General features: G+C 42.6%; 1 protein-coding gene across 3 annotated transcripts; it reads left to right on the top strand.

The window, feature by feature from the left end:
- The first annotated feature begins 8,769 nt into the window (after positions 1 to 8,769).
- ENPP2 (ectonucleotide pyrophosphatase/phosphodiesterase 2) lies at positions 8,770 to 86,206 on the top strand. 3 transcript variants are annotated; one of them, XM_086609539.1, is made up of 26 exons: positions 8,770 to 8,991; positions 28,181 to 28,283; positions 34,048 to 34,203; positions 36,318 to 36,443; positions 38,476 to 38,536; positions 39,778 to 39,875; positions 40,978 to 41,057; positions 42,240 to 42,359; positions 51,723 to 51,778; positions 53,979 to 54,044; positions 54,760 to 54,832; positions 59,503 to 59,658; positions 63,171 to 63,282; positions 64,812 to 64,937; positions 67,317 to 67,348; positions 69,113 to 69,240; positions 71,351 to 71,438; positions 71,603 to 71,690; positions 72,604 to 72,776; positions 73,062 to 73,113; positions 75,687 to 75,823; positions 76,320 to 76,455; positions 77,640 to 77,717; positions 80,251 to 80,383; positions 81,013 to 81,169; positions 86,036 to 86,206. In XM_086609539.1, the coding sequence occupies exons 1-26, from the start codon at positions 8,770 to 8,772 to the stop codon at positions 86,204 to 86,206; spliced, it is 2,928 nt and encodes a 975-aa protein (XP_086465665.1). The 3 variants fall into 3 exon arrangements, with proteins under 3 accessions (XP_086465665.1, XP_086465666.1, XP_086465667.1); XM_086609540.1 differs by lacking the exon at positions 8,770 to 8,991 and adding an exon at positions 27,681 to 27,731; XM_086609541.1 differs by lacking the exons at positions 8,770 to 8,991; positions 59,503 to 59,658 and adding an exon at positions 27,681 to 27,731.
- The last annotated feature ends 35,690 nt before the right edge of the window (positions 86,207 to 121,896 follow it).

The following is a 121,896-nucleotide window of genomic DNA, read 5'->3' as shown; positions in this document are numbered from 1 at the left end:
GAAGTTTGGGAGTCCGTTTGAAAACGAATTGACAGAAGTAGCATTGATGGTAAGAGATCCTACAAGAGCTAAAGCAAAACCTCAGGACATGCAAATAAACATCCATTTCTTGGTATTCCTATATACTTGCTGCTGCTAGTGAGCAGCATGGTGCAGCTAAGAAATCTGATCTCATTCCTCAGGTCCTGCTTACTCTCCACCCTCCTAGGAAGGGATATGGTGCCGTTGAGTTGCCTCCTTCGTTTAGGCCGCCGTTCTGTAGTATTTCATCTCATCAGACAGCTAATCAAATATGCAAACACTTATTATAAATTATGGCCTATCAGTGGGAAATTTCTGTCGCAGATAAGTCTCCAAATTTGCTGCTGTAAATCTCGAATGGCTCATTGACGCGTGGTTAAAACACAGCCGTAAATCTCGTTCTTTGTGAGACGTGCGGCAAGGAAGGAAACACTGGGGGGGCGCGGGGGCAGGTTTCATGACAGCGGTTACAAGGAAAAGGCTCAGAGCTCCTCGTTGCTGCCAGCCTGACCTCATCGGTGTCCGAAGTAATTAACAGATTCCTGTTTTTGTACCACGGCTGGAAAGTGATAAAAAGAAACAATCAAGTAGCTTTTACCTTGGTTCCTGTCACGGAGAGATACAAACACCCATAAAAGCCCTCAGATGTTTTCACTTGAGTTCAAGTAGAACATTGCGAAGTTTACGGTTCCCACCCCCCACTTTTTGATCTGGAGCGTGATGTAATCAAACCGTTTGCATGTTCAACTTAAAAGTAGGTGCATAGCTAACACATATCAGCTTTGAAATATGTTTTGATGCTGCTAAAAATCTAAAAATTGACGTTATTTTCGGGAAATATACACTAAAATATTTTCTCATATTTTTGTGTTGTAAAACGCAGGCACCAAGGAGAAGATGCATGGACATAGACTATGGGAAGGATATATGGAGCTGCCGCTGTCTCTTTCCTATAGTTAATCCAATACTGCTGAAAGTGGTGGTCCTGTCCTCCTCCTGCTTCGCTTCTGGGGATTCCTGTGCACCACCCTAGAGGCTCATCTTGATGAGGTGAGTCAGCTTGCCAAATAGCCAGAAATCAAACCCAACCAAAATCATGGGAGGCAAAAAGTGTTATGTGCCTTTTGAGGACCTAAATTAAATCCGCTGGGGGCCGAGTGAGGGTCAGAGGTGGTACGAGGAGGGGGCAGCGATGCCAACTGGGGGCTGCCAGCTCCCACAGCTGCCAGGCTGCGGGTGAAACCCTACTCTTGGGAACCTGTGGGGACTGAACGCTGGGGGAGTTTAAGCACTTGGTGTTGTGGAGCACCCAATGGTGCTTAGCAAAAGGCACCTCCATTGTGTAAGGATGTGCGAGCTGGAGGTAGCTGAGATACAGTGGATTTTGCTAGCGGGTTTGGAAGAGAAAGCCAGATTGTTTGGGAACTACAAGTGGGAAGCTGTTCCCTGCGTGTAGTGCAGGGACACCGTTATATGAAAGGAGGCATTAATCAAGAGTGTGGCTGCAGCACCAGTTCAGGAAAGCTGTTCGGTGCTCGCTTACGTCCCTGCCATTTCATCAAAGCTCGAGCACTTCACTGAATAAAGGCATATGGGACCAATAAAGCAGATTTAAGGAGATGGAGTCCAGGTGGCAAAAGGGTATAATGGGAAGTGACTTATGGGAAAACGTTGCATTCAAAACTCTTCTGTTGGTTTAGGTGACCCCGTAAATCCAGGCCCTGCTTTCAGTCAATGGGACTACTCATGAGAGCTAAATTGCTTATGATGCAGGATTGAGCCTACTGAAAGGAAGACTTTTCAAGGAGGTTCAAATAGATGCTGTAACTCGTGCTTATAGTGCTCTTGTTTTTTAGCACTAACCCAGTTGTGAACACAGCCGGCGAGTTTGCCATAATTTGTATATTTTGTTGGCATGTGTTTACAGAGGGGAGATCTGGATTTATTTTAAAGAACGACTTTACCCCTGGTTTCCCTATCCTTACCTTAATTCCTCTCCACAAAAGAAGCTCAAACAAAACCCCATAAACCTCCCTCCCCCCACCTAACCGAACACTTGAAAGCAAACCCTGCACAGTGTACCTTTCATATGCACATAGGTACCTTGCAGTGAAATGAGAAACAGCAGAAGAGCTTCGCAATAACCATGACAGAGTGGGCAAGGAAAAAACAAAAAGCCTTCAGTAAAATACTGCTTTGTTAGATCTTAATAACAGAAAAAGTCCCCCTAGAAATAAATCCTCAACATGATTCTCATATGAAAGAGAATCCTTCCACGTTGAAACCAAATGTTCAAAAGCTCTGTGCTTTGTTTTATTAATGCCCATAATTTATTCCTCTTAGAAAACACCCCTCGCAGGCTGCCAGAGCACTCAGTGTGGTGTACATCGTAATAAAAACAACTTAGAAGGCAAAAACGTTAGAACAAAAACAAAACTCTGAAAGCTTTATAATGAATAAAACCATGCAGGGGGGTCTGGAAAAAGGACACAGATGTTGTGAGGAATCAAAAGCAGAAGATAAATTATAAACAGGAATATAAACTGAGCTTTGCGAACAAACTAGAGTCATTTTAGAAGTCTTAAATAGTTACATGTAAAATTCAAGCCAGAGGTCGTTTGTGTAACCCCAAAACCTTCACTGGCTCCTCTCCGCAGTGTCCAAAACCAAACAGGCTGGTTTGCTCTCTTTTTTTTTCCCCTTAGAATTGAGTGAGTTTTGATGGAGGAACAGCTGCCACCTCGATCGATACCTGCTCAGTCTAACACTCAGAAGGCCCTAATTCACATCGCAGATGGGCTTGTAGCTTCCTTTCACAAAGGATTTCCTGTGATCTTCAGTCAAAATGCTTGGAACGGCAAGGATGAGTTGCTCATGCATTTGAATTAGCTTTTATGTCCCTATCGTAGGCAATGAGAATTAAGAATTATTTTTTTTTTTCTTCAAAAATAATCAGCCCCCAAAAGATTGAAATGTTTACATTCTCTCCAAATTATAACTTTCTTTTCAGGAAGATGAAAATCCAGGGCTTTCTGAAAGTCAGACACTCTGATTACACTAGTAATGGTGGCCAACCTGCTGGTCTTGAATTAAAAATGCTACATGAAAAATCCAAGTCATGCCATGGCTGTTGGACGAACAGCTCCTTGCTGGTGGATGGTCACCATGCTTCAAAGGCTGGTATTGTCGTGTGACCTGCAAATCGAGCTTTGCATCTGAACCCTGTCTGACAGCAGAACCCCTTGGAAGCCATCATCACCTTGTCCTCTGTGAGCCTTTTCTGGAGTTTCCTGACTTCTCGATTCTCTAGGGTGTGTTGGTTGTGTTTGTGGCTGTGTTTGTTGGCTACCTTCACCTATATATTGGTGTTATCTGGTGCATAAGGGTACAGTTTGTGGGGAGTTTGTAGCTATGTTATTGGTTGAGCAGTTTTTAATATTTTATGTACATATCCCTTATTCCTAGTAAAATATCTCTTTTCAAGGCTTTACAGCCAGCTTTCAACACTGCATTTTCTGAAGCAGATAAGAGCAGCCTTGAAATTTGTGGTGTTCCATTTTGAGGTGTATGTATGTCAAATTTCTTGAAGGATTTTATTACCTTGGTCCCTAGTTACAATTTGTGAGTTATTGTTTCGCTTAAGAAATTCGTACATCTTGTTCACAATGTGGAATTTGACATAACTTGTACATATTGTACAAGACCAGGAACTTCAAAACGAGGTGGAGCTGTATCTGTGTTAGATTACAAAGATGTTGTTGAAGATAGAGCATAGGGATTGGCTTAGGGCAAGAAAACCAGTAGAAGAGAAGGATAGGAGGTGTAGAAAGCAATGTCATAGTGATATGGAAGGTAGATAAAGGAGTCATGATGTTAGCCCTTAAGCCAAGGAGCAGGATCTTGTGTGATGCTGGTAATAACTCTGGTCTCCCCTATGAATCTTTTGTGACCTTATCCAGGATCTGGAGCGTTGTGTGATGGCCCAAGTGATAAAGCTCTAAGCTATCTCAGCAAGTTCATGCTCTCTCAGTGGAAACTTTCAGCCCATGCGGAGCCTTTTCATGCTGGTCAGGGAGAACTGAACTTCAGTTAAGATCTTTACAATTCTTCACGTATCCACGCTTTGTCTCCCCACACACGTTTACCCACAACTTCAGTTTATGGGCCGTTTCTCTTCCATCCCAAGCTCCCTACGGCAGATACCCTCAAGGAGGTGGGTCCTACTGGTGCAGGTTTGTAAAGCTGTGCTATCTTATAGCTGCTCATTGTCTGGTATACTCTGGTTAATAGAGCTCAAGAGAGGAGGACTATTAATTTTTTGACAGAAGCTCTTTAGAAGTCCTGGATCTGACTTTTCAAAGTGAAGATGTGTTTTTGCATAAACTGAGGATAAAAGATACAATAACATCCCCACTGTTGGCCAAAGCCTACTGGAAATAAAACATTTCATGGCACGAAAAATATTGTCGAACAAAAGTGGTAGAACTTTGGAGTTTGAGCGAAACTCTTATCCAGCCAAAATATTGTAAACTAAGGGTTAAGAAAAAGGCAAATATGTCAAAGCAAAGCCAGAGATACAAGACCACATCATCCATTCAGATTGCAGAAGGGGTAACTCCAGCCATGCCTAGAAGGTAGCCGGGCAAAGTATGTTTTTTCCATTAGCTCAGCTTGTGCAATTATGCTTGTACAGAATTACATATTTCTGCACCGCTCCAGCCGCAGAAGCCATTTCTTCATGCTCGGACCTGTTTGCAGGAGGTGAAACTGAGCCGGGGCATTGGAGCTGCAGAGAAACTCCTAATGAAGCAAAACCGCATGAGGTTGCACTTTGCAGGGGGTGGGTGGTTGGATTAGGCGGTATATGAAGTAATCCCCCGGGATATTTTTCAACTGTAATTCACGCTCAATCATCAAATATGGAACAGATTAACAGGAGGAGGGGTTGTATACTTCTTGTAAGTCACCATCTTCTTTTATTCGTGACTATTTACGCTGCAATTTTTTTTTGAAACGCTGTATTTTATGGTTGATTTTTAGCGCCATACTACCCATGGCATATTTAACTGCCAGTATAATTTTCAAATGAATTTACTTGCAGCTATACTGCTTAAAAATTAATGCAGAAAATGAAGGGATTAAAAGGAGTTCAAAAGGTCTGTATTTCTAGCAGGCTGGGGCATCTGTAAACACAGCTTTTAAAAACAGAATCTTAATATTAGCTCTGGAAATCCATATGTAGGTGCTCAATGTGTGGCCTGATTTAAGTATATAACTACTCCCTCTGATTGCACGAGACCAAGAATGTTCGGATTTCTGATTCTGATGAGAACAACAGCTGGTTTAAAGCTGAGCCGGTACGATCTTTTCTCCTATGTGGCTGCAAAGGTTCAGTCTCACCCACTATTATCTCCTTAAATACCAAATATTGAAAAAGAAAGAACATTTTTTTATTGTTTCCAGTAACCTTCCAGTACAGCCTGGCCTGGGCTACATATGGAAGTATGAAACTATGCCCCTCAGTAAGTTTTCTCCTTGGTGCGTTTGCTATAAAATCAGGTTCCTGAATCTAGTGTATCTGGAAACTTGGAGTTTTGGTTTTCATTAGACTGGATGTTTGGCATGATCAAAGTAGGAGCTTGTTGGGTTTTTAATTTCTCATCCAAGACTTGCAATCCACCATCTGTCCAGCTGAGCTGCTCCCTCAAATGGGAAGTGGCTGCCTGCCACACCTGGACATTTCCTAAGCGCAGCAGCTATATTCCCGCATGTGTCCAGCCCTGCCCTCATCTGAGCGGCTTGTGCCTCGCTGCTGCCTAAAGCCAAGTCCAGAAAGCAGATCTGACAGCTCTGGTCACAGCTCACTGGAGCCATGCCACAGGGAGAGGATGTTTGATAAAACACAGTAAAAGAGTGGTGGTGGCACCACAGAGACTCTCTCTTAGGGATCTTAACTACCTCTTTACATTTACACATATGAAATGGATGTGTTTATGGGTAGAAATCCATTCCTAAAGCCCTTCCTGTGCCTTTTGGGCCCTTAAGGACAGGCATCGCTTCCGCTTGCAGTGCTGCGTGCTCCTCTGATTCCTCTGACGGTGCCCTGCCCTGGGCCACTGCTCCGGGCCACTGCCCGGGCTTGAACTGTGCTAGCTGGTACGTGTTCATTCCGACCAAGCTTTACCCAAAGCTACAGCCAGCGCTCCCCGTGACGTCTAGAGACAGCAGCGTCTGTTTTGCTGCCTAGCCCGAGTTTGTTTATATAGAACACGAGAGCTGACTGAGATTTATTTTAACTGAGCGTGACCCAACAAAGCCGATAGCCATAGGACTGGGAACGTGGTGGTGTTAGACAGGGGTAAATACCTATGAAATATTTTTAGGTTGCAATGAGTGTATTGGGAAATCCTAAATCATGCGAGTTCCTGCTAGTGCTGAAGGGAGACTAAGTGGGGAAGCTTGTGCTTGTCTCCAAACACTGATAAACAGTGTAAATGTGGAGAAATTGGTTAGTTTGCTATGTAAACGTGTCTTTATTCAACAGAGCACTTGTAACAAGGGGTTTAAGCCCCTCTGCTGTAGAATGGAAGGTTTTTCCTGGGGCAACAAATAATTGGAAGTGAGAAGCTGAAATTAAAGAAGAAATAAAATTATATTAAAGTCATATTGGGGATCGAAGGATAAAAAGTTGTCAATGGCACGGCAGGCTGATAATTAGCTTCTAAGGGAAGTGAAAAGCATCTTCTTTTAAACGGAATTGAAACAAGTGTTAGGGAGCACAATGCTGGGAACAGCCTGCTATGAGGTGAGGAGACCTTCTGTGAGTTTGCTAATTTGTTTCTTCTTCTCCGGTACAGATTTTGCTCCCTTGTGTTAAGGTGCTCAGATGTTTTGCTTCTAGATATTGCAGAATATTTATTTTTTAAAAAAATTGCTTGCATTTAGTACTTATGTAACTCTAACTGGATTTGTATCTAAAATTATTTGAGCTGATGCAAAAATACTGATGATATATTTTAGGATTTCTAAATCAAACACTTGGAATCTGTCCGCTCCTATGGTCTCTGTGCATTATCACATACTCTGTGCTGTCTTTCCAACAGCAGCCCTGTTTCATGTACAATTCAGGAACCACCACTTATTCAGCAGCTCCTCAAAGCTTTGATTTTATCCTCCTTTTCAGTGTTCTTTCTCTCAAAGGACCGATGGAAAAGGAAGGGGCTGTAGGGAGCAGGGAAGATGGACGGGGAGTCCATAAGGAGATTTCCCAGAGGGGTTTAATTTTATCTGGGGGATGGGGCAGGATTTATTTCAGGAAGATGAATCCCCTTTCCCAGCACACACAAGAACACACTTTTTACAGGAGAGATGTGGGCTCTGGGTGCAGCTGTGCTGAGGGCAGATGATGGACGGATGGACACAACCCCACTCCTGGATACCGTTGTGACTGTGAGCACCTTTTAAAACTCCTTTCCCTCGAAATAAACCTCCAGTGTGACCCATGGGCTGTAAGGGGCTCAAAGACACCCAGAGAATATGATCTTTGGAGAGCTCAGCTGTTAAGTGTAAGCAAGTAGCGCACAGTGCTGAGCATACACAAAGTCTCTTAAAAATTTATACATGGCCAAATCTGGCTGGAATTTGGTAGGGATGGATGAACGTATTCAATTAACAAAGGCCATTCTTCCCCGGCCCCCGAAATCCAATCTGTTGCTCTAGGGTATGTAAGCCTGAGATCTGTTTATGGAAAGGACAGAGAATTTTGTTTAACATCAGTATAGCAAAGTATACATTCTTTGTTTTTGTCTCCAAAATGTTTGGCATATTTTACCTTAAATTAAAATATGTTAAAGCCCCCCACTCTTTCCAGTATAAAAATGATCAGTGTAAACATTAGTTTACCAGAGCAATAAACAGCAAAACTCAAGATCTTACAAAGGAAAATGTTGGCTAACCTTAAAGCAGCACACTGTTGTTACCCTTCCCTATAACCTAAAAAAGAATCTCTCTGAGGGCCCTTGCTTTCACCTGCCGCAGCTGCAGCCTTCACTGTGGTATCCCAGTGTAAAGATCACAAACTCCATCTTCAGCCCCCCACCATTAGTGTAGCTGTAGCAATACTTGGATTTCATGTGTGCGATGAGTCAACAGCTTCTATTTGATATCCTGTCAAGTAGGAAGCCTTCAAAATACTTAAAAATCACAGTTACAATAAATGAATTTGTAATAAATAAATAAGACACTCGAATCCATTACAAAGCCAAAGGCTCTGCTGTTCTTATCTGGATGCATAAATTTAAGCCTATATGCACTCTTAGCAAAGGTGATCTGAGCTTGGAAGTGACTTGTAGGCTGGCTCAGGCCAAGGGATTGGAAGTTAGGGTACTCTGGTTTTGTAGTTAAATTGCTAAAAGCAGATAAAAGCACTCCAGTTAGTAGATTCTGGTGATGCCCTTTGAAAAGTGAAGAAAATAATCCTATCTATTACTGAATAGCTCTATCAAATGATCAGAAAGAGCTCAGCATCACCTTGTTATCTGCACATGACCTCTTCTGAGGCATCTGTGGCCAAAAAAAAAGAAAAAAAGAGAAGAAAAAAAGACCAGATTAAGCAAGTGCCTCAGCTGCATTTGAAAGCAGATCTTCAGGACAGGGATGCTTTCCATGGAGTAATTTCTGGCAAAGGTCACATGTGCGCATATAAAATCATTCCTGAAAGCAGTGTCTTTGTCCCCCAGCCATCTCCCAATGGAGCCATTGTCCCGCCGGGGCAGCTGGCACCCTGACTTCAGCCGTGAGGCTTCGGGATCCCAGGCCCAGGGCGGCCAGGCAGCCCCTTGGGAGCCAGCCTGGGGCCAAGGCAGCCCACGACCTCCCCAGGCAAGTGCATCTGCCTGGAGCCACTGCCGGGGCCAGGGCGAAGCGAAGTTTCCACGTCGAACTTCAGTCATGGAGAAAAGAGACCCACTGGTACGGTAGGAGCATCTTCCCTCCCCTTCCGCCCCGTGTGTTTTTCTGGCTTGTTGAAGTAGTCTTAAATAAATATAATTACAAGCAAAGTCAGACTATGAAGTAGAGTGAATGTGTTTTTGCCAAGTGCAGCTTGGATTGGGATATGGCAAGTTGGAATTCCTTTCAGTGTGCATTCAGGGGTCATGCTGGAAGTGCTCTGATTTGTAAGTAGAAAGTATTATTTAACGCACAGAGAAGAAAATGTATTTTAAAAATCACAGTACATCTCTTACAGCTTGTTTTCCCTTCTGATGATGCCTTCTCTCTTAACGTTTTTCATATAAACTGCCTTTCATGTCTGTTACCTTCTAGCAACATTAAAATTGGCACCCAGCGCAGACACAAGAAAAGTATCTTGTTTTTTGTCTGTATTTGCCTCCTACGATATTAATATTATGCAAATATGTAATTATGAGTTTAAAACTCCCACATCACTTGGCTTTTCATTTATATTAGAATTTCCAGTGTCTGGAGCTTCACTGATAAAGTCCTGGGCTTAAAGGCAATCTGTTTAAATAAGGTTCCTATTACAGGCACCTCTACCAAAGCCTTTTTCTCCAAAGGAAATATATGAATTTCTTTAATCAGGGCGGTAACACCTGAAGGATCTGTAATTTTTTTCATAACTCCCTATGCCACAAACACAAAGTGCTGATTAGAGAGGCAAGTTGATAAGGAGTTAATAAAACAGTGTATGCCTTGTAGCTTCTCTCCATATGGTTGAACTCATAATGGTTTCGATTATTCTGATTTTGAAGTATTAATAATTGGGTCCCTCTTTTGAGTCTCTTTTGCTTCTGATTTGCTTAGATTTTCATTGTGATTTGCTTCTCATTGCTACTGATCTGCGCAAGCTTCCTGTCAGCGTGCGTCAGTGCTGGGCGGGCTGCTCCTTATTGCCACCGCATCTGGGACAGAACCGCTGAGCTCTGCAAGTCGAAGCGGGGCACTGACTTGTCGGATGCAAAAATATGGGAAATCAGGCATTTCTGTTGCTAAGGAGGTTTGAAAGACTGCTTACATGAGTACTCAAGCCCTCCCCGCTGGACGTGCAGTCAGGTGGTGGGGAGGTGGGCTGGGGGCTGACAGAGAGCACTGGCTGTGCCTGGGGGTACGGAGAGATAGCAAGGGGCTGCCTGTACCTGAAAGAAAGAAGAGGCTGACTCTGCCCCGAACATTGACTGCCCACAAGTGACCTGCTGACCTGTTCAGGGATGGCTACAGACATTTTTAGACTAAGAAAGCTTCTCATGAAGTCCAAGGCTGTTGAAATGTCTCCTCCTAGCAGGCTGGCCTGTATAGGATGTTAAGAAAATGACACAGCGTTCCATTTGTGTGACAATATTTCTTCCACAAAATCTTGCCTTATTTGAGAGGATGTAATACGATGGTTAAACTGTGAGTTTAAAGTCACTGCAGTGGGGAGGTTTCCAGTTATTCATACAGAACCCCAGCTGAGTTTGAATGCCAGATAGCTAAAGATATGTTAGCATCATTTTTGAAAGCTGTGGCTGTTAATAACAGCGCTCACATTTACCCAAGGATGTCAAATGTAATCCTTTGACATTAGTTGAACTGGAAGTGGAGGTAATGAATATTTCTGAGAGACGAATGAAAGATGGTGGTACGAGACTGCTCCTGGCAGCGCTGGGGCTAGCAACACCTCATCTGAATTCCCATGTGCTGTTAAAAGTGCCCATTTCTGGCGCTTCACCAGATTATGTAGGTGACTTATGGAAATGGAGCAATATCTGTTATTGCTGACACACCAGTAGCACAAGCTGGTTTTCGTGTGCTTGCAAAGCTGGAGGAATCCCTGACCTCTGCTGCACCTTGCTGGATGGAGGCTTTTGAACCTCCCAGCAACACTCTCCTCATGCCACCCATGCTAGCCCAGCTGGGATGCACCCTCCCTTAGGCTCTTCACTGGGTGAAATGATGACTATGTTGGCAGGGTGTTTGACCAAATGATCTCACAGGCTTTCTTTGTCTCAAAATCCATGAAACTGTGTGCACTCCATGCATTTAGAGTAAAGAACAGAGTCACTGTCAATTCTGTACACGAAGAAATGTAAATATAGAAATAAATACATATGGGCTCCATCGACATTGGACAACTATTTTGCTGTTATGTACTGTTTAAATTCCATTGCTTAGAAGTTCCAGTTGCTAGCGCTGTACATGAAAAATCGTGCAAAAAGGGATTAAAAATACAAACTAATAGCGAGTATGCTCAGCTCCTGTCTTCTCTCCCTGAGCCAGACAGAGCTTTCCTCTTATTGCGGATGGATCTTCCTTACATCTGTGACTCAGATGCCTTCTCTTTAAATACAATTCCTGTCCAGCCACTCTCTTTTCATTTCTGTGGGAGGCTTCATGCCTTCCTTACATTTTTTTTATTGTGAAGCACCTCAAAAGTTTAATCTATAAGCTTTCTCCTCCTTTGTTTATCGATTTCATAGTATCTTCAACCTATCTATATTTCAACCTAGAAATCTATGAATCTATGAATCTATGAATCTTGTAGAGATTTTTAAGAGGAATCTGCAGTGGGTTGACCATGGCTGGTTGCCAGATGCCCATCCTGCTGCTCTTTCACTCCTCTTATTCAAAGGGGCAGGAGGAGAAAATAAGATGGAAAAGCTCATACGCTGAGATAAAGACAGGGATCACTTATCAATTACCGTCATGGGGAAAATTAATTTAATTTATTGCCAATTAAAATAGATTTAGATAGTGAGAAGCAAAGACAAAAATTAAACCAGCACCTTTCCCCCACCTCCCCCCATTTTCCCGGGCTCAACTTCACTCCTCCATTCCTGACTCCTCTGCCTCCTCCCCAACTTCTCCTTGGCTTGGGGGGTTGGGATCAGCTCAGAACAGCCCCTCTCTGCTGCTCCTTCCTCCTCACAGCTCTCCCTGCCCCTGTGTCCACCCTTCCCACGGGCTGCACTCCTTCAGGATAAACCGCTCCACTAAAGGTCTCTTCCACAGGTTTCCGGGGAATCTCCGCTCCAGCACCTGGAGCACCTCCTCCTCTCCTTCTTCATGACCGTGGTGTTTGCAGGGCTGTTCCTCACGATTTCCCCTCAATCCTGACTACCTGCACAGCACTTTTTACCCTTTCTTCAGTATGCTTTACCAGAAGCGCCACCGTCAGGGCTGCGGGACTCAGCGGTGCCCTGTGGTGGGCCCACTGGAGCTGGCTGGAACCAGCTGGAGCTGGCTGGAACCGGCTGTGTCCGGCACAGAGCAGTCCTGGCCGCTCCTGACGGGGGGCCCCCTAGCCCCTGCCAGCGCCTGCACAGACACCCAACAGAGAACCTTAAGTCTTGACCTCATATCTACAAAAACAACACACAATTTGACATGTTTCTGGACTCACACCCTCCGATCTTCTGTTGCTGTGTATTTTTTGGCTATTTAAAGATTTTCACCTGAAAGCCTTCTCGTTCTGGAAGTCATCTCTGGCTTTGCTATCACTTGACTCTTCATTGGCTTTTGCTTTTTTTTTCTTTTTGAGGAGATCTTGGGAACTCCTCCTTGAAGACAACCCTATTTTTAACTCCTGTGGCAGCTGATGTACAAACCTGCACGTGGTTTGTGGAACGTGGCCAGAGGTGTTCCTGCTGTTCTTCTTCCCTTCCCATGGCAGCTACCTCCTTCCCATCCCCATTACTGCAATTTCCCATTTTAGTCTCTTCACAGCTCTTTGTTCCTTGCTGCTTGTTGTTAAATAGGACGTTCAGCCGAGTTCCATCCTCTCATCCCTGTGGTGCTCCAGGTACTTGGGATATCTTAACCAGCCTGGGTAACAAGACTTTGTTCCACACATGCTTTTAGATCTAATGCCAAATTTAAGGCTTCTGGCTTTGTATTGACATCTGTAAAAATGCAGGTAGCTGTAGGGACAAGGCAGGGCAGAGGTGTTCCCAGACGGGAAACACTTCTGTTCACACACAAACTACCCCACCAGGTCATTCTTTTGCCAGACATGGATAATTCACAAGGAGGAAATGTGTGGACCTGAAGAAAGGGCGATTTCACTGCTGTGTCCATGCTGTAGCAAAAGTTGTCTGAGTCAGGGCAGGCAGGACATCTCCAAATGCGCTCCACAGGGAACCACTCCAGGTTTTACAGAGAGCCCTGTGCAAACCTGGGACAGGATTTGAACACTTCCCTGGTACTTTGCAAACAGCGTAACAAAGCTGAGGGGAATACAGCCTACAGACACTCCATCCCTCGATTCGTGTTTTCACTGACTTTACTCCAGCAGTTCAGCTCTGCAGAGTTGCTTCAGCCTACTCTATTGAAGTGCAAGTCCTTGAAGCAGGATGAGGTTTTGGTGCAGCAGGAAGCACCAGCACTCTCGACTAATAGCGGTAAAAAGAGCAAAGAGCATAAAATCAATTTCAAGGTAGAAATTACTATCTACAGAATATTTGCTTACTTATTGTTGTATATTTCCTCTTGCAGAAAAACTTTTTCAGTCGTATTAGCTGTATGTGTCTGGTGTCACTGATGAACGTGACAGCTTGAAAAAGTTTTCCGGCCATAGCAGGAGAATGGGCCAAGGGCTGGTAGAGGTTACTGGAACAGGATGGTGGTGAGGAACTGGTGTTGTGGCAGCAGCAGAAGGACCAGGGGATCATCTCTACACCAAATTCAGTGTTTATACTACCAAAGCTGGGACAGAGAAACTCTGATTGCAACTGCAGGGATTGTAACATATTGCCACCTCTCTACTTGCTTCAGTCTATAGTTCGGTATGTCAGCATGGTCTTGGACATGAGTGGAATTAGTGAAGAAAGTTGGGTGCAATGCTTCCATTTCAAAGATTTCACAGGTTGTGTAAAGAGAAAAATATGACTTGTTCCAACCATCTTTGGAGAAAAAAGCATATGAGCTTGTGGCTGGGGCCTGGTACCTGCAGCAGGTGACCATGGTGGGATCTGGAAGATGGGGACAATGGCTGCTGTGTGCAGCCTGAGTGTGTGGCTTAGGCCAGGAGAGTGTCATTCCTCAAAGACCCTCTTTGCACCCCCAAGAGTAATTTTGTCTGAGGCAATCAAAAACATCCCATGGATGAAAACATGGCACTACGAGGAGGTGAGGAGAAATGTCCTGATGAAACAACACTTTGTAAATAATTAAGTTGTTATCACCTGTAAATACTTGCTTTCCTTTTTTTCCATGCTGAGGCTGCACAGCTAAGATGGCAGTGAAGACAACAGGCAAACCCGAAACAAGGTCACCCCTTTGGGGTAGGAAAGAGGGAAGGAATCACTACTCTAAAATGAAGTGAAATTCCCTTGAACCTGATGGCCCTTCATTCAGTATGAATGTAAGAAGCCCTTAAATGCCTCTTGGATAGCCAAAACAATAGGATTCCTTTCCCTGCTCAGAGAAACGGCATTTTTTTGTACATTCTTTGTAAACGACTGGATTGTACTAAAGAATCCCTTGATGCTACAATCTAAGTCCTCTCTTAAAGGAAACAACCTGAAGGATCCCGATCTCAGCTGGCTGTCAAGTCCAAAAGGATTCATTACTGAGGTCATTGCACTTAACCACATAAATTAAATGCATCTAAATAAGCTTTAATTTTTTAATGTTCCTCAACGTATGTTGGACTTGTGCAGTACAACTGAAACCGAGCATTAACTACAGACTAGAGATCACGAGGGTGGTTTCCTCCCTGCAAGCTCCACAACAGAAAGAACAAGAAGGAAAGATTCCCTTTTGGAGTCTCCAAAGCTCTATTCTCCTAATATATTTTGTCTCTTTTTTCATCCCCAACATTAAGATGTCTTCTTCTGTCCTTCCATTGCACTGCCCAGCTGGCCCAGCATTTCCCTGCAGATGGTAGGAGATGGCCCCAACAGGCGTGGGATATTGGGTGCCCTTCATCTACAGTGCTGTCCTGGCAGTTGCTGCTGGCAGCGTCAGACCTGGTTTATTTGCTGAAGTTGCCTCCTCTCCAAAAGCCTCCCACACCTCTGCCCTGTGCCTTCTGTCCTGCAGTCCGACTGCACTTCCACTTGCCCTTATCCAATGGACCTTTGGGTTGGCTTATTTGTTTTATTTATGATCATAGAATCATAGAATCATAGAATCGTTAGGGCTGGAAGGGACCTTCAAAGGTCATCTAGTCCAACCCCCCTGCAAGGAACAGGGATATCTCCAACTAGATCAGGTTGTTCAGGGCCTCATCCAACCGGGCCTTGAACGTCTCCAGGGATGGAGCATTCACCACCTCTCTGGGCAACCTGTTCCAGTGTTCTACAACTCTCATGGTAAAAAATTTTTTCCTAATATCCAACCTGAATCTACCTCCCTCTATTTTAAAACCATTACCCCTTGTCCTATCACAACTGGCCCTCCTGAACAGCCTCTCCCCATCTTTCTTGTAGGCCCCCTTGAGGTACTGGAAGACCGCTATAAGGTCACCCCGGAGCCTCCTCTTCTCCAGGCTGAACAGCCCCAACTCTTTCAGCCTGTCCTCATAGGAAAGGTGCTCCAGCCCTCTTATCATCTTCGTGGCCCTCCTCTGGACCCTCTCCAACTGGTCCATGTCCTTCTTATGTTGGGGACTCCAGAACTGGACGCAATACTCCAAGTGAGGTCTCACGAGGGCAGAGTAGAGGGGGAGAATCACCTCCCTCGACCTGCTGGCCACGCTCCTCTTGATGCAGCCCAGGACGCGGTTGGCCTTCTGGGCCGCAAGAGCACATTGCCGGCTCATATTGAGCTTCTCATCCACCAGTACTCCCAAGTCCTTCTCCTCAGGGCTGCTCACGATCCATTCTCCGCCCAGTCTGTATTTGTGCCTGGGATTGCCATGACCCAGATGTAGGACCTTGCACTTGGCCTGGTTAAACTTCATGAGGTTGGTACGGGCCCACCTCTCCAGCCTGTCAAGGTCCCTCTGGATGGCATCCCTCCCTTCCAGCGTGTCGACGGCACCACACAGCTTGGTGTCATCGGCGAACTTGCTGAGGGTGCACTCCATGCCACTGTCCACGTCACCGACAAAGATGTTGAAGAGGGCCGGGCCCAACACGGACCCCTGAGGGACGCCACTCGTGACCGGTCTCCACATGGACATCGAGCCGTTGACCACTACTCTCTGAGTACGGCCATTGAGCCAATTCCTTATCCACCGAGTGGTCCATCCATCAAACCCATGCCTCTCTAGTTTAGAGAGAAGAATGTCGTGCGGGACAGTGTCAAAAGCTTTGCACAAGTCCAGGTAGATGACATCCGTTGGTCGACCCTTGTCCACCAATGTTGTCACCCCATCATAAAAGGCCACCAAGTTGGTCAGGCACGATCTGCCTTTGGTGAAGCCATGTTGGCTGTCACCCACCACCTCCTTGCTCTCCATGTGCCTTAGCATGGTTCCCAGGAGAATCTGCTCCATGACCTTGCCAGGCACAGAGGTGAGGCTGACCGGCCTGTAGTTGCCCGGGTCCTCCTTGTTCCCCTTTTTAAAAATGGGGGTTATGTTCCCTCTCTTCCAGTCATCGGGGACCTCGCCAGACCGCCACGACTTCTCAAATACAATGGCCAGTGGCTTGGCAACTTCATCCGCCAGTTCCTTCAGGACCCGCGGATGGATCTCATCAGGTCCCATGGACTTGTGCACCTTCAAGTTCCTCAGATGTTCCCGAACCTGCTCTTCAAGTACAGTGGGCGGTGGTTCATCCTCACAGTCCCTGCTAGTTCTTTCCACAGCTTGGGTGGTAAGACAAGAGGCTTTATCAGTGAAGACTGAGGCAAAAAATTCATTGAGTACCTCAGCCTTCTCTATGTCCCGGGTGACCAGAGCACCAGTATCCTTCCGGAGGGGGCCTACATTCTCCTTGGACTTCCTTTTGTCCCCTACATACCTATAGAAGCATTTCTTATTGCTTTTTATATCCCTTGCCAAATTCAATTCCTTCAGGGCTTTAGCCTTCCTCACCTGATCCCTGGTCACTCTTACAGCTTCTCTGTATTCCTCCCAGGCTATCTGTCTCCGCTTCCACCCTCTGTAGGCTAACCTCTTCATTTTCAGTTGGTCCAGGAGCTCCTTGCTCATCCACGCAGGCCTCCTGGTCTTTTTGCCCGACTTGTTCTTCATCGGGATGCACCTCTGCTGAGCTTGGAGGAGGTGCTCCTTGAATGTGGACCAACTTTCCTGGGCCCCTCGTCCCTCCAGGGCCACCTCCCACGGCACTTTGCCCATCAAGTCCTTGAAGAGGCCGAAGTCTGCCTTCTTAAAGTCTAGGGTACAGAGCTTGCTGAGTGGTTTCCTTGCTGCCCCATGGATCTTGAACTCCACCGTGTCGTGGTCACTGCAGCCAAGGCTATCCTTAAGTTTCACCTCACCCACCAGTCCCTCCCTGTTGGTGAGCACAAGGTCGAGCATGGCACCCCTCCTTGTCGGCTCCTCTATCACCTGCAGGAGGAAGTTGTCATCCACGCATTCCAGGAACCTCCTGGACTGCCTGTGCCCTGCCGTATTGTCTCTCCAACAGATGTCAGGGTGGTTGAAGTCCCCCATGAGGACCAGGGCTTGTGACCGCGAGGCTGCTCCTATCTGGCTATAAAGCGCCTCATCTGCTCTGTCCTCCTGGCCAGGTGGCCTGTAACAGACCCCTACCGTAACATCCCCTATCCGTCCCCGTCCTCTAATCTTGACCCATAAGCTCTCTGTCAGCTCCTCCTCCGACCCCAGGCGAAGCTCCATGCGTCAGAGTAGGAAGTAACAAAAGCAGAAGCTTTCCTGGTGTCTTTTAAATCCAATACCTTCCAAAACCAAGCTGAATTATCTGCAGAATCAAGCAGATGTTTCAGCAAGCTTAGGCTGCCTACAAACAGGGATGTGAACATGAGGTTGTAGTCCAATACTCGTTTTCAAAACAGCTGTTGTGGCTTAAGCTGTTCCAGAGGAAGCCTGTATGTGCTCCTGCTCTGTCTCAGAAGTGAAGTTCGCCCCAGGAGTAGGGCTGCTCCTCCTCTGCTGACTTCAGCTGTCACCTGAAGATATTGCTGGTTCTTGCCTGTTTCCATCATTCATCCTGGCTTCTTTAACCAAAGCGTGTTGTGTTAGTTTGTTTGGTTTGGTTTTGTTTTGTTTTGTAAAAAAGGTGATTTAATCCTAGTGTTCCTCAGCACCAGGCTGGAGGAAGATCACTCAAGCAATGAAACTCCCGTGGTCAGTGTGGTGAAGTGCAGAGGAGGAGGAGAGGCAGCTGTGCTGGGCAGCTCCTCATCCGAAAGGAAGAGAAGTTGAATTCACAAACTTGAGTGGCAACACCAAGCACTGGAGGCTTTTCCTTCAACTGGCAAAGCTATTGCCGGAAAAGGTGATGTCTCCACCCTTTTCACCAGAGCAGTAGTTTACTCAAGTCCTTTTCACGTTGCATTGGATCAGATGTTGCCTTCAAAGGTGTTTGGTTGCAGTGTCTTGGAGAAGGGGTGGCAATAGACAGTGAAAGGATGCGAAATTAAATAGCCCCAGCTGTTTTGCAGCCTTTCTGTGGATACCCAGGAACATCTGTCTCTGTCCTGAGAACCTTCAGCAAATATAATTTCAAGCTGACTTTAGTCTTGCCTGCTGTGAAAAAGAGATTTACTGGGGTGGGCAGCCTTCTGTGAAGACTGAGCAAAGCAGAGCTGCTTTTGTTTTACAGCAGTCAGCAATTATTAAACTGAGGAACTGATTATTTCTGCAAATCTTGTACTGCAAAGATGAGTTAGAGAAACATAACTTAACTTAGTAAGATTATTTGCTTTAATAAATTTAAGTGGCCAGAGTTCCCCTACAGTCTACTTATTTAATCCATTAGAAAATGATTCTTTATTCCTTTCCAAAGTTTTATGCTGAAAAGGTAAAAAAAGTATTTATATCCAAAAAAAACCCTGATAATCCTTATGCAAACCCATGCTAGCACAGAGTTGCACATTTTTCATTTCTACCACTTTCCTTCATTTTTTTCACATTGCATTCCTGCAGAGCTTGAAATGTATTAATTTACACATTATGATAAGGTTTAAAAAAAAATAATAATCCAGCAATGGATTACATTGTTTTGTTGAAATGTCACTTATACTTTTCTCACCCGGAGAAAACAGGGAGTGCTGTTCCAACAGGATGTTTTTCCCTTTGTACTTACATTTGTCATCTTTGCACTCGGCTATAATCAGAAAAAAAAAAAAGCTGGCATTCGACTGCAGTGGTGGTGACATGGTTCAACTGAGGAAAATTTGTGATGCCTGGAAAGCAGCCCATCTGTCCGAAATGACCTAAAAAGCAACAGGCATTTGTTTTACGCTTTTGTGCTTTGCCATTAAAACAGGCAGCAGCAGATGCATGTTAAGAAATGGGGAGAGCCGAGCGTATGCTGGGGTGACGCGGCTCCCCTGGGAGCAGCAGCGAGTTGGGGGGCAAGACGAAAGCTCGTGTGTGCTCTGCCCTCTGCTCCCCTGGCCATGGGGTGCCACTCATTTACAGGACCCAGCCTGGGGTTCAGAAGCAGTAGCAGCCTGCAGCTCACTGTATCTCACAGACACGCCGCTTCCAGGGCTGAGGACCAGAACAGGGAACTCCTCCAGCTGCAAAACCTGCGAAAGGAAGGGAATTTTTAAACCTGTTTTGACTGGCAGTGTGGCCCTGGGATGGTTGGTTGGGGTGAAAGGGATGGAAGTGATGGCAAGGACTAGCCAATTTGCCAGGGCTGCTGGGAGGCGCTTGGTACCTGGACTCTACCTGCTGGCTTTATCTCTGTTCTGAAGGAAAAGACAGAGAATCCAGTTATTTCCAAGTTAATTCAATACCCAACCTTTCTCAACAGCTGGAGATAGCTTAAGCTTGTGTAAGTTATAAACCTGTGTCTTCCAACTATGAGATAAATCAGTACCCTCAAAAGGGGTTACAGATGGGGCCAAGTCTGTGACAGTGCTAACCGTGTCATCATTTTATGCGTTTTCCTCCGGGCAGAAGCCTGAGCAGTTCCTATCTACTGGTAAGCGTTCATGGGACCGCTCAGTCAATCAGATCAGGCAGTTTAGTCAGCTTTTAATAATTGTTATTTTTCTGAGGACATCTCTTCTTCTTCAGCTGTCCTAATTACTTCAGGATTTTTATTTTTTGAATAGAGGATTTCCTTCTCTTTATGCTGCACTGATTGCGCTTAGCGGTGCAGTCTTGCACTCCCCCTTGAAACAGGAGAGCTTTGAACTTGAGCAGGGCTTGCGTTCGGATGAAGTCGGTTCAAGCCCAGAAGATCCACAGCTTTTTTTTTGTCTTGACTGCAACACTGCCACATCTCACATCTTGAGATGACTCCTTGTGCATAGAAACAAGAAGAAAACCTGCCAATGTGAGGACATGTCCCTGTTTGCTGTGGGGAAATCTTCTGTTTCCAGACTGATCCCACTTGGCTTTTTCCCCAGGAGAAGTATCAGTGCTGCAGAACATGGATGTCCAAAGCCTCAACTGCAGGCAAGTTGGGAACAACATTCCTAGTGACATATCTCTTTAAACTGCAATCAAATAAGGTTTGGCCATTTAGAAAATATCGGTGATTTTTTTAGATTAATGAGAAGAAAAGTATTAATTAAAATACTTTTTTGATCAAGCGCCAAAAACATTTAAAAAAGAGATTTAAAACAAACAAACAGAAACTCTTGTTTGGCAAAGAAAGCAAATTCAAAGTAAACAAAACAGTATTAATTATATCCACATTTTACTTGTAGGGAAGAGATTAGCACTTGGAAATTTTTTAATCATAACCAAGCCTTGAGCTTGAAAAGTGTGCCAAAATAGAGTTTGGGCTGAGGGCAAATATGATTAAGTAGGAGAGATATGTTACAGGATTGTTGAAGAAGTCCCCACAAGAAGTTTTGCATTGCAGGAAATTCAGAGCTAATATTCTCCCAAGAGAGGTTCGAACATGGTAAAGAGTGTACATGCAAGTTAGACAAAGCAACTAGGAACATGATTTGAAGTCTAGAAAACCTGCTTTAGTGCATCTTTGTTCTGGAGGCTGTGTCGATTTGCTCGAGGGTAGGGAGGCCCTTCAGAGGGATTTGAACAGACTGGATGGTTGGGCTGAGGCCAATGGCATGAGCTTTAATAAGGCCAAGTGCAGAGTCCTTCACTTGGGGTATAAAAACCCCAAGCATCGCTATAGGCTCGGGGAGGAGTGGCTGGAGAGCTGCCTGGCGGAGAAGGACCTGGAGGTGTTGGTTGACTACCGGCTTGATATGAGCCAGCAGTGTGCCCAGGTGGCCAAAAAGGCCCATGGGATACTGGCGTGTATCAAGAATAGTGTAACCAGCAGGAATAGGGAAGTGATCCTGCCCCTGTACTCGGCACTGGTGAGGCCGCACCTGGAATATTGTGTCCAGTTTTGGGCCCCTCACTTTAAGAGAGATATTGAGCTCCTGGAGCGAGTCCAAAGAAGGGCGACTAAACTGGTCAAGGGGCTGGAAAATAAAACTTATGGGGACCGGCTGAGGGAGTTGGGGCTGTTTAGCCTGGAGAAGAGAAGGCTGAGGGGAGACCTGATTACAGCCTACAAATACTTGAGAAGGGATGGTGGGGAGGTGGGGGAAGGGCTCTTTACATTGGTGATGGGTGATAGGACAAGAGGAAATGGGTATAAGCTTAGTCAGGGGAGATTCAGGTTGGATGTTAGGAAGTATTTCTTCTCTGAAAGGGTTGTCAGCCACTGGAATAGGCTGCCCAGGGAGGTGGTTGAGTCCCCATCCCTGGATGTGTTTAAGAAAAGGGTGGATGAACTACTTAGGGATATGGTTTAATGGGAATTAGGGACGGTTGGACTGGATGATCTCTAAGGTCTTTTCCAACCTAGAAATCTATGAAATCTATGGTTTATTCTTTGTTGGGTTTGTTTTTTTTTTTTCTCTCTTCTCTTTTAGCTTTAACTCGTTTGTAAAGGACTATGGTTTTTGCAGGACAGAATAGGTTATGTCACTTGTAAAATTCAAATAAATTAACAGTGATTGTGTGTGGCACATGCAAGGCCCTTGAGACTTCCAGACTACTGTCAGGGGGTAGACTGAAGTCTACAGCTCTTTTAAAAAGATGGATGTGAAGCTGTTGATGGGCATCTGTGATACTCGTCACCATCTCAAAACAGGGGAAAGCAAGGATGAGGACCATTAAAAATACATATGGGCCCCTTGGCTCTGTGTTTTACTCATTCATCCTCTCCATGAAGAAGTGATTTTTCATCACGGAACAGTTTGTATTCTGCAGCGTGCTAGATTTTTTATATACAATTATAAATATAATTCTATATAAACATATATATACATATATAAACATATATATGATTATAAATATAATCGTATATAAAATTGAGATACATAGTTCTGAACCCAGTGCATTTTAGTGAAGTACTTCAGTTGCTTCATAATAATAATGTCCAGAAACTGAATGGGGAAATTGTTGGTTTCTTTGAAGATGATGCAGGTGTACATGTTGGACTGGTGTTAATGCTGTTACTGTCGTACGTGCCGTTCACAGGGAGAGGTGTAACACCCTGCGTTGGAGCGGTCGGTCTATTAGCTGTAGTACTGCTGGGAGGAGAGAGACAGGCATTCAGGCATGCAGAGCTTTCTACAGGTCACTGAAAACTTGTCTCCTTTTTCCAGCTAACCTAGCTGCTCTGACAAAAGAGGACACTTTACTTACAAACCTTGCCTTACTTGTGTGTGACACACATGGTGATCACGTGTGTAGGATGTACTCAAGCTGAGGCCCCTCCGCAGGCATCAGAGGCAGCTTCAGGAGCTGCACTGCTCTCACCAAATCCACAGCCTTCATTTAGCCACCAAAGCTGTAGCATCCGATGTGCTGTGTGAAAGAATTTAATCCTGTACTGCGTTATGTCCTTTTTTTCACCAGGCTACCCACCTGGGTTTCAGTCCTTGTCCCAGTGAGTATGCAAGTGTTTTACATGAGTAAAGCAGAGACTGGGAGTCAGGTCCTCCCTTGGCCAGTGGTTCCTCTTCTCTCTCTGGGTAGGCAGAGCATGTACGCTCAGTTTCGGTCAAGCGTGCACCCGAGACACCTGTGTTTTGTGCAGGACGTGGTTTGGTAGCCGTCCTGGGGGAGCACTTACGGGAGGGTGAGGTGAGGGGAGGTGGATGCGACGTGCTTTGCTGGTCATCCTCAGTGAGGTTTGGGCTGGATCTGGGTCCTCACCTGCCAGCCCTGTGAACCCTGCAGGCATCACATAGGGTGCTCAGAAATGTTGATGGGCCTATAGGTGCCTAAGGCAGTTGGTGCCTCAGGGGTTGGGCTGCAGCAAACTGCAATTTCAAAGACTTGAATTTGTCTGTCATAGACCGTGAGAGTCTGACACCTCTTTATGGTTGTTTCTGGCCAAGCAAGTCATCCTCAGCACACTCCTCCGGTGCATCTGGCACTATGGTTTGCATACCTTTCCCCTGAGGGTGGTGATGAGTAGACATAACTGGTGACTGTTCTTCAAGCCTGAAGTGGCTGTCAGGTGGTGTTTTGAGGCACTGTGGTGAGGAGGGTGTCTTCTCATGAGCACAGCCTGGTTTGTGGGTCGCCCCAGTCTCCTGGGGTAGCAGTGGGCACAGTGGTGCAGCTCCTCAGCAGTCAGTCCTTTGCCCTCTGCCAGGGAAATCGCCTTCTTGGCAAAATGCAACTTTTATGTGTATAAGAGCAAAAGATACTTGCAGAAGCTGCTGCAGCTCTCACAACATGTCCTAAAGCCCAAGGAAGGGACAGTCTGACCCTTGTCTATGCTGATAGCTTCTTTTCCTCTATATCCTGCCTGTCCCTTGAACGCATCCATGCGAACATTTGTGTCCTCTCCGACCCTTTATGATCAGATTGCAATATTTTGTTTCCAAGCCAGCTTGCCAACCATTTGAAATCTATCACCTTGCTGCAGTTTTTGCCTCCACCAGGTAAAGAGGACTTCTCAGTGATGCTATTTTGGGGCCTTCAGTGGTACTTGTACAAGCTGAGCGGATATAGGTCCCTCATCCTTCAGCAACTCTTGTGTATTTTTTCTTGCATGCCCAGGCTGTGCGATCACATTTCTGGGCTCCTGTATGTGGCTGTAGCAGCTCCTGTATGTGGCCGTAGCCGCTCCTGTATGTGGCCGTAGCCTGGATCCTGGGCTGATCTCTGCTGAGGGACTGCTCATCGCAGGTTATCACACTCCTGCACTGACTCTTACTCCTCTTGCCTCTCTTTTTGTCATCAGACCACTGACCCTGGCTGGCTTTGCTGTTCTTTTGCTGTCCTTTTGCTGTCCTTGCCCTCACACACTCACCTTCCCTTCCTTCTCTGTCTTACCAGTTGCTGCGCAAGCTAAGTGCCAAAGATACTTGATTTTGATCCATAAAGTCCTATAAAAATATGTTTTAAAGTCCTTTATACACAGGAATCAACTCTTCTTGTTATGTCATGCCTCTTTGGTTTTGCTAAAAAGCCTCAGGGTGTTTTCAGTGAGGTACCTGCAGCTTCCCATGTTCACTTTGGCTGCTGGAAGCTTATTTGGTTTTGCAGTGCTTGTATCTGAGGAGACTCCATGTGGACACTGCTTGAATTTCTACAGTTTATCATAAGATTTTGTTCTTTGAAATGGCTATTTCACGTACCCAACGAACTGTTTTCTTTGGCCACAACTATGTGTGGAAGCTGTGTTTGGGGGAGGGGGCAGGTGGTGGTGAGAGCTCTGGGACATTTTGGGGAAGTCCTTCACCTTTCTGCCTTTTGTGCTGCTGTCAAGCATACTGGAAGCTTTGATTCTGGCCCCATGGTCACCCAATGTGGCTGCATCCAGCAGCGCAAAGTGGAGATGAGTAGCTAAAAAGGCTAATTTCTTTAGAGCCCTCTCCATCCACAACCTCTCACTCAGCCACTATACTTGATTTCTTTGCGTTTTCTTTTGTCATTAAAAAACTCTTCAAGAAAAATCACTTTTACATAAGACTGAATATTGCCTTTCTTATATTAACTCTATGGAACAGCAGAATGCCTGTAAGTGTGGAAATGGGAGTCTGAACTTCTCATTTAAAGTGTCACCTAGTGGCTGGTTGGACTTTTTGCATCCCGAGATAAATAATAATCAGTATGATCATATAAGCCATAAAAGCCAAAGCCCAATTCTTATGCACAATAACTGATGAAGAGGCATTTCATATGCTGTTGATCTTGTTAAAAACCCTTTTTAATGTGTTTCGTTTAAGCCCTAAAACTTGCTCTAAACCGCCACATTCTTGGGCCAGGAATACATTATTTCAGCTTAGGTCTTTCCTATTCTGATGAGTAAAATGGCAATTAATCGCTAAAAAAATTAATTGCCAGCGATTCCAGCAGTGAAATTTTGCCTGAATGAAATCATTAGACCTTGTTTATGCTAATAAGTTCCTTGTGCATCTGTGGGGTGGCTTCAGGCAGAATCCTTCTGACAAAAAGATGATTGTGCATCTGAGTATGCGGTCAGTTCAGAGCTACTGGAAAATGTCTTACAGAACACATATGAAAAAGATTAGCAGTTTCAGAGTCGTCATCATCTATAGTTCTAAAGGATATTACAAAGGAGGTTAATTAATGTAATACACTTGTAGCATGGACCAGGAAACATAAAACGAGCTCCTCCATTTATGTGAAATTGTGCAGTTTACAAGCTCCAGAGAGGTTATATGAATGGAAAAATTAAATATGTGTTTTCAAATCAGTAGAAGTCATCCATGATGTTGTATTTTTTGGTTTTGTTTCTTGCTTTATTTTTCTGCACGGCCATTTTTAACCTAAGTAGGAATTTTATTTCAAAAGAACTGAGCACCAGTGTGTTAGGAAGATATGCAGGAACAGCAAAGGCTCAGCATCTCTGAAAATGAGGCTGGACAGATTGGCTTGGGCACTCAAAATTGGCCACCACATTTGAAAATCGAGTTGTGCTTTACCAGTGATTCGAGGGTCTCAGGCTGGAGGAGAGCTTGGGGCTGCCGATTCCCATGTTTTGCCTATCAAATAATGAAATTCATTCGCTGAGATACATGAGCAACACCATTGAGCGATTTTGTGACATCTTTGGTTTCCCTTCTGCTGCTGTCACACACTGCTATACTTACCTAGTGCTTGAGAGTGAAGCTGCTTAATCACAGGATATACCAGAGGCAAAGGGTGAGAATTTTACAGGTACAGCTAGTAAAAATTTTGGCGATTACTTTTCTCTAGACGTCTGTGCAGTTCCGTACTAGAAAAATATTGCCTATTGCAATCTATCTCATTTTCAAGCCAGCTGGTGATGAAGAAGATGAGTGTCCCTTTCACAGCCCTGGTCGGTGCAAGGGAGAGGAATACGAGGTCCTGGTGTAGCTCAGGCATAGGTTTTCTCAGGCTAATCACCCTTCCCTGGGGCTCGCAATGCAAAGATGCAGCTGCACAATGGAGCCACTTTCGGTTAAGAAACTGCATAAAAAAGGATCAGCTCCCAGCAAAGGCTGCCAGGCTGGGAAGATGCGGGTAGCGAGGAGGAGGGATTGTTAGCCACTGCCTTGTAAAGCTACAGGGTGGGGAAGGACAGATATTGCAGCAGGTAGAAGGTACCTCTGAATAAAGCTCAAAATTGTGGGTGTTCAACGGTGCAATATGGTTTAAAGAAAACTGCACCGTGATTCTTAATGCCGGTACAGAAGACAGGACAGGTCCCAAAGGAAGCTCGGTCCATCCGAGGGCGTACGAACCGTGACTCTGTCCCTTTAAATGTAATTGTTAGTAAACACTTCAATGAAAGCAGCTTTCAGCAGAGGAAAAAAAAAAAAAAAGTGGCGAACTACACTGGTAAATAATTTGCCTTGGCAAATAAAATTTAAGCCACTGATTTGAACCGTAATTCTGCTCGGCATTATCATGTGTTTTGCCGGTAGAAGTCCTTATCCAAACAGCCGAGCTTTCTGTTGTTGATGGAAATGGGAAAATGTGGGGCAGAGGGAACGTGTCACTTCCCTCCTCGGAGCCGGTGGTTTCCAGCTATTCAGAAAAAACCACTTGCGCTCCCATGACCCGAGCCCGGCACCGCCGCAGCAGCGCGGGACATCAGCGGTGACAAATACCCTCCCCCCGCCCCGATCTGGAGGTGTCCCGAGTTTTGGGGGAGACTCTGCTCCGCGGCCCGGTTAGCGCCTTCAGGAGCACCCTCGGGGAACGAGACGGGCGCACCAGCTCCCAAACCTCCGCGGCTGCGGGTGCCCGGTCGCCCGGTGCGCCCAGCCCAGCGCGCGGCGACGCCGGCACCCTCGGGTGACACCCCAGGGTGGCATCGGGCTCTTTTCATTTCGCAGCCCCGAGTGAGCTTCTCCTCCCGCCTTCCCTCCCCCCGCTCCTTTTCTTCTTCTTGGAGCCAGATGGAGACGCATTTGGTTTCTCTTTTAACCATGTTACTTTTGCGAGGAGAACAAAACGAGCAGGAACAGCCATTGGCCGCAGCCAGAGCAGAAAGCCCGGCTGTGCCAGAGGAAACCACATGAAAGCGGGTCTGTGTGTGTGTGTGTGTGTGTGCGTGTGTCGGGGGGGAGGGCGCAGCGAGGGATGATGCCTGGAGCTTCTTGCACTCGGAGCTGCGATTTGTGAGTGAAACATGATGAAATCACCCCCTGGACAAATCACACGAGCCTGTCAACCTCACCAGGTGGGATTACTTGGAGCTAATAGCCCCAACTCCCAGAGCAAACAGAGCTCTGCGCTCCCCGTAAAGAAAAGGCGCCGGGGCCGCGCAGGCTTTTCAAGAATTCTCTAGGATGGCTGAGAAGGGCTGCAGCCACTCGCACCAGGTAGGGGAGGAGAGGAGCGTGTTTGCTTTTAGAGGAGGAGTAGCCCGTCTCTCCTGAATAAGTTCCTACAAGAAAAAAAAAGAGGAGCGTTTCAGCTTCGGCGAGAGATGTTTTATTCATAAACCCCTTCTGGTTTGGGTTACTCTCCACCGGTGACGCTGTCAGCAGCTGCTCCAGTGATGGGAATTGCGGTGCTGGGGAGCTCGAATGTACAGAGGACCATCTCTGCCCCTTTAATCGTAACGCTCTTAGCTTCAAAGTCCTGCTTTTTGCGCAGTTTGCTCACTCTGTTGTTTTACTTTTGCAGGTTATATCTTTATTTGCTTTTGCCTTTGGAGTAAATGTCTGCATGGGATTTACAACACATCGGTTTAGGAGATCTGAAGAATGGGATGAGGGCCCGGTCTCAGGTACAGTAACGGACGTAATTTATACATCGCAATACCCTTATGTTCTATACTGTGGTTAGAAGCCACTCCTACTCCGAAACAGTAGTTTGCTTGTTCCTTTTCCCTCTAGGATATAGAGAAGAATAAATAACTCGCCGAGCCCGAGTCAGTTGACCTTTGGGACTCACCTATAGGTCTCCTATTTACTTAAACTTTTGCTCCGTGTGCATGTGACTATGGAAAATCTAGCTTATTTTAGGACCGAGCGCTGTCGGTCTCCCAGAGCCCGGTCTCATCAGCTCCCGCGTAGCCTTTGCTTTGTGCTCCGCAGAGTTTCCCTCTAGGGCTAAGAGAAACTCCCCGAGGGCTTCAGGGGCACTGGTTTTATTTTGGTAGCTATTGAAGCGGTTTCTAGAAACTTGACGAATGCTTTCAGGAGGCACTGGGAGGGAAGAAAGGGGAAAAAAAAAAAAGCTTTTGGGATTTCTGTGGCTCCTGAGGTCATGCTGGTGTGTGAACAGTAGACGGCGGGCATCCGACGGCGGAGAGGGCCGGGCGGAGGAGAGCAGGTGTTCGCGTCCCGGGCAGACGCAGATGTGCTGTCACCGCAGATGTGCTGTCACTGCGTCACAGCACATCTGCCGGCACCGAGTCGTCTTAGTTTTCTTTCGCCTCCTACTTTTTTTTTTTTTTCTTTGGAGGAAAGCAAGAACATGCCACAGAAAGGACTGTTGTTTGTGTTCTGGGGTAGTATAGGGTTTTGTGAGCTCAGGCGTAGTCCAAGTGGAAAAATATATAAAATGGAAAACTAGCCTTTTTTTCTTAAAAAAAAAAAAAAAAAGTAGGCTTGACTTGTGTCTCTGTTCCTTCCTTTGGCAGGAGAAAGGAAACCTGTGGTCATGGATTTAGAGCTGGTTAATATAACCGAAGTGAAAGGCTTTCATTTGCAGTAACCGTCTGTAATGACAGCTTGTGAATTTTAATTATAAAATTGTTTACCGTGGCCTGAGTTTGTTGTGTTCCTGGTAATGAATCTGTGTCCCTCTCTCCCCTGTCTTTCACAGGAATTGGTGTCTAATCACAGCCACAATCAGGGCTGCTGATTACTGAGCAGAGGCATTTTAGGTAACCAAAAAGATAGCGGCTGTTGCTTTTGATCTTTCTATAACAGTGAAAAAAAAATGCTTGAAAAACAAATGTATTTCTGTTTTTATCTTCTAATGCATTAACTGTAGAGCAGTTGCCTAGTGTGTGTAATAGTGACGTGAAGGATTTTAACGTCATGTCTTCAACACTTGACTGCCAGTTGCTTTGCTCTCATTGGTGACCTCCAAGGCTTTAGGGCAGGGCTGTTCAGCTGATTTTTGCTGAAGTCCCAAAGGTCTGACATTGGGGACCTCTTGCAGCTTATCAGTGCCAACTCTGCTGAGCCAGCCAGCACTGTTTGACACTGCCAGGATCAGTAGCTGCGTGCTATTCCCAACAGCAGGAGGTTTAGCTCAGCATTCCAGGAAAAAAGGAAGAAATACAGAATCTCTTGCAAGAGGGCAGGAGATGGGGTACTTCCGGTAATCTACTGAGAATTTGCTTAGAGGTGGGATTGGACCAGCACCTGGCATTGAAGTTCATGGTGCAACGAGACGCAAAAGTAACAGAGGGTTTTGTCCCTTCTGTGTTTATGCAGCTTGGTTACTTTTATTGCAGATGTGATAGCAAAGAATAAACTATTGCAGTCACATCTGTCTAAAGGAGAAAGTAAAATGTTGCACTGCAGAGGTGCTTTTCTTATTAAAATTAAAGCACTCTGGTGAAGTAACCTATTTAGGCTCTTGTAGTTGTACAACTTCCAGTTGTACTTCTTCAGAATCCCAGTGCAATGAAATATCCAGAATAAAAGGTTATTATTAATTCTTTTTCAACTCCACTCCGCTTTGGCTTATTCATTTCCAAGTTTCTTGGTGGTTAGAGTTGATTGTTTTGGATTGATAAAGCACTCTCTTTACGAACCGTTACTGTATATGACCAATTTGTTGTTTCTCCAGGGATATGCCATGATTGTAAGTGATTTTCAGTTTTCATTTAGCATAGAATTCATCTACAAGTCAAAAACAACATGTTTTTTTTTTTTCTTACTCCATCTTAAACTCATGTCAAAGTAGTACCATAATGCCTAAACCTATTTGTAAGCACTTTCAGGGAAAATGGCCTTAGTAGTCTCTTGAAGCATGTTCCTTGCTCTTCATAGGATGATATCTTAAATTTTGGAAAGAGAAACAGTGAAGTTTTTCCATCTCTTCTCACTGGATTTTTAAGCATGTTATTACAAATGGAGTCACATCTTTCTTGTACTGGTACAGTTAGGATGTGTTTTTTACTTTATGTGGCTTTCCATTGAAATTTTACTCATTGCAATGGCATTCTGCAAGATGAAATGCAAGTGCCTAATACAACTATTATCTAGCACAACTAGTGTTCCAGATGTTTTGTGTAGGTATTTGGTTGATCCATATAGATTCCATTTAGGATCCATAGGATCCAAACTGGCAAATCCTTATCAGGTAGTCTCCTTCCTGTAATGACTGTGTAAGCATGTCTGTATTATGCAGTCCTATGATTGAAATACTACTGGAAGTAAATAGATTTTTTTTTTTAATATTGTTAACAGATTGAATCAGAGCAAGTAATTTGATATGACACTTTCCAAGGTTGATGCAACACATTTACAATGGAAATGTAATAACCTCCATGAACTGAATCAGGAAGGCACTGTTGCCCTGTGTAACTTCTCTCTCTAACCTACGACATGAAACAATCCGTAGATGATTGCTTTGAGCTTAGTTGGCCAAAAAAAAAGAATGCATGGAAAAAGATGTGAAAAGCTTTAAGCATTAACTAAGGAGGGGAAGATCTTCATGTTGAGGTCCCTCTGCCTGCTGCATGGTCCAATTCCAGGAGCTGTGGAGGAATGCAGGAATTTTGAAAAGGATTTTGAAATTGCGTAAGTTCGTTCTGTACAGGGGCTTCTGTTAACTTGAAAATACTCACCAGGGATGGAGCTCCTGATGATATATTTTCAAACTATTCTGCATGCACCTGTACCTGTGCCATGGCATTGTTCACGACCTAAAAATCATGGTCTGGCTGCAAAGGCAAGGTCAAGTGTGATAAACAAAGGAACGATCTTAATGTATTCAGAGATCAGAGGAATTAAACCAAGTGCTCTTTTGTGTTGCTATATCGAAAGTGTCCTACATTGACTCAAGAGGTGTGACTTGAATTTGCTAAGTAATTCGGGGTAATCTGTCACATCAGTGATAGAACAGTTGTCAACAGATGTGAAAAAATAACAGGCAAGGTGGCTGGGCTAAACCTTTCTTGTGAGATGGAAACTCTACTTGCTGTTGATGAAGCTAGAGGGGACCTTGAACAGCTATGTAGACCATCCCTATATCCCAAGACTTGGCCAGTTATTACTGAAGTGCTCTTGACAGATCTTGGTCTAACCTGTTCTTCAAAATCTCCAAGATCAGAGATTGCACAGCCTCTGTGGGCAATTTGTTCCAGTGGTTTCCTGATAAATGAGCTTCTCTTTACAACAGCTAGGCATTCCTTGAGTTGACTCTGTCCCTTATGTAATCTGCAGTCAGATTTACACCTTCTCTTTCCTAAATGCATGTTGATGTGTGTTTTTTGACCTTCCGACATGATCTCCCACTCATACTTTTGAAAGGAAGAGGGCGACACCCATATAAGAGATATATAGTGTATGCTAGTATGTAATTCCTTTGAGTCCATAACACCTTTGGTTTGCAGTTTACTGGATCTGTGATGACACATCACCTAGCTTCCAAAAAGAGAAGTAGTAGAAGAGGTTAAATAACATGGAAATATTATTTAGTAACAGATTTTCAGAAGCGTTTGGCAGGAAGCAGCTGTCATTAAGAATAAGGAACAAGACTTTGTATCTCTGAAAATCTGAGTGTTAGCATGCTTTGAAACAATTCTCATGAGATTGATTTCTAACACAGCTTTGTGGTCTGTTTACGTGAGCAAAGAAAATACTGATCCGTGCGTTGTCAGCATAGATACACAACCTTTAGCTTCTTGGAACTCCAGATGGCCAAAGTAGATGGCTCATTAAAACCATGCTTGCAGAGTATGTACCTATGGAGTGAAACTTCACCATGTGTATGATGTCACTTGCTCTGAGCATTACTGATCTGATTGAAAAAACCACAAATGCAGAGCTAGACACAGTTGTCTACTACTGCCTTTTCCAACAGTCATATGAATGTGCCTTGCTGCGGCCATGATCCATGACTGCAACCACGGTAGGTCTGATCTTCTTACCCATTATCTTGCTGTAGGGTTGATTTGCTGCCAGGTTTGTTCCCTGAAGCGGTTTATGCCGGTGTCCAACCAGCGCCAGTGCCACTCTAATGGATGTGGTGGAGCAGTAGTGCTGGGAATGGAAGCTGGTGGGACACTAACTACTACCATGCCACCTCCAAACACCCCCTTCATCATCTTTTCCATCCATTCTCATGACGTTGGGATAATGTCATCTTGTTTGAGGAGAGATTTCCTCTCATTTTATGTGGAGACTGAACTTTCAGCTACGTAAAAATAGGGAAAAAATACGTAAGAAAAGATCAGAGCAACTGTTTCCCAAAAGTGCCATTGCATCAGTCCTCTTAAAATCATACTGCTCATCATGGCGAGGTTTGCCAAAACCAAAACCAAACTTTGGTGTAAAAGAAAACAAACCCCAAGGCAATTTCAAAGACTTGATTTTTAATGGGTCTCTCTCGGAACAAAAGGCATTGTGAAATTTTCCTTGGAACACCTCTCTTTTTGAAGAATAACATACATTCGTTATTTTGTTTCATAAAATACGATTAACCCTAGAGAGTAGAACACAATTTTCCTGCTCGATATAAGCTGCTGTGTAGGATTCTCTTGTAGGAAAAAAATATAAAATGTTATAAAGTGTCTAAAATACGAGGTTTTGAGAGAAAAGTAGAGAAGTACGTATCAGCTTTGGCAGTAAGCGCCCTTACTAATAAATAGATTATTGAAGTCTAATACGTTATTCATGGTTTTCAGACTGGCAGTCCTCCATTTAGTTATACACATCAAATATATTGATTTCTTACATATGTCTGTATTTTAAGTTTTTACCATTTAAGGCTCCCCAGAAGCCCACCAAAAAGCCTTGCTTTACTTCTCCATTAATTTATAGAGCATCTTACGGTTTTCTTTCACGCTTGACATTGATTTGGAGCATGCTAGTATAGCAAACCAAGTCCTGCTGACTGCATGTAGATTAATTGCAGTCCTTTCCTATGCAAACTGCCCAGCCAGCCATGCAAATGTCACTTGGTTTCTGAAAACAAAGGCCTGCTTCTGAGGAATGGCTGCAGCTCCTGGAATGGGGCCTTGGAGACTTCAATACGTTTCTGCTAATGATCTCTTGATTGTTACAGAGGTAAAGCCAAGGCTGTTTCTTTGCGGGATGTTATCACAGCACGTTGCTTCCTTCTTTTTTTTTTTTTTTTCCTCCCCAAAAAGAGCAATCTTTTTGGAATTTTTTCCCTTTTTTAAAATTTAATTTTATTTATTTTTTATTTTCTTGTCTGTTTCTTCAAGCAACCCTTCTCTTCTCCCTGCTCCCTTCCCCAGAGCTGGCAGCTGAGGTTTTGCTCATCCGAGTGGCTCGGGGCTGAGCCGCCCGACCCACCGCTGCTGGCCTGACAGATGTTGCCCTGTTTCTCGTTCCACGCAGTCCTGTCAGATTCCCCTTGGATCAGTACCTCTGGCTCCTGCAAAAACAGATGCTTTGAACTTCAAGAGGCAGAGCCTCCTGGCTGTCGCTGTGACAACCTCTGCAAGAGCTACAACAGCTGCTGTTTCGACTTTGATGAGCTGTGCTTAAAGACAGGTATGATGGGTCTCCTGTCCCACACTGCCAGGCGTTGCTGACTCCTGGTTTCTGCCAGCAGTCAGGACCTGCCTGATACACCAGCGCTCCCTGCCATAAATTGCGTCTCTTCCTCTCCTCTCCTCACCTTGCCTTGCTGAGCAGGCTTGGCTCAGCCCAAAACACAGCCCGTGTTTCCTTGCAAGGGGCAGTAGGGATGCGCACCCATCGATCCTCACTGCTGGGCTTCAGCCATGGTCATGGCACTAGTCATGCTACGTGAAAACTAGGTCTTCTGATACACAATTAAAAACAATAATCAGTGTTCAGGGACTAGTTTGACCTCCAGGCTACAATGCAAAGAGCCATGGTAAAGGCTGGAGGTTGGTCATTCCGTGTGAGCCATCCTTTTTTCTCCCGAGTGATAACCTACTGTTGGAGCAATTCTCGTTCGCTTGTGAGCCATGTGTTGTGGTTACTCATGAAGGCACCTTGGAAGCTGGGAGCGTGAGGTGGCGCGGTTCCTCTTGGAGCGAGCTGCAGGTGCCAGGCTGGGCTTGTTACCCTTGCCCCAGACTCACATTTCCAGATGTCAGGATGCATATAGTACTCTGGTAAAACATTTGACTTCAATTCATTGGACTCTAGGGGATGGAAATACAGTACTGGGTTCATTTTCTTTTCTTTTTTTTTTTTTATGAGTCATAGGTGAGGAAAACTTCAAAGAGGGCCATGAGTTATGTTTTACTTCTTAGCATAGTGCATTTAAATTATTAGTTGTACCCATCTCCTTGAGTGTTTGCACAGTGGTCAGAGTTGACACAGGTGCCTTCTACTTTTGCCATTAAACATTTTCTTGATTTATCAAAGAGTTACACTTACTAAGCAGCCAGATGAGAAGTCTAATGATTAAAAATATCAATGCTCATGGTTGTCCCACGCCTGAGAGTCCTGAGTGCCTCAGTTCTTTTTGTAATGATATCATTTTAATAGCTTGGTACCAAAAAATTGGTGAGCTAATCCAATATGAAAAACTACTTTGATTCCAGGCCAAAAACTTTTGAATTTTAGGCTGGCGCTGGTTTTGCCCCTGATGTACACGACTGCAGAATGAGAGGCTCTTTTTGAAGACTTTCAGCACAATACAAGATGTTTGCTACCAAAGGGCAGATTTTCAGTTCCCGGGCTCCTGTTGACAATGCACCATGTTCACATGCGTGTATGGATACCTGCAGAGCCCTTGGGACTGTTGTGTGAATTGACACATACTCTCATAGGCATTTATTAAGGCAATTATCACATGTACAATCTGTAATATTACATAGATATAGAGAAAAAAAAATCCTAAATGAAAGAGAAAAGGGGATAAAAGACGTTGCTCGGACGTGGTGTGTTTTTTACTGGGTGCCTGTTTTCTAAAGTGATTTTTAAAGTTTCTTTTTGGTTGGGCCAGGATGTGGAAAACCATATGCTTACATCCTTAGGCCCTGTTCCAATGTGTAGCAATGCACTGGCCTTCAGAGAGCACCCTAATTTAGACAGGCCCTTAGATCCTAACTTTATTCACAAGATGAAGAGAGCTGGAGTGTTTTACAGTAGCAGTGCCATGCTTTTCCTTAAAGAACAGCTCTTGTTCTCATAACTTTGAAGTTGGTGCTGAGTCTCACGCTGTGGGTGAGGAACTGATGGGAGTAAAGCATCGATTTGCATCCACATGGTCTTTTTTCAACTTTCTGTTTTCCTATGGACTGAACTGGAGAACGATTACCCAAGGAACACCAGAATTCTTAGTTTGTGCTTCAGGCCCCACCATCTATCTGCCAAGATGATTCCATGTCTGCTCCTTTCCACACTTTTTCCTGGCATTCATGTTGTACAAAGCCTGGAGTTACAACACCTGAGGGTAGCAGAAGCACTTGTGGGTGGGTGGAGGAGCCCTCCTGCACTTGCAGGACACAGGAGTCCTTTTTCTTTCTGATTGACATGCCTACTGTCAGCGGTCTTGAAATCACTAAAATAGGACCATAAACTTCACATCCTACTTTAAGGACTGGAGTGTTGCCATTACGGCTTGAGTGAGTACTTTTTGTTTCGATTATAATCTCTTGTTCTTGCTTACCCCGTGAATATTTTAGCTCGGGGCTGGGAATGTACCAAAGATCGCTGTGGAGAAACCAGGAATGATGACAATGCTTGTCACTGCTCTGAAGACTGCTTAAGTAGAGGAGATTGTTGCACTAATTACCAAGTCGTTTGCAAAGGTACGTCTTTGGTCTTTCTACCTTTTATCTTTCCAAACCCCGACGAAAGGCAGCCCTGTGGGGTTTTGGTTTTCTTCTAAAGGATGAACCCTCTCCTTGTTTTGCTCTGATTTTTCAGAGGAGGTGGGAAGAACGGGGAATTGCATTTGTGATATTTTGGGCACTAGCAGAGGTGAATACTTCTGATTTGTTGACGGTAGAAAGACTTTGGTTTTGCCTGTAGAGATACTGATAGAGAATGGATGCAGGTGGATGAAATGGAGTTCAAAGCAAAACACAGAAGTGTTCAGATGCATTTGTCCTCATCACAGGGAAAGCAGGGATATCTGATGGTCTCCGAAGGAATGGAGCATTCCTAGATATGTTATCTCTGTCTAAGACCCCTCCCCGCCCCCACCGCGAAAGCACCTACTCAAGCTACTCGGCCTAACACCTGTAGGCTTAGTTTCTTGTGGGAGAGGAGTTGCAAGAATACAAGGGCTGTAATTCACGGATGGGTGGCCTGGGCTTTAGATGACCCTGTCACCTTCTAGACACACCACGGCTGCAGTACATCCTGTACTGGTAGGTAGGTGGATGGGCTGTGAAGGCTTAATTTTCATCCTCTGCCCTGATCTTTTGGAGCATGTCCTGCCTTGTGTAACGTATCTCCTATTTGGAGCAGACCTTCTAATCCTTGCTAATGAGCTCTACAAGTTCTCACTTCTGTATCTCAGCTAGTTCTTAGTTTTTTCATTCACTAACTTCACTGGTGGAAGGATTACAGTTGGAATTTTTTTTTTCCACACCATTTTGGCCAACTGCGTATGTTCAGAAAATGATAATAGTCCGGACACATACGTTGAAAATGGGCTTTTCTTCTTGAATCTTGCTGTTGGGAATCCAAATGAAATATGTATCTTTCAGCAAGTCCACATAGATTACATTCTCTCCCTTCTCAAAGAAACCCAAGACTGAGACCACTTAAACACTGGTGTAGTTTTCAGTTCCTGCCTTTTTTGTGAGCTCCCTCTTACAAGGGTCAAGACAGAAGAATTTACATGTCTCCAGCTTTAATGTACACACTATTTGCTTAATTGGCCAATAACAAATGATCTCAATGACCCTGGCACTCTGACAGGAGTAAGCCTTATGTGAGAACAGTGTTTCCTCTTTATTCCTGCCTTTGCCTATCTGAGGATGGCATGTTGGTATTTTTTTTTTTTCCCTTGGAAATTGTCCCTCCACCTCCTGTCATGGTCAGTTGGAATTGCTGGAAACGTTTCCTGCAGATCTTTTCTATGGTGCTTTTTGTTTTGTTCTTTTAATTGAACTGCAGTTTCTTTAATAGTGCCAGGTTCAGGAAGGGAGCCTCATTAGCTAATAATTTGGTTTTCAATCGACCTGTGAAAGTGCAAGTCATGAGCCACTCTATAGTCAGTATTCAGCAGTGAAAACCTTAAGAAAATAGTTGATTACATAAAGTAATTTTAACTAATCTAGCTCTGAAAGAGTACTAATGCTTTTTTTAGCTGTGTCTGAGTCTCACCTGATCCATGAGCTGATCAGCTCTCTAAACCAGCTGGAAACTATTTAGGGTTGTTTTTCTTCCCCGGAATGAATTTTGTTTTGTGTCTTTAGCCAGCTGAATCAGCTCATGGAGACATCAGAGCTGGTGGGGAGAAGAGGGGGAGTTCACAGCCAGAAGCAGCACTACCTGTTTTTGACAGATCGAAAATAAAAAAAAATTAAAACAGATGACCACTGTGCCTAAAGCATTGCCACTGTCCCCTGCGGTCAAAAGGACGCTTTTAACCCCAGTTTTAACAGCTGCTTCTAGGAGTGTTAGTTTGGATATTCTTGTTGAATAGAATATAACCAACTCATTTGTTCAGCTGTGTGAAAAGACCTGCTCATTATTCATGGGAAGTATGACAAGACAGTCCATTAACTGGAGCTAGACTTAATTTTTTTGATGTTTTCTGTGAAACCTGTAGCTGTGTCCACAGATTATTTTTTTTTTTTGGAAACTCCAATGTGATTTTTCTGGTAGGAGAAACCCACTGGGTGGATGATGACTGTGAAGAAGTAAAGACTCCTGAATGTCCAGCGGGGTAAGTGTTTTGCACACAACTGTGAAGTCAAATGCAGCAAGACCAATGGTCCTGAGTTCTGCCCTGGCCCTCTGAATATCATGTTTCTGTGCTGGCCCTGTCACGCAGCCTGAATGGCCATGGCTTGGATGCTTCCTTGTGCTTCACCATTAGTACAGTTAGGCTGGTAATACTGCAACGCATCTGCTTTTGGACTGCTGGATGAGTAATGGTCTATGATATGTGGGCTTGAACTTTTGGTCTTTGATCACCTGCTGATGGGTTTGCCTGCTTTGCTTACCCACATAGGGAAGGCAACCAAACTCACTTGAAGTCAGTGGAAAAGTTGAGGTTTTTCTGATTTCAATAAAATTCAGGTAGAACCACAGTTCAGGCTATATTTTTTTAAAATTTAAGTTTGCTCTTTTAGTGTTATCTTCCTAAATGGAAGGATTTCTAAATTGCAACGGGACACAGGCTTAACTTAGTGAGGTGTTTGAGCACATGAATAACATTGAGAAAGTGAATGCTTTTGAAACCTGTTAGCTCACTATTATCCTTAAAGGTAAGTGTCTGCTCAGGTGCTGCTTTGAGTTGCAGCTCAGCCTGTGCTATTAGGAGGATAGTTTGGAGGGGAGAGAGGAGCCCCTACTTCTGGTGATAATGGTGGCTGCTTACCCCTGCAGCAGCTGACTAACACTAAAAGCCCAGGTGTGTCCATCCAGGACACACCTCTGCCTGCTTGGGGTCAACTCCCAGTAGCAGTAGTGAATAAAAATGTAATAAAATAACATGAAATACTGTCATCTTTAGTATATAAGAATGAGTTCTGCCTCACAAAGCTCACTCAAAATGCCACATGGACTCTTGCTGGTGAAGAAAGAAGGCCAGCTGTCATGAGACATGTGGTTTTTAACTATAGATTGTATGCTAGGGTGGGTACTCATGTATACTATTTTTTTTCCCTTCTCCATCTCCTTCTATAAGCACTTGCCTTTTTGGGCCATATGCTTTTAGCTGTGCAGGGAAGATGTCTTTTATGTTGGAGCTCGGCCCTTTCACTGACTGTGAGCAAATGCTGGATGCTACTAAGTGTGAAGGTTATCAGTTTGTGTTGATTTGTTAAGTAAGCAAAAAAATGATACATGTACAGCATATGCAGTAACTGTACTTTAGATTCTCTGGAGTCTCAGTGAGCAAGTGGAAATTAAAAAAAATTGATTTGAAATGGTGCCTTACACTCCTGCTGCTTTTGCTTTCAGCTTTGTTCGTCCTCCTTTGATCATCTTCTCTGTTGATGGTTTTCGTGCATCATATATGAAGAAAGGGAACAAAGTCATGCCCAATATTGAAAAATTGAGTGAGTACATATGTTTTCTTACAATAAACAAAAGACAATCTCTTGCAGCCCAGTTGTTTTCATTGTTCATTGAGCAACAGAAGTCAGTGCGGAGCTGGTGGGTAGAAGGGCTGTGCCAAACACAGGGCTTCTATGTCCGAATGGTCTAACAAAGATTAAGTCTTTCTTTTCCGTGAAAGCAAAATGGCAGAAGTCCCCTTTGATTTAGATGGTATCAACCGGTGACTTGAAAGCACCCTGGCTGAAGCAGCGCACAGCAATCAGAGTGGGAAGAGAGCTGCTGCTTTGGGAAACGCTGTTCAGAATTGGTGGTGTTCATATGGTTTTGTCAGCAAAGAAATGCATCTTCAGTACATGATATGTATCATGCAGTCTTGTAGGCTAGTTGGGAGGTGCCCACAAAATTTTCCACTTGATTCAGAAATGTTGAAGATAGGGGTAAGTGCGTGCAGGAGCTGCTGTGAACGTGTGATAACTGGCTGGGGACATGCCCCAGCGATGAGCAGCCCTGCACTCCGCTCTGAGGGAGCGGGCTCCCACCTGGATTTGTGACGTACTGGGCGCAATGCATATTTGGGCTTCTCTGTATCGCGTGTTAGTTTGTGTATGTGCCAATACCCTTGAAAGGTAGTTTGGGGTTATTTTTTTTTCCCCTGTGTGTGCTGGCCCTCATATTTGCGTGGCAATCTGGGGAGCTATGGCCAAAGCCCATTGTGAAACTGCAGCTTTAATATATTTGTCACTTAAAATTAGCCTGTGTTTTCTCATGTTGTTTTACTTAGCAAGATGCTTCCAATGACTCTGAGCTAGCCTCCAAGAGTTCAGAAAGGAAAACGGTCTATGGAAATGTAGCTGGTTCTGTAGTCCTCTGGCTGCATTATTTCAGTTCTTTATTGTGAAGTACAAAGAGCGCGTGGGTGGATTTACTACTGTCTCACAGGAAGACCTGCCAATGTTAAGCAGCAGAATGTTCATTTAAATTGGTTAAAATTTAACCAATTTCTGCAATGTTTTGAGTCACAGCAAATTACTTCCTCTGTTTTTGTTTTCTGTGTCTGAGAGCTTCCCTTCCTAATGTTTGCATTCCCTATTGATTTTTCAGGGTCTTGTGGAACACATTCTCCTTACATGAGACCTGTCTACCCTACAAAAACCTTCCCCAACTTGTACACCCTTGCTACTGTAAGTCCCTGGGAAGGACTTTTGGATGATAAAATGTTGCACTGCAGTAGAAATGTGGGTTGTGGGATGCAAGTTTTTTTTTGTAAAACTGCTTCACTGTCCATTCTTTTTGACCTTCAGTTATGTTAAGTATTTTCCGCAGTATTTTGAAGTTCTGAGATAAAGAGTTTCTCACCATTATACACTGTTGCAGCTTTCCTGTGCTTTCCTATGCTGGCTTTTGCAGTTACTTGTACTGCTGTGTAATTACAGGTCACAGTTTTTCCAGGGGGGAAAAAAACCACCCCTGAAATCCTACCCAGAATACAACCAGCAGTTGTTCCTTCATCGGAGTAGCTGAAGTCAGTGGGGCTGACTTAGCAGCTGACTTACAATTTACAGTTGCTGAGTGTGTCTGGATGCTGCGTTGGCCCTGCAGTAAAACGAACCATGGCTTTGGCACTCGGGTGGCATGGCTGGTGCCATGCAAACGCCCCTCGGTGACAGTGCTCCCAAAGCTGGGCTAAGGGACTTCCCACCTGCAACTGCAGTTTCTTTCCTTTCATTTTTTCCTGCAGTCTCTGCACAAACTTCAAATGGGAAGAGAAAGGAAGGGATGGAGAAATGAGTAGCTGGGGTGGGAGAGGGCCAAAAGAAAGGGAGAAGAGCAGAAACCACTTACATTGCCTTCACTGCAGGATGAGTTGTGATGTAAGGCCATAGCTTTGGGTGACTTGCTTCCTTTATTTTTTTTTTTCTTGGAAATAAATCTTATCTCACAGAGGCGCTGGTGAAGATAAAATATTATAAAATGGAAATGCTAAGTGCTGCTCTTACAACCAGAGAATAAACTACTGTTTCCAGAAAGGGAGTTCATAAAAAACAACTGAAAGTTCAAATCAATCTTTTAATAAGATTTTGCTTACTTTAGATGGCCTCAAACTAACTGTTAACCAGTCTGAAAATACTTTAAAGTATTGAGTAACAGGAGTTTTTGTGCTTTTTAGCACAGTTCAATAATTTCCTACTGCTTTCATTACTACAGCCAGTTTTAAATGTGTTTATCTTAAAGTTACAACCTTTTCTGGTGTGCAGTAACAAAGACACCTATTTTAAAATAATTTGGTGGTATTTGCAGATAGCTATGAAGAGCTGGATTTGTGTGCATTAGGGTTTTACTAATTAATCTACTTCTGCACAAAGGGACTCTATCCTGAATCACACGGAATCGTTGGCAATTCGATGTATGACCCAGTGTTTGATGCCAGCTTCAGTCTTCGAGGGCGAGAGAAATTCAATCACAGATGGTGGGGAGGTCAACCAGTAAGTTTCAGATTCCCTCCTCCTCCTCCTTCCCTCCTCTCTCTCTTCCCCTCCCTCTGTGCTATGGAACATAGCCAATAATAATAATTAAAAAAAATACATCTGTGAACAATTTGTACCTAATCTCCCCCCCAGCTGGCCCTGTGTCTATCAATTTAATGTAACGTTTTGAGTTGGCTTTTGCTTTTCAGAATAATAAAGCCATTGATTATGGAAAGGTGCTTGCATCGATAAGTATAAATTAGATGTGGCTAGGAAAAAAAACCTCACTTAAGCAGCAGTTAAACATGAACGACTATATTTTCATGTCACCATGGCATAATGTTTCCTTTTCATTATGGGTTTCTCAGGTTTTCGTCCTAGAAATGTTCTTGTGGCAGTTTTAGTATTAATGTTCTGTCAGAGTAGTGTGGCACAGCTTCATAATTATTATTTGTTAGATCCACAAGCGATCGCTGTTACCTGACGTGCTGCAGAGGCTGTAGAAGTTTGTGAATTGATTTCTGCCTTGAGCACAGCAGCAGCGGCTGAACTAGGTCCTCTCTTTTAGGTTAGTGTTGGACTTGGTGGTTTCTCTAGCTCTGGATCCTTATTTGGGGCAAGGAAATGGCCTCCTTCAAAGTATTCTGTGTTACTACAGCTGAGAAGGTCCTCTTGCTTCTGCTCTGCTTTCCCCTGTTAGTGCATGCTGTGGTGGCTTGCTTTGCCAACAAAAGTGGATTTAAATTAAATTAATAAGCTTGATGTGCAGGCAGCCAAGGTGCACGCACGTTTCATTGCACTAGTTGCTTAGGGAACTATAGTTTAAAAGCTCCCTGACCAGCTAACTCCACAAAAAAGTGGGGTGATGGAGGTCAGGGAATCGGAAGGCGTTTGGGAACACCAGAATCTGGCATTGCTGTTTGCTAAAGCGAGCAGTGTCATCCCCCAAATCTCTTAAGGCAGAAATATACCAAGACACTAAAGGAAGTTACTCAGATGTCTTCAGGCTTAGCAAGTGTGTGTGTTATTTGTCTGCATGTGGTTTCGGTCTGCAACAAATGTAAGACGAGGCGATTCAGGGCTGCAGGCAGATGTGTGACAGGCAGATGTGTGACAGGCAGATGTGTGACAGGCAGATGTGTGACAGGCAGATGTGTGACAGGCAGATGTGTCTGGCCGTAGCTGGGCCAGAATGAGGTGTTTGTGTTCATGTAAAATTTGTCAGCGTAACAGCGAGCGTAGTCACTCCCTCGCCCACCCATGACCCGAGTTAGCTTTAGCATGGGTTGTGTGGAGAGGAGGGGGTGAAGAACGTGCTTAGCTATTTTAGCATCCTAGATGTGAGCAAAGCAGCAGGATCAAAACTAGGATCAGCAAAAGGGCGACAGCAACAGGTAACCTCTTCCTCCACCTCAGCTCCAGCCAGAGCCACACAGCTAACAAACTGTGCCCGCTGCAGTCATGCATCGAGCTCATAGGCAATATTGTGGCTCAACTGCTGTGTGACAACTTGTTAAGCAGCTGTAATTTAATCATGCATTGCAAATTTAATTGTGCACCTTACCTTAATCACAGTTTGGTAGGAGTTATTTACTGGGGACTGTTCAAATGTCTCTATTTTTAAACTATGATGTTTTAAAAGTAAAACATAAGTCTATAAATACTTCATCAGCTGCTGTGTTGAGTGGAGAATATTGGTAATTCCCACACCCATCCACTAGAAACACCTGTGCTGCTCCAGAGAAAAAAAAGTTTTTCTGGATTGTAAACAAGGGTCATGAAAGATGTCAGCTGAGAAGAGTTCAAGAAAGTTACACAACAGTGGATGACCATACGCTGGATAAAATCCTCATAGGACAGGGGGAAGAGTTGCATACACAAGTAAGGATGATAAAATAAACCAGCTGATCTGAAGATCTGTTAAACAGGAAAAACACACAAATAATGTAATAAACTGAAAATATCTCTGAGGAACTGGAAACAAACACAGAGGAAGGTCTGTAATTCAATCCCCATAAACTTAATATGAGGAAAACCTGTTAAGAGTGGCAAACCTGATAGAGTGGCCATAGCAGTTGGGCAAGGAGGTGGTAGATCTCTTGCAGAAATACAATATAAATGATACTCTCTCTGCACATGGAAGAATTGCACATTTGATAAGAGAATTTCAGACTTTGATAAAAGAAAAAAGCATCTTTGTCTGTATATGGATTAGATACAACCCCTTTCTAACTCCTTTTTATAATTTTCTGTAAATATCACATTGACATAGACTGCTGAAAATACCTGGATATTGAAAGACAAGACAGTACAATTAAGGAGAGAGGAAAGGAAATCTGATCTCTACATATCACAGAAATATTGTCTGTCATATTACATATTCATCTGGTTCTTTTTAGGTCTTGGGTCTCAAACTGGAGTACTCAAACAACTTCAGAGTGGTCCTGGTTTGCACAGAATTGGGAATTATAATGTTTCTGCCCAGGAAGGCAGAAGAAGTGTCTGGGACCTCCAGTCTCAAAATATGGCTAAAACTGCCTAGAAGAGAATGTCGTTTAGTGTTGATAATTTCAGAAATACTTTCTTGCTCCTGGAAACTGGCCTATTGTGTATGGCTTTGTTAAAATGGAAGGGGGTGTGTGTGTGTGTTGGTGTGTTTTCTTTTTTTTTTTTTTTTTAATTACTTGTTCTAATACTCAGCATCCTGCTGGGAAACAGCCAGATTACCATGGACATCAGTGGGATTTGGGAGATGAGTAGTGGAATGTTTCTACACGAGGAATTATGAGAAATTAATTTTAAAAGCATTAGGAAAAGGAGAATGGGAGACGAGGTAGCTTGGAAGTGTTTTGAGGTGCTCTAGCTGGTTGTGGTACTTGAAACACTGTCTTCTGATTTAGTATACAACCTTGATTTATTACATAAGCTTAAAACCACATGGTTTTCAAAACAAAAGTGTTTGATAGGAAACAGCCGCAAAACCACTCCTCATATTGCTACAGCATCTCACAGAAATGGTGAGCATCAGCGCCCATGCTCCCAAGGGGCAAACGAAGTTTACTGCTCATTTTTCATGACACTGAAACTCTGTTTTCATCCCAAGTAAATTTAAGTGCTAAATTAAGCCCCAACTGCTTTTGGCTTCTGTTAAGCAGTAGTTTTCCACGTCTTGATTTGATGTAGTGAGCTTAAGCTTACACTACAGACAATACATTTGCTTTTTTTCAGCGATTTTTATGATCCTTAGCAATAATCCATTGGCCTCCTCAAGGTCAGAAGATGACAGGTATAAAACTGCTGGTCTGTGGTTAATGGGGACAGAGAGGCTCCTTCAGAAGGTGTAATCCAGCTTGATTCTGAGTTTGGCTCCAAAGATGCCTCTCTCTTCAGAAGTATCTGAATTACAAAAGCATTGAAGGTTGTTTAGGGCACCTATATGAAGTTTCATTTTCACTATTAACCTTTTAAAGAGAATACAACCCTCAAAAAGGGCCTGATTGAGATGCTGAGATAATCCTTAAAAAGGACCACGACGTTCCTAGATAAGTGACAACATGTCATGAAGCTGTCTTTACAGTACCTTGTGCAGAAGGTATACTTGTAGACACTAAGCATCAATGCTACACATCTTAATTTTATATTCGTGATTTTATCTAAATTTCACATTCTATACCAACCTTTGGGAGAAAACCATTTTGCTCTCCTCTTACTGGACTCTTGTTGGGTTTGACCATCTAATGATTACAGAAAGAAATTCTTATTTTAATTTGTTTGCCTAGTCAGCCTGAACATTGGCAGCACAGTTACATCTGAGGAGCCCAGGCTCTGCAGAAAGCTGTCATCTGTCTTTTTGTACTTTTGCAATAACTTTGTTTATTGGTGGGGGAAGCAGAAGGAAACATGTCAGTAACTGTCTTTTTATAAGTCTTTCTTTCTGTCTAGCCTGAGCCATGACCAAGCAACAGGGCTCTTTGAGTCTGTCTAATTATTTAATAGGCTTTTTGTACAAAAGTCTCCTGACTGGGTGAGAAGACAATGCTCAGTTGTCAAGGTTGGGAGATCATTTGTGTCCTGTTAAAGAGTAAGGAGTGTGGAAGTGGCTACTCCATGTTTTACCTTGTTGGCAGGACAAATTGCAAATGGTGCAGGAGTGTAACATTTGGCACCACCCTGGTATTAATTCTATGTGTTTGCACCAATCTTGTACATGTTTCTTTACCTCGGAAACTCTGTGATTTCCCCCTTCCCATCTTTGCCGGAATGTGGGAGGCATTTTCCATTCATGCATTGCCAACTCTGCCACAGTGGATGTACGCACTTCCTCTGCTCCTGACATGAAACTCCTTTTCTGGTTGGTGAGCAGGATTATATTTGCACACCTCAGCCCAAGGGCTGGACTTCAGAGCCGCCCCTCCCGTCAGCCCTGACCTGAGACGTGCTGCTGCTGGTCCTTTCACAGCACAACAAATACGGGGCAGCCTTTGCAAAGTTATGGGCTCTTATTCATTCATGGAAGATTAGAAGTAGGGAGGTGCCCCGCTTTCTGTGCAGGTTTTTGAAGACAATTCAACAGCTATCTTGAAGAACTCTGTATGTAACATCTGTGTGCAAATGTGTCTAGCTGTCAGAAGAAGGGAGAACTTGGGACTTCCATGTTCCATATGGCATTGCCACCCAAACTTACTTAGCTTGTCTATTTTTATCCATAAATAAGAGAAGAATTGTAGTAATTCAACACAGAGGATATTAAAAAATGATAGTAATTCAACTTACATATATATCTAGAAGAGCATGTATGCTATTTCTTGGAACACTTGCCAGTGTACTAGGGTTGAATCTGTGGGTCCCTAAATTAACAGGTCTTTCTGCATTGGAAAACATTGGAAAAAGATATATTCTCTGACTCCTGTGATATAGGATGAAGACAGAGTAGTTAATCTTTGATTACTTTTTTTTAAAATATTTATTTCCCTCCTCTCTGCTTAAAAAAATTAATTTAGAAATATGGCCTTTATATACCTTGCAATACAATAATGCTTGTCTCATATGCAAACCAGAGGTGCACAACTGACATAGTTAAACAGCTGGCTATAAAACTCTGACATATGAACAGTTAAAACCCACATGTTTACATATGTCAAATAAATTACATAAGCTCACAAATGGTACTGACCTTACAATGCCTTCCACAGCAAATTTGTAAGTGACCTGAACAGATTTGACCAGCCGTAGAGCCTATGTAAGGCATTGCATTTACGTGCTCAGTACTGGAACATCTAGGATAACCAACAGAGAGGAAATGTGCACGGTAACGCTTATTCCCTTCTTAATTTTGATTGGTTTGGATGGACAGCTAACATTTTTTTTTTTTCTATTCTGTATTGACTGGCAATGTAGACTCATGTTAGCCTGCAAGAGGCATGACTTGTCTGCCTTGGAAGACAATGAATTTAATTTAAAGACAGTGAGAGATGTTCACTGGAGCTAAGGCTGCAGTAGCAGTTTGCCACGCTTTTTTGCTAGTTAGTATTCTACAGCTGAGGGTACTATGGAAACTTATGTGCTTCTATCAACTGCTCTGGTCTGTTGTCCAGATACTTTACTAGCCAGTAAAGTATCTGGATAACCAAGGGAACTTCTGGTAGAGATTGCTGCCACTAGATTTATCAGCAATAACCATCACAACTCTAAAACACACTGGAAATATGATTTAAAGCTTGTTCAATGGAGGTAGAAATTCTTCCACCTAGATGATTGCTGCTTCTTTGCATGCTTAAAGATGTCTCTGCAAATGTATTGATATTGGTAGAAGCTTTAGGTGTGATTTTGAATAGTGTTGAATTTTCTTATTTTGGTTTTAAATAAACCAAAGCCTTTCTCCCTGCCCTACTCCCTTGAAAAAAAGGAGTGAGGAGGTCCAGTAGTATTTTGTTGTAACCTTGAGTTCAACCAGGCTCTGCCTGGCAAAGCCACGATGGAGTCATTCAGGCTCACTTCTCAGATGCTGTGGTCAGATATGGACCTTTTAATGTGCTGGTCTTTGACTTCAGCAGATCTTTGTCTTAGGTGTTGAGCTTATTTCAAGTGCAGCAGACATGTCCTCATCCAAACAGCACCAATGTAAATGACTTGAGAGCAGGGAGGGTGCAGTTTTTTCCTGTCTGAAGCCAGTCTGGGTGCCTTTGGACTGCTCTTCCCTTACTGCTCACTTAGGAGTGTGCAGCTAGCAGTGATCTCCCCTTACTTGCATTACTCCTGGTTCAGAAAGGTGTTCATGCTGTTTTCATGTGACATTCATGAAGCACATTCTACGCTCGACAGGAATAAAAAACAGCTGCCACCTTCTTGCAGGCATGCTGAGTACCTTGGCAACGTGCACAGGGCCTAATTATTCATCTGTCAAGATGGCTACTGTTTTACTTGCTTGGCCTTTTGGCACATGCTTAAAATCACTGCCTAAAACAGACAGGGTCACGGGTGATTTGGTGATTTCAGCAGTGCAAGCAGGCAGGAACAGCACAGGACAGTTTCAGCTGCTGAGGGTGGGATGTGGCTGGGCTGATTTTGTCAACTGGGCAGGCTGGACCACTTGGACCTGTGCAGGCCAAAGCATTAGAAAGCCAAACTAAAGTTAAGAGATTTTCAAAACCAAATACTGAATTCCCTGGACTTGGTTTGTTTGTACATTCCCAAAGATATCTGCAAAATTATTTAAACTTCGCAGGAACACAAACCCTTTCAAAGAAAAATAAATCTGCTGCAGCTCTGTAGGGACAATGGTTTTCCGAGTACAGTAAGACCAAAGAACATAACAGCAGTGGAGCTGACACTCCTCAAGCTGAATTTGTATTTGACCTCTTTTCTCTGCCATGACAGGGTTCTGCTCTAGGAATAAATCTGCAACACAAAGAAAAATGTAATTGCTTTAAGTGCGGACCCTTTTTCACCTGGGAAGCCCGTGAACCATTATGGAGTAGCTTCTGCTTTAGCTAGACACAAGGTGCAGGCTGGAGTTATACACCCTGTGCTGACTCATATGACACAAACGAGCTTGTGGAAGCATCCTTGCACTGCAGCATATGGGCTCAGTGACACGATCAGTGGATTGCAGGCACACTTGCTCATCTCTCCTGTTCACCTGCATCCTCTGTCCCATCTTGTCAGGGCTAGTATTCTGTGAGCATTTGAAAACCGTATCCCTATTATTTAACAATTTAAAACCAAATTCCAAAATAAATTCAAAGTCATTTTTTTCTTTTTGGGGGAGTTACTTTGCAGTCACATCATCTTGTGGTCATTGTCACCATGCAAACCTCAGTGCTGACGGAAGGCTGGGGCTGCAGAAGCTGGGGGAGATGCTTAGGGGACTCCTTGTTTGGTGGCTGCTCGAGCACAGATTAATATGAACAAATGCTGAAATCAGACTTTTGAAGAGAAGCACCTGAAAACATAGAAGGAAGGGCTGCAAATCCATGGCTGTTCTGCTCCTGCTCTTGCTGCGTTTTAGTAAACTACCATTTCTATAGAGTTATTATGGATGTACTCTTCCCTGGCGAAGAGGATACATCACCAAAAAGTTAGAATACAGTGAAAACAAACGATCTTTTGTAGCTGTGGTTTTAATTTAACTGGATTGAGTCTAGTAAGATTTGGAAGAGTGTAAGATGAGAGATAAGTTAAAGGGTGTGTCCCGGGCACTGGAAAAGTGAAGATGAACAATTTTCCCATAAATAACACAACAATATCCAAATTTAGTTGCTGCGAAGTATAACCTCAGTGTGCAAATGATCTCTCCAGACTATGCACAATTTATTTCAATTAAAACTGATGCATGAATAATTCAGACATGACATTTGAATAATATATGCCCAGATGTCAGTTTGTAAGTGCCTGTTTGAGCAAGGTAGAGGAGCCTTGAATGTATTTTCAACAAGTTGATTTAAAGTAAACTCAAGACAAACAAGCTTTATTAAGTAAGAGAACTATGCTTTGGCTTAACTGCTTGTGAAATGGATAAATTGTAGTATGCACAAATAATGGGAAAAATAATCGTTATACACATAACGCTAGATAAACCATTACCACCTTTGAAATGAGTTTTGAGATTATTTGGATAGTTCCTTGCAAGATGTTGCTCAATGGAATGTTTTAACATGGTTATGATTTAACAGCAATTAATGTATTTATCAATGGTATGAGGTAGATCAAAGGTTTAATTTTAGCAACACTCAATGATTAACCAATTTAAAGATTAACAAGGTGATCTGGTAGAATATGTTATAATCAAAATAGCAACTTAATTACAGATTCAAAAATGACCAGATTCACACTAACTTGCTAGAAGTATCCTAAATCAATACATTTTATATATATAAATATAGTTCTGGAGGGCTACAAACTCATATTGTTTGGTCATTCTCATTCCCCTGCCTTGTATAGATATTCATAGAATAGAAAAAGAGAAAGAGGGTGAAGGGAGAGAGAAGAGCAATGAGGACAACCAGGGGTATGGTATGGCTTTCATTAGAGAAAGATCAAACAAACCAAGGCTACTCTTGCTTGAAAAGGAATAAATAGAGGGGAATATCATGAATGTTGTATAGAAATGGGAAGAGAAAGGATTAGCAACCTGTTTTCAAAGTATAAGAACAGTAATCTAACCCCTGTGAAAATGGCAGGTTTAAACCAAACAAAGATCAAAATACACTCATGCAATGCGTGACTACATTGTGGGACTTTCTGCTACAAACTGATTTGTAGTCAGAAAAATATATGGGATTTGAAGGATTGAAAAAAGGATTTGAAAAATTCATGGAGATTGTTTCTGTCATTTCCATCTGTCACCACTTTGGGCGAGCTCAAAAAGTTCTTCAACATCTCTGGAGGAAAGCGTCCCTCCCTGCTGTCTTTATACCCCTACTCACTCATCTGCATCTGGTTTTGGGTCACCTTTTCTAACACGTTTGCAATATGGGGAAAGAGGGATGGGTATATGGGCACAGATTAGTGTTAAGCTGTGTTCTTTCCTAACTGATTGTCCTCCAAAACTTGAACACTGAAAGACTCAAGCGAGCAATGGCTGGCTTTTGAAAATTAAACGGAATACTGGAGAAATTCCTGGCCATGAATTTTAATGCTTTGCATTAAAAGCAACACAGAGATTTAAGGGTGAAAGGCTGCAGCACAGCGACTGATCCACTGCTACAGACTTGGCATAGATTTGTCACTCCACGTGTTTGAATTTGAGACGCAGGCTCAAAACTGCAATTTTCACTTCTAGGCTCAGGGTAGAAGAATGTGCCTTGAAAACGTTTTCTTTTAGTTTCAGAGGGTCATTAAAGATCTGAACACATTCTAATCCTCTTATATTTTCCTCATTAGATTTGGATTACTGCAGCCAAACAAGGGGTGAAAGCTGGCACATTCTTCTGGTCTGTGTAAGTGCCCTCTGTTTTCTGGATTTGTAACTAATAATTCAGAATTAATTCCATGCAAGTGTTTATTAAGTCATTTTCCTTACTCTAAGCATTCAGTAGCTTGGACCGTACCTGTAATCTCCTCTTGTTTCATTTGTGCAACATTCCTGATTACTAAAGCTGATGCTACAGTTTGCCGTTTTAAGTTCATAATGCTGATTTTTAGCAGTTTTCTGAAGAAAAGATGTATGACTATGCAAAAAGTTCCTTCCTTTCAGTTCATGATGTGTTGTTTTGCCTCCTTAGTATTGCTAGCAATGTTTCCTAGTCCTCTGAGTGTTTGTGGAAGACTCTGTTATTGTCTTCTTAGGTCATCTGATATCAACAGCCTAATTGACCCAAAAGCCTAACTGACTCATTCATTTTACAGTCCAGTCTGACCTTTGAGTATATCCAGTTTCCCTTTACTAAAAGACAGCCTTGAGGATCTTTGCTGTTCATTTTTTTGTTTAATGGTTCCAAATTATTTTCCCTTGCCCCAACTAAGGTGTATCTTCCTAATTGGAAATGAATGAATTTTGATCATTTCTGAGTTCTGAGGAATTCACGTGGATCAATCTCTCTATTTCATTTTAGTGGCAGGATTGCAGGAGCAAAGAAAATGGGCAAACTGTCAAGATTGAAGTACTAAGGGGGTTTGCCTGTTTTTTTTTTGTATTTCCATTAGGAATAATAGTCTTTGCTACTCTAAGTATCATGTAGCATATGGAGAGAATAATAAAATGTACCATGTACGAAGCTGATGATAGGTTTAGGCTTGCAAGATGGTTATCTGACAGAGTTCCAGTCTGCTGTTCTACAAAGCAGACATCAATGTGATTCCTAAGCTCTACAACTACATAGTCACCATAAAGAGCCCGGTGAATGCGTGCTTGGGGATATAAAAAGTTACGGAAGCCAGCCAAGGATATGTTCTCTGAATGGCAATAGTAAGAGTGTGAAAGAGCCACTGTATGTATGAATGAAATATATATGCCTTAAAACTGTATTATTTAGTTTGGGACACAGAATGTTTTTGGGAGAATTATCAGGCAAACTCTTTCAGGAAAACAGAAGTGTTAGAAACATCTTAGTCACAAATGACTTCATTGAAATAATGGATTTTTTTTCGTATCACACAATTAAGACAAATTTCAAAACTGGGCAATACCCAATATTACTATTCCAGTTTATGATGCTGCCTTATTTGCAAATTTTAGCATATATTTTCATTTTTGTAGCTGTTTTACAACCAAAAGTTCTCTGTGTAGCTGGAGACTGAGGACTACTGTTGTTCTACAAGGCATTAAAAACTAACTTATTTCAAAATGGCTGTTGACCATCTCTGTTTCTCTGAAAATCAGACGTTTCCAAAAAGGATTGAATTCAATTCAGCATGGTGAATCCAAGATGGTTATATTTGATTCCTGCCTTGAGATTTTGCTATTGATCTAATGGAATCTGGACTGACTATGCTATTGTATTCAAATAACTGCATGGTCACTGATCTGCAGAGCTTTCCTAAGATGAGATATTTGGAACTCTTAACAGCTGTTTACAAGGTTAGTCATTCTCATAGCACGAACTTGGCCTCAGCAGCAAGTGAGAAGTCTCAGGACACACACAGTGAACAGGATGAGTCTGTTCTGTCAAAGTTGTGCAAGTCACCGTGCTGACGGCCTGGTGTTTCAGATTGTTCTCTTGACTTACACCAGCCTAGCACTCAGTTTGGTTACTCTTAAGTCAATGGGAATTTTTCCAGTGTCTTTAAGAGTACCAGAGCAGGATGGTTCTTTAAACCTGTACTAGTGTGAGCAGTTTAATGGTTTATAGTCATGCGAGCTTTGCAATGGCAGCGCTGTTGTGCATCTGGGTTAAAGCTTCCAGAATAGATCTTTATTCACTCCTGTTTAGAACAGTTAGATTTACTGCCTTGAGTTCTGACTCCAGTTACAAACTTTTAATCATCTTTCTTTTGGAGTATGTGGACATCAGGAGAATCTGGAGTGATTCTGTTTGCAAAATAAGAATCAGTATTGAGCAAGAAAGAAGATACATCATGCTAAAAGCAAATGATCTTATGATTGATTTTAATCATGTTAGAATCAGTTCATAGCAAGACTTTGTTGATGCTTTTTGTATTCAATGATAACAAGTTATATTTTTGTACTTTGTGGTCCAGCGTCATCCCCCACGAGCGCAGAATATTGACAATACTGCAGTGGCTAACCCTCCCAGACAATGAAAGGTAATTCACTTATTGTCATCTGCTGTTGGATAACTGGTAGCTTGTCTTCTACTTAAAAGTAGCTGGAAGAGCAAGGGGAAATTTAATTCTAAAAATATTTTTTGTCTGTTACACGCTATCACAGATTTAAGGATTTGTTTGGGGTTTGTGTCTAGGTGGGGTTTTGTTTTGGTTTGGTTTTTATCTTGGCTTTTAACCATTGGCATTTTATTCTTCTCAACAAATGTATGGTGTGAATTTATTTCTTATCAAGAAGCATTTAGTTACATGGATTAACTTAGATTGTTCTTATCCTACTGAGTCTAATATGGTTTAACAACTTTACAGGCAATGGCAGTTGCAGAACTGGACCCTGAGGACTGAGAAAATGTTAAGATTTTAATTAGGAGTATTTTTTAGTACACAAGTTCCCACATGCTGCTGGCTGCAAAGCTCAAGCAAGCTGCTGTTGTGATTTCCACAAGACTTAGAAAGAGCGTGTGTCCTCAGATATTACCCCATGTGCCTCGCTGCATGTGTTCTTGGATTTAATAAAACTGCAGAACAACTAATTGCTTAATCATACCGTGGAAACATATGACCGAGAAACAGTTCTTTTTCCATAAAGCCAACTCTCATTGGAAGGTTGACTTGATTTGACTTGACCCAGCAGGTCTGGTTTTTTTTGTTGTTGCTGAAGGAAAGCTATCCTGAACAAGACCTTTCTTTCTTTCAGGCCTTATGTTTATGCTTTCTACTCTGAGCAACCAGATGCTGCTGGCCACAGATATGGTCCTTTCAACTCAGAGGTTAGTACAGATTTTCTTCTGCAGAAAAAGCATGTGTCTGAAATACATTTTTGGAATAATTGCCATTGCTCAGGAGTAACATTTTTAGCAACTTTTTTTCACCCTTTTCTGCAGTATGCTTCCCCTCTGCCAGAGAAAGCAAAATTATTGTCTAAAGAATTTATCATGTGGGATTCACTTCTGAAAGAAGGAACTGCCTGTGCCTTTCAGAAGGCTATTTCTCTGTGTAATATGATAATGCAAAAGGAAAGATTTATTTGGTGAAGACAGGAGTATATTTGGGTGCAACAGCATAATTTAACTTCCTCTAACAATTTGTCCTTCTTAAAATTAATAAAAATATAATGCAGAAAATATTGAGGAAAAAAATGCAGAGAAGAAAAAGCTTTCTTTTAAATCTGACAGCCTGCAGTAGCCAAATTTATAATTCCAGTCTGCCATGAGCTGTAAAACCCTGCTATTTCCAGTTTCATATAGGCCCTACAGGGGTTCAGAAAGCTTTGCTAGTACTGTTCCCTCAGGACCAGACTGTTGAGTTTGGAAAAAGTTTTGAGCACCATAAGGTATTTTAATGAAAAATTATGTGCAAAACACTACAGTAGTTTAACCCCTTGTTTGAGCTTTGGGTAGCTGGCTGGGACTGATGAGTACTGCTTCCCTGCCAACCCCGTCCGGGTGACAACAACTTAAAGACTATGCACTGCCCTGGGATTTGTGGGGAGGGAAAGTAAATCGTGCACCCAAATATCCTGCTGCTTTGGGTGGCTGGGATCTGGCATCTCCGATGATCTCTGACATCTGGCAAAGGTCCCCTAGTTTCAGTGCAAATGTATGCCTTCAGATTGCCGTCACTAGACTTCAGGAGTTCTTACACATGCTTTTTAAAGGGTAAACAAATGTTTCCAAATCTTGAAAAACTGAGAAATGTATCAGATACCAACCCTTTGGTACAAACCTCCCCGAGTAGCCAGCGTACTCAGCAGTAGTTTCTTTCTTGTTTGGTATACGTCTGATTGCTGTTTTCTACTGGAGAAGAGAGCAAAGAGAAGCAGAGTTAATCTTTTTTAATATGCTGGAGCTATTTGGGCTCTGTAAATAAGTTTGCAGTGGTTATGAACTTGCTGTGAGTAGCATCCCTGTTGGAGCAGTTTGAGCCATGGTCCCTGAGCAGCAGGTGTGAGGAATTATTCTAAATCAGCATTGAAATGCCATATGGGATAGGAAGAAATAGTCCTTTTTCTGGATAAGCAGTGGTTAAAATCTGCCAACACTCTTGCTAAAGACAGGCATTGATATTTCTCCGTGTTGTCGTTTGACTCAGGAGAGATGTCTGACTTGGTCAAGCAAGGTATTGGTGATGAGAGCTCTCTGATTCAAGGACATATTACTCAATGATGCTTTATAGTTCCTCTTACTGAAGAGTTCAAAATGTTATGTGTGGCTTATGACTGACAATTCTAATTTTATGTATCTGTAGAAAACCACTTCCTTCTGAACAGAGTTGTGGGGCTCTTTCCATAGACTTAAAGGAGAATATGATGACATTGAATTTGTTCTTTAAATGTAGTCTCTTAACAAACCAGTCAGTTTATCATCCAATGTCATAAATCTAGTTTCAGGTTAATTATAAGTGTCTCAAAAGTGAAATGTAATTGTATCATCATAGGAAAAGTCACTCTCAAAGCAAAAAGCCCCCAGAGGCCCTTTATTATTTGGGAGTTCTTCTGGATGGTTATCTGAAAGTTGACCTCTAATTGCGAGGCGAAGCTTAGGCTCTTAAAAACAATGAATTAATAGGTTATGAAAGTTTTACTAATAAATTGATTTACGCTTTTTGTGTTAAACACAAGAGGAGCATGAGATTGATTTTTATCAAATTGAGACCAGAAGAGTTAGCAGATGAGCACGTACGGGTTTGAAGTTCAAACAGTGACCATGACTTTGTGAATGGAAATTTAAATAAATGAATACAGCTATGTAAGTATACAGATGCTGAGATTTGCTGGGGGCCTGGTTTCAGGATAGAAAATCTTGATGCTGTTTCCACTATAATTTTTAGGAGCTATGAAATTTACATAAATCAGCTGGGAAGAAAGTCCTCACAGGGATCTCTTTCAGCTGCTTCCTCGATACCAAGAGCACAACCTCCCCATGAAATCATTCTTTTCTTGTATACAGCTGGCAGCAGTTAGACAGTTGGAGTAGTACTGACCACTTCATTTTTCTTCATGCAAAGGCAGATCAGCCAAACAATAATGTTTGAAAACAAGCTCTTAACAATTCTTTGTTATATTTAAGATGGACTTCTTATTCTTTTGAAGAGTGAAGATTTTATGCTGAGTTTTTCTTGCTGCAATTAGTAGCTTGAAGAATAGTTTTATACCTTGAAAACCTCCAAATATTACAAATGTCCATTAGAGTAAAATGAATATTTGCTTGAGATTTTATACCAAATAGTGTTCTAAATGTATTTTAAATGTATAATCTTAAAGGTCTGATGGCATCCATTATTGATAATTTTCAGCTTCCAGACTTCAGCAGATGGCACTTCACAGGACAAAAGCTAGAAATAAAGGGAGTTAGATGCACTTAAAGTTTATGGTTGAATTGCCAGTGTTGATATAAATGGAACACAAATTGTGACCAGTGTCTACTAGTGTAACTTTACATGTCCTCTAACATTATGAATTTCAGCATAAATGAGTTGATTGTCTAGGTTTTGGTTGGGTTTTTCTGACTTTGGGTTTGTTTTTTTTTTCTGTGGGACAGGAATAAGCTTCTTAGGAAGTATTTCAGTGGGTTCCATTACATTTCCAGGAGTAGCTATGGGAGTTATCAAATATGTGCTTGCTCTTGATTTACTTCTGCATTTTTTTTCTTTCTCTCTATGCTTCTGCAGTTGAACTCTGATAGGTTGGTCCGTCCGGGTCAAGAAGCAGAGCTTTGGCTGGCTAGTTACTCTTGTGATGTTACAGTTCCCTCTGTAAGCGAGGAGGGTTTCGTTTCCCTCCTCCATAACTCTGTTCTGACTCTTCTCAAGCAAGACTAAGATTTGGCTGGTTAATAAGAACTTGGCTTTTTTTTTTTTCTCCTAGCTAACTTTTTTTTTTTTGAAAATAAAATGTTGTAGAAACATACTACCATAAGAGCTCTAAAACACATCGAAATCTGGCATCGCTAAGCCGTTCCTGCTGCTCCTCTAACATGCTGTCTTGAGACGGCCGTTTCCAGTGTTCAGACCTGGGTCTCCTGCGCTCGCGTGTTTCTGGCATTGTGGAGCTCTGTCTGAGCCGATTCAGAGACAGTAAAACGAGAATCCTTCCTTTCCCTGCCGCTCCTCTCATCAGGACTGCACAAAGCTTGAAGCGTTTTAAAAACAGAAAACTCTGGTGCTGCTTTATTAAAATGCCTTTCTGGAGAGAGACGAATGAGACTGGACTAGAATCTCCTTTCCAGCTGCTTGCCTTGGAAGCAATGAAACAGCATGGCAGATGGTAACATCCCCTTCCTTCCCTTCCCTGTTTACATAGCTCTGTAACTGAACAACTGTGAGAAGCTGCCTAAGTCCTTAGAGGTGAAATATCATCATAAATCTCCGACTTTTCTCAAGCCCACTCGGCATGCTCCATTATACGTGGCATATCGTAGTTACTGTCTCCCAGTAGGTGAAATCTATCACGGCTTCACACGCAATCCCGAGCAGTGCCAAGAGCCTGCAACTTGTGTTAAAGTCAGTGAGAGTGGTACGGTTTAAACTTACGAGCAAGTCGATTAATGGGATAGTAGTTTTTTCCTGTTATGTCTTCAACATTTTTTCCCATCTCTAAGTCTATCCTAGGTATCTGTGTATTTAGGAATGATAACATTACCCAGCAAGACGCCACACTGAAAATGTTGGGAAATTAACTTCTTAAATTGCCCATAAAGCTTGTAATTAGGCAGGTAGCAGTGCAGCTTTTTGATGCATTGCCACTAATATGCCCTGCCTAGCTGATTTGAAGGATATAAGCTCCTAACTGAGTCTCACCCTCGTAGCATCATCCTGCAGTCCCCAAAGAGTGGCTAGTGGGGTTCTGGTGATTTCAGTGGGGTGCATGGCCTGGCACACAATGGTGGCACCTGCTAATGATACTGATGAGGATACCTACTGTCACTGATTCTCAGCTAAAAAGTGTGTGTGGGAAACCTTGCAGAAAGCCATTTGGACTGGACAGGCTCTAGTACTCATACCTGAACCATCATCCAAGTGAGATGTCGCATTTCCACCAGTAGTTTACTCTGGACACTCATTTAATTTTATGTGATGAATTTTACTTAAATTGAAATTAAGTTTACTTACGTTTTCATAATATTAATAGATTAATATTTGATCAATAAAAAATTTCCCATAATGATATATTTTCAAAACCAGAAGCCCCATCTATCTCTGAAACACCAATTTCATTTGCTTTTATGCTGTCTGCTCTTGTAACTGCTGTTCTGCTTTCAGTACAATTTGGTGAATTCCTCCTTAAAGAGAGATAGATCCTAAATTGTCCAAATGCCTAAATTTTTTTAAAAGGCTATAGTATTTATGCTGCAAAATTAGCTGGCACTGGTAGCTTTACTATCTGATGTGAGTCGAGACAGGCTTTTTTTCTGAGTCGAGACATCTCTCCCCGCCAGTACAGGAGAGTAGTTATGGCTCCCCTCTTACTCCGCCTAAGAGACCTAAGAGAAAGCTTCCTCCTAAGAGGAGACAGGAAAGACCAGTTGCAGCTCCAGAGAAAAGAAGAAGAAAAGTACAAAAAGTGGATCAATATGCTGCGGAAGCTCGTCGGAAGAAAGTAAGTTTACATATGTTCCAAAATTTTATGATGGAAGTGCCATTTTTTAGGCACTACTCTAGCTTTATTTTTTTTCTACTTGGGAGTTTGCTCCATGCTTCATCTTGGGATTTTGCAGACAAAACTTCTATAAACGTACTGAAGGACCCAAAGGGAAGCAGCCAAACCAGACCAAGTCTTCTGGGAGTTATGTTTTTTCTGTTTCAGACTCTGTTTGCGTTAGGGAAAGTCATCTTTATAATCTCTTTATATTTTTAAATCCCGCCATCAACTGGAGGCGATGTCAGAAAAATCTCTGGGAAGACACTGTCAATGTTGCTAACCCTTCTGAGCTATTACTAATTCTGCAATATGTTGTAGCCTCCTTAAGTCCCTAGCTCTTGCGAGCCTGGAGATTATTTGAGATTCTGTGTCTAGTCATCGTGGTTGCGGAAAAGCCCTGAAAATGTGACTCATAAAATCTAAAAGTGAAAGAACTTTAAAAAGTTATTTTAAAAATATAAAGCCAGTTTGTGACTTTGGAGTGTAGAGGATTCTTCATTACATGATTTCTGAATGCTGTAATTGCAATAGAAGTAGTGTATAAGTCTGTTTTCACAAGAAAAACATCAAATAGAAATTGCTTTATTAGGAAAAGGGTATTCCTTAGTGTACTGTCTTTCTCCATCTGGCACTAACTCACACACTGCGAGAGGTTATAGACCACTTCAGTATTCCTTTCATTTCAGAAATCTAACTAAATAATTAAAAAACTCTTCAAATAAAAAACCTAGGCTTTAAACAAAAGCCTTGACACTCCACCGTATCCTACAAACGGCTATAAACACTCTTCTTCAGATTGTTTTTTTTCTTTTTTTTGTAGGGGTGTTTTTTCACTTGTCACATAATTCAACCCAAAACAGTTACTTTGAGTCCAATTCTTTAAGTGTAAGGACATGGCAGGTAGCGGCATACAAAAATTTTTCAAGTATAAGAAAACAGGAATTTTCCAGAGAACTTTTAACACAGATTTACCTGAGAGGAGAACTGATAACTGCTATGGATAATATTGCTATTACTTGCTAATTTGCTAGTCCTACAGATGTGAGTGTATGTGACACTCTTTTTTTTTTTTCTTTTTTTTCAATTTCTTTCTCTGGATGAAAAGGTCATCCAAACTTATCCTTAAACAACTCTTCCTCATAAGTCAACTCTGAAAATGTGTCACTATTGTTTCAGAAAAAAATGTCCTAATGTTACATGATGGTTGCCATTATATCTGCAAGTTAATCTTTTGGTGCTGTTTGAGAGCAATGGAGTATAGTACAGGCTGGATCCTACCAATTTTCTTTTTAAAAAAAACCAACACAAAACAAAGGATATAGTGAAATCTTTCTTTCTTGTAATTAAGCTTCTTCTAAGGGAAAACTCAGGAAAGAATCCAATTGTGGTCTGTATGGCTCAGATCCCATCCAACGCTTTCACAATAGTATCAACTCTTTCTTGTAGCACCATCTTAGAGATCCGTATATCTTGAAAGATACAATACTTCTGTACAGCTTTCCAAAGTCTTGATATCAACATGTCAGTTGCCTCTGGGAAAGAACACAAAAAATCCTTGCCTGAATATGCCACCTACAGCCAGTCTTAGACCACAAAGACCATTTGGGGAAAAACTTGAGTGTTGTATAGAATTGTAAAAGATAGCTGAATTTAAAAATTGAGGAAAGACAGAATGCAATGAGGTGAAGAGAAATTGGTGAGGGCTTTTCTAAGAGCTGCTTTGAACACTAGTGAAAACTGCAAAGTTGAAGGTGTTTTTTTTTGTTTTCTGTGTGAGCTTTTTGTTTCTTTTAAAAACATGATTCTTCATTTATATTGATTTTGTTACAGTTTCAGAAATGTCTCTGCAGACTTATAGATTAAATTGGTGTAGAGGGTAGCTAAACAAAATTACTACCATTCATGAATCCTTGAAATCTCTGGAAGTATTGTTGCTTCTTCTTTTTTTTTTTTTTAAAGAAGCCTCAAGCCTGCTGACAAAAGTAAACATTAATGGGAAATCCATCTGGATTTCCAGCTTCCTTGAATAAGCTGTGGATTCTGAGTAAAATTTGTATTTCCTTATGTGATTGATGTTATACAAATAGAGTTTCATAAAAATGGAATTCCCATTTGTTGAAGAGATTCTTTGTATTTGAGAATGGAAGAATGCTGAAACAGCCAATTCTCTTATAGCCATTTTTCTTTTTATTCTGATCTCAAAATGTTTCAAAGTTTTAACTAAGCTGACTACTTTGGCTCTCCTGAATTAAAATATTTCAAAATTTCACCCTTTGCCTGAACCAGTTTCATATGTTGCAGAAACTGTTCTTCCTGTTCCCCATCGTGATTCCATCTCTCATGAGCTGCTTCTCTGTCTATTTGAAGTGCCACATGGGAGATGCCATTTCCTGTGTCAACTTATAGCCTATCAGAGTCATTTAACTTCCATCTCTTAATGACTCAGGCAGAAGGAGAATTTCTGAACCATCTCTTTCTGGGTCACGGTAACGTGATGTTTATTTTTTCTTCTCAGAATTCAGCCAAAATCTAGTTTTTTCTCATCCAAAATTTGTTAGCATTTTGTTTGTCCCTGGGAAGATGTTTTGTTGTGGATACTCGGACCAGCCAAATCAAACAGACAAGCGAGGAGGAAGTTGGCATATAGTGACAAGAAATGTTTTCTTCTCAAAACCAAAACAAAATCTGAGTCCCCTGCCTAAAATCTTACTTTAAAATGTTTTCCTTCTCTGTGCCATCTGGTAACAAATGTTTCATTTTCTTATAGCTGAAAACACAATCCTGTGAATGTGTCTTGCTGTTTTCTGTTTGGTTTCTTAATGAAAAGGAAACTTAAATGAAGAAATCATAGTACTGTATCCATGTCTTCTGGGTCTGCTGACAATTTTGCCAAAACTGTCATTCGAGATGTTGGAAACTCTTGGCTTTGAAGCTGAAGAATGCTCCCTCTGAGCCCCATATGCTACTCAAGTGACTTGCATGTTGTCATCCTAGTATCAGATGTCCTTTGAAGCGAATTTCATTAAGTGACTTGGCAAATGAATCCCAAGTCCAATGCTTCATTTTGCCTTCATGTTTTGACTAAACCATTCACATAAAATAGCCTTTTGAAAGAATTGCTATTTATCTATAAGAAATAAACTGAACCCCAATGTTACATGTGTTTTTCTAATATCTAGACTTCATTTTACTTCATGTACGCGTGTCATGGGAGGCCTAGGATCAGCCGTAAAGATCTTCTGCTGTCTTGTATCAGCATCTCAGCAGGGCCTTCTCATGATGAAATCACAGTGTGGATATAGGAAAGAAAATGGTGTGATAATTGTAGGTGTAACAGCTCAGCCAAGGCTTTGCCTCTTGACCTGGATGGTTATCCTATCAGAGTTTTGCCAGAGGACCTCCATTTGTAGGAGAAGAGAGAACATTGCAATGACAGAATTAACTTTTTTCCTTTCTGCATATGTATATAGATGATGGTGAATCCCCTGAGAGAGATTGACAAGACAGTAGGACAACTAATGGATGGACTGAAACAGTTGAAACTACATCGATGTGTCAATGTCATCTTTGTTGGTGATCATGGTAAACCAAACAAAATTCTTTGTCAGTATATAAGTGCTTGTGCAATGCAACTGTACATATAATAGCTTAAATGAAACTTCCATAGAAGATATTTTTATGCTGTTTTTTTCGGGTAGTTTATATCTCCAAACCCAGCCAGTTGGTGTAGACTGGCCACTCAACTCGTCTGTTAATTGTCACTGGAGGACACTTCTCTTTCATAACAATGATCTGGATATTTACATCTCCACTTAGAGTTTTCAAAACTTGGTATTTTTGATATCACATCCAAGGCATGTATTGGAAGGGTATAATGTGTCTAGAGTAACCTTTTTGGTAGTTTTATGGAAGGAAACAATTAAGTAGCACTGTTTTCCTTTTCATGAGGAGAAAAGTAGGACTTTAGAGTGAGACATTTCCATGGCTGTTAGTGGGTCAAGTTATTCTACTAGGAGAAAGACTGGAATATCTGTAAGGGACTGTGTCTAGCTTGGATAAAAAATGGTGTCAAAATAGTGGAGGAAGAAGGAAAATGGTAAAAAGATATTTCAGAGTCAGATGGAGAGTGACCCAAAAGCAGACATATTATTTGGTATTTCTCATTCCTTTGGGCATCAGAAGAACTTTACAAGAGAAGAAATAGTAAATACTAGCAAAGACAAAAAGAGAAAGAAAGTTTTGTCAAAGAAAAATGTGACTATATTTGAGATAAACCTGGTTTTGCATAACATTTTAGTGATGCTACCAAAGGTCCTGTTCTGTTCATACCTTTGTTTATGAAAGTCTCACAAAACCTGCTACATTAGCAATAAAATGGAACATGCCTCCTTTCTGGCTGCGGGGAGGGAAGGATAAGGGGCAGGAAGGATTTCCAGGGGAGGCAGTTTTGTGCTGAGAACTGCCTGTGACTGGCAATACATTCCTCCTAGTCACAAACGAGAGAGAGGAGAGAATTGTTTATCTGTGGCTGCCTTAGAATGGACCACCAACAGACAATACCTTTTGTGTGTGACTTCTCTTAAAATCTTTTGTTTAAAAAAAAAAATAATCCCCGAAGTGGTACAGTAAACTAGAAACAGACTTTGATTTTTCCATGAGCTAAATTTGGAGATATGTTAGTGCACACATGGTGTGTGTGGTGACTGTTTCTACGATGTTGAGACTGTATTTCTCTTGTGTAGGCAAGTGCTAAAATCACCCCTATTTTCATAGATTTCATAGATTTTCTAGGTTGGAAAAGACCTTAGAGATCATCCAGTCCAACCGTCCCTAATCTCCCATTAAACCATATCCCTAAGTATTTCATCCACCCTTTTCTTAAACACATCCAGGGATGGGGACTCAACCACCTCCCTGGGCAACCTATTCCAGTGGCTGACAACCCTTTTGGTTCCTATCAGTGTCTGATGTTGGAATTAGATGACTGGAAAGAACAAGGATAAGATTAGTCTTAAGAAAAGAATACATAGGCTTTTTGGGGGCTCATTCTGTGCTGTTTTGGAAAACATGTTTATTTTCAAGTTGGATTAACTTTGTACTTCCTTCTGCAGGGATGGAAGACACTACTTGTGAAAGAACTGAATTTTTAAGCAACTATCTGACTAATGTGGAAGATATCATTTTGCTGCCTGGATCTTTAGGGCGAATTCGCCCTAGGTCTAGCAGTAACCTAAAATGTAAGTTAATTTAATCGTGCCCCTTATGCTGTGACAGCTAGACTCCATCTCTTCCTTGGGTTGAAGTTGTATGAAGGGTGCAAGTTCAGAGTGTGCCATTGGGACATTCAGAGGGAAGCCCACGAAAGACCAGCTTCTCGCTCCCTTCCCAGTCTGTAGCTCACAGATCCCACAGTGGCAACTGTGTCAAGTGGATAGCTGAAATATTCTGGGTTGAAACTCACTGTTTTACGGCAAGGAGAAGTGGGAACTCTTGAAGCTAATTTTGCATGGCAGCATACATGTCATGAGTTTATTTACACACTTCTCCCCTCTGTCAATTTAAACAAGACTTTAGGGAGATTAGCACCACACGGATTGGATGTAAAAAAGTGTCTGGTATCTTTTCTGAGCTAACAGAAAAAAAGTGAATTGTTAATTTTGACTTCAGTAGCTTCTTCATACTTTTGGCGCAGATGGGACGCAGCATGGGTTGCTAAACAGCAACAGGCTGGGGATGTCGAAGGACATAAGGGAGCTGTAGAGCATGCATTCAGGATCAATGTTGACAGTAAAACTTACTGCTTTTTTGTACCATGCTGTTAGAAATTCACCCCGAATTGGTGTTTGAGATTAGCTGATCTTTCATGAGAGCACCTGGGACTTGAGCAGGAGTCCTCTATTGAAGATAACCCTGTGATTTAAAGACTCATCTGCCCCCGTACTACTCTGCTGAGGACTACCACCTCCAGAGCAGCTGTACCAGGACTCAGCTTGTGCCCGCACCATGGCTGCTCTGGTTCAGCATACCAAGGCAAATCTGGCTTTGCCAGCAATTTAAGCTACCATGCAAACACTGAAACTCAAACTAACCTAAAGTACCTCTGTTCTTGCAACACATGCTGCAAGGATTATAACTTTTTTGTAGAGGAAAAGATCAGATTGTTGGGACAGCCAACTGACCTCACATAACACTTGGGGTGTAGTTCGACTGAGGACAGCTTTCACAAAAACTTGGTCTTTGAAGACTGAAGATTTCTAGAATAGCAGCAGAGATTATAAGAATGTGGTGAAGCTTTCTTAAATACTGATTTATGTATGTATTTATTTTGCTATAAACTAATTTACCTGGGTATTTATGCTGCAGGAATATGGGATGAGTGTGTAAAGGTCTGTTGAAAGTAGTGCATACATTGATACAACTGACTAGGCAACTATAAAGACTGAATTCCTGCACTTCACAGTCTACTGAAAACTTGTATTTCAGTTGTTCTGAGAAGATTATTTTTTTTTTTTTAAGATCTTTCAATCCTTGAATTCCCAAATTGCTGAGAAAAATTAGTTATCTTTGGAGGGTGAATGGCAATATCTTCCAAAAAGACCAGCTAGGCTGACTGACCTCTGAATCATACTACTGGTGTTCCCGCAGTACCATTTTTCTCTTTTGGCCTCTGCCCATGGCTTCCTAGTTTGTGATTGCTTATAAATCAGCAGTTTGAACACAGAACAAAGAAGCATATTCCTTAGTTTTAGAACTGAGGTTTGACCCCTTAAATGGCAAATCAGTAGCTTTTTTAATTCCTCCTCCATTTTCCTGTTGATAACACCGCGTGAAGGCCTGCAGACATGCCTTTGTAATGGATAAACCTGTAGCTTGTGTTTTGAGATTCAGTATAGCTCATTTCAAGCTCAGTAAGATTGTGGCTTAAGTAGCCAAAACAATAATAGTTAAGCAAGAGATTTTCACTTTCTAAGATTTTCTCTTAGCCTGTTTTTTCTCTCTGGACTGAAAAATCCTGCTCCCCACTGTGGAAGAAGACAGAGTTAGTGTGGACTGTTGCTGGTTTTAGACTTTCTACATCTTGCATGTCCCTTTAATAGTCCGAAGACATATTCAGAATATTTTACTGTGGCTTTTCACTTACTTACTCTGTACTAGCCTATGAAATATATAATATGTTAAAAGAGGCAAAAAATGCTACATATTTATCTTATTGCTTCTAAGGAAGTGCATTGTTGCATTCAAATGTGCTTTCAAAATTTTTCAAGGAAAGTCTTTGTGTTTGGGAATGACAGGTGCTTTTTTTTTATTTTAAAGGAAAGCAGTCAAAAGACTTGAAATTATATGTTTTCAGAAAATAGAATAAATATTAAGCTAAGGCCCAAATCGTGAAACAGTGAGCAACATCACCTAAACAAGTAAAACATCACTAAGTAAAGGGTGGGTGTACAGTCGAACTTCATATTCAGGATCTCTTATCTGACATATACCGTGTGCTTTTAGTAGAGATCAGCCAACCTCTAGGAAGAACGGTTCTGTAAAATTACATTACCTTGTGTTTTCTTCTGCAAATTGTTCATCTTTTTTTTTTTTTGGTCTTTTTTTTCTTTTCTTAACAGATGACCCTAAAGTGATTGTTGCCAACCTTACAGTAAGTATTTAGGGCTGAGAGGTATCTCTGTCTATACTGCACTGCTCACCTCACATCTTAACTTGGGGCACTATTCAGCATTCTGTCCTCACTCTTTAGGCAGGAAAACCAAGCATTAACATGAATAAAGCATGTTAAATGGTGCCCTTCATGGATACAGATTAATGTTCATCATAAATTCCACTGTTGCTGCTGTAGTAACTTTTATAACCTTTTTGGGCCGTGCAGAGCCAGAATCTGCCTGACCATCTTGACTCATAGAATCATAGAATGGTTAGGGTTGGAAGGGACCTCAAAGATCATCTAGTTCCAAACCCCCTGCCATGGGCAGGGAAAACCTCCGCTACACCAGGTTGCCCAAAGCCTCATCCAATCTGGCCTTGAACACCTCCAGGGATGGGGCATCCACAACTTCTCTGGGCAACCTGTTCCAGTACCTCACCACCCTCAATGTAAAGAATTTCTTTCTTATATCTAACCTAAATCTGCCCTCTTTCAGTTTAAATCCATTGCCCCTTGTCCTATCACTACACGCCCTTGTAAAAAGTCCCTCTCCAGCTTTCCTGTAGGCCCCCTTTAGGTACTGGAAAGCTGCTATAAGATCACCCCGGAGCCTTCTCTTCTCCAGGCTGAACAGCCCCAACTCTCTCAGCCTGTCTTCATAGCAGAGGTGCTCCAGCCCTCGGATCATCTTTGTGGCCCTCCTCTGGACTCGTTCCAGTAGCTCCATGTCCTTCTTGTGTTGGGGACTCCAGAGCTGAACACAGTATTCCAGGTGGGGTCTCACGAGAGCTGAGTAGAGGGGCAGAATCACTTCCCTCGACCTGCTGGCCACACTCCTTTTGATACAGCCCAGGATACGGTTGGCTTTCTGGGCTGCCAGCGCACATTGCCGGCTCATGTTGAGCTTCTCATCCACCATCACTCCCAAGTCCTTTTCCTCAGGGCTGCTCTCAATCCATTCTCCGCCCAGCCTGTACTTGTGCATGGGATTGCCCCGACCCACGTGCAAAACCTTGCACTTGGCCTTGTTGAACTTCATGAGATTCTCACAGGCCCACCTCTCCAGCCTGTCAAGGTCCCTCTGGATGGCATCCCTTCCCTCCAGTGTGTCCACAACACCACACGACTCGGTGTCATCTGCAAACTTGCTGAGGGTGGACTCGATCCCACTGTTCATGTCTCCAACAAAGATGTTAAATAGCACTCCCTGAATTGAGTCTATTTATTCATTCCCTCAGAAATGGAAAGTAATCTTTTAGGGTAAATATTTTACTAGCACTTTGAAGACACTGCAAAATTTCATTTGATAGCCTTCAACTATAACCTTGCATTTAATGGAAAAAAAGTGTTTAAAATAAAAGCCGAATAAAAAAATAATCAAATTTTGTAACCAGATGGCTTTAAATATATCTGCAGATGAGATGTATTTTGAGCATTCAGCTTTCCTCTGAAACTTAAGCTTTGGTCCAGTTAGAATAAAATTCTTCATCTGTGAGCTAATTAAGTGTGATGTTTTGCATGATGCTTTCAAACAGACTGTCAAGAGAATGAAGCTTTCCAAATACATCTTTGAATGACTCCCTGGGCCCTGGTTTTACGTAAACACTGCACAGAAAGCGCTGGACCATGTGCTCTAGATGTACACTTTGTTTTCAAGACATCATCTATAATGACCTTAACAGCTTGATCTCTGTAGTTCAAAGTTTTGTGTGCATCTAAGCTAAGTGACAGCAGTGTTATTTGTAACCGTTTATTTTTCAGTGCAGAAAGCCAGACCAGCACTTCAAGCCTTACTTGAAACAGCACCTGCCTAAACGCTTGCACTACGCCTACAACCGAAGAATTGAGGATGTCCATTTACTGGTGGATCGCAAATGGCATGTGGCGAGGTAAACTCTTGCTTTTACTTCCGTCCTGATTTTAAACCTTTTTTTTCTGAAGAAAGGAGACACCTGGGATTGCCCTGTCTGTCAGCATCCTGCTCCAGCACCTGTGAGCAAGAGGAGTTTTGAACTCCTGGTGAGGTTCAATAGCATTTGGTGCAGAGGGATGTGGGTCAGAACACAAAATTGTTTGAAGGTTTGGGAAAATCAGTAGCTGGCTGGAGGGCAGAAACCCAGATTGGTTTCCTCAAGCAGCTATGTGGTTTTTGACTGATTAGCTCAAGTACAGGAGCTGATAAGCTTTTTCAATGAAGTGCAAACTTATTCCAACCAGGAAGCAGGAAATATGGGAGGAAGGGGAAGGCATATGTGAAGAAATTAACTTGTAGGACGATATGTGACCAAGAGTTGCTGGGGAACAAGAGGTTGAGTGGATGCAATGGGTGAATGGAAAGAAAACAGAGATATGGGCAGAGTGGGTGAATGCGTGAGAACATGTGGAAGGGTGTGACAGGGTGGCCATCAAAGTGCTGGCAGAGTATTGTGTTGCAAAACAAATTCACAGAAAACTAGGATGCTTTAGCTCAGGGAAAACCCTGTTTTGGGTTGTTCTTCCCTATATGCCTCTGAGTTTTCAGTTATAAAATACGGGCAATTTTTCATATTCTTAGTTAGCTAAAAATTGAGCAAGGAAAACCGAGTTGGCACATATATGTATTGCGTGAACAGGAGGAGTGCACCTCTTTCTGGTTTAATGTATATTCTTTTTCTTGCTTTGATCTTTTGACACATGTTGTGTATTACAGTATGAGAACAGCTGGGTCTCTATGCATAAAGCTGACTCAGTGGTTCTTGGAAGATGACACAGCTTTTGGCTCATGGTAGTCTGTTATGAGCTTTAAATTATGGTAGGATTTTTTCCCGTATAGCTGCCAGGCAAACACGGTGTGTTGTAAGTGCCTTTTGACATCTGGCTTATCTTTCTGTGAATTATGCAAGGATCACTCTGCTGAAGCAGTGAACAAGAAACTCCAACTGCTTTCTTGCATAACTCCACTAGCTGGCTGGCTGCTTGCCCCGTACGGTTTCTGCAGCTAGGGTTCATGTACATTTCAAAGAATCATGCTCTGAGTTTTAGGCCTATAAAAGTTTTAGTTTCAAGAATTTTAGTGGAACTGATGGGATGGCCCAAGTTGATTTACATTTAGTAATTTCTTATTAATGACATCAGTCTTTCTTTGGCTTATTTATTCATTAGATTTTGTGAAATCTCATTCACCAATTATTTGTTAATGTAACTGTAATTAATTGTACATTTACAGCCAGGAAAATGGTAGCTATAGACCTGATTGCTGTAAGTCTAGTAATTTACAAGGCCAAAATCAAACTTTGGCTGAGCATCATTTTATTGCAGATGAAGAAATTAACTTGTAGGATGATCTGGTCCACTGCACGTATTGTCTGCACATGGCCCTCGTAAAACTGTAAAAATGTACTCTGGAACAAGCTGGTAATTATAATTCTTATGACACAATACGTATTATTTCCACCTATTTTGCAAAAAAAAGTACTCAGGAACAAGCTGATAATTAGCGTTCCTTGATACAGCACTTATTTTCTCAGCTATTTATCTTCATTACAGTCCTTCTCTTTTCCCTCCAGCTTTGTTTCTGCTCCTCATTTTTGTTTATTGAAGGCAAACAGGTGAAAGTACTTTACAGCACTGTATGACATTTGCAGCATTGTAATGTCACAGAAGTGTTTTTTTAGAAGCCTCTGTTGACCTTTTGAAGATTGGAAGCGTATGATCCAAAATACCTCCAGTCTCTGTAGGAGATGATGTGATATGAGAAAGTGTGAGAAAATAAGTAAATAGATGCAAAGATTGTTGTCAATGAGTAAGAGTTGGCTGCTAGATTTGCACCCTTTCATAGTGAGAGCAGAGGGAGAATCCCTGGGATTGTTGAATGAGCCTGTAGTCCCCACTACTGCTATTCCAGAAAGATGAGCAATGCACTGCCTTGTAACCTTATCCCTCCTACCCCCAAAGTATGCTGTCAGGTCAGCCATTGTACCTACACCTTTGAGGAAATTTTCTAATACTTTTTCAATTTAGGAAAGCTGTGGACGTTTACAAGAAACCAACAGGAAAATGTTTCTTCCATGGAGATCATGGCTATGACAATAAGATAAACAGCATGCAGGTATGAGCAATGCAGTAACCTTTGCGGGAGGGTCATTGAAGACAGAAGAAATTGGAAGTCTCTAAAATGTAAATATTCACTGAAGAAAATCCTATCTTTTAATGTTCTTCTTTTGTATTCTTCTCTCTGGTTGTTGTTTTTTTTTTTTTTTTTTTTTGGATAAGACTGTCTTTATAGGTTACGGCCCTACATTCAAATACAAGACCAAAGTACCTCCTTTTGAAAATATTGAACTTTACAACGTCATGTGTGGTAAGCTACCTGCTTGAGAAATTGCAAGAGAAACACGCTGTTTCAGCAAACAGGGTGTCATTTGGGCACCCATGAGCTCATGCCCTGACTCCCTCACAGTGTCCCTTCCCCAGTCCCCTCTTCCCAAGCACCAGGAGGGCTGAAGGCAGTTCTCAGGGGCCTCGGATTGCTCTGCTCTCACAGCTGGACAATGAAGCAGGTTACCATAGGTTTGCTGCATGCAGCTTGACAGAGATCAAATACACACTGCTACAGTGCGTGATGTCCACACCTCAGCAGTCTAGGAAGGAGATTTCCTTTCAGACACTGCTTCTGCACCTGCGTGTCTCATGGAGCAGCTCAAGGGCATCACTTAGTTCTCTATGGCATCTCCTGGTATGCTTATGTTTTCTAAACTCCTGCTGTAGCTGTGAAGCAGAATCTGATGATGTGTACAGATATTCATTATGATCTTTCTTTAACGCTGATCTTCCAGAGTAAAAAACTTTCTAGCTGAAGATTCACTTATTCACTTATTTCGTTTCTTATTTCGAACATGAAATACCAACAAGGCAATTATCCCTTATCTCTAAAGCAGGTGACTAATAACACTGTGTTCCAGGCGTCTGGTGTAAAGTCAACATAGAGACTGTAAGTTTGCACTGGAAGCTGCAGGAGTAGTTGTAATAAAACTGTTTTCTAGTGTCCTGATACAGATTAACCTTCTTGTCTTCAAGGCCACCATACTATTCAGGCAGCATTTGCAATTTGATTATTTGGAAAAAAGGTTAATATTTTTATTACATTAAAAGCATTCATTAACATGTCATGGCTGTAAACATTATTGCAAATAAAGGTCTTAGCTCAGTAGAGATGCTGCTGCATACACGTTTGCAATCTAACCATCATTCATTTATGTTCAATGTTTTCGTAGATCTGCTTGGATTAAAGCCTGCTCCCAATAATGGTACCCATGGAAGTTTAAATCACCTGCTGAGAGTTAGTGTTTACAAACCAACTGTGCCAGATGAAGTTGCTAAACCACTCTATCCTGTCGCTCTGCCTTCTGCATCAGATTTTGATATAGGATGTACATGTGATGATAAGGTAGGTGTTTAGAATCTACTGATACTTCCACTATTAGCAGTAGTTGCCTAGATGAGTTGTAGCCATTTTATCTATTTGGAGAGGGTTTGATGTATAAGAATTTCCCAGAACCTTCCTGTGAAGTGTTTGTGCCCTTTTGGAGCAATTATGGCTTTTTGTAAAACAGGAAACAAAAAAAACTGTCACTGTTTTATAGTGTTAGTTTTGTTTTGCTAGATACCTAGTAAAACAAAATGTCAGAATGGTCCAGTGATCCTAATCATGTTCCTTTTTTCTGTTCTTGAGAAGAATAAGTTGGATGAGCTCAACAGGCGCTTTCATGTCAAGGGAACAGAAGGTAAGAGCCTGGTGCCTCAATTGATAAAAGCTATTTTTGATTTTTTTTTTTTTTTTTTTTTTGAGTTAGTTTGCATCATTGACAGCAGAAGAGCTCCTGTTTTGGTTTAGTCAATGTGTAGTAAACCATCTTTTCAAATAACTGTCAAAATAGCACCTAGACATACATGAGATGTGTGGGTAAGATTCAGTGCTGCTCATGTGAGGAAGTGCACGCTATCTTTTGCTATAACCAGGACTAAAGTGTTTCTCAAAGGGACAGGAGTTTTAGCTCTTCCTTTCAATCACCGTTAGGAGGTTTTAATCTCCACTCTGGAAGTGATGTGGAAAGGAGAAAGGAACATGAGGCAGTGCTCCACTCAACCACAAGCAATAAACGGAGTGAAAACCATAGAGCGCACCTGCACATTGTGTTTTACTAGTATTCAGGCTTAAGTTTCACCAGGTCAGTGGTAGAAAGGTTGGTACGGGTGCTTTGACAATCCCTGACTGGATCTTTAATGGGTTTTTACCCATTTTTCCATAAAAACCCTGGGGTTTTAGGTGCAGGTTATCCACTGAAACAAGTGCAGAAATGCTCTGCTTCTTCAGGGATGCTCAGTGCAATTTTGTCCCTCGTTAGCTTTCAAATCAACGTTACTCCCAGGAGAAAGCATCTCCTGCTCTCCCGGACACTAGTTCCTGCAGTCTCCCTGCCGTACACCAGCGCTGACTTTGTGTGTCTGCGCTCTCAGTCGTGTCAGGGCTGTGGTCCAGGTTAAAACATAGCAATTGGACTGGAGGGGAGGGGATGGAAACTGCTTTCCTGAGCAGCAATGCTGTCTGAAAGGTGCACCAAAGTTCCTTCTCACAGCTGTGATCTGGTTTAGCATAACAATTCACAGCATTCGCCTCACCATAACAATTGTCCCAGTCAGCAAATTCTGAAACTTTGAGTTTAGACACGGACTTTTGAGATACTTCAAATCGCATTGCTCAGATGACTAAGGAGATTTTTATTTTTAAATACGCTTGTGAAGCTACTTCAGTTTTTCTGTTGTGAACAGGCAATGCAGCCCATCCTTTAGTTTCTAGAAGTGAAATTATTCATTTTCTTTGTGAGTTAAATTGCCTTTCTGCAGCTTTCATCTTGCTAAACTGATTTTTCCAGTTAGTGAAGAGCTACTTCCTGCTGTGGCAATTTCTGGCATCAGGAAAAAGCACCCTTACCATTGTACTCCTAGATATTTCAGCATCTTTATTTTGGCTTAAGATTTTGAAGCTTCTTCACTCCGGTAGTATAAAAATAGTATTTTTGATGTATTTTTACATATAAGCAGTTAAACCAATTTCAGTTGCTTGTTTGTAAGCTGTCTGTTAAGTGGAATGAAGTGCCCTATATTTAAACAAGCAATTCTGCTACGTGCGAGTTATTTTGTTGGATTTTATGACAGCCCGTAGCACCTGTTCGTGGATCTTCCTGCATTTCGTTGGTAATTCCCTTCTCCCGCACGGTGCACCATGCATATACAGCTGCTGCTGTTACTCACATGCAGAAGAAAAAGCTGACTTCGGCTTCTCTTGAATAAAGCAAGTTTATCATCTGTGTCCTTAGACAAGGCTTTTCCTACTTTTCTTTCTTGTGTCCTATAAAAATATCCTCTCTTTGGACTCAAACACTAATAAAACACGGTCTTTTCTTTCGAGTTAAAAGCCTATCTGTGAACAGTGTTAGGCCACTTTCCTTCTTTCTATGTTTTGATTTCCAGAAGCGAGCCAATCCTGTTTGCCAAATGGTTATCAAAACCAGTGACCTGTGCAGCACAATGAAAGATTAGCCAGGAGATTTATTTTTTTCTTTTATCTCTTTCAATGATGTTTTTGTCTTTTTATAAGCGAACTTGTCAGAGGTATCTAGCAACATTTAACCATAACGTACCACCAAGACAGAAGAAAAGCAAGTTTTGCGGAGTTGGAGGTTTCTTTTTATAGCCAAAGTCAGGAAAAAAGATTGGTTGATTTGTTTGTTTTCTTTGACATTACTGATGGAAAATTGCACATCAGTCTTCAGAACATCATCTGTATCATCCAAGTGGAAAAAAATACTCTTTCAGTGAGTGAGCACTTTTGTTTCCCTTTTGTGAGGGACTTTACAAAAACCATAGGAAGAGGAGAAAGTTTGGAGAAGAGAGGCAGGAGTGATAGGATAGAGGCTGATGAAAAGTTACAAAAAAAGTGCTTACTATCACCTCATGTGTGACTGAAATGTGGACACAAAGATCCTTGTGGAATCTCCTGTGTTTGGAGCCACACTCTCTCTCTCCATGCTATGACTCCAAGAAGCTTTCACCTGCAGAAGGGACTTTTAACCTCAAAGTGGGTTGTGAGCCTGGAATGGGGATGCTAATCAAAAATGCTGAAGAACTGCTGCTCTCTCTTACAAGATTTCTTTAGTAGTTATTCAAGGTCAACATCCCATTAAGGATGACTGTAAAATCAGCATGTGTTGGAAAGCCAATCCCTTTTTCATTTTTTTTCCCCTCATCTTCGAGGCTTTGAGTAATAAATGTAAATGTAATTTCTTCTGATCTGTAGAGAAGCATCTCCTATATGGGCGCCCCGCAGTACTGTACCGCACAAAATACAATATCTTACATCACCATGACTTTGAAAGTGGCTACAGCGAAACATTCCTGATGCCTCTCTGGACATCCTACACTATTTCCAAACAGGTCAGTGCTGTCTTTGCTCTTGGGAAGTGCTTTAAAAATCCTGGGGAAATCTGTTCCATACCCTTTATTCCTGAAGTTCTAAAATTCCCCTGCCCCAAGTAGAGTTTCCCCACCAGAAATTATGTCAAACACCATTGAAAACAGTGCCAAAATCCCTTTTTGCCTTCAGGAGAAAGACTTTTTAAGGCAGAAGGGCTGGGTATTTCTGTTCCTGTTTTCATTTTCTTCCTAAGTTTTATTTTATGGAGGTTTGTTTTATTATGATAGTGTAATCAGTGACTTCATTGGAATTATTTCCCATGGTGACTTCTGCTACCCGAAGGAGAGGCTCTGCAGCAGGTACAGGAGCAGGACTTGGTTGTGCAGCTGGGTGTTTGTTTTATTCCACGCGAGACCTTCCATCTAATCTGTCAACTGCATGAAATTGTTTTCTTTTGGCTATAAATGCTGGAATCACCTTTTTTTTTGTCACTTCTGTGTATGTTCCTCAATGCAGGCAGAGGTATCGGGTGTCCCAGAGCACCTGGCCGGCTGCGTGAGGCCAGACCTCCGCATTTCTCCAGGAAACAGCCAGAGCTGCGCAGCCTACAGAGGTGACAAACAGCTCTCCTACGGCTTCCTTTTCCCTCCCCGTAAGTTCAGACAGCTTTTTAATACCTAGAGGTTTTGTAATTTTCTTTTTTGTTAGGGAAAACCTTAGGTATGGAAAAAAACTCCCATCTGATATAAGCAGGCTATGGGTTTTTTTGAGGTTGTTGGGAAAGAATATAGGTAGAAATGGTTTAATTTCCCCCTCTCTGGGACACACCCCTCCATGATGTCTTCTCCTCAGAGGAGCTGCTTCTGCACCAGTGTCACATATGGGGCTAAATGGGATGGATAGATTACTCTTGCTACACTGGCTGAGGACCAAGGGCCCAATGCCACAAGTTGCCATCTCGGCTCCGTGAGAGATGCTCCAAACCAGTGGGCAGCATCATGCACCCAAAGTGAAGTGTCCTAGATTAGTTAATAACAGTAAAGGTGAACAAAGAATTGCCCAGAGCAGGAGTACAAGCTAGAAAACCATCTTCAAAAACTGGCCCTTTAAGTCAGTGGATAGATACCAGCTTATATGAACTGGAAATCTAGTCAGAGTTTTTAATTTTAAATTCAAACAGCAGAAAGATAAATATATATTTTATTTATAAATCTATGTTAGACTCTTGCATACTGTGAACATTTCTACTATCCTATAGAAACAGTGCTAGTAGAAAACCTGTGTGAGTCAGTGTCCCAGATTCTCCTGTTGTAGTTAGATTGGTTCAGTTTCGGAGCAATGACCTTCTGGGATTAGTGAACATTCAAGGGACACAAATGTCTCACAGCTGTGAACTTCATTGCTCTACCTTCCTCACTCAGTGGCCGAAATATTTTATGGTGAATTTCTGATATGGAATTAACTGGTGCAGGGGCTTGCTCAGAACTAGAAGATAATCCTGCACTTCTCTCCCTAGAAATTACATGCCTTTTTTGTAAAAGCCTGCAGAGTAGCTCTCTGACTTTTGAGACGGCAAAAATATATGAGCTATAAAAATATTTTGAAATGGTTGACAGTTGAAGCAAAGATAAAATCCTTACCTTCCATGTCCAGCTGTCACATTAAAGAAAAATTTTATGCATATAACGTGCACTTCTGAGTATAGCATTCAGATTGCTGTTTAGATGACAGTATTCCCTTTGGTTGCTCTCTGAAGCCATTTTCCAGAACATTTTAATGTTCCTTGAATTTCTGATATTTCATCTTATTAATATTTTTCTGGTTTATCGTTTTCAGAATTAAGTTCCTCTGCAGAAGCAAAATATGATGCTTTTCTAATAACAAATATCATTCCAATGTATCCTGCCTTCAAAAGTAAGTGCTCTTTCCATGGCTTTACTTCTTTTTCCCAACATTTTATTTTTTTAGTGATATGTCTGTTGGACTATGGAATGAATTGACGGGAGAAATTTAGAACATAAAGTTAAGTTACTTGTAGCCAGCAAATAAATACATGTGGGCACCTGTATGATTCTAGGTATGGGCAGGCAAAATACCTCAATAAAGGTTTAAGCTCTAAGAAAGGTTTATTTTCCTTGGTGCTGCGCTAAGATAAGAGCACAGACATACTGCAGTTCAGTAATTTTGCTTCATGCCACAGTAATTCAGTCTGTGCAAGACCATTCAGACTTTCTTGTCTGTAGCCCATGGTAGTGCAGAACGCACTGAAGCAACGTGGGTTTAATTCTCAGCTGGAGCTGTCTGGGAGCGTGCACAGGCCTGGGAGTGTGTACTTGGCATGTTGTTGTAGTTCAGGGACAAGTGATTATTTTTTATTTTCTATTCATGCCCTTAGAGGGAGACCAAACACATTTATTACCTATAAAGAAAAAGGAAGAGGAAACCAATTTATGGAAAATGAGGAATGACTTAAACCTGGCTGAAACTTTCAGGGCTGCAGGGATATAATATTAACATTTCTTTTGTCTGCACATCCCTTTTCTCTCTAGTTTTGCCAAGAGGTAGGAAAACCATCAAACTATTCTGGTGGCATTTTTGGCTTGGCAGGAATTGAGAAGCCTTGGAAGAATCTCAAGAGCCTGTTCTTGTGAGATTTCCAATTCAGATTTTAGGCCAGAGAGCTTTGGATAAACATCAAAGCCTATGGGAGGCTCTTTCTTTTTAACCAGAAAAGAGTGTTTTTAACTGAAAAACCTCTGAGTAGGAACAAGTGGTGATGTTTGCTGGAAATTTGAGCAAAGGCACTTAACTGATTACAGAGTGCAAATTTATTGAGGATTTCCCACTCTCAAATCACTTCATAAAAATGTTCTTTATGCTAATGTTAGTCTAAGCAAATTAGCTGAGATGCTAATCACAGGAGAACAACCCACCACCAGCAGCTCATTTTGTCTAGTGGCTGCCTTCTTCATCACAAGTGGGTGAAGGACTCCCTGTGATCAAATGCTGGAACTGATATAATTCTTGGGGAGTTACGGACCACTACAGGTGTGCAGGTTGCAATGTAGAGAGCTGATTATAAGCTCGTTACACAGAGCTTTTTCCACAACACGGAAAATATGGGATGGCATTTTTATACTATGCTGGCTTTGGTGGCAGTGCTGGCTGCAGAGACCCCCTCCTCTGCTTTGTTTTTTTAATTCACTGTCCCACCCCATTCCCTCAGGCAATAATTCTGTATCCATCTTTTCTGTAGTGAGTCTGGCTTAAGCAGTTCCCACTTTGCTGGCACTGCAAGATGATGCCCCTGGGTTGGCCCTCTGTTGCACTGGCAATGCTGTCTGTGTGGCTGTGGTGGAAACCCAAGTGAGGAACTGATTCAACTGAAAAACTCAGGGGAAAAAAACCCGACAACATTCCTTTTTGGGCTATTTTTATTGTTAAGGCTGGTGCATTGGAGGAGCGAGCAGCTGGAGGAGTGGTACTGCCAAGTGGTTACTGCAGCTGAGGTTCTTGTTAGACCATTGCTTGTGAGGCCCTCTGCATCAGCCCGAGCAGGGAGCTCATGTGGCACTGAGCAGTCTTAGGACAAGACATAATGGGGAACTTGCTGAGGCTGGCATTGATGTCAGCACTGGGGAACTGCGGACGTAACGGTCTGAGCTGGCAAGGCAAAAGTCGAACTTTTACAAGTTTGAGATGCTTTGTTTACACACACTTCTGTTAGAGTTAAAATAAAATAGAAAAAATAAGGAAAAGAATGATGTAACTGGAGATTCCAGTGTGATTCCCATCTCTGCAAACATCTTCATTTGTTACGATTGAGGAGGGTGCGGTGGGAGAAAGAGCATCACACTCTTCCCCAAGATTACGGTAATGAGATGCCATGCCATAATTTGGTCATCCTTCTAATTTAAAAGTTAAATGTTTTGTATCCAAGGAGAATTTAACTGGAAGAATATGACCTTTGTACTTCCCTTTCTTTTAAAATACTCGTGTTTTGCTTTTAATCACGGTGCTGTTTCCTTTCTAGAATTAAAAAACCCAGCACCGTTCTCTGTAACTAGATAAGAAAGACAAAGGAAGTGTTCACAGGGACATAAAAAGTGTGTGAATAGTTGTTTCTACAGCTTGCTGAAGGAACAGCAAGCTCTCTGTGCAATGTCTATGGCAATGCCAGCCTGGGAGTGGTACCATGCATTTCCTTTATCACTGGTTGGGGGAAAAAAATCAGCAGAGAACAAAGAAGTCTGAATGGGCTTTATTGACCAAACTGAATGAAGCTGCAGTAAATCTCTAATCTTTGATTTCCCCTGCCATCATGTGAATGATGTCCCCTGGATTTTTATTTTCAGGAAAAAAAAAAATTGTTTATAATCTTGACATGTTTTGGCTTATCCTAATTTTAATGGTTTTTATTTTTTGTTGTTTCTTTTTTTCCCCACAGAGGTATGGAACTATTTCCAAAGGGTTTTGGTGAAGAGATATGCCACTGAACGAAACGGAGTCAATGTTATAAGTGGACCAATCTTTGACTATGACTATGATGGTTTGCATGACACACCTGACAAAATAAAACAGTAAGTGTGTCTTTAAACGGGTTTGCTGTTCCTTCGCTTTATGATGGCTTTATCTTAAACAATTAATTATCTGCACATTATTCGATTTTTGGGAGGTGACATAAATTTTTGGCTCTTTCTAAAATTATTGTTCATCAAGACTGAATGCCCTTATAGGTAGGACAGTGGTAAAAATAAGGAATGAAAATAAGGCAATTCAGCAGGTAACTGTTGACCTTGACTTTGAAATTAAGTGTTCATTCATCCTTGAGGCAAAGCTGAACTATGTTCCAAACAATCTGTTTTCTCTAAAATTCTCCTGAACTTCAGAGTTGACGACTGGATACTAGAGCAAACCATAGCAGTGCTATTGAGTTACATACTCAAGTCTTTTGTTAATTCAGTAATGTTTTCTCTCTGTGTCCCTGAACCGAAGAATCCTTTCAGCACTGGTGTGTGGTATTTCCATAACACAGTATCAAAACAGGAACTAATTGAATGCTCATTTTCAGACAGTGTCTAGAAATGAAACACATCTCAGCAATGTACGTGTGTCCTTACATGTAGGGCAGGAAAGACCATGCTGTTTGCATAACCTTCTTCCAAACAGGTTTATCCTTTGTGGATAAATGTTTGCTTTATTCCCCCAGGTTTGTGGAAGGCAGCGCCATCCCCGTTCCTACTCATTACTACACCATCATAACCAGCTGCTTGGATTTCACTCAGCCGGCCGACAAGTGTGATGGACCGCTCTCCGTTCTCTCATACATCCTTCCCCATCGGCCTGACAATGACGAGAGCTGCAATGTAAGTTCTGCTGCACCACTGTAGCCCTGTGGTGAATATGCCCCTGGAACATGTGGAATGCCGTTACAGTTAGATACTAGCATTCACCAATATCTTGAATGAAAACACAGGGTAGGACTCTGTTAAGCACCATGTTCAACTCATTAGACAAAAGCACTCCTCCATGATATTGGAGAAAATATGGAATTATTACTGCATCTAAAATTGTCTGGAAGAGCTGACATGCAGTAGGCTGGCAGTAAACAACCTGTGGGCTTCTATGTTTTGGCAGACCTTGTCAGTGTAACCTCAGAGCAGATTGGGGGGAGGCTGTGTGCGTAGATGTATTGTGCTGGCAGCCAGCCTGATGTTTTATTGAGGTCTGTTTCCATATGCAGGTACAATATAGTCTGTCTGCTATGGCAGTCTGGATGCATCAGACAGCATGATTACATCCAACCCACACAATATTAAAACTATATGCAAAACCTGCTAAGGGTAGAGTGCCAGCTCTTGCTGTTTCCAGAACATGTCTTGTTTGGATTCTCGTTACCAGAGGGGACCAGACACCCTCCTGGTTCCTTTCCTATCTTCCTTTAGGATGCAAGATCCTGTGGTGTAAGAATCTCTGTGAGGTTCAAAGGCTTCAGTCTGGTCAGCACTGCAGAAAGTAACACGCACGCTCAGCGACTGATCGTGCGGCAGGAGAGCGGTTGAGTCCCACAGGCTCCAGTGCTCCGCAAGGACAGCAGTCCTCCCAGGCAGCTGTATTTAGACTTGTCCTTCCGCCTGAACTTCTTCTCCCATTACACAGCTGTGCGGATTCCTGTACACAGATGCTTCACTACAGGCTGCCAGGAGACCGTTTCCTGAATGAACGCATTAATGTTACGAATTTTGTATTGGCACAAAAAGTTAAGACTCCCCATTCCAGCTACAGGCAGAAACAGTCATTCCAACTCTGTACACAATTCACCTGGAACACTGTCTCTTTCTCATTCATCAAACATTGCCTGCTTTCAGGTCCCTCTTTTTAAAACCACACTTTTGGAGCAGTCTCCCTCTCTCTTGAGCAGGTCTGGCTTCCGCCTCTTCAGGCTTTACTGCTTTGGGGAGAGTTGTCTCCCACCAGAAGTCTCGGAAAGTCCTACATATATTTCATCAAGGTTTTTCTCTGGATTGCTTTCCTTTGAATCAAGATCCAGTTGGTGATCTGGAAGTTACTAATCTGGCAGTTATTAGTGCCTCAGTCCTTGTATCTCTGCCCATATGTAATTCTATGACAGTCACGTTTTTTCCTCTCTGTATTGCATGTCACGGTCCTCTTAAACTGCTGGAATATTTTTAATGAACTATTTGGAGTAATGGCCTCTTTTACTCTTTGATTTCTTATAACCCAACCCAGGCTTCTCTTCTCCGCAGGTTGTGCTACTTGTGGTGTATGTATTTACAGTTCTGGGAGGAACTTCAGTGCTGCTACATGGTTGTTAGCAGATATTGGTCTGTGCTTTCTACATAGCAAAGAACTACTCCAAAAATATTTAAATGTAGCTCTTGAATGAAAATATAGTCAGGCAAAACTTTGCCATTTGAATACAGTGTCAGTCTTACTTTTGCACATGGTGTTCCATCTGATTTGTTCAAAGAAGTGATTGTGTAAAACCTCACATACTTCACGGATGAAATGCATGGGATAATACAAGACTTTTTTTCCTTAATCTCTCTGCAGCTTTCTTCTAAGATCTAAAGAAATATTAGCTTTCCCTTCACTCTGCTCTTGTTGCACACACTTTCTCTCTCTTCACACGGCTCTTGGAGAACACCAGTACTCTTCTCATTTGAATTTGTTCCATTTCCAAACTGTGTTTATTCACAGTGAGGTTATACCCATTTATTCTTGTGTCAACATTTTTCTATGGTTTAAATAGCCCTTTGCTGGGTTTCTTTGGGGTTTACCCTAGTGATGATTTATGATGATTCTCAAGGCATATACTTCTCTGTATTCATGGGACACCCAGGATCATCTTTGCTTTACTTATAAAGAGAGGATGAGCATTTTAGTAGCCAGTAGACTGTTCCAGTCTGGGTTGTTTTTGTTGGATTTTTTTTTTTTTTTCCTGGAACATGAAAGAGACAAAGAACTCCAGCTGAGATCTTAAAATGAAAATGGTTTTCTTTCCACTGGACACAACTCCTCTGATGCTACCTGGGATTTGCTTTTTATAACACAGAACTGTGTTATAATGGTGGCTCACAAGCATGCACAATCAGTACACCCAGGTCCTTCTCTTCTATCTGTTGTTTGACTTGAGAAGCTCCCAGCTTAGCAGAAATTTTTGCCATCAATGTGGACAACCCAATTTCATACTATACCCGGAACTCCGCCATCTGCATTCCAGTATGCTATTCCAGTCTTCCTCTGCATTGACAGGAGCTCTCAATTGTTTGAGTTTTGGGTTTTGTGTTTTTATTTTTGTAAAATAAACACTGGAGGAACTCTACTAGAAAGTTCCTCCAGGCCACTATTTTGCCTTTCAGCAAACCCCTTAAATTTTTCTTTTAATAAATGAGTTCCTCACTCACCTGTCTATGCTCTGGTCACGTTCAGCTTTCCAGCTAACAATTTGATATCCAAAGAGATTCTTTTGTCCAGAATATCTGGTACCTTTTCCAGTTGATTTTAGGTTAGCCTCCTAATTGACTTTTTATTTCTATTTACTCGCATGTTTTCGATTGTTATTTTTTCCTTTTAAGACTTACTGTAATATTGAGGTGAATCTAACCAGCACAAATGGAGAACACTAAAATTTTAAATGTATAGACTTCATTCGTTGCTCTGCAGTAACATAATACCATGCTAGTTGATCACTGTGTTTAAAATCCTTGCTACTGGACCTGAGGTTTCATGGGCCCGTTGTGGAATGGAAAAACTATAACCTAGATCAGTTGATTGATTTTCTGGGGTCATGGAAGTGCTGTCTTGCTGGACTTGGTTTAAAATCAAACTCTCAGTCCTGTGATTCATTCATGCTGCAGTTCTTTTGCAAACTCTTAGGAATTCTTGTGTTCAAAAAAGTGAGCTTGGTGGCAATGGGACTTCCCTCTGAGCTCTGTAAAATGCAGATTTCCTGCTCAGAAGGAAGACTTGAAGACAACAAAAATGTCACGGTGATTGCATTTGCAGTAAAAACCCTCTTGAGGCCTGTTTGCAGACCAGCAACCTGATCACCAGGCTGAATGCTGAGCAGAAGGCTTCCTGCGGCCACATGGCATTCCAGGAGCATGGCACCACAGGCGAAGGGGAGTGAGCAAGGCGTGCTTCCTTCTCTTCCCTCTTAATTTGCATCTATCTTTTCATGTTCTAGACCTGGATTTGTGCCTCACGTTGCTAGCAACATGGAGTGGAAAGTTGGTTTGGAGCTGAAAAGGTTCAAACCAGACAAGTGCTGACTGGGTCATGGACGTTTGCTTTAGAGCAGCCAGCTGTGACCTAGCTGGTACTTTGTGTCCTCTCTGTGCAAACGATCATGCTCACCCTCTTGGCCTTTGCCAGGTGACCCACAGCCTGGTCTGTGGCACGTCTGCTGCATTGGGTAGGCTCTGGCGCGGCTGAAGGTTAGTCTTGAAAGGTGAGAGGATCCCTTGGTAGAAGGACCTGGCTTAGACAGAAAGGGGCTCATTTTGAGGAGTAAGCCCAGAAATAAGAGTTTTATCTGCAAGATTTCCAAGACACATGGGATCCAAATCTGATCCAAACGTGAGGGAGATACAACCCTCCTGTCCTAACCTGCTGCCCGGACAGCAATGTAGATGTACCAGTCTGAGAGGCCAAAGGGGAAAGGTCCTGTTTGCTCTGTCCTTTTCCCACGTCTGCTCCCTGCCATGCAGTCCCTGGAGTTGGCTGCAACGCGCATGCGACATGTCGCTGGGCTGGTTATAACACACCCAAACAGCCAGTAACTGCAGTGTTTTGTGGGGCTGATTTTCCGATGTGTTAGTGAGTTACTTTAGTTTGTGGATGGCTCCAACGAGAGCACCGGAGCTGGCACAAGGTATGCAGCAGGAACAGTCCCCTAAGAGAGATTACACCCACGCAACCTGACCCCGATCACTCTGGCAGCATCTTCTTCCTGATTTTTTTTTTATTCAGATTGGGAAATACTTAGTGAAAGTCTTTTTTCTATCAATGAGTAATATGTATGTTCTAATAACAGTTTACAAGTACCAACATAAATCATAGTCCCAACTGTGTAATGAATTGTAATGGTCTCCTAACGGTAAAGTGGAAAGATTAAAAAAAGTATTGCTTCAGATGAGGTGCTGGTCAGATGAGAATACTGTGTAAGGGTTCAAAGCTAAACAGCCCAAAGTTTGGGCTTTGGTAATACATAACTGATTAATATGGAGCTCTTTCTGTGAGACAAAAATATTATAGGGATGAATGGATCTTCTAAAAGCATATGTCTGTTCTTCTGAAACATCTGCAACATGGGGCCTGCTTTTCCTAGATGACTATGGTCATCTAGGTCATTGTCTCGACCCCATCCTAAAATGGGTCCCAAAATAAAGCTGTGGATGCCCCATCCTTGCAAGTGTTCAAGGCCAGGTTGGATGAGGCTTTGAGCAACCTGGTGTAGTGGAGAGTGTCCCTGCCCATGGCAGGGGGGTTGGAACTAGATGATCTTTGAGATCCCTTCCAACCCTAACCATTCTATGATCTTGCATGCTAAGTTTCAAACCTGTTTTCTTGAAACTTGTTTACCCTAGTCATTCTTGAACAGTGCACAGAGATTCTTCAAATGGGCCCAATATTTAGGAAAGTTGCATTTGCTTTCTGAGCTGATTTTTGACATGATGTTATAAAACTTTTTTTTTTTAACATTTCAGAGCTTGGAGGATGAATCAAAGTGGGTTGAAGATCTTCTTAAGATGCACACTGCACGTGTGCGTGACATTGAACAGCTCACAAGCTTGGACTTCTTCCGAAAGACCAGTCGCAGCTACACAGAAATCCTCTCCCTAAAGACGTACCTGCATACATTTGAAAGTGAAATTTAGCTTTCTAACCTTACTCAGTGCATCCTTTTATCAACTGGTGTATATTTTTATATTGTTTTTATATTTATTAATTTGAAACCAGGACATTAAAAATATTAGTATTTTAATCCTGTATCAAATCTTAAGTATTAAACCCTTGTGTCATTTGTTTTGTTTCTCTATATGTTTAACATAGATATGTCTCTTGGTTTATTTAGTAGTGCTTGTAATACTGCAGCTTGAGTCCTTACTCTGAGCTTTTAAGTGGTGCTGCAAGATTTGATACGTGCATCAAGGAAATATTAATTTCCCATGCTCCTTTACCACACTTGTAGTCCTGTACTGTGTATCAAAATACTGAACATGTAAAATTACATTCATTTACTGTTAACTATGTGACAGACATATTTAAACCCTATAGACAAATAGCATCTTAAATATAATAAACCACACATTCAGGTTTTTTAATGTGTTTTGATTTCCTTTCACAGGGACCTTCAGAGGGACTTGCGGGCAGCTGAGTTCTGCCAGATCTCAGATCTGAGAATAAGAGATCCCAGATCTCTTATTCACCAGGCAGAGCCCTTCTCAAGAGCTTAGGTTTGCTCGTAAAAGGACTGCCAGGAGCCCAGGTGCCCTTTCCTGGTACTCAGCAGTGAGACCATAAAACAGGCACTCACAAGTAGTCATTACTGGTTAGGTTGTGCTATAGGAGCAGAGCTGGGAGAGGAGTTTGGTTGGTGTCATAAGCTACCAGGGTTACCCCACGCTTGAGGCCACATGGCCCTGCTCTGGAGCCATGGGGATGATGCAAGGTGACAACATCCACTGTCACCAGTCAGACTGTTTCACATCCTTTCTCCACCGTGGCTGCTCTGGGCTGGTTCCCAGGAATACCTGTTCCATCGTCTTTTGCTTTGACTTTGAGAGGAGCTGAGATAAGGCAGATTTTGATGAGGCTGACATTGCTAAACACCCAGCAGTGAATTTTACCTAGGAGGAGAAAAGCTGATTTTCATCATCTTGTTCTAATAGCCAGAATTTGCAGTTTTCTCCTAATCTGAGGCTGAATCTTAATGCCAGCCCTCGTTCTCGGAGGAAGCTCCTTGGCCTGATTGCACTACATAGCTTCTGGTACTGTGAACTCCATATGGTACACATGGCTAACAACCATCACCTACCTGGTCAACTGGGTCAAGTCTCTGTTGGCTACTTCTGTGCAGTCACAGTCTCATAATCCTGGCAAACCCCTACAAGTGACACTGACGGCGCAAGGCCTAAGCCAATGGAAGAGACACTGTTGTATCCTGGTATCTAGATAATGGCCTGATTTTGCTTGAACAGCTTTTATAGAAGGCATATGGTATGGAGCATTTGTGTTAATGTAGTTAGATGGTGTAAAGGATAAATTATTGTCTAGAGTGCCTCTTGAGGCTAAATCCACTAGTGGCACTATTACAAAGCCATCCTTCGGGGTTACAGATTTCCCTCTCTCTACCAAAGTGGTTTGTGTCTATTTTATCTTTGAGGGTTGCAAATGCTGGAGGGAAGCGGGAAGGACTGGAAAGCATCTCAGCCATGTATGCAGACAAATAGCCAGGTCTCCCAAGTAAAATTAATCTGCCACAATTTTAATGACTTGCATCTCTGTAGCATCCATCTAAGAGGAAGTAGTAAACCGGAATTAATCATGTTGACACTGATAATAAAGTTCTTGTGACCAGTAGACAAAATTTTATGAATCTAGGTGCCAAATTCTGTTTAAATTAGAAGAGCACAAAAACTGAATGCTTTAAAATCCCCCCAAAATGTTAGGATGGAAATTCTAATAACTGTACAAAGCTCTGGGAAACATCCTATTCTTGCAAATTAAAAATTGTCTCTTGTGGTTGTCTGGTAGCACAGAAACATTTTTCTGTGAGCTTTTGGCAGGGCTTCTTGCCATGATAAACCTTATGTTCTTACATGTGCTACAAAGGGTATTTCCTCTGGATTTAAAACAGTTTTCAGTTAAGACCTAATTCCTCCAACACCGACTTCCGTGATGATACAACGTGGTTGTTCATAAACTAAACCAAAGACCACCACTACTATTCTGCTTTAATATTCATCTGTTGCTTTGTTTGTTTGTTTGTTTCAATTAACTCTAGCAAATGATGTAATTCTTTTATTTTTCTCCCCAAATAAGATGACATTTATACCAAAGGAACATTTAAGCTCTGAAAGATATTCTTGTGTTCAGAGAAGTTTGCTTTTGAAATACAGTTAGTGATGATTGTTGGGAGAGGTTGTTTATCTCAGTTTCACTAAAGAATGATGATTAGTGTGTAGGTAAATGTGATTTTTTTTTTTTACTCAGTTGCATACTATGAGAATAAATACTAATAATTTACTGCTGTTCTCTTCAGCCCCTGATCCCGTGCTCTTGTATGGTATTGCTGTTATTTTACCATGGTGGCAGAAGTAAATTGTGCTGGGGAATGTTTGTGGTGGCTTCTGTAAATCCCATGGGATATTTTTCCCTGCCTTATCAACACAAAATCTCCAGTGCAAAGCTAAAAGCCTTCTAAATCTCTCTAAGCAATGTGAACTCTGCAGGAACAACAGACATTTTTAAGGAAACTTGTAATTTCCCTTTGGTATTCATCAAGGTGAATGTTAGCTTAGGGCACTGTGTAGGAAGGAACCCCTCTGCTCTCCATTCCTGTTTGAATTCCCTTTTGAAAATATGAACTACCACTTGCTTCTGTTACATGTTTCCCTTTCTTGGTACTACTCTGGCTTCTGCAAGAGGTCCATTGAGGAGAACAAACGCTGGCTTTTCCTGTTGAGCAAACACCAGTTTTGAGGGTTTAGGTAATTACTGTTTGCAATCGGTGATGTAAATTTGAGGCATGTTTAATGAGTTAGAGGCAGTTCAGTTGAGCAATTGTCAAGGCAACAAAGCCCTAGGTGCCCTGCACACCTAACGAAGTCCTTTTGCTCTGGGAAAAATCCTCCAGAGGTAGTTATGCAACTGGAATATCCCTGATACAGGAAACTGTTACTTTTTTTAACTCTTCTTTCACAGTCACATACCAGAACGAAATTCCTACTAGATAAGCACTGAAAGCAGGTCAAGTAACCTGACCAACAGCATGATTATGGTGGCAAAATTGGCAAAATTATAGCAAAAGTCACCATCCTATACTGGCAGTACTGATGTACTTAATTATATCACTGATTATGTCCTGTCCTGGTCAGCTAACAGCTTGATTAGATTGATGCTTTCTGCTTGCTGCTACTTCCCTGGTCTTCATGTCCAGCCTTTAGTTCCTTTATGGTGTTATGTGCAGTGTTCAACGGTTTCTACGCTTGCTTGGACACTGGCAGTGTTCTGGTAGTAGCAGATCAGTTTGTATAATGTTATAAAGCACTTTCAGCTCCAGATGAACTAGAAAATTAAAAAATGTAACCATCAGATCTGTGCCTTCCTGGGAAGGTTTTCCAGTATTCACAGGCATATGTGTCAGTAAATTTAAATACCCATGTTTAATCAGGCCAATCTTCTTGTGTCCCTGGAGGCTGCTCCAAACACAGTACTCAGCTTCTCAGTGCTTTATATGCAAACAGTCAGTCAACTGATTGTGTGAAGATTTTAACAAATGAAAACATGCACTCCTTGTAGGAGAGACCAGAAAACAAAAGTGGTGATAAAGAGATAAGGGAGGAAGTTTCCCACTTCAGGAGGCAGAAGAGGCTGAACAGGTTGAAGGCCCAAGGAGGTGCTGCCAGAAGGGAACCGGGGCTGGAGAAGATTTATTTGGCAGGTTTATGAAGTCCCTGCTCCCCCTGCATCCGGTTTCTTCTGATAGATCAGTCCTTCACGTACAATAGATGAAATAGATCTCTTCTTTCTGCGCACAGTCAGGAAGCAGAAAACTTCTCAGGAAAGTTGAAGGAGCTCCCCTCTGAAAGTGTTGCTGGTTCCAAGGTCAGCACATGAACTGCGGAAGCGTCAGGGCCTTTACAGTGAGGCCAGAGTGCAGCATCTGACCTGAAAGAAACAAATATGCAGCGGCTGGAGCTGACATTCCAGCAATCCTTCCCTTCAGTCTCACGTCCACCTCAAACATCTTTAATTAACTTTAAATTCACATTAGAGAGCTGTGCAGCTTACCCTAGCTGCTCTCTTTGGGAGACAGAAGAGACATTGCTCGTGGTGCTAAACAACATGAGAAAACTCCTTTTTTTTTTTTCTCATTAATCTGCAAGCCCCTTCCCCACAGGAAGGCAAACACACTTGTTCTGTCTTGCAAGAGAGATGGGAGAAAACCAGGCTTTCCGAGGGCAGGTAGGTGCTGCAGACCTGCCACCTCCCCTCCGCTCTGGCATGATGCTCTTCAGACACGTCGCACTTACAGCCGTGGGCTTTATTCTGCTGTTTGGGCACAGAGAACAAATGAAACTTCACAGCCTTCCTGGGAAGCAGCTGTTATCACAGGCATGGAGGAAACTGTGGCATGGAGAGATTGAACAGTACCTTACGTGTACGGTAAGCCCAGTAAAGCTGGTCACAGCACTCTTGCATGGGGTTTAATACGTGGCATTTTTAGAACACTACCACTGATGAGAGGGCACAGGGCAAGTTTTGTAAAGCAGAAGCCTCAGAATCACGTGGCTGAAATAAAATCTGGATACAGGACTATAGAAGCAAAACTTCCTTCCTTTGGGGACAATAAATCATGCTGAGTTAGTTTTCTGTTGATCCCATCCATCAAAATGCTTGTGACAGGCCTGATTCCTTACCAGAGTCCTCTCCTGTCTCCATAGAGGGTGCCACACTACATGTCTGTCCATTCTGTCCTGTCCCAGCTCAGTTTTGTGACTCTAGTTGCCATTTCCCTTGCTGCAGTCCCAGGCAACCATGGCACTTGACCTGAGATGATACACAATACAGTCGTGGTAATACAAGTCTACTCTGATCAGGACAGACCTGCCAGCAAACGACTCGTATCACAGTAACTGTACGTTTTCCAAGTGGGGCCATATGTGTTTGAAGTGTTTAAAGTTCAGTCCTTGTTCAAGACAGGAGAAAAAAAGGCGTTTTAAACATTGTGGAAAAATACCTAATCTGGTTTCTTTGCACTTGTTGTGTAAATATAAGATAAGAGCAGTATTCCCAAGGTTACTGCTTGGGAACAGCCCATCACTACAGAGTACAAGCTAACATTTACTAAAATGTATGTTGACATAAAAAGCAGCATTGCTGCAGCCAACCGCGGTAAACAAAACCACAAATATCTTTGCCTTTAAAAGTCAAGAGTTTGGGATGTAACCTATTCAGATCTGCCCTCACAAAGAAAAATCCCTCGCCTGCTATAGCATCCACAGTGTGTGGACAGTTGTTCTACCTTACCTGCTGTTTCCTTAATATGGTACAGGAAGGCAGATGGAGGTCACTCTGGTTTCATCTGCAGGTTTAACGATGGAAAGATCAGCAGGCAAAGTTAGTTAATTGCGGATTAGCACAGCTGTAACTGATTGACCCTGAAACTGCAATTTGCTAGAATAAAGGTGAGATTACTTATCATCATAAACCCTCAATGGAAAAGGATGAAATCCTTTTCAGGGGATATTTCCTGAGAAGTTTTCTGTTTCCTGGCTGTGTGCAGAAAGTAGGGAGCTATTTCGAATCATAGAATCATAGAATGGTTTGGGTTGGAAGGGACCTCAAAGATCATCTAGTTTCAACCCCCCTGCCATGGGCAGGGAAACCCTCCACTACACCAGGTTGCCCAAAGCCTCATCCAACCTGGCCTTGAACCCTGCCAGGGACAGGGATTTCATCTGTTGTATGTGAAAAGACCGATCTATCGGAAGAGGCTGGATGCACGGGAGACAAGGATTTAATAAACCTGCCAAACAAATCTTCTCCAGCCCCAATTCCCTTCTGGAAGCATCTTCTGGAGCTTGAACCTGTTCAGCCTTTTCTGTCTCCTGAAGTGAGAAACTTTCTCTCTTATCTCTTAATCACTGCTATTTTTTTTTTTCTGGCCTCCCTGTTTTCTTCCAGCTTTGATCTGTTCATCATCTCCAAATAGCTCTAGTGTTAGCCTGGCCAGTGCAACTTCTGTGCACATGCACATCTCTACAGCGTGCACTGCCACCAGCTCTCCCAGGCCTTAGCTCTGTCAGGCCTTAACATGCTCCTCCTGCAGAAAAGAAGACGTGGAAGATTCTGATATATCCCCAGTTTCTTCTCTAGTACAGTTAAATCCCCAGGACCAGCTTTTGCAGATGAAAATCCTCTTCAGAATGTTTAAGGTGGTGACCTTTACCTACGTGTATGGCTTTGTATGGAGGCGTTTAGCGTCATTGAGGGTAGGACATCAAAGATGTGGCATATCAACCAGAAATTCTCCATGCAGGCCATGACCAACTGAACTGTTACTGACAACTGAGAAAACCAATGATTAATAATGTCAGTATTGTCTCCTTTGGGACTGGGAAGTTCAGACCACATCAGAAGTCAGGATATGCCTCAGTGTTGAGTTCTGTGGGAATTGTGGCAGACCATCTTCTCTGCTTATCTGCCCCTTTTCATCTAACAAAGTCCCTAGAACTTTGGTGATGGCTGTAGTTTCACCTGCTCTCTTCCTGATGCACATTGTCATTTGCCCTTTTAGTCTTCCTGGTGTTTCTAGCTGACTAAGGGGATGTATTTTAGGGTGCATGACCATGATGCTCTGGGTACTTCAGTGTCAACAGCAACTTCACTCTTCTCTTCCTCTTCCATTGTACAGCCACGTGAACAGTTGTCCCTACCCACCTCTACTTAGTCAGATGCTCATCTGCCTTGACTACCTCTGCCTCCCCATGCCCAGGAGCCCCTGGATGAACTCGTGGTCTGTAGTTCACTCACTGGCCACATCTGTGGAGTCGAGAGAAGAAGACACCAGGAAGCGAGTCACAGACGATGTGTTCTCTTCTGGCAGGCTGTATCCAATCTGTGTGGGCTGCAGTGTGGTTAGATGTTGACAGTCCTTTCCTATGTGAAAAAAATTGAATGCCCAAACATGAGCTCTGGGGTCCCCAGCATAAGAAGGACATGGAGCTGTTGAGGTGAGTCCAGAGGAGGGCCGCGAAGATGATCCAAGGGCTGAAGCACCTCCCCTGTGAAGACAGGCTGAGAGAATTAGGGCTGTTCAGCCTGGAGAAGAGAAGGCTCTGGGGTGATCTTATTGCAGCCTTCCGGTACCTGAAAGGGGCCTACAAGAAAGATGGAGAGGAACTTTTGACAAGGACATATAGTGATAGGACAAGGGGCAATGGCTTTAAACTGAAAGAGGGGAGATTTCAACTAGAATATAAGGAAGAAATTTTTTACATTGAGGGTGGTGAGGCACTGGGACAGGTTGCCCAGGGAAGTTGTGGCTGCCCCATCCCTGGCAGTGTTCAAGACCAGATTGGATGGAGCTTCGAGCAACCTGATCTAGTGGCAGGTGTCCCTACCCATGACAGGGGGGTTGGAACTAGATGATCTTGAAGGTCTCTTCCATCTCAAACCATTCTATGATTATTGATTAGCACAAACCCCTTTAATTTCAAAGATTCTCCTTACTTGTAACACCAGAAGAAACACTGCTGCCTCAGGAATCTAACACCTGACATTTTCAGAATAATTCTTTTACGGCAATAGAGAAAAAGAAGTTTGTAGAAAAATAGTTCCTTTTGTTTCTCTATTTTGTTGAAGAAGAAAGCCATCATAGATAGCATGCTCAACTGGCCTAGCAGACATCCAGTCTGAACTAAGGATGCAACTCCATGGCTTTTGTCTTCCATGCCTCATGATCTATTTCTAGCCTTTCTCAAAAGGTTTCCATAGGCATTCATGAAACCTGGGAGCCCTCCTGTGGTCAAAATCATGAGCTATTCTTCTGGCTGTTACCCCAAATCTGATGCAGTCCTTAATCCAGTTTTAAACTTTGTCCTTAGAGTATTCGTTGAGAAAAGCTTCAATCAATTAACAACAACAAAAAAAGTAGTTTAGATGGTTTTCTGGGTCTTTGGAGGGTGAACTTTTTGTGCCTCAGTCCCCTTGGCCCTTATCTGGTGCTGTCCACATCTCTTTTCCAAAGTCAGGGGATTGCCTGACAATCTGCCTATTACTTCGTCTTTCTTCCCTTTATACTTCTCCTCTCTGTTCGCTGTCCTTTGTAGGCTTCTCTTGTTCTGCTCTGTTCTAGTCTGGTTCTCATCATCAGTCTGTCTAAGGACCTTCCAGTTGTGCATTAAATAACGTAATTAACATATATTCCATTTTTATTGTCTTCCAAGTTGGAGAAGTATGTGATTCAGAGGACTTTGATGTGCTTAATTTTCATATTGCACTGAAGTTGGAGAAAAGATTTTATGGTTCCTCAGGGAGTTAATTTTGTGGTCTTTGTCCAGCCCTTGCATGGGCAATTGCTTACTTTTTAACAGTGTTTCATTGTACATGAGAAGCAAAACTGTCAGTTACCTGCAGCAGGTTTATGAGTGAGTAAGGAAGGATGAGGTGGAAATGGGGAAGGGTAAGAAAAGCAATAGCCCCTTTGCTTTTGCCTTTAGTGAAGCCAATACAATGTTCTTCGCTGCTGTATACCTAAGGAGGGGAACAGCCACACAGTTGTGCTGTCTAACACCCGTAACATCATGGCTGTTTGTGGTCTGCATCACAAATCCCAGGATGGTCCCTTGGAAGTGTATTCACCACATAGAGTGACTAGCAGAGATGGGCTGAGATCCTCAACTCATCTGAGTACCCTCTTTGCCCTGGAATATGTGAAGGAGGATGAGTGTTCATGAGAGTAAATACTTCAAGGCTTGTTGTTTGTAGCATGATATGACACATACCACAAGGTACTGAAAAAGGTTTGAAGCCTCTAGCCTGAACGACTGTTACAACATTTGAAAATATGGAGGAGTGTGGAAAATCCAACTCAAAACTTTGGCATCAAGTATGAATTGAGTAGGCGTCGCAAGGCTAGCCTAGGATGGGGTGGAGTTTGGAGCTTTGCTTATAATGTAAGCATTACCTGACAGAGAAAGAAGTATCCAAAACTCCACAGTCTTAGAGTCTGCACTTGTGAATTTCACCCAAAAGAGTGTACAAATACTTTCAGTAATGAGAGTTTTTCAGATCACTGCATCCCAACTTGACACTGAAGGTGACTGGTCTAGGGAACCACTAGTAAGAAGTGCAACAAGCTGTAGCTCCAGTGGAGTTAAGCTGTTGGCCTGACTGCTCTAGCTGGAAGCTAGATCAAGAACTGTGATGATAGAAAATGACAAGCCTAAATGTGTTCATGCTCAGACCATGTTTTCTTATCCCTTTTGTGTCAGCATCATTCTTATCTTAACAAGCTCGCCTTCCTCACTGGTATTTAAATAATCCACCCACTCCTTCCCAACATATTTTTTTTTTTTAAGATGCAAGCACATCTCTTCTGAATAACAAAAGAAACTGTTGCAACTGATTCCTGGAAAAGAGGTTTGTTTATTTTTTTTATTTTATGGATTTAGATTTATGGAAGTACATGTCTACATTTTATGGCCTGGGTACCTCTGCTTAAGCCTATTTTTACAAAATGAATGCCATAGAGAGGATTGTATTTTCTATTCTGATAGTTAAATGTATACCAGCAAATAAAGTTTACACAAAGATGCTAATTCCCCAGCAGCCACTTAGTCCATTCCCACACAATTTAGTGTTGGTTTTTGCCTAAGGATGTATTCGTGTGCGACTTTCTGGAATGGTTTAACAAAGTCACCAACTCGAGAGGCAGATTAGATTTCTTTGCATTGCAGAGCAGATTATGTGATGTTCCTGGGCTTTGGACACAGACTCTTTCAGCTGCACTGAGTTGGCTGAATAAATTATTGTCTCCTCTCCCTGCAAGGGTTATTGTTTTCTCAGTGCCTGCAGAATTGCTCCCCACTAGCCCGCTCCAGTTGGAGTAACAGATTATTTCACTGAACAGTTTAAAAGCTAGAGATCTACTCATGTGACTCATTTTACATGGAAATAGGTTGGGAAACAGCAAAGATATGTCTAGTTAGAAAACCAAATAGAGTGGTAATTAGTGATGGAGGGACTGAGTTGATCTAGTGGGCACTATAGATGTTTGCATCTGGGACAGCTGGAATTATCACAGAATCATAGAACGATTTGATTTGTAAGGGACCTCAAAGATCATCTAGTTCCAGCCCCCCTGCCATGGGCAGGGACACCAGCCACTAGATCAGGTTGCTCAAAGTCTCATCCAGCCTGGCCTTGAACACTGCCAGGGATGGGGCATCCACAACTTCTCTGGGCAACCTGTTCCAGTGCCTCACCACCCTCTGAGGGAAGAATTTCTTCCTTAGATCTAATATAAATCCACCGTTTCAATTTAAAGCCATTGCCCCTTGTCCTGTTACTACACACCCTTGTCAAAAGTCCCTCTCCAGCTTTCCTGTAGGCCCCCTTGAAGTACTGGAAGGCTGCTAGAATGTCTCCCCGAAGCCTTCTCTTCTCCACGCTGAACAGCCCCAACTCTCTCAGCCTGTCTTCATAGGAGAGGTGGTCCAGCCCTCAAATCATCTTTGTGGCCCTCCGCTGGACTCGCTCCAGCAGCTCCATGTCCTTCTTGTGTTGGGGACTCCAGAGTTGAACGCAGTACTCCAGATGGGGACTCACAAGAGCAGAGTAGAGGGGCAGAATCACCTCCCTTGGCCTGCTGGCCACGCTTCTTTTGATGCAGCCCAGGATACGGTTGGCTTTCTGGGCTGCCAGCGCACATTGTCGGCTCATGTTGAGCTTCTCATCAACCAACACCCCCAAGTCCTTTTCCTCAGGGCTGCTCTCAATCTGTTCTCTTCCCAGCCTGTATTTGTGCTGGAATTGCCCTGACACCATGTGCCTTAGGGTAAGTAGCTCTGATTAAACTGAAATTAGGATGCTAGCAAAGGAGAAAACTCTTCTCTGTGTCTCTACTCTTTCCTCGTTTTCTCGTATAGACTCCTGCCCCTTCACAGAACAACTCCTGGGTGAATACGGGGGTATTGTACAATGGATGTGTTTTACCATGGAACTGCCTTGGCTCTGAACACCTGCCGGTTACTGGACTGTGGATTTGCTCAGTCATATCAAATCTGTGCCAGTGTGTAATCCAGCAGGATAGTTAAGGATACTTAGCTCACATCTGGATACTTAAATCCCTTTGATTTTTATGGGAACTTGAGCATATGTTTAAAGCTGTAAAGCATTGCTCTATGTTGGGTTTTACTTTGGGGAAAAAGTAAATCCTGGGTGTTGGAAAAAAATATTTATAAACTGCAAAACCTTTCATATCTTTTGGGTTGCCCGCTGTGTCTGCCTTCCCTTCTGCAAAGCAGGGTAATAATCTTATGTTTGCCAGAGCATTGGGAGGAATAGACAGTGCCACACGGCACTTTCTAAGTGTAGGATGCTATATCCTACTGCCATCCCAGCGTAGGTCCCAGACTTGACTGAAGTCTGCTTCAGGATCATTCCTGTTACCGTGGTAACAGGAGGCTTTGTATTAAAATGTTTGGTCTCTCACATCATGAATTATAGGATTGAACTCTTCTACATAGTGATATCAACTGTGACTGTGACACATGTTCGCATTGGAAAGAAAGTACAGATAGCAGTTTTCCAAGTCTGTCTAACTATGTCCTTGGCAAATCACTCAATCATTACTACAGTTCCTAACCTGCACTAAAAATAATGTAGATTGATTTTCCAGAAATGGTAATGTATAGTTGAAAAGAAGCTAGATTTTTTTAAGTATTATGTCTGTCATCTACAAATTATATGTATAAGTTTACTTGCCCATTGCATTTCTGTGTAACTTCTGCATCCTGGAATAGTAATTGTTTGCTCCATTAGCCTGAGTTTATTCCAGAATGCATGGGTTTGGAGGGCTTCTTGTCTGTTTATTTTGTTGTTCTTTAAGTATGCTGAACTGCCATAAATTCTTACATTAATTATTTACGCAAAATAGCATATAAAAAGAAATGAGAAAATAATTACATATCTCTAAGAATGCCTGCAAAACAGCAGTGATTAAAAGGCTGATTAGTGAGCAGTAAGCTTAGTATTTCGTGGCTTACTAGGTAGTGTTTCAGTAAAACCAAACAAAGTAAGCAATCTTTATCTGTTGATGAGATGTTTGCTATTATAAATTATGGAACAATATAAAAATTGACTTTTATTTCAGTTAGATAAATTGCCTTGACCCGAGGTTGTCCAGGAGGCTGAGAAAAGCGTTTCTGCGAAGTTTGAGGGAAGAAGGGAAAAACAAAATAGGTTTTAGTATTTTGACTACTATCTTGATTTGGATTGTTGACTACTCATAGTGTTTGTGCTGGTGCTGATTCAGCACACAAGTTTCAAAGCTTAATAAAGAATCTCTTCAACTCATCTAAAACCACTCACCTAACCTGCAAATGCCTTTCAAAATCTCGTTTTTTTCTTGTATTATTTTAAGAATAATAAAATCCTCCTTAGACTGCCCAGGGAAGTGGTTGAGTCCCCATCCCTGGATGTGTTTAAGAATAGGGTGGATGATCTACTTGAGGATATGGTTTAATGGGGATTAGGGATGGTTGGACTCGATGATCTCTAAGGTCTTTTCCAACCTAGAAATCTATGAATCTATGAATCTATGAATAAGTGGTACATTCATCCCAACTCATTTCTTCTCAGTATGGATGAAGTTTTAAGTGTTGAACCATGGAAGATTTGTAAGCACTTAACACTCAAAATAATTCTCAAATAATCTTTAAATGTTTTAAATTATTAAAAACTCTGTTTATAATGAGGTAGAAGATAAAATACATATGGAACAGCTATTAAAGTTGAAAAATGTTAAGTAGGATTCAGGCCAAAGATATAAATATTGAGTTACCATCTTTTCATTTACATAGACAGCTCAGTCTATTTTTGGCCTGTCTTGTCAAATCTGTTAAAATTTATCAGTACAACTAATGTGTTAAAAAAACAAGATGACCTCAAAATATGAAAAATCAAGCAGCAGCTTATGGGATTTTTTTTCTTAGTGAGGGGGCTCAAATCAAGTCCATTTTTTTTCCCCTAGGTTAAAAGATTAATTCAGAACACAAAAATTCTCAGTTTTTCCAAACATTTTTTGTAAAGCAAGTCTACTGGCTAAACTTTTCTTAAGCAATGCAGGGCATAATTTAAGGTAGTAAATTTTCATTGAGTGATGTTCCTTGAAATAACTGCTAGAGCGAGAGATAGTTGTGTGCCTAAATAGACCGTAAATCTGGGAGCATGCCTGAACAGTTTCCAAAGAGGTGCCAAACTACTTTGCTCCTTCACCTTGTCATCTTTCTCTGGGAAATGCTGTAGCAGCCGTCTTGGCAAGGTAAGAGGGTGAGATAAGAGAGCTCACAGAAGAGTTTGGTCATCACATAATCTAAGAAGGGAAGAAAATCCCAAGAGGTGAGGGAAGCCCCTGCAGTGGACCCCACCAGCAGCATCACTCCTTGAAGCAACACAGTGGTTGCAAATAAAAGCTCGGTGAGCTTTTCTCCAGTCTCTATTTCTGTGTAGAAATACATAGAACTAGGATTATATTTCCAGTGCCTCTTATTTCCAGGGCTTGCACCCCTCTCTGAGTATTTTGCCCCACTGCCCTCCAAGGGTCCCCACTGGGGTGGCATCAGTGGGAGCAGCCCCAGCTCCCCAACCAGCTGGACACGAAGGCAGGGCAGAGGTGGATCAAGCCATGCTTGCATATATGTTTGCAGTTTAATTCTACGGGTACTTGCACCACAGTTTTGGAATCCCATCTCATAGGCAAAAGAAAAAAAAGAACCTCGCATCCAACCTGTAAGAAATTCTCAGCTCCTGGCTGGCACTGCCCAAGGGCATTCCCGTGGTGGAGAGCCAGGGCAGGGGCTCCAGCCAGCCACAGCCTCAGCCACAGCCTGAGGGTTATAGAATCATGGAATTGTTTAGGTTGGAAGAGACCTCTAAGATCATCAGGTCCAACATACTGGTCATTTCCCAGTAGCTCTTTCCTTTCTGGCCTGTCCCTTAAATGTGGCATAAACAGGCAGCAAAATCCTGATTTGCAGAAGTGTCTGTGGTTGCATTTCTTCCTTTTCTAGCCAGCAACTATCTTAATATTCCTTGGGTTGTTCATCTCTTTTTTTTTTTCTTGTTCCTGAGGAGGATGTGCCACGAAAATATTATTTTAAAGCTTCTCAGAGAACTAGGCAATACCTTTTTTTTTCTTCTTTTTTTCAGTAATATTCAATTCAAAACAACTTGTCTGGAGAGGGTGGAATTGCAGCAACGGGCTAAAAGCCCTCAGAGTCGTGTCTGGGTTTGAGTCTTGGGTCTGGATGATGTTGGCTGTGAGAAGAGCTGGTGATAACCAGAGCTTTCAGGAGGGTCTGTTCCTTTTCCTGAGAGCGAGCACACTCGGACGCCAGAGGAGCTTGTGAACTCCACGGCCAGGTTTTGCTCAAAGAGAAATTACAGCAAGAAAGCTTCAGGGAAATTTGAGATTAAATTAAGGTTTGTAAATAAATCTTGCTTCTGCTTATTGTGCCCTTTCCTTCAAGCCTGGGATTAGTCTTGCCACCTCGTACTGGTTTCTCCAACTGCATCCAACCCTCCTGGTCCCTTCTAGGCATCTGGAAGAAGTGCCTCACTACATGTTCCACTTTCTGCCCTGTCGAAGGGCTCCCACTTTTCCAGAAGAGAGATGTTCCCTCTGCTCACAGCATCCTTCCACCTGACAGTTTTCTCCTCTTCTCAGGATTTTCAGAGAAGACAGTACCTTGGTTTTGACTGGGATAGAGTTAATTCTCTTATTAGTAGCTAAAATACTGTGGTGTTTTGCATTTAGTATAGGATTTGGCATAAGAAGAATGTTTATAACACCCTGTTTTCACGTTTTGCTAAGAAATCAAGGACTTGGCAACTTCCTCCACATGGGTCGGAGCAATTCCCAGCACAAATACAGGCTGGGAAGAGAATGGATTGAGAGCAGCCCTGAGGAAAAGGACTTGGGGGTGTTGGTTGATGAGAAGCTCAACATGAGCCGGCAATGTGCGCTGGCAGCCCAGAAAGCCAACCGTATCCTGGGCTGCGTCAAAAGAAGCGTGGCCAGCAGGTCGAGGGAGGTGATTCTGCCCCTCTACTCTGCTCTTGTGAGTCCCCGTCTGGAGTACTGCATTCAGCTGTGGGACCTCCAGCATAACAAGGACAAGGAGCTGTTGGAGTGGGTCCAGAGGAGGATCACGAAGATGATCTGAGGGCTGGAGCACCTCTCCTATGAAGACAGGCTGAGAGAGCTGGGGCTGTTCAGCCCGGAGAAGAGAAGGCTTCGGGGAGACATTCTAGCAGCCTTCCAGTACCTAAAGGGGGCTGATGAGAAAGCTGAAGAGGGACATTTTGCAAGGATGTGTAGTGATAGGACAAGGTGCAATGGATTTAAACTGTAAGAAGGGAGATTTCGACTAGAAATAAGTAAGAAATTCTTCCTTGTGAGGGTGGTGAGGCACTGGGCTGGGTTGCCCAGAGAAGTTGTGGCTTCCCCATCCCTGGAAGTGTTCAAGGCCAGATTGGATGAGGTTTTGAGCAACCTAATCTAGTGGCAGGGGAATTGGAACTGGATGATCTTTAAGGTCCCTTCCAACCCAAAACATTCTATGATTCCCATGTTTTGCTAGTGTGCAGGTGCACAAGAAGCTGGGAGGGATTGTAGCTGGAGCAATGGACTCACAATCATAGGCTTAGGACGTGGGCTTAGGCCCAAATTGGCCAATGGAATATTCCATGTGATGCAACATCATCTTTACTATATAGATGAAGATTGGCCAGGAAGGTCTCTCTTCCGCAATTGCGGATTCAGGATTATTCTTCTTCGTGATTACTTGCCAGGGACAGGCTGGACGTTGGTCAGCATGTGGTGAGCAATTGTACTGTGCATTACTTGTTTGTATGTTGTGGTATTGCCAACCGTATCCTGGGCTGCATCAAAAGAAGTGTGGAGACCAGGTTGAGGGAGGTGGTTCTGCCCCTCTACTCTGCTCTCGTGACACCCCACCTGCAGTACCGCATTCAGCTCTGGGACCTCCAGCATAAGAAGGACATGGAGCTGCTGGAGTGGGTCCAGAGGAGGGCCACTAAGATGATCCGAGGGCTGGAGCACCTCTCCTACGAAGACAGGCTGAGAGAGTTGGGGCTGTTCAGCCTGGAGAAGAGAAGGCTCCAGGGAGATCTTATGGCAGCCTTCCAGTACCTGAAGGAGGGGCCTACAGGAAAGCTGGAGAGGGACTTTTGACAAGGGTATATCGTGATAAGACAAGGAAGGGGCAATGGCTTTAAACTGAAAGAGAGTGGATTTATATTAGATCTAAGGAAGAAATTCTTCCCTCAGAGGGTAGCGAGGCAGTGGAACAGGTTGCCCAGAGAAGTTGTAGATGCCCCATCCTTGGAAGTGTTCAATGTCAGGTTGGATGAGGCTTTGAGCAACCTGGTGTAGTGGAGGGTTTCCCTGCCTATGGCAGGGGGATTGGAACTAGATGATCTTTGAGGTCCCTTCCAACCCAAACTATTCTATGATTCTATTATTTTTATTTTTTTTATCATCATTACTTTTAATTTAATTTCATTTCAGCTATTAAATTGTTCTTATCTCAACCCACGACGCTCCTTCCCTTTACCCCTTTGATTCTCTCCCCCAGACCCCCAGAGGCAGAGGAGGGTGAGCAAGCGACTGTGTGGTGTTTAGTTGCCGGCTGGGGTTACCCACGACAGTCCATTTTTTGGCATCCAACATGGCACTCGAAGGGTTGAGATAACAACAGATTTGACCAAGGTCTATTTGACCATCTCCCTTCCCCAGGGATGACACTACCTGACCCGCAGTGCAGCAGCCAGGACAAGGCAAACTGGTAGCGTTTCTCTCTGTTGCTCAGCCAGCTCCTTTCAAAAGAACATAACGTATTCGCATACAACCAGCTGTGAGCAAAACACATACCATCTGTCACAGCAATTTAAAACCACTGTTCTCATGGCCTGACTTCTTGGAAATCTTCATAAATGCCATGGATCAAATTAGTGTAAGAGTCTGGACTTCACAGTCACTTTAAGGATGCCTCTTGCAGGGCAGATGAGCATATTTCCAGTGAGCACTAGCACTGACGTCAATCATCTGCCAAGAGTGAGGTGTCAGGCTGTAATAGAGGCTAAATGAATTGGCAGAAAGCCATCACCACCAAAGAGATCATGTGGCTGTGTGAGGTCCCAGGCCCCATCAAGTAAGAGACTGTGGGAGCTGGACATGGAGGGCAAAGGACAATTTGTGGTGACCATACTCATGCTGGCCATCTCTGCCCGATCCTCTGCTATTGCCTGTGGGGAGCAGGCATTGGCATGGAATTCAGAGCCCTGGATTCAGTGTTTAACACGGATGGTTTTGGGTAGATCATACGTCACTTTTTGGGCTCCTGAGGTACTCAGAGACCAGCTTTGTAACTATGCACCCAGTCTGTGCTGCTGTGGGTGTGGTGCATAGAGGTGGATGAATCTGCAGTATGGGAGAGGAATCTCCTGCAGAACACGTCCATCAGCTTGGGAAGCTGAGTGATATGGACTTCTCCTCCTAACATGCATCCTCCGAGACCCCAGGGGCACTGTACGCCTGACCTGGGATGTATGGTGGGACAGGGTTGTGCACACAGCCAAACAAGGTCCACCTCCACACCTTCCCTGCCATACATTGTCCCCTGGATGCTGCTGCCTGTCTCAGAGGCACCAAATAGTGCTACTTTGGGTAGGCTTTTTTGAACATATTTAATGTGCACGAAATTGAATTTCTGCTGTTGTATTACTTTTCCCGGTTCTTCAGTTCTTAATCGAAATCTTATGGAGATTTAAGTACATAGTAGCAACATTATGACCTTTATCAACAACATTTGTCACCTCAACAGCAAAAGGATGTGTGTTTGTTTGACAAGGTCTATTTCTCACTATTGCCACTGTGTCTTCTGCCTCCCCTTCACTCCCAGTTCTTTACTAACTCAGCCCCACCACAGCTATTCTGTGCTCAGTCCCAGGCAGATAATTCCGTAATTCCTTCAGTTGCCCTTGTCCACTTCCTCTGAAAACTGGCCAAACTTTAACCTTCTTACTGTCCTGTATGGTTTCTTGATACTCTAGCCTACTGAAAATCACTATTTAAAAATGTAACTCCTGGGTGAGACACTTAATTGAAAGTGATGTGGGGTTGGCTGCTTTATTTAGGTCTATTTTTCATTACCTTGTCGTTATTGCATTTCACCAGCACCCTTGTCAGCACAGTACAGAACTAAATTAAGATTTTTTTTTCCCCCTGTAAATGGCAAAAACCAACCAACCAACCAAAAATCCTAAACCTATGACTCATAGTTCTAACCATTGAACAATGAATAATTACTACTCTTAGGAAGTCTTTTTCCTCTGATACACTTAAGAGAAAAAGTCCCTTCCTGCTGTCATTCCGATGGTCATACACCCCTCTTTGTATCCCGTTACTTCCCGTTGCCTTCATCTACCTTCACCGGTGTTTGATACACAGTTGTTATCAGCAGTTCCTTCCTTATTCATTATGATAAATGTGGTTTTGGTTTGTTTCATATTTTGGTGCTGGGAGAACGTGGAGGGGGATTGTTTGTGGAGGTTTTTACAAAAGCCGATTTAATTTCCTCTCTAAGCCAGCTTGTGCTTTTGTTTTGTTTTGCTTTTGTTTTTAGCTCCACTTGACCTCTTTTGTGCAAAGTGAGAATGTGCCTTTTGGGGAACTTCGTAAATTGTGTTTAAATAGTTCCAAATTATCACTCATATTTTTCCTGTTTGAATTCTTTCTCTGAAATAATTTGGCTCATAATTGTTTTCAGTTTTGTGCAATTTGGCTTCTTGAAAGCAGTAAGTATAGAGAATTGCTGGTTTGGATTTCTTTCTGGTTGCATGCAATTAATGTAAACCAGCCTCTTTGATGCCTCGTAACTGTTGAGTCTAATACTAGTGCTACCTTGAGTTGGGTGCTGTATTTCTTATGTAAGAGCTTCTGCAGGAGTTACATATCCATTCCTGTAAAAACTGTGTGCTCTCTAGTCCTTCACATCATATTTTCCTATACGATTTCCTATATTTTCATCCTTCTCAGGCTGAACATGCTTCTTGGTGCTCTCTACCATGATCAAGTGGGTAAGAAATACCCTTCCTCCTGCCTTTTTTCCACTGCCAGTAAGGAGCACTGTGAGAAGAATGGATAATCTGTGATAAAAGCCAAATTAATGTTCCTCCTTGTCTTACAGTGATCAAAGCAGAAGAGGAATTGTGAATTTATGACTCTGCTTTTCACAGGAGAGCTCCAGTCTTGCACAGCCCTTTGCTGCAGGAGAACAGGGCCTGCCATGAGAGTCACTGAAGTGATTATTGTCATTATTCTTTAATTCACTAACCTGGGGTGATTTTGGGGCTGATCCTTCTCCCCACCCCCGTTTTCAGCATCTGTCACAAAGAGGAACCATAAAAACTGCGATCTGGAAGGACACACACCACACAAGGCAGGAAAGGGTTCAGTATGGGAGCCTGTCCTCATGGTTTGGTGGTGGGGACACCTGTAGAGGCTGTGAGGACCCAAATTCAGTTCACTCTTCCACTTGAGGAGGTTTGTACTTCTCCGGTATAGGTGCCTCTCTGTGAGAACATACACCATCCCACCTATGGGCAGCCCACGCGGGGATGTCCCTGGTGCTCCTACTGGTGCTGGCTCCTGCTGCAGGTAATCTTACAGGATTCCTGCACTGAGAGGAAGCAATAGTCATTCCCCAGCTTAGTAGTTGTGGTTACTCGGGTTCCAGACATAGTGAATATTTCAGTAAAATAAATTGAGATGTTTTTGAAGAAAAGGTGAGACCTCTTTCTAGAGCTCCATGTGGTTGCCTCTGAGTTAGAAGGGAATTTAAATTGGCTCTCCTGTCCCCGTCTTGGGCTTATGTCACTGGATATTCCTGAAGGCTAACACAAGTAACGTTTCTCCAGCCACAGAGTATTTATTTGGTTATTCTTTTTGCCAAGTGATTCGATTGTTTCTTGTGTGCTTTTAAACTTCTCCCCTCAGCTGTATTTCATCGCCAAGCATCCAGGATTTTAATTTAATGGTCCTAATTTGGTCCATAAAAATCTGCATGTTTCATGGGAGCAAAATTTTATGCCGAGAGGGCCACTAATGAAAGATGATAACAGCACAACACAAGGAGGTATGGTCCTGCACAACACAAGGACGTATGGTACAGGGTGAACAAAAAGCCCTTTTACAACATTACAAGGTTGTTCCTTTCTGTTTTGCTTAAGGCTCTATTCATTTTAAACTGAATGGTGTCTCTAATTCCAGACTCTAATTTTTCCTTCTCCGGGAAGGCATTGATCAGTATCATTGCCTGGGTCACCACGTCAGATCTCAAGCAGTGCTACTGTTTACTCCTTCCCCAGAATGCTAACTTTGGTTTATTTACCCATCATTAGTAATCCCTGAGGTTTGGCTATTTTTTCCAAACTGTATGATGAAAGTAATTTTCAGTCTGCTTGGAGTAAGAAGTCCACAATGTCTTAAAAAGCACAGCTGCTGAAGCAATCTATCCTACATTTGCAAAGAGGAATTTGTATGGTTTAAACATTATTACACAGCAAGGGCAATTGTTGTAATAGTTAGATTCTGTCTCAGAGTTTGTTCTTGATTTTGAATTTCGGAACATAGTTGCCTACGACAAGTGGAAATATATAATCATTAGAGCACATGCTAGGGAAACCTTCAGAGCTTGCTGAACACAAATAGCGGTGGCAGTAACTTCTTAGAGAGTGGGTTAAATAAGCAACAGCTAATACAAACCACGATAAAGAGAAACACGAAACAAATATCTGCGTGGTTTAAGAAAGGTCTCAGTTATGACTGTCTCTGTTTCAGAAGAAGACTTTGGTTCTCAGTCACCAAATGTCCTTGCGTCCTGATAAGGCAAAATCTGCTACGTACTGTGATTTCCTCCTGCCCAGTTTACTCTGGTTTTAGGCAGGGGTGAGTCGAACCAATGTAAATTGTGGTTTCAAGCACATTTTCCTGCATAATTAAGAAAATGGTTTAACCACAGTAGCTGCAGGGGCTGAATCTTGGTTTTTGAGTCCCTGACTGGCCATCAAGTCACCCTGGCAGTTGCAGGAGCTACTGAACTCTTCTGTCTGGTCCAGAGAGGTAGGTCACTACTGCTGTTTCTGGAGGAGGCATGGAGATATGGGTCCTTGGTGGTGCCTCGGTCTACTGCCTTGGGCTGCCACAGGCCCAAGGTGAGATGTAAGGTGAGGACAAACGCAAGAATACAGGGGCAGCCAGGGGGCAACCTGCCCTGGAGCTCCTGCCCACGACTTTGCTTGATAGGCCCAGCCTGAGGGATGTTGACTCCCCAGGGTGGTCGTTTAGCTGCAGCATCTCTCCCCCGGACACATGGGCTGAAGGGTATTTATGCAATTTATCACACAGGAGGAGGTAAGCGTAAGCAAGGTCTGAGCAGTACGTGCTGACAAGGTGTTCTGACCTCAGTAGGTTTTCTTGGCTGTTTTGCATGGATGGTGTGCCTCAGTCTGCCTTAAGTAAATCAGGAGAATGGATTGAAACCTTTCCAGCAAAAGACTTCTATCATTTTTCCAAATTTAAAAATCAAAAATATTCTCCAAGAATGTCACTGTTTTGAAAAAGTTTTGCTTTGGGGAAATATAAATTAAACCATTTAGATAAAGCTTGAAATGTATTGCTTGACCTTCTTGGAAGGGAACATTTCGCCTTTTAGTTTAAAAAACTCTGCTTTAACATTGATACCATGTTTTTAAAATGCAGTATGCTATCATTAATCAAATGAAGCAAAGTGATTTTGTTGTTGAAATATCTTATGGTTTCAGAGTAACTTTTTAAAAATGTTTTTTCATGTATATATTGACTATTTTTTTAATAATAGGGAAAGAAAACTAATTTCCAATGTCAAAACATTCCTTGGCTGTACATTACAGTTTACAGCAATTCTCTTTAATTATTGTAATATTGGACTGTTTTCTCATGTTTGCCATAACTTGTTTTCATAAGAGAAATGGCAAGACAGTAAGTAGTGTGTTGCTTTGATTCCATCCTCCTTGGGATTCTTTCCTTTTTTATTAGAAAAATATCAACTGAAGCTTACTGCTATTTCTCAGCAATTCATTGTTTTAGGCTTTTATTTTTCAGTACATTTAGCCAAACCCCTCTCTCTAAAACTCAAAATATTCAAACAAAATGTGTTTTTTTTTTTTTTTTTTTTTTAAACAGCACTTGATTTGAAGCCAATATGAAAACTCATGGATTGGAAAAAAGTAGTAGTTTTAGCACAGGAAAAAGAGCCTTTCACTTTTAGGTCACTGATTCAGATCCTACAAAGAACAGATTGCCCTCAGCTCCGAGTCAATTAAATGATGACTCATGATGTCTCACTTATCTGAGCCAGGTGCCTGGCCCATATATCCTGTCACAGCCTCCCATACATCATAACGTATGATAATGTGTCCTAGTCTGGTCTCCAGTCACAGACGTCACTGCATGTCATCATGCTTCACAAGACTGTGGGTGTGAAGGCTGTAACTTGATGAAGAAGACCACATCACACCTCATCTTCAGCCTCCTGCTCTTCCACAGACCTCATGTGTGACCTTCAGCACATCTGCTGAGGTTACAGCAAGCTGTGGCAAGGCCAAGAAACTTGCCCAAGACTGATGAGGAAAACGCTGATGGGAGTTCGAACTTCTTGTCAGTGGAAGGAGAGAGCAAATCACCTCAGGAGCTCAGTCTAAACAACGAGCAGAGTGGGGAGCAGCCCTGAGCCAGCCGGTGAAAAGCAGAGCACCATTCTGAGTCTGACACTGAATGAGACCTGTCTCCTGAACTGAGACTTGCAAGACTGATCTTTCCGTCCATTCAAACCTGGCATGCTGATGGTGAACAGAGATGACCTCAGGAAAGATGTCTGAGTTTTTAGGCTGATGTCAGGGTGACTGCTTTTTAGTTGGAACTCTGGGTTTGCATCACTTTAGGTTGAGGAAGATCACCAGCCTCAGCTCCCACTTCCTGGACACATGCCTTGTCCTCTAGACAGAGAGAGTGGGTGGTGGTTCCACCCCATGCTCCAGCTGCTTCTTCAGAAAAAGCACCTGTAGCTGCATTTTGTGAAGGGCCTGATCCTGCTGGCGTGTGTCAGAGCTCAGATGTCCCTGCTGAAGAAGCCTCACAAAGAGCTGTCCCATCCAGGTGATTGTGATTTTTGGTTCCCAGTAGGGTTTTACACAGGAGCTTGGTGACTTGGTGCTGAGCAAAAAGAGCTCTGAGGTGCGAAGTAGCAGAGCCTGGGCAGCTCCCTCACCAAACAGGAGAGCTGCTGACTCAAGCAGTTACTCAAATTGGGATTTTGGATTTTGGACAGAAGCCTCTCTGCCTAGATGGGAGACTTCTGTGAGGAGTCTCAAAGATGGTCTTTGCTTTTCAGTTGTTCTGTGGAGCGGGAGCAGTATTTCCCAACCTCATAGGCATGCTGTGCCACAGGGAGCAGAGAAAGATGAGGACTAGGGGTGATATGCCGTGCCCTATATGAGCATCTCCTTGGTATTGTTCTAGTGTAAGTGGCCAGAGGTGTATCTGAAGACACCTGTCTACACCGATGGGGACAGATAAGTCTCATAGAGGGACTTTGAAAAGAAGAGTTCTTTGTTAGCTATCCAGTGGAGTGAAAAAACCCTGCACCTTGGCAGTTTAATCCCTTTCTTCTTCTGAAATTGATTTTCTTTTTTTTTTTTTTTTTTCTGTATTAAAACTAATTCAAGAGGAAACTACTAAGAAAATTCGTGTCAGGCCTCAGAGGCACTGTTTAGGGGGGGAGAAAGCACGGGGAGACCCCACTGTACACTAAATCAGCTGCTGGGATGAGCTGGAGGAAAAGGAAAAAAACCTTGGTTTTGTGTTTGCAGACCATTTCTTAATCTGACTCCTTCTAAGTAGTCCCTTTTTCAGCAGCTGAACCTCCAGATGTGCTGTGACTGGGTGATGCCACTGCTATTTTATGGGCATATGAATTTCTAATGGACTAATAATGCAGCTTCAGATATGCTCATTAAATGCACTGGAATGTGAGAAGTTTGCATTAGAGAGTGGGCAGCGCTAACAGGCTTAGTGGAAGGATGAAAACAACAGTGGGATCATTTGCTTTGCACTGTCAAAATCAATATCAGTATCTTTTTACTTGACTTTGGTCATTTGAAATACAAGAGAATGGAAAGTTCTACTTTCTTTTGAAAAGTAGAGTGAGCACTTGCATCCAAAACCTGTCCTGAAATGGGGAGATAAAGTCACAAAGTGAAAAACTAGTTTACAAATCTCCTTATCCTGAAAGGTCACGATGGGCATAGTCAGAGATGGAAGAAGTTACTGGTCAGGTAGCTGGGAAAAGTAAACAAGGAGAAGAATGCAAAGGGCTAGAGACGGACTAAGTATGCACCACTTAGTGCCCTAACGAACGGCAAACATAGTTTATGTAGCTCTGTGAGTCATAAGACATCTGAGGAAATATCATCTCAAGGAGCAGTGCTATTCGGTTGAGAAACATGTGTTTAGGGGAAACCCAAATAAAGCTGCATTTTTTGTCTGTGGGTTTCTTCTCTTTTCTTTCTTTGTTTGTTTTTTGGTTTTTCACACGGTTTTCAAATTCCTCAAGGAGCTTCCAGGATGAAATAAGATGAGATTAAGTCTGGTCTTCTTGCCGTACTTCCTCCAAGCAGGATCTGAGGTATCATGAGAAAAACAGACCTTGGGTTATTACAGACCCTTAAGCTCCCAGACTCCAAGAACAGTCTGTGAAAAACACAAAAAAACTACATGTATAAACACTAGATCACATGCATACCCCCATCAGGAAGCAAAGAGCTGGCTATCTTCTCCTGAAGAGCTGCAAAGCTGCAGAAGGACTCACAGCAAAAAGGCTGCTTGTGCGTGCCTCTGAACATTGTAGGTTCACGTGGGCTTGCACAGGAAATAAAAGAAGAGAAATACAGCTTTTTTTTTTTTTTTTTTCTTTTCCGGAGGGGCTTAGGATTGCTTCGTTAGATGTCACATTAATTTCTCAGTCAGAGAGGCTGAGGAGCATCGGAACAGCACATCATGGTGGGGTGCCGTGGGCAATGGCAAGTATCAGCATCAGCATAGTGTCTGTGTAAACCAAGTGTATCTGCATGATCTTCCTTGGATAAAAAACCAAATCTCCATGGCTTTTCTGTCTCACGAAGCCATGTGCAGCCGATATGTATTTTTTCCCAGAGCACAGCTTTGCCCAGCTCTACTTTCATTTTTTTCCCCAATAAAAGGTCAGGGATAAAGAAGAATAAGGCAAGTTTCTGTTACAACCAAACAAAGATGAGTTGGTTTACTGGCACAAGTCCATTCTTGAAGTAAGTTTGTCTCTTTCCTTCACTAATATTACACAAGAGATAAATTTGTCTCCACAGGCTTGGCCTGGGAGAACTGCTGCTGATTCTATGTGACAAACAGCTTTTTAGGGGTGGTGTGCAACGTCTTCTTCTCTGCAATCTCTTTTCCAGATTTTTTAATCTTTCTCTTCTTTTACTCCCTCCCTCTTCTGTGTTTGGCTGAGTGAGAAATGCCTTTTGCAGCAGTGGGATGCAGGCGTAGGGTCAGGAGAACAGAACATGTAATCAGCACTCCTCGCCTGGGTTTTTGGCCTTGCCACTGATCTGCTGTGCAATTTAGAGCAACTGACCCAACCTTTCTGTATCCAAATGATAATGTGCCTTTGGCTTCCCGAGCAGCCATAAATATCGTCCTGAAAGCCTTACCAAGTCCAAATCAGAAAGTGCCAAAGATGAATTCTGCATAAAAATGTCTTCTGAGCTTTTAAATGCATTTGCAAAGGTTAACCTTAGGAATGGCCAAGGAGCTCTAAAGAGGCTCATTCATCCCTTCTGGCAGCTTGAAATCCTCCATTCGTACTTTCTGGGACTTCACATATTATAAGCAGCTTGTTGCTACCTTGGGACTTTGCAGCTTCAAAGTGCTTATTTATCTCTCCTTTCCAAAGGCACCACGGAAGCCTGTAAACATATTAGTAGGAAAAATTATGTCGCTTACAATATACCTTCACTGCTCCATGAGGTCATGGCTACACTATTTGTAGTATTTGAGTAAGCTTGTTTAGAGACAACTTGGGTTTCTCTACCTTGTGGTATCCACCAACACCACAAACAAAAAGGATGGCCTTTAAGGTCCTCTGGGTTTCTGAGCACGGCTCTATGCAGTGCTGTGCAGTCCTCAGCAAGGTCATTTAGAGATAGTTCAGGCATTTCTGCACAGCACCTCACTGTGTCCTGTAGATAAACCCTCTGTGTATGTGTGTATGTGTGTGTACATGTCTATTACAGCAGATCAAACAAGTATCTGCTATTCAAAGATCAATGTGTATTTAGAGTTTGGATCGACCTAAAAACATAAACCAAGAATTCAAGAATGCCCAAAACATATAAGAAAACTGTATTTGGGCAAGACTCGAAGTAGTCATTTGTGGCTACAGATCTCTGGTTTGCTCTGCTGCACCTCCTCTATGTGAGGAGGAGAACCAGGCATTAAAATACAGACCCACAAGACTCAAGGACTTTGAAAAAGAAACTTAGGCCCATAAGTAGTTAAAGAATGAGGCAAACAAGAAGGAGCCCAATTAGACTGTTTTATGAGATGTAGGAGAACCATTGGTTGTGAAATTTACTGGTAGCCAAGTTTTCCTCCCTGCCCTACCACATATAATTATGCCTTAATTGTAGCTACTGGCTGCGGCACAAAGCTCATGCATATAAACAAGTCCCAGGATGTGCTGCAAAACATACACTGTATGGGAGGCATTAGCAAGAGGACAGGAGCTGGAACCGCATTCCCACATGGAAAGCTGCGGGTGGTATAGAGCTCTGTATCCATATGGTTAGTTATGTGTAATATCTTTGTAATGACATTAGTATCCCATTACTTTCTCTGGCACATTTCTAGCCTTGAGTTGCTTGGACCGATACTTACCAAACTGTGGTTTGCAGACCACTGGTGGTCCATGAGCTTATGGTAAGTGGTCCACAGCTGGGCTGCAGAATCAAACTGAACAGCTTTCGTGTTTTTCATTAAAAGTTTGATGATGTAGGGTACCTGGTGGTCCACAAGAGGGTCTTAGCATTAATGGTGGTCCCATTACCCTAAAAGTTTGGAAACTGGCTTAAACAATCACATAGATCAATAGTCTATTTGTGTTACGTTAATTGAAGTTAAATGTTCCAGCATGCCCGCTCCTTTCATGTGTTAGGAGCTGCACTGTCTGCTTTGCTTGTCAGTTTAAAAAAATAAAAATATCATGAAGTAATGACAAATGATACTTAATGGTCTGGTCTTTCCAGTTTATAACTCACTTAGCTTATCGTTTCATTTATTTTACTGTAGTCACGTATCAGAAGTATTTGCCCAAAAACCTGCAGTATTTTGGGAGGAAAACAAGAGGGGAGTTTTTTGTGTCGTGTTCGCTAAAGTGGAGTTGGGCAGATGTGAGGATAGAGTTGAATAGCAGAGAGACTTTGGAGAGATTGTCATTGCAGTCTGTTCCTGGAGATTAAGTTGAGATGAGCAAATAAAGAGATGAACTTTGTTTTCTTTGGGAAGTTCTGTTGGCCCTTTTATTGCTTCCTCAGCTTAAAAACTGGGAAATTCTCTAAAAGGGAAAGTACCTCAGCTTAGGCTGGATTATTTCGGATTAGGCAAAGGAAAGAGTCTGTTCATAAGATTTGTTTGATCTTTATAAGCTCTGGCTAGAGGCTTACAGCTTTTAAAGAAAGCTGTTTACAGATTTGTCAGCTAGTAAGTAGGAGCAGCCCAAGGCTATAGAAAGGCTGGTTCCTCTCCCATATCTGGAGGCAAGCTCCAGGAGCACCACAGGAGCATTATGGAGAAGGTTTCTGTGGCCATGCTTTACTCAGCAGAGCTAGATCTAGGCAGGACAGGCTGCATCATTGCTTGGCCATCCCACATTGGGTTTCTGAAAGCTGCTGCAGCAGAAGGTCCTGCTAAGTTCATTGTGTACTCCAAGGGACGGTGACTCTCAGCCTCATGGAGCAGTGTCACTTCAGATGAGTACACCCCACCCATGGCAACCAGGAGGATGTGCTGAGGACAGGGGCATGTCAGAAATCCCACTCCTCCCTGAGGATTACCCTGGAAAAACTTTCCAGCTCATTGGTGATCCGTAGCCTAGAAACCCTCACAAAGACTGTGTTCTCTGAGACCAGCGTGGCTCACCTCCCTCCAGGTGGAGACAGCCTTGGTATGACCACAGAGATGCTGCAGGACACGGCCTGACTGCATCATATGTCCCATGGAATAAATCTGCTGATAAAGAAAGTGGGGGAGGGATTATATCCATGCTTGCTTCTGGTGATTACAGAAGTTGTGTGTTGTTCAAAACCATGGCTCCCCTCAAACAGCAGCCTCTTAGTCACCAGCTCTAGACTATTCTGGACTAGGCGAGTTGCATTGTTCTTGGGGAAACTGCAGGGAAGAATTCAGGACGCATTGGAGGAGAGGAAAAACACAAACATGACCTTTTAGCTCAGGGCACAGGACATTTCGCTGGGAAGGAAGTGGCCTGGCTTCTCCTCCCTGCTCCCAGTACTGTTTTCATTATCTTATCCAAAGTCTGGTAACAGTACACAGACTCCTGGGAGCAGGGACAGGACCTACGGTTCCTTCTGCCCATAGACTTCTGACCTCCTCTTGCCTCCTCTGTCCTGCTGATCCATGCGGTCCTTATCTCCTGCTGAACATGGGTCAGGGTGAGTTCCCACCAGGTCCATGTATCCAATTTCCCAGATAAATATTTTCACTGCTAAGATGTAACAGTCAGGAGAGCAGCACCCCTGCTGTTGTCACCTCAAAGAAAGCAGAACTGCAATTTTGTGTGTGTGTCGGTGGCTGATACTGCCAGCTGGTGTCCCAGAGCAAAGCTGGTACCTCAGCCTGAACCTCTGAACTGGTTTAGGAGGAGTAAAAGACCAATTTTGGCTTCTCAGTTAAGTTCAGGTGTCAGTGAAGTGCCCAGCTGCTTCCTCTGGTAAGACTGTGCAGAGCCGGGACTGGCCAATGTCTCTGTAACATAACCCAACCTCAACCTCAAGTCCTTTGTCACTGCAGTAAAACAGACAGTTCAAATGAATTAAGCAAGCCCTGTTCTGGAAATAAGTTGGGTTTTGTGCTTTTTCCCATCCTACTGGAATCTGCTGCTGACTTTCTCTGTTAGGATCTTTCTTTAAATTTCCAGCCTAAATTTCTTCACTGCCATTCTGTGCCCATGTGTTCTTGAACCAGATTTTCTAGTTTACTTTATTAGCTCTTTTCCTTCTCTGTTTTTGCCCCGCTTTTCTGTGTTTATAGAGAGGAATGGCAGCTTTTCTCTGTGGGTGTTTGCTTCAGGCTAACCCAGACTCTTCTAATAGACTTTTGTAAGGCAGGCATTCCCCTCCCCTCTAGTTTAAAATCACCTTTACTGAAAATGGGTATTTTATTTTTTTTAAAAAAAGCATATCAAATACTATTCCTCACAAGAAAATCTTTTACTTGTTCCAGGTAAATCCTGGATCATCAGGTATATTCTGTACTCACAGAAATACCTCTCCTTGTATATCCCGTGACACATCCCTGGCTGTCTCACTGTGGCAGCCAAGATATGTGTTGGTCATTCTCTGATGTTCGCAAATCGCGATCGCTTGTTTTCTATCAAATAATTTTTCTTAGTTCCCCAAATGCACAGCTTTGCATTATATACAGTAAAGTTTCATCCTGTTTCTGCTCCTCCAGCCCCTAGGTTCATCCAAGTCTCCCTTGGTCCTGCTTTGCTGTTTCTGTAGGCTGATCAGGGCTGCTACCCCCGAGCCATCATCCAGGCTGGTGTGAGGCAGGGCCAGGTGCACTGGGCATCTGCACCTTACTGCCAGAAAAAGACAATACTACCATCTGGGGAGGGTAGAGCAAGGCAGTATGGAATCACTTTATAGGGACTCCCCAAGCAGACCAATATCCTGATATCATTTGGCCCAAACCAGAATGCTCTCTGGTTAGCCAAGGAGAGGAAGGGTTGGCTAAAACATAGTGGTTTTCTTGCTGGACCTGAATTGCTTTGCAACTTTCAAACTCCCGGAGGTCGGACAGTTTCAGTTTTTGGTTAGGCTCGAGCACTATTCCAGTTACAAGAGCTCTAGATATTTGCGTGGAGGATAATTCCACATTCGTTCTACTATTATTATAATTTATCATGACCTTATTGCATCAGAGCTATAACTACAAGAACCATCATGCTAGGCAAGGGTAGTTAGATTTGTCTCCAAGTGGTGATATAAATATTTGAAAAAAAATGGATAATGTTTATGGTGAAATTTTAATCTCTCTCTTATTCAAAGTTTTTCCATGAGTCTTGCAATTTTTGCATCAGGTAAGCACCCACTTTGCTTGTGCCACCTGGTACTGTTGCACAACAGATGGAGCTGAAATAGTAAAACTCAGAACAGAAACAGTAAAACTGGAAACTGAAACAGTAAAACTCAGAGCCAAAATGGCTTGAAGTTTAGAAGTGTCTACAACATGGTGGTGTTAGGGGCAATTTTCTTCCTATGACAACTTCATTGCAATCTGTGAGATACTACGGATCTTTATTTTGGCTAAATCTTACAGGTATATTTTAACAGAACACAGAACTATTTTTTTCCATGCTGTTATCTTCAATTTTACCACAATTAAAATACTGACTTGTTCTATGAAGAAGCAAATATTTTTTTGTACAGTTGGCTTGTATTCAGAGCTCTTGAGACCACAGGAAGCAGACCAAAACAGTACTGCTCTGCAGAGACATCACGGGACGCATTGACAGGGTCGTTCTCAGGCTGGCTCGCTACCCACAGCACCGTGTGGGCATCACAAATTAGTTTTATATTTCCTTTTGATGCCAGTCAGACTGAACAACACAGTCTTTAGAGGCTGGCCTGGGCTACATCATGTTGGCAGTGATTTCACAACTCTGTTTCTTATTTATGTATGTAGTATGATTCGGGGACCTGGGAGGCGGACAGAAGGACTGCCTGGAAAAATAAAGTGCATTAAAACACATCCTGATACAATTCCCTTGTAATGGTTTTCTGGAAGTAAATATCAAACAGCTTCAAAAAGATGTAATCAAACAATAGAAAACAGATCTGTAAATGGTGTACAACAGAGCGAGCCCTGAAAGGCTCCTCACTACTTGCACCTCAGCTGCCAAAGTCATTTATGGGAAGTGTCTCCTGTGCAGAACACCTCTATACATATAGGATAATTTCTGAAGATTCCTGTGGTCCTTGGGATCCTTTCTACTGGGTGATGACCCATAGACCCTGTTAATACATTTCTATCACTTCTAACACAGCCTCCTGTTCTTGCCTTATGCTCTTCTGTGGTATTCCTAGGAGTGACATGTAAACAACATCTTCATTTGAAACACAGAAACATCTAGAAATGACCTTGTAAAAGCAAAGGCCCCAGGCGAGCCCTATGAATAGCTCATTTCAGAAAAAGCAAGAGGGTAAAAGAGGCTATGAGGGACCATAGGAGCTAAGATGTGACTGATGTTAAAAGTAACGGAAAGCACTTCCTGTGACATAAACCGTCAGATTATAATCCACATAACCACGGCCTATTTTAATGATTATCAATCATGGCAAGTAATTTTGGCTATCTGAATGTTATAAAACTGTCTGAAGTTACTTAATTATTCATTCATTTTCCCAAAGGGACAAATTCAAGCCCTAATTCCTGCTTCCATGAGAGAACATATGTCCCAAAGCTGTAGAAACTAGAATTACAGAATCATGAAATGGTTTGGGTTGGAATGGACCTTAAAGATCATCTAGTTCCAACCCCCCTGCCATAGGGGTTCTACGCATGAGTTGGAGTACGCAGTACTCCAAGTGAGATCTCAGAAGAGCAGAGCAGGGCAACAGAATCAGCTCCCTTGACCTGCCGGCCACACTTCTTCGGATGCAGCTCAGGATACAGTTGGCTTTCTGGGCTGCCAGTGCACATTGTCGGCTCATGTTGAGCTTCTCATCCACCAGCACTCCCAAGTCCTTTTCCTCAGGGCTGTTCTCAATCCAGTCTCTTCCCACCCTGTACTTGTGCTTGGGATTGCCCTGACCCTTGTGCAGGACTTTGCACTTGGCCTTGTTGAACTTCATGAGGTTCTCACAGACCCGCCTCTCCAGCCTGTCAAGGTCCCTCTGGATGGCATCCTTTCCCTCCGGCGTGTCCACAACACCACACAGCTTGGTGTCATCTGCAAACTTGCTGAGGGTGCACTCGATCCCACTGTCCATGTCACCAACAAAGATGTTAAATAGCACCAGCCCCAATACCAACCCATGAGGAATGTCACTTGTCACTGATATCCACTTGGACATTGAGCCATTGACCACAACATTTTGAGTGTGACCATCCAGCCAGTTCCTTATCCGCCGAGTGGTCCATCCATTAAATCCATGTCTCTCCAATCTAGAGATGAAGATGTCATGCAGGACAGTGTCAAATGCTTTGCAAAAATCCAGGTAGATGATGTCAGTGCAAGAAGTGCTTTGAACCAGGTAAGGTCCATATATGAGTCCCATGTTGGGGATGATGAGAATATTGTAAATAAGTTACTCTCTCACTTCCTTTAACTTCTCTCTGCTGGGGTTAGTAGGAAGTGAAGACCTTGGAGATATAAAATGTGGATCTGGCAGAGAGAAAATGCTCAGAGGAATCAGGATGATATTCTCATGATCACTCAAAGCAGCTGTGGCATCCACTGACCTTTCCCATATTTGGTCTGTAGTAAAGAAGGACATCTCCACTACAGCCATGTCACCTCCTGTGTGGCTGATTTCACCTTGTTTCAGAGGTAGCATAGGATGTTGGGATCAGATATTTTACTTCCCTGTCTGCAAGGGAAAACCAGCTCCTACTGCCTTGGCCCATCATCTTAGCTGGTCATCACGGAGCCTCCTCCAACTGCTATTTTGAATTGCATCTGTCATACCCAGAACACCCCATATCTTCAGAGAGAGGTTCTTGGGGTTAACAATAGTTGCTTTGACCACAGAACCCAGGTAAGATGTGAGTTCTGGGTTCTTTTCTGCTGTGGGGATTGCAATATCAAGATTCAACTCTTAAAGCAAATAATGGGTGAGATTGATGAGGAAATCTGTCTGAATCATACCTCACACAAGCAGCTTTATCAGTAGCATTCCCGGATTGGGAGGGCTTAGTTTGCAATAATGTGAATTATTCTCTTTTAAAACAGATTTAATTTTTAATACAAATATTTCCTTCTGTGGCAGTCATTTTCGCAGGCTGATTGCCTGATCTCCTGCGCATCGTAGAGCCTCTGTTGGCTTTCCTCCATGTGATTTGAAGTAAAGTTCAATTGAGAGAAGTCCCAGTGTTGTGCCAGGATCTAGCTCACCACTGTCCCACGTTCCTACATGCCATCGGCATGCCCTTTGCCCTTGGCTTCCTGCAAATTCCTCTCTGTGTGATTATGTATAGTTCCACCAGAAACCGGGCTGGCCACGGAATTTTCATTTTGTGGCAATATGAGAAATGACTGTGCCTAATGGGATGAGACCTTGCCAAGTGACATTATAGATCAGCACTAGGGTCTGAGAATTTCTTCCAAGATTTCTTTTCTAGGAAATCGAGTTTATCCCAGTCTATGAGACACTATCTGTAAACTGCACGGATCCCAGTGGGCATAAAATGTGCATTGTCTGGGATTGGCTTCACTGCAGACCATGTCACGTAACTGCGGGGGTGAAGATACCTTTTCAGTGGTGACATATTACAAAGGTTGCACAATTGTTCCCCATCGTAGCTGCCATATCATACGGTCCCGGTTCTCTGCGGCTCAGCAGGCTGCTTCTACAGCTGTGACTTGAACAACTCATGGTCACTAATAGGTGGAAAACACAGACAGGCAGCTCAGCGGGGTACCGAGGGAGCACAGCCCCTCATCCAACCCTGTTAGTGCTGTGCTGTGCAACGTGGCCTCAGGCTCCCGGGACGGGGTGCCGCTGTGCGGTCTCCTCTCGCCATTCAGGCACACCAACCTCCTACAATTAAGTGCCACATCTTCCAGCAATCACTTAATCCACCATCCGTAGTGTGAGGCTGGACTGAAAGCTGCCCTTGCCTGCCAGGAATCCTAGGAACTCAAAAATATGTGATGGTGAACATCTAGAAACTAGCACTTTTGACCATGGTTACCCCCCCTTGACCTGGCTGATGTGAGCAGCCCTGTTCCTGGCTTTGAAGCATTGTCCTGCACTGCAGCACAGTTGCAATCCCTGACTTCTTACGCCATGGAAACTGAGGCAAACAAAGGCTGAGTAAGGAGACCAGTGCTACACAGCGAGCCTGTGGCAGAGCTGGGAACCGAACGCAGACTTTCTGACTCCCGGTCCTGGGCTTTAGCTACCCACTGAGCTCTGACGTGGGACGAAGTGAATCTCACCAGAGACATCAGATAACCACAGTTTAATTTGGTTTCTGTGTGCTCGGTACCCTGGGGAGATAGCAGACCTCTGGCCACGAAAGGCAAGTTATTGAGAGATTTACTGTTAATTCCTCCTTATGAGGTCCATGTTGTTATGCTTGGAGTTGCCATAGGTTTCTGTTTGTTTTGTCTGTTTTTTTGCATGTAGGGCTTGTGTATTTTATTAAGCCTTTGGCTACTATCTTGTGCATGTTTAAAATTTTATAAGGGTTTCTTTCGAGATTATTCATTATAGCTTTCAAAGGTGGCCTATTTTGCAGGCTTGCTATTGAATGCCAATCTTTGATAGACTCACGTCTCATGCAGAGGAGAAGACCATTTCTCATACACTCATAATTAGTGATCCCAAAGGGTTCCCAAGCTGCTTTTCATAGCTCTGCGCTCACATTGACCTTGGACTTCGAAGGCTCCATGGCTTCTTGAAGTACAGTCATCAGAGAGAGGGACTGAGAGAGAAACTTCTTTTTATTTTCATCACTTAGAAAAGTCATCCAAGAGATACGTTGCTGGTACCTCATATTTTTGGATCTGCCACTGATCTGCTGGAGACCACGGTGAAGAGATCTGACCTCCCTCTGCATCATCTGGCTTTTTCCTCTGCCTTGTCTGCTGGTGCTGTGGGCAATGGAATGTTTCTGGTGACCTTTGCTATCACTCTAAGACTTCTCATGTTCTTAGGTTTTGGTCATTATGTCCTTAAAAATTCTGTTTCAGATGCACAGCAAATTAATTAGGTTGGGAAATAGATTTGGAGTGTGTGGAACAGTCTATTAGAAAGAGAAAACCGCTACTTTTTTAGTACAAGTACGTACTTTTTGTTTCAATGTGTAGTATAACACACCTGAAATGTAGAAAGATTTTTTCTTTCATCTACATCATATTAAACAGGCAGCATGATTCTCCTGATTGTCTTAAATTCTGGAGAAACTGTTTCTATTATTTCACTCTGT

The sequence above is a fragment of the Tauraco erythrolophus genome, chromosome 3 (genome assembly GCF_009769465.1).
Source record: "Tauraco erythrolophus isolate bTauEry1 chromosome 3, bTauEry1.pri, whole genome shotgun sequence".
NCBI classification, from domain to species: domain Eukaryota; kingdom Metazoa; phylum Chordata; class Aves; order Musophagiformes; family Musophagidae; genus Tauraco; species Tauraco erythrolophus.
Note: the sequence above shows the minus strand (reverse complement) of the source record. Positions and strands in the feature narration are given on the sequence as shown.

What these genes read in the sequence shown, in the direction of transcription:
- ENPP2 (XM_086609539.1), top strand. Translation starts at nt 8,770, where the DNA reads ATGGAGCCATTGTCCCGCCGGGGCAGCTGGCACCCTGACTTCAGCCGT. An exon ending in GATGGTGGGGAGGTCAACCA is followed by an intron (nt 42,360 to 51,722) that starts GTAAGTTTCAGA and finishes TTTCCTCATTAG; the next exon opens with ATTTGGATTACTGCAGCCAA. An exon ending in ACCCTCCCAGACAATGAAAG is followed by an intron (nt 54,045 to 54,759) that starts GTAATTCACTTA and finishes TCTTTCTTTCAG; the next exon opens with GCCTTATGTTTATGCTTTCT.